The sequence below is a fragment of the Kogia breviceps genome, chromosome 2 (assembly GCF_026419965.1).
Source record: "Kogia breviceps isolate mKogBre1 chromosome 2, mKogBre1 haplotype 1, whole genome shotgun sequence".
In the NCBI taxonomy this organism is placed as follows: domain Eukaryota; kingdom Metazoa; phylum Chordata; class Mammalia; order Artiodactyla; family Physeteridae; genus Kogia; species Kogia breviceps.
Window position 1 is genome coordinate 69,746,587 of NC_081311.1, and position 144,179 is coordinate 69,890,765.

General features: G+C 41.0%; 1 long non-coding RNA gene across 1 annotated transcript; it reads right to left on the bottom strand.

The window, feature by feature from the left end:
* Positions 1-19,326: 19,326 nt before the first annotated feature.
* LOC136793553 (uncharacterized) lies at positions 19,327-88,419 on the bottom strand. Its single transcript, XR_010838960.1, has 3 exons — positions 88,319-88,419; positions 56,766-56,937; positions 19,327-19,399 (listed from the first exon to the last, which is right to left on the bottom strand). It is a non-coding gene; the product is annotated as an uncharacterized lncRNA (long non-coding RNA).
* Positions 88,420-144,179: the final 55,760 nt, after the last annotated feature.

A 144,179-nucleotide genomic window follows, 5' to 3' on the forward strand; every position in this document is an offset into this window, starting at 1 on the left:
ACATATATGCATTAGTATACAATATTTGTTTTTCTCTTTCTGACTTACTTCACGCTGTATGACAGTCTCTAGGTCCATTGACGTCTCCACAGATGATCCAATTTCATTCCTTTTTATGGCTGAGTAATATTCCATTGTATATATGTACTACATCTTTAAACATTGGTCTGTCTGTGGGCCTTTAGGTTGCTTCCATTACCTGGCTATTGTAAATAGAGCTGCAGTGAACATTTTGGTGAATGTGTCTTTTTGATTTATTGTTTTCTCTGGGTATGTGACTAGTAGTGGGATTGCTGGATCATATGGTAATTCTATTTTTAGTTTTTTAAGGAACCTCCATACTGTTCTCCATAGTGACTATCAATTTACATTCCCACCAATAGTGGAAGAGGGTTCCTTTTCTCCACACCCCTCCAGCATTTGTTGTTTGTAGATTTTCTGATGATGCCCATTCTAACAGGTGTGCGGTGATACCTCATTGTAGTTTTGATTTGCATTTCTCTAATAATTAGTGATGTTGAACAGCTTTTCATGTGCTTCTTGGCCATCTCTGTGTCTTCTTGGAAGAAATGTCTATTTAGACCTTCTGCCCATTTTTGTATTGGGTTGTTTGTTTTTTTAATATTGAGCTGCATGAGCTGTTATATATATTGGAGATTAATCCTTTGTCCGTTCATTCATTTGCAAATATTTTATCCCATTCAGAGGGTTGTCTTTTCATCTTGTTTGTAGTTTCCTTTGCTTTGCAAAAGCTTTTACATTTCATTAAGTCCCATTTGTTTATTTTTCTTTTTTATTGCATTACTCTAGGAGGTGGAACAAAAAAGATATTGCTGTGATTTATGTCAGAGTATTCTTCCTATGTTTTCCTCTAAGAGTTTTATACTGTCTGGTCTTACATTAAGGTCTCTAATCCATTTTGAATTTATTTTTGTGTATGGTATTAGGGAGTGTTCTAATTTCATTCTTTTACATGTAGCTGTCCATTTTTCCCAGCACCACTTATTAAAGAGATTGTCTTTTCTCCATTGTATATCCTTGCCTCCTTTGTCATAGACTAGTGGACCATAGCTGTGTAGGTTTATCTCTGGGCTTTCTTTTTCTCGCATTTACATCTTTATTGGAGTATCATTGCTTTACTATTGTGTGTTAGTTTCTGCTGTATAACAAAGTGAATCAGCTATACATATACATATATCACCATATCCCCTCCCTCTTGCATCTCCCTCCCACCCTCTGTATCCCCCCGCTTTAGGTGGTCACAAAGCACCGAGCTGATCTCCCTGTGCTATGTGGCTGCTTCCCAGTAGCTGTCGATGTTACATTTGGTAATGTATATATGTCCATGTCACTCTCTCACTTTGTCCCAGCTTACCCTTCCCCCTGCCCATGTCCTCAGGTCTTTTCTCTACGTCTGTGTCCTTAATCCTGTTCTGCCCATAGGTTCTTCATAAACTTTTTTCTCCTTTAGAGTCCATATATCTGTGTTAGCATATGGTATTTGTTTTCCTCTTTCTGACTTACTTCACTGTGTAGGACAGACTCTAGATCCATCCACCTCACTACAAATAACTCAGTTTCATTTCTTTTTATGGCTGAGTAATATTCCATTGTATATATGTGCCAGATCTTCTTTATCCATTCATCTGTCAGTGGACAAGCTAAGTAGCTTGCTTCCATGTCCTGGCTATTGTAAATAGAGCTGCAATGAACATTGTTGTACATGACTCTTTTTGAATTGTGGTTTTCTCAGGGTAAATGCCCAGTACTTGGATTGCTGGGTCATATGGTACTTCTATTTTTAGTTTTTTAAGGAACCTCCATAGTGTTCTCCATAGTGGCTATAACAATTTACATTCCCACCAACAGTGCAAGAGTGTTCCCCTTTCTCCAATAAATGCCTCTCCAGCGTTTATTGTTTGTAGATTCTTTGATGATTGCCATTCTGACTGCTGTGAGGTTATACCTCACTGTAGTTTTGATTTGCATTTCTCTAATGATTAGTGATGTTCAGCATTCTTTCATGTCTTTGTTGGCAATCTGTATATCTTCTTTGGAGAAATGTCTATTTAGGTCTTCTGCCCATTTTTGGATTGGGTTCTTTGTTTTTGTGATATTGAGCTACATGAGCTGCTTATACATTTTGGAGATTAATCCTTTGTCTTTTGCTTCATTTGAAAATATTTTCTCCCATTCTGAGGGTTGTCTTTTCGTCTCGTTTATGTTTTCCTTTGCTGTGCAAAAGCTTTTAAGTTTCATTAGGTCCCATTTGTTTATTTTTGTTTTTATTTCCATTTCTCTAGGAGGTGGGTCAAAAAGGATCTTGCTGTGATTTATGTCATAGAGTGTTCTGCCTATGTTTTCCTCTAAGAGTTTCATAGTGTCTTGTCTTGCATTTAGGTCTCTAATCCATTTTGAGTTTATTTTTGTGTATTGTGTTAGGGAGTCTTCTAATTTCATTCTTTTACGTGTAGCTGGCCAGTTTTCCCAGTACCACTTACTGAAGAGACTGTCTTTTCTCCATTGTATATCCTTGCCTCCTTTGTCATAGATGAGTTAGCCATAGGTATATAGGTTTATCTCTGGGCTTTCTGTCCTGTTCCATTGATCTATATTTCTGTTTTTGTGCCAGTACCATATAGTCTTGATTACTGTAGCTTTGTAGTAGAGTCTGAAGTCAGGAAGTCTGATTCCTCCAGCTCTTTTAATTTCCCTCAAGACTGCTTTGGGTATTCGGGGTCTTTTGCATCTCCATACAAATTTTAAGATTTTTTTTCTAGTTCTGTAGAAAATGCCACTGGTGATTTGATAGGGATTTCATTGAATCTGTAGATTGCTTTGGGTAGTATAGTCATTTTCACAATATTGATTCTTCTAAACCAAGAACATGGTTTATACCTCCATCTGTTTATATCATCTTTGATTTCTTTCAGCAGTATCTTATAGTTTTCTGAGTACAGGTCTTTTACCTCCATAGGTAAGTTCATTCCTACGTATTTTATTCTTTTTGTTGCAGTGGTGAATGGGATTGTTTCATTAATTTCTCTTTCTGATCTTTCATTGTTAGTGTATAGGAATGCAAGTGATTTCTGTGCATTAATTTTGTATCCTGCAACTTTACCAAATTCATTGATTAGCTCTAGTAGTTTTCTGGTGGCATCTTTAGGAGTCACTATGTATAGTATCGTGTCATTTGCAAGCAGTGACCATTTTACTTCTTCTTTTCCAATTTGTATTCCTTTTATTTCTTTTTCTTCTCTGATTGCTGTGTCTAGGACTTCCAAAACTATGCTGAACAATAGTGGTGAGAGTGGACATCCTTGTCTTGTTCCTGATCTTAGAGGAAATGCTTTTAGTTTTTCACCATTGAGAATGATGTTTGCTGTGAGTTAAAGGTCAAATATGGCCTTTAATATGTTGAGGTAGATTCCCTCTCTGCCCACTTTCTGGAGACTTTTTATCATAAATGGGTGTTGGATTTTGTCAAAAGCTTTTCCTGCATTTATTGAGGTGATCATATTTTTATTATACAATTTGTTAATATGGTGCGTCACATTGATTGATTTGTGTATATTGAAGAATCCTTGCATCCTTGGGGTAAACCCCACCTGAACATGCTGTATGATCCTTTGAATGTGTTGTTCAATTCTGTTTGCTAGTATTTTGTTGAGGATTTTTACATCTATATTCATCAGTGATATTGGCCTATAATTTTCTTTTTTGTAGTATTTTTGTCTGGTTTTGGTATCAGGGTGATGGTGCCCTCATAGAAAGAATTTGGGAGTGTTCCTTCCCCTGCAAGTTTCTGAAGAATTTGAGAAGCTTGGGTGTTAGCTCTTGTCTAAATGTTTGATAGAATTCACCTCTGATGCCATCTGGTTCTGGACTTATGTTTGTTGGAAGATTTTTAATCACAGTTTCAATTTCATTACTTGTGATTGGTCTGTTCATATTTTCTATTTCTTCCCGGTTCAGTCTTGGAAGGTTATACCTTTCTAAGAATTTGTCCATTTCTTCCAGGTTGTCCATTTTATTGGCATAGAGTTGCTTGTAGTAGTCTCTTAGGATGCTTTGTATTTCTGTGGTGTCTGTTGCAACTTCGCCTTTTTCATTTCTAATTTTATTGATTTGAGTCCTCTCCCTCTTTTTCTTGATTCTGGCTAAAGGTTTATCATTTCTGTTTATCTTCTCAAAGCACCAGCTTTTAGTTTTATTGATCTTTGCTATTGTTTTCTTTGTTTCTATTTCATTTATTTCTGCTCTGATCTTTATGATTTCTTTCCTTCTACTAACTTTGGGTTTTGTTCTTCTTTCTCTAGTTCCTTTAGGTGTAAGGTTAGATTGTTTATTTGAGATTTTTCTTGTTTCTTGAGGTAGGTTTGTATTGCTGTAATCTTCCCTCTTAGAACTGCTTTTTCTGCATCCCATAGGTTTTGGATCATCATGTTTTTGTTGTCATTTGTCCCTAGGTAGTTTTTTATTTCCTCTTGTGTTTCTTCAGTGATCTCTTGGTTATATAGTAATGTATTGTTTAGCTTCCATGTGTTTGTGTTTTTTACTTTTTTCCCCTGTAATTAATTTCCAATCTCATAGCCTTGTGGTTGGAACAGATGCTTGATATGATTTCAGTTTTCTTATACTTACTGAGGCTTTATTTTTGATCCAAGATGTGATCTATTCTGGAGAATGTTCTGTGTGCAGTTGAGAAGAACGTATAATCTGCTGTTTTTGGATGGAATGTCCTATAAATATCAATAAAATCTATTTGGTCTATTGTGTCATTTAATGCTTGTGTTTCCTTATTAATTTTCTGTCTGGATGATCTCCATTGGTGTACGTAAATTGTTAAAGTCCCCTGCTATTATTGTGTTACTGTCAATTTCCTCTTTTACAGCTGTTAGCAGTTGCCTTATATATTGAGGTGCTCCTATGGTGGGTACATATATATTTATAATTGTTATATCTTCTTGGATTGATCCTTTGATCATTATGTAATGTCCTTCCTTGTCTCTTGTAACATTCTTTATTTTAAAGTCTATTTTATCTGATATGAGTATTGCTACTCCAGCTTTCTTTTTATTTTCATTTGCATGGAATATCCTTTTCTATCCCCTCACTTTCAGTCTGTATGTTTCCCTAGGTCTGAAATGGGTCTCTTATAGACAGCATATATATGGATCTTGTTTTTGTATACATTCAGCAAGCCTGTGTCTTTTGGTTGGAGCATTTAATCCATTCACATTTAAGGTAAATATTGATAGATATGTTCCTATTACTATTTTCTTAATTGTTATGGGTTTGTTTTTGTAGTTCCTTTTCTTCTCTTGTGTTTCCCACTTAGAGAAGTTCCTTTAGCATTTGTTGTAGAGCTGGTTTGGTGGTGCTGATCTCTCTTAGCTTTTGCTTGTCTGCAAAGCTTTTAATTTCTCCATCGAATCTGAATGAGATCCTTGCTGGTTAGAGTTCTCTTGGTTGTAGGTTCTTCCCTTTCATCACCTTAAATGTATCATGCCACTCCCTTCTGGTTTGTAGATTTTCTGCTGAGAAACCAGCTGTTAACCTTATGGGAGTTCCCTTGTATGTTGTCATTTTTCCCTTGTTGCCTTCAATAATTTTTCTTTGTCTTTAATTTTTGTCAATTTGATTACTATGTGTCTCAGCATTTTTCTCCTTGGTTTTATCCTGCCTGGGACTCTCTGTGCTTCCTGGACTTGGGTGGCTATTTCCTTTCCCATGCTAGGGAAGTTTTCGACTATAATCTCTTCAAATATTTTCTCGGGTTCTTTCTCTCTCTCTTCTCCTTCTGGGACCCCTATAATGCCAATGTTGTTGCATTTAATGTTATCCCAGATGTCTCTTAGGCTGTCTTCATTTCTTTTCATTCTTTTTTCTTTATTCTGTTCCACAGCAGTGAATTCTACCTTTCTGTCTTCCAGGTCCCTTACCTGTTCTTCTGCCTCAGTTATTCTGCTATTGATTCCTTCTAGTGTATTTTTCATTTCAGTTATTGTATTGTTCATGTCTGTTGGTTCTTTAATTCTTCTGTGTCTTTATTAAGCATTTCTTGCATCTTCTCGATCTTTGCCTCCATTCTTTTTCCAGGTCTTGGATCATCTTCACTATCATTATTCTGAATTCTTTTTCTGGAAGGTTGACATTCTCCACCTCATTTAGTTGTTTCTCTGGGGTTTTATCTTGTTCCTTCATCTGGTACAAAGTCCTCTGCCTTTTCATTTTGTCTGTCTTTCTGTGAATGTGGTTTTCCTTCCACAGGCTGCACAATTGTAGTTCTTCTTGCTTCTGCTTTCTGCCCTCTGGTGGATGAGTCTGTCTTCAAGGCTTGTGCAACATTCCTGATGTGAGGGACTGGTGGTGGGTAGAGCTGGGTGTTGCTTTGGTGGGCAGAGCTCAATAAAACTTTAATCCACTTGTCTGCTGATGCATGGGGCTGAGTTCCCTCTCTGTTGGTTGTTTGGCCTGAGGTGACCCAGCACTGGAGCCTACCTTGTTCTTTGGTGGGGTTAATGGTGGACTCTAGAAGGGCTCACGCCAAGGAGGACTTCCCAGAACTTCTGCTCCCTGCTCCCATTGTCCTTGTCCCCATGGTGAGCCAGAGCCACCCCCTGCCTCAGCAGGAGACCCTCTAAAACTAGCAGGTAGGTCTGCTCAGTCTCCTATGGCATCACTGCTCCTTCCCTTGGGTCCTGATGTGCACAGTACTGTTGTGTGCCCTCCAAGAGTGGAGTCTCTGTTGTGACACTACAGCTCTGAGTGCAATTGAGACTCTGAGTGGAGTCTCACAGACTCTGGGTCCTGTGAAGCTTCGATGCTTTGTGGTTATGGAAATCCTATAGGAGACGGTCCACAGCAGGTGAAGCTAATGGTGTCAGTGGAGGTGGTGAAGCCAATGATCTGCAGTGCAGACTAAAGGTGCCGATGTACATACAGGACAAAACCATCTCATGTGAATGTAGTTCAGGCACGTTTAACATAAATACAGCCATTTTAATGCCTAACATCTTCTGTCTTGTGCCTCCCCTCAGGTACCCCCTCCTCAGTTCCTGAGGCTCCTGTAACTCATGTACAGGGGACTGGAGAGAGGGCTCTGTCCAGTCTGAGCCCTGAGTTACCCTGTGTGTATCTTAGGATACTTTGTATTTCTGTGGTGTCTGTTGTAACATCATTGCTTTCATTTCTAATTTATTTGGGCCCTCTCTTTTTTAAAAAAAAATCATACTACTATTGTCTTATATTCTTTACAGAAGCTTAATAAATGTTTGATCTACTACCCTTACTCTATGTATACTTTGCAGTGAGATTTTTTACTTTTGTTTGTTATCTTGTTACTATCAATAATTAGTGAGACTTCTTTTAACCTTAAGTAAATTCCTTCAATATTGTGTATAAGGCTGGTTTATTAGTGATGAACTCTTTTAGATTTGTTAGTCTGGGAAACTTGATCTCTCCTTCAATTCCTTTTTTTTCCATAAGTTTATCCATTTATTTATTTTTGGCTGCATTAGGTGTTCATTGCAGTGCGTGGTCTTTTCTCTAGTTGTGGCAAGTGGAGGCTACTCTTCGTTGTGGTACACAGGCTTCTCATTGCGGTGGCTCTTCTTGTTGTGGAACATGGACTAGGTGCTCAGGCTTCAGTAGTTGTGGCTCGTGGGCTCAGTAGTTGTGGTTCATGGGCTCTAGAGCACAGGCTCAGTAGTTGTGGCTCACAGGCTTAGTTGCTCTGTGGCATGTGAGATCTTCCTGGATCAGGGATTGAACCCATGTCCCTTACATTGGCAGGCAGATTTTCAACCACTGTGCCATCAGGGAAGCCCTCTCCTTCCATTCTGAATCATAATCTTGCTGGTAGAATATTCCTGTTGTAGACTTTTTCTTTTTAGCCCACTGAATATACCCTATCATTCCTTCCTAGTCTGCAAATTCCGCTGAGAAGTCTTCTGACAGTCTTATGGGAATACCTTGAACATAACTAGACCCTTTTATTTCACTGCTTCTGTGATCCCTCTTTAAATTTTAAAATTATTGGCACTTTATAATATGTCTTGATGTGGACCTGTTTGTCTTCATCTTGTTTGGGACTCTGTGCTTCCTGGATCTGGAAGTGTGTTTCCTTCCCCAGGTTAGGAAAGTTATCAGTTAGTATATTGTCTAATAAGTTCTCTGCCTGTTTCTCTCTTCTCCTCGTTCTGGGCCCCCTGCAATGTTCATGTTAATATTCTTGATGTTGTCCCAGAGGTCTCTTTACCTATAGTCTTAGTTGTTTTTTCTTTGTGCTATTCAGTTTGGGTGATTTTCATTACTCTGTTTTCCATTTCACTGACTTATTCTTCTGTATCATATAATATAATGTGGCTTCTCTCGTGTGTGTGTGTGTGTTTGTGTGTTTAATCTCTTTTATTGTATTGTTCACTCTTTGGTTCTTTTTGACATATGACATATTACTCTTTGTTGAAATTCTCACTATGTCCATCTGTTCTTCTCCTGACTTGGTTGAGCATCTTTATAATCATTACTGTGAACACTTTTTTTTATCAGGTAGAATGCTTATCCCTGTTTTATTCAGTTCTTTTTCTGATGTCGTGTCTTGTTATTTCATTTGTAACATATTCCTCTATTTCCTTATGTTTCCTAATTCTCTGTGCATTTCTATTCATTAGGTTCAGGTTGTTACATTCCCCGGTCTCAAAGAAGTGGCCTTATATAGGAGATGACTGATAGGGCCCAGTAGCACATTGTCCTCTGGCCAGCAGAGCCACATGCTCCAGGCATGTCCCCTGTGTGGGCTGCACACACCTTTCTCTTACAGCAGGGCCAACTGCTGTAGACAAGCTGGTAGGCGGTGTTGGACCCTGGCCTAAATGGCTGTGAGCCCGTGTAGTATGTGATTGCTGTGAGTGTGCTGATAGCCAAGGAAGCCCTCCATTATGGGTGGCTGTGTGGTACTGCAGGTGCACAGGTGGACAGAGTAGGCCCCCAGTGTGTCCGTTGTGAGGCCTTCTGGTGCAGGAGTGCTATGGGCATGTTTGGTAAATGGGGCAGGCCCCTGATTCTAATCAGTTCCAGGGAAGACTCTAAAATGTTGCTTGCCAATGTCTCAGTTCCTAGCGGGAGTCCCAGCTGCCTCTTGCCTTTCCAAGAAGCTCTCCAAGATTAGCAAGTGGGTCTGACACAGGTGTCTTTCACACTACTGCCTCTGCACAGGGACTGAGAACATGTGAGATTTGTGTGTGCCCTATGAGAGCAAAGTCTCAGTTTTCTTTAGTCTCCAGCTTTCCTGAAATTAAGCCCTGCAGGTTTTCAAAGCCAGACCTGCTGTGTTCTTTTCTTCCAGTGCAGGAATCCTGGGCTGAGCAGCCTGATGCCAGGCTCAGACCCTTCCCTCCATGTGGAGGACCTATGCAATTGTGATATCTTCCAGCTGTGGGTCACTGTGCTCCACGTGTGGGTTCCAATTAGACTGTGTTTCCAGTCCTCCTACCTGCCTTGTGGTTTCTCCTTCCTTATATCTTTAGTTGTGGAAAATGTTCCCTGCTAGTCTTCAGGGATAATTTCCATGTAAGTTGTTTTAATTTGGGTGTGTCCATGGCAGGAGGGGAGCTCAGTACCTTCCTATTCTATCATTTTGATCCCCTCTCAAGAATTCTTTGAAAATATATGTATTTATTACTGTAAACATAACTCTTTGAATTGCAGTCTTCTTCCTGTATTCCATAAATTTAGGTATTTTGTGTTTCCAATTTTGTTTGCTTTAAGATTTCTTTTAAATTTCCCTTTTGATTTATTCCTGTATGCATTGGCTATTCAGGAGCTTATTTTTTAATATACATTTATTCATTTTATTTATTTATTTTTGGCTGTGCTGGGTGTTCATTTCTGTGCACAGGATTTCTCTAGTTGTGGAGAGTGGGGGCTACTCTTTGTTGCAGGGCACAGGCTTCTCATTGCAGTGGCTTCTCTCATTGTGGAGCATGGGCTATAGGCATGTGGGCTTCCATAGTTGTGGCACATGGGCTCAGTAGTTGTGGCTCATGGGCTCTAGAGCACGAGCTCAGTAGTTGTTGCACACGGGCTTAGTTGCTCCGTGGCATGTGGGATCTTCCCAGACCAGGGCTCGAACCCATGTCCCCTGCATTAGCAGGTGGATTCTCAACCACTGCGCCACCAGGGAAGCCCCCAGAAGCTTATTGTTCAATTTCTAAGAGTTCTTGAATTTTCAATTATTCTTTTTAATATTGAATTTCACTTTCATATCATTGTGTTTGTGAATGATCTTTGATATGATTTCAATATTCTTGGATTTTTGAAGATTTGTTTTCTGGCTTAACATAGGACATACCCTAGGCAATGTTCTATGTGTACTTCAGAAGAATGGAAAGTTTGCTGCTGTTCAGTGGAATATACTGTAGATGTATGTTAGCTTCATTTGATATCAAGTGTGTGTTCAAGTTCAGTGTTTCCTGATCGATATTCTGTCTGGATGATCTATACGGTGTTGAAAGTTGGGTATCGATGTTTCTTACCATTATTTTATTTCTGCACATTTTCCCCTTCACGTGGGTTAATATATTCTTTATATGTTGAGAGGCTCCAAAGCTGGATAAATACATATTTATAATTGTCATGATTTCTTGATGAATTAATCCATTTATCATTATATGATAACCTTCTTTCCTTTGAGAGGTTTGACTTCAAGTCTTTTTTGCCTGATAATAGATGAGTCTGACAAGTATCATTTTCATGGAGTAATTTTTTCCAATCATTCAATTTTATGCTATATATGGATTAGAAGTTAACATGAATGTCTTGTACACAGTATAGTTGAACTTTCTTTAATCCATTCAGCCACCCTGTGGATTATTTAAATTGAAGTATAGTTGATTTACAATACTACATTAGTCTCGGGGGTACAATATATGGATTGACTATTTTTATAGATCATGCTCCACTAAAGTGATTACAAAATAATGACTATATTTCCCTGTGGTGTACTATATATCCTTGTTTGTTTATTTCATCCATAGGGCTATTGGATTTAGAGAAACCAACTACTGTCTTTCCCTCTCCCCTTCACTTGCTCCACCAGTAACCACTAATTTGTTCTCTGTGAGTCTATTTCTGTTTTGTTATATACATTGCTTTCTTGCATTTTTAGATTCTACAGAGAAGTGAGAACATAGAGTATTTGTTTTTCTCTAACTTATTTAAGGAGGTATAAATATTCTAGGCCTATCCATGTTGTTGCAAATGGCAGAATTTGATCCTTTTTAATGGCTGAGTAATAGTCTATTGTGTATACATACCACATCTTCCTTATCCACTTATCTGTTGATGGACATTTAGTTTGCTTCCATATGTTGGCAATTGCAAATAATGCTGCTATGAACATTGGGATGCATGTGTCTTGTCAAATTGGTGTCTTCATTTTCTTTGGACATATACCAAGCAGTGAATTGTTGGCTAATATCATAGTTCTACTTTTAGCTTTTTTCAGGACCTCCATATTCTTTTCATAGTGGGTGTACTAATTTACAATCTCACCAACAGTGTACTAGGAATCCCTTCTCCATGTCATGAACAACATTTCATATTTGTAGACTTTGGAACAATAGCCATGTTGAGAGGTGTGATGTGACGTCTCATTATGGGTTTTCTTGTGGGTCATTCATTCCATTTAATTTACAAAAGAAGATGATAGGCTGGATGTGTTCTCCAGGTTTAGTTTGCTAATGCCTGGTATAGGTTAATTTGGGGGAGAATTAATACCTTTACAATGTTATTTATTGCTTAAATTTTTCAGGTTGACATTTAGTGATTGGTAACAGATTTATAAATTTTTCTGCCTGAATTATATCTGAAATCTATTGGTTTGTTTCTGTTTTATAAATTTGTTCATTTCTATCATTTTTTAAGATTCCACTATAAGTGATATCATATGATATTTGTCTTTTTCTATCTGATTTACTTCACTTAGAATGAAATAATGCCATTTGCAGCAACAGGAATGGACCTAGAGATGACCATGCTTTTTCACTTCTGAGTAATATTTGATTGTGTACATGTACCACTTCTTCATTATCCATTCATCTGTTGATGGACATTTTGGTAGCCTCCATGTCTTGGCTATTGTAAATAGTGCTGCAGTGCATGTTTGGGTTTGGGTGCATTTGTCTTTTTGAATTCTGGCTTTCTGCAGATGTACGCCCAGAAGAAGTAGGACTGCTGGATGATATGGTAAGCTCTATTTTTACTTTTTTTTTTTTTTTTTTTTTTGTGGTACACGGGCCTCTCACCGCTGTGGCCTCTCCCGTTGCGGAGCACAGGCTCAGCGACCATGGCTCACGAACCCAGCCGCTCCGCGGCATGTGGGATCCTCCCGGACCGGGGCACGAACCTGTGTCCCCTGCATCGGCAGGCGGACTCTCAACCACTGCGCCACCAGGGAAGCCCCTATTTTTACTTTTTAAAGGCATCTCCATACTGTGCTTTATAGTGGCTGTTGCTAGCTTACATCTCACCAACAGCATAGGAGGGTTCCCTTTTCTCCATGTCCTCTCCAGCATTTATGGCATGTAAACTTTTTGATGATGGCCATTCTGACTGTGCAAGGTGATACCTTGTTGTAGTTTTGATTTGCCTGTGTCTAATGAATCGAGATGTTAAGCATCTTTGCATGTGTTTTTTTTAAAAAAACACTGTGAGTAAAAGTTACAGTTGACATTGGCTTTTTGAAAGTCTATTTTGAATTTCTGTTTGGTAACTACCACAAGACATTTGTTAAGGGCAGGTGTCATTTACACCCTGGCAATCCTTGTGAATATTAAGTGCCTGTAAACACATGTTTTAAAGTTGCTGTTGTTAGAATGGGCACATGCAGTAATTTCCTTCATGTCCCTCTCTGGTTACCTGGGTAACCAGACCCACTGTGGAAGACGGGCTCCTGGATTGTAAATTAGTGTGGGCTGTGGCAGAACAAACATCCAAAATCTTCTGTTTTGTTACTTCTTGTTTTTGTTTTAATTTAATTCTTCTTTTTTATTGGAGTAAAGCTTGATTTAAAACATTCTGTTTGTGGTAGGTGTACAGAATCTAGTTCAGTTATGTATATCATATGTCTATTCATCTTCAGATTCTTTTCCCATATGGGCTATGAGAGAGTGTTGAGTAGACTTCCCTTTGTCATACAGTAGATCCTTGTTGATCACCTATGTTATATGTATTAGTGTGTAAATATTTTCCCAGCCTCCTGATTTATTCCTTCCACGCACCTTTCTCACTGGGTAACCATAAGTTTGTTTTCTAAGTCTGTGAGTCTGTTTCTCTCTCTCTTATTTTATTTTTTATTTTTTTGGCTGTACTGCGAGGCATGTGTGATATTAGTTCTCCCAACACCAGGGATAGAACCCATGCCCCCTGAATTGGAAGCTCAGATTCTTAACCGTTGGACCACCCGGAACATCCCTGTTTCTCTCTTGTAAATTAGTTCATTGGTATCAATTTTTAAATTTCAGCTATAAGTAGTATCATATGATATTTGACTTTCTCTTTCTGACTTACCTCACTTAGTATGATTATCTCTAATTCTATCCATGATGCTGCAAATGGCATTCCTTCATTCTTTTTCATTTCTGAGTAATATTTCACTGTGAACATGTACCACTTCTTCATCCATCTGCTGATGGATATTTCGGTTGCTTCCATGTCTTAGACATTGTAAATTGTGCTGCGGTACACATATGGGTGCATGTGTGTTTTCCAATTCTGGTTTTCTCCTGTTATATGCCTGGGAGTGGGACTGCTGGATCATATGGTACCTCTAATTTTACCTTGTAAAGGCACCTCCATACTGTTATTTGTAGTGGCTGTTACCACGTTAGATCCCAACATCAGCATAGGAGGGTTCCCTTTTGCTACAACCTCTCAAGCATTTATTGTTTGTAGACTTTTCAATGATGGCTATTCTTACTCATGGGAAGTGATCCTTCATTGTAGTTTTGATTTCCATGACGCTAATAATACAGGAATTAGAGCATCTTTTCAAGTGCTTTTCTTTTAAACAGTGTAAAATTTACCTGTTGAAATAGGATCTGGAAAGTCTGTTCCTTTGGAATTTATTTTGCGTATCTACACCTGGACGTTTCCTGATTGTGGGTGTCATTTACAGCCCAACAGTCCTTGTGAATATTAAGTACCCATAAGCATTGTTTTTAAAGTTGCAGTTGCAGGAAAGGGCAACAAGGCAGCAGAATTTATTTATACTCAACTTGATTGCTAGGGAAAACAGAGGCTTAGTGGAACTCCTCTTCCTAGGTTGTAAATACAGTGTAAATTAGAGTGCCAGGACAAATACCCAAAATCTTGTGTCACATTACTTCTTGTTTAATTTAATTTTTATTTCTTATCAGAGTAAATTTGATTACAATGTTGTGTTTGTTCTAGGTGTACAGAATCTGGTTCATTCATAGGTATACATATATCTAATCAGGTTTAGATTCATTCCCATGTTGGTCATTAGAGAGTTGAGTAGACCTCCCTTGGCATCTAGTAGGTCCTTCTTGATTATATATTTTATATGAATTATTAAATGCATGTTAACCACAACATCCTAATTTTTCCATTTCACCTTTTCAAAGTCTGTATGGGTTTTTTGCAGTGGAAATATGTTCATAGGTATCAATTTTTAGATAACACTAGTAAATGATATCATCGGATATTTGTCTTTTTGTGATTTACTTTACGTAGTACAATTACCCCTAGTTCGTCAGTGGTGCTGCAGAAGGGATTGTTTCATCTTTTCCACGGCTAATATTCAATTGGGTACATGTACCACTTCTTCTTTCTCCATTCATCTGTACATGGACATTTTGCTTGCATCCATGTCTGGCTATTGTAAGTATCGCTGAAGAGTACTTTTGGCTACCTGTGTCTTTCTGAATTGTGGTGTTCTCAGGTTACAGGCCCATTAGTGGTTGGGCAGTTTCACATAGTAGCTCAATTGTTACCTTTTAAAGGCACCTTCATTCTGTTCTGATTAGTAGCTGTTACCAGTTTACATCCCAGCAACAGCATAGGAGGGTATCCATTCTCGGAAACCCATTCAGCATTTATTGTTTGCAGACATTTTTTTCTGATGGCCATTCAGACTATTGTGAGGTGATACCTTTTTGTAGTTTAAATTTGTATGTCCCTAATAATTCTTTTTTCTTTCTTTTTTTTTTTTTTTTTTTGCGGTACGCTGTCTTCTCACTGTTGTGGCCTCTCCCGTTGCGGAGCACAGGCTCCAGACGCGCAGGCTCAGCGGCCATGGCTCATGGGCGTAGCCGCTCCGCGGCATGTGGGATCTTCCTGGACCGGGACATGAACCCGTGTCCCCTGAATCGGCAGGCGGACTCTCAACCACTGTGCCACCAGGGAAGCCCCCTAATAATTCTTGATGTTGAACATTTTTTCATGTCCTGTAAAAAAAAAAACACTGTGAGGAAATTTACCTCTTGAAATTGTCGTCTCCAGATTTTCTACTGTTTTGCATATTAATGTCCATTCCTGATCGCAGGATATATTTTTTGAGGGCAGGTGTCATTTAAAGCCCTGCAGTCCTTGTGAATATTAAGTGACTAATAGCACTGGGATTAAAGCTGCTGTTGCGGGAATTGGCCACAAGGCGGCAGATTTCTACATTCCCAGCTTTGGTTACAAGGGCAGGAGAGCCTTCCTGGAAGTTGTGTTCCTGGGTTGCAAATTGTAGTGGAATGTTCCAGGACAAACTCCCAAAAGCTTATGTCTCCTACTTATGTTTGTTTATTAAATTTATTTTATGTTTTTTATTGGAGTAAATTTTATTAGAGTATTGTGATTCTCTGGGTGTACCGATTCTGATCAATTTTTCATACATATATCTGTTCATCTTTGTATCCTGTTACCATGTAGGTTATTACAGAGTGTTGAGTAGACCTCCCTTGGTACTTGGTAGGTGTTTGGTGATTATATAACTTATATGTATCAGTGATTATATAATTTATATATTTTATATGCTATATGTTTATATACATATAACATGCATTAGTGTATGTAAAAGCCATAATCCTAATTTATCCATCCTCCCACCTTTCATTTTGGTTAGCCATTCGTTTGTTTTATACGTCTCTGAGTGTCTTTTCCATTGGAAATATGTTCCTTGTCGGAAACTTAAGAAAACATCTATAAATTATATCATAGGTTATATATCATAAACTTTTGACTTAATATGATTATTTCTACACTCGCATGTAGTCATGAAAACGGCGTTGTTCATTTTTTTCGAAAGCTAATCTTCCATTAGGTACATGTAACACTTCTTCTTTGTCCATTCATCTGTTGATTGACATTTTGGCTGCTTCCATGTCTTGGCTATTATGAATATTGCTGCAGTACAACTTTGTCAGTCTGTGTCTTCTTGATTTGGCTCTTAGGTGATAGGCCCAGTGGTGGGAGTGCTGGATCGAATGGCATCTCGATTTTTACTTTAAATGCAGCTCCTTTCTGTTCTCATTACTGCCTCTTACCATTTTACATCTCACCAGCAGCTAGAGAGTACACAGTTCTCTAAAACACCTTCAGCATTTATTGTTTGTAGACATTTTGCCGATGGTCATTTGACTGATGTGAGTTGAAACCTTTTCAATGATTAGATTTGCATGAGTCTAATAATTCCTGATGTTGAGCTTTTATCCATTTCCCTGTTTTTAAAAAAAAGAGTGTCTAAAACTTACCTCTTCATACTATCTTTTTGAAAAATTTGCCAGTTGTGAATTTTTTTGGCCATTCCCTAACTCAGGACATTTATTGAGGGCTGGTGTGATTTACAGCCCTGAGTCCTTGCGAATGTTTTTTGTTTTGTTTTTTTGCGATACGCAGGCCTCTCACTGTTGTGGCCTCTCCCGTTGTGGAGCACAGACTCCAGTCGCGCAGGCTCAGTGGCCATGGCTCATGGGTCCAGCCGCTCTGCGGCATGTGGGATCTTCCCGGACCGGGGCACAAACCCTTGTCCCCTGCACCGGCAGGCGGACTCTCAACCATTGTGCCACCAGGGAAGCCCTTTGTGAATGTTAAGTGACCGTTAGCTGTGGGTTTAAAGCTGCTCTTCCAGGAAACGGCAACAAAGCAGCAGCATTTCTCCATTTCCAGCTCTGGGTTTGGGGGCAACAGAGCCTTCCTGGAAATCGTGTTAGTAGGCTGCAAGTTAGAGTGGAATGTGCCAGGGCAAACCCCCAAGAGCTTATATCTCCTTACTTCTTTGTTTTTTAAATTTAATTTTTATTTATTATCAGAGCAAATTTGATAAAAATGTTGTTTGTTTTAGGTAAACAGAATATGATTCATTATATCTATGTATCTAACTATTCATCTTTGGATCCTTTCCCATGTAGGTTATTACAGGGTGTTGAGTAGACCTCTCTTGGTATTGCATAGGTATTTTGTGATATATATTTCATATGTATTAGTACATGTCTGTTAACCTTCATATCCTAATTCATCCATTCCTTACACTTTTCCATTTGGTTGAACATAATTTTGTTTTCTTAATCTATGCGTGTCCTTCTCTTGGAAATAATTTCATGGGTATTAATTTTTAGGTAACACCTATAAGTGATATTATTAGATATCTGTTTTTCGGTTTCCTCCCTACTTCAAATTGGGTGTTTATCTCTAGGTCCTTCTATGGTGGTGCAAACGGCACTGTTTCATTCTTTTCCATGGCTAATATTCCATGTGTATATGGACCACTTCTTCGTTGTGCATTGTTCTGTTGATGGACATTTTGGTTTCTTCCAAGTCTTGGCTATGGTACATGTTGCTGCATTGAAGGATTGCCAGCCTGTGTCTTCTTTTTTCTTGTCTACTCAGGTGATAGGCCCATCAGTGGGCCTACCAGATCACAAGGTAGCTCAATTTTTACCTTTAAACGTATGTCTATTATGTTCTCACTACTGACTGTTATCAGTTTACATCCCTCCAGAGGGTAGAGGGTACACAGTTCACTAAAACCCCTTCAGCATTCATTCTTTGTAGACTTTTTCCTGAAGATCATTCTGATGGCTGTGAGGTGAATGTTTTTGTAGACTGGATTTGCATGGCTATATTAATTCTTGATGTTCAGAATTTTTTCATACCCCCTTTTTTTTAAACAAAAAAGAAGGAAATGACAAATGGTGCGTTAAATATGCCTCTTGAAACTGTGTTCTTCAAATGTGGACGTCTTTTGACTTCTTGGTTGTTTAACAACCCCAGGCTTTTTTTTTTTTTAGAGGGCAGGTGTCATTTACAGGCCTGCAATTAGTGTGAATATTTAGTGACCATTAGCACTGGGTATAAAACTGCTGTTGTGGGAAACGGCCACAAGGTGGCAGCATTGATCCATTCCCAAATCTGGTTACTAGGGCAGCAGAGCTTCAATGGAAGTCCTGTTCCCAGGTTGTAAATTAGAATGGAATGTGCCAGGAGAAACCCCCATAAGTTTATGTCACATTATTTCTTGTTTGTTGCTTTAATTTTTTTAATCGGGGTAATGATTAGAATATTGTTTGTCCTAGGTGTACACAGTCTGGTTCATTTGTATATTATATATATATATATTTATTTATTCATGTACAGATCCTCTTCCCATGTAAATTATTGCAGAGTGTTCCATGGACCTCCCTTGCTATATGGTCGGTCTTTTTGATATATGTATTTAACATGTATTTGTACACAAATGGTAACCCTAATCTTAATTTATCCATTCCCCCAACCTTTCATTTTACATAAGCATAGTTTGTTTTCTAAGTCTGAGAGTGTTTTCTCTGTGGAAGTATGTTCATTTGTGACAGTTGATAGATAACGCCTATAAGTGATGTCATATGATATGTCTTTTGCTTTCTGACTTACCTCATGTTCTGTGATTATCTCTAGGCTCATCTATGGTGCTTCAAAGAGCAGTGTTTCATTGTTTTCCATGGCTAATATTCCCCTGTGTACATGGACCAGTTCTTCTTATCCATCCGTTGATGGACATTTTGGTTCCTTCTGTGTCTTGGATATTGTGAAAATTCCTTCAGTGCAGCTTTTGCAGCCTGTGTCTAGTCGACTCTGGTCTTCTCAGGTGAGAGGCTCAGTGGTGGGCCTGCTGGATAGAATGGTGGCTCAATTTTTACTTTTAAACGCAGCTCCTTTCTGTTCTCAGTATTCGCTGTTACCACTTTACATCTCATGAGCAGCTAGAGGGTACGCAGTTCTCTAAAACACTTTCAGCATTTATTATTTGTAGACTTTTTAGCTGATGATCATTCTGACGGCTGTGAGGTGAACGTTTTTGTAGATTGGATTTGCACGGCTTTATTAATTCCTGATGTTAAGCATTTTTCCATCCCTATTTTACAAAAAAAAAAAGAAAGAGAAGACAAAATGTGCATAAAATATGCCTCTTGAAATTGTCGTTTTGAAATGTGCATGTCTTTTTGAGTCTTTAGCTCGATTTACGACCCAAGGATTTGTTAAGAGGGTAGGTGTCATTTACAGGCCTGCAATTATTTTGAATATCCAGTGACCATTAGCGCTGGGTTTAAAGCTGCTGTTTTGAGAAACGGCCACAAGGCGGCAGCAGTTCTCCTTTACCAAATGTGGTTACTAGGGCAACAGAGCCTCCATGGAAGTCGTGTTCTAGGTTGTAAATTAGAATGGAATGTGCCAGGAAAAAGCCCCTTAAGTTTATGTCTCACTACTTCTTGTTCGTTTTTTAATTTAATTTTTATTTTTTATCACAGCAAGTTTGATTACAATGTTTTGGTTGTTCTAGGTGTGCAAGATGTGGTTCTTTTACATATATACATATATCTATTCTTCTTTGGATCCTTTTCTCATGTAGGTTATGACACAATATTGAGTAGTCTTCTCTTGGTATTCCATAGGTCTTCGGTGATTATACATTTCACCTGTGTTTCTATATCTCTGTTAAACCCAATTTCCTAATGTATACAATCCTCACACCTTTCCATTGGTGAACCATAAGTCTGTCTATTGAATCTGTGATTGCTTTTCTCTGTGGAAATATCTTCAGTGATATCAATTTTTAGGTAACACCTACAAGTGATATCATAGGATATGTGTCTTTCGCTTTCTGGCTTACTACAAGTTGCGTGATTACCTCTAGACTCACCTATGGTGCTGCAAATTGCATTGTTTCATTTTTTCCCTTGGCTAATATTCCATCTGTACATGTTCCAGTTCTTCTTTGTCCACGCATCTGTTGATGGACTTTTTGGTTGCTTCCATGTCTTGGCTGTTGTAATACTGCTGCAGTGCAGATTTGCCTGCCCATGTCTTTCCAATTCTGTCTTCTTAGGTTATAGGCCCAGGAGTGGGCCTGCTGGATCATATCGTAGCTCAGTGTTTACCTTGTAAAGTCACCTCCATTCTGTTCTCATTAGTGGCTCTTGTTAAGTCCCACTTAACGTTGAGGGTATGCACTTCTCCACAACGCCTTCAGCATTCATTGTTTGTAGTTTTTTGCTGATGGTTCTTCTGACTGGTGTGAGCTGATACCTGTTTGTGGTTGGATTGCATGCGTCTCATAATCCCTTGAAATTGAGCTTTCAGGCATGTCGTTGTTTTCTTCAAACTGCATGTACAGCTTAGCTCTTCAAATACTTTTCTGGAAGTATGTGCCACATTTTGAAATATTTTGGCCATTACCTCCCTCAAGACATTTTGAGGGCAGGTTTCATTTACAGCCCTCTAGTACTTGTGCATATGAAGTGACAATTAGCACAGGTTTTCAAGCTGCTGTTGCAGGTAACGGCCAGAGGGTGGCAGCATTTCTGCATCCCCACTCTGGTAACTAGTGAAACAGACCTTCCTGCCAGTGTTGTTCCTCGGTTATAAATTAGAGTGGAATGTGCCCGTATAAACCCCCAAAAGCATATGTCTCCTTACTTATGTTTGTGTTTTAAAGTGAATATATATATATATATTTGTTTTGTTTTGTTTTGTTCTTTGCGGTTCGCGGGCCTCTCACTGTTTTGTCCTCTCCCATCCTGGAGCACAGGCTCCAGATGCGCAGGCTCAGAGGCCATGGATCGCAGGCCTAGTCGCTCTGCGGCATGTGAGATCTTCACCGACCGAGGCATGAACCCATGTCCCCTGCATCGGCAGGTGGACTCTCAACCACTGCACAACCAGGGAAACCATGAATTAATATTTTTTATTGGAGTAATATTCTATTGTGTACATGGACCACTTCTTTAGGCATTCCTCTGTTGATGGACATTTTCGTTGTTTCCAAGTGTTGGCAATAGTAAATATTGCTGGAGTACAGGATTGCCAGCCTGTGTCTTTTTGATTCTCATCCTCTTAGGCGATAGGCCCAGTACAGGGGATGCTTGATGGAATGGTAGCTCAATGTTTACCCTTTCAAGGCAACTCCATTGCGTTTTCATTAGTGGCTCTTACCACATCCCATTCAGAACCGAGAGTACGCATTTCTCCACAAACCCTTCAGCATTTATTGTTTGTAGAATTTTTGCTGATGGCCATTCTGACTGGTGTGAGTGTGGATAGGTTTTTGTAATTTGTTTTTGCATGTCTTTAATAATTCCTAATGTTCAGCATTTTTCCATGCCTTTTTTTATTCTGTTAAAAAACAGAAAAAAACTCTCAGTACAATAAACCTCTTGAAATTTTCCTCTTGGAAGCCTGCCCTCTTTCGATTGTTTTGGTCGATTTTCGACCTCAGGATTTTTTTTTGAGGGCAGGTGTCATTTACACGCCTGCAATGAATGTGAATATTTAGTGACCCTTAGTACTGGGTTTAAAGCTGCTGTTGTGGAAAACGGCCACAAGGCGGCAGCATTTCTCCATTCCCAAATCTGGTTACTAGGGCAGCAGAGTCTTTCTGGAAGTCCTGTTCCCAGGTTGTAAATTAGAATGGAATGTGCCAGGAAAAAACTCCAGAAGTTTATGTCACAGTACTTCTTGTTCGCTGTTTTAATTTTTTTAATCGGGGTAATGATTAGAATATTGTTCGTCCTAGTGGTACACAATCTGGTTCATTTGTACGTTTTATATATATTCTTGTACAGATTGTCTTCCCATGTAAATTATTGCAGGGTGTTCTGGTGACCTCCCTTGTTATATGGTCGGTCTGTTTGATACATGTATTTAATATGTATTTGTACACATGGTAACCCTAATCTTAATTTATCCATTTCCCCCACCTTTCATTTTACATAAGCTTAGTTTGTTTTCTAAGTCTGAGTGTCTTTCTTTGTGGAAATATGTTCATTTGTGTCAGTTGTTAGATAACACCTATAAGTGATGTCATACGATATGTCTTTTGCTTTCCGACTTACCTCATGTTCTGTGATTATCTCTAGGCTCATCTATGGTGCCTCAAAGAGCAGTGTTTCATTGTTTTCCATGGCTAATATTCCACTGTGTACATGGACCAGTTCTTCTTATCCATTCATCTGTTGATGGACATTTTGGTTGCTTCCGTGTCTTGGCTATTGTGAAAATTCGGGCAGTGCAGCTGTTGCAGCCTGTGTCTTCTCGACTCTGCTCTTCTCAGGTGAGAGGCTCAGCAGTGTGCCGGCTGGATGGAATGGTGTCTCAGTTTTCACTTTTAAACGCAGCTCCTTTCAGTTCTCATCTTTGGCTGTTACCACTTTACATCTCACGAGCAGCTAGAGGGTACAGAGTTCTCTAAAACGCCTTCAGCATTTATTGTTTGTAGACTTTTTGCTGATGGTAGTTGACTTGTGTGAGTTGAAACCTTTTTGTAGGTTAGATGAGTCTAAGAATTCCTGATGTTGAGCTTTTATCCATTTTCCTTTTTTTTTGAAAAAGAGTGAGTAAAACTTACCTCTTCATACTCTCTCTCTGACACATATGCCTGCTTTGAATTTTTTTGGCCATTGCCTAGCTCAGGACGTTTTTTGAGGGCAGGTGTCTTTTAGAGCCCTGAGTCCTTGTGAATGTTAAGTGACCCATAGCTATGCGTTTAAAGCCGCTCTTGCGGGAAATGGCCACAAGGCGGCAGCATTTCTCCATTTCCAACTCTGGGTTTTTCTGCAACAGAGCCTTCCTGGAAATTGTGTTAGTAGGCTGCAAATTAGAGTGCAATGTGCCAGGGCAAACCCCCAAGAGCTTATATCTCCTTACTTCTTGTGCGTTTTTTAAAATTTAATTATTTATTATCAGAGCAAATTTGATTAAAATGTGTGTGTTCTAGGTGTACAGAATCTGGTTCATTATATCTATGTATCGGTCTATTCATCTTTGGATCCTTCCCGTGTAGGTTATTACAGAGTGTTGAGTCGACCTCTCTTGGTATTCCTTAGGTATTTTGTGATTACATATTTCATATGTATGAGTACATGTCTGTTAAGCCCCATATCCAAATTCATACATTCCTTACACCTTTCCATTTGGTTAAACATAAGTTGGTTTTCTGAATCTATGCGTGGCCTTCTCTTGGAAATGATTTCATGGGTATCAATTTTTAGGTAACAACTATAAGTAATGTCATAGGATATCTATCTTTCGGTTTCTTTGGTACTTCATTTTGGGTGATTATCTCTAGATCCTTCTATGGTGGTGCCAACAGCAGTATTCCATGCTTTTCCGTGGCTAATATTCCATTGTGTACATGGACCCCTTCTTCTTGGTGCATTGTTCTGTTGATGGACATTTCGGTTTCTTCCAAGTCTTGGCTATGGTACATGTTGCTGCAGTGCAGGATGGCCAGCCTGTGTCTTTTTGATTTTGTGCTACTAAGGTGATAGGCCCATTAATTGGCCTACCCGATCACATGGTAGCTCAATTTGTACCTTTAAACGCACCTCCATTCTGTTCACACTACTGGCTGTTACCAGGTTACATCCCAGTAGCAGCTAGAGGGTACAGAGTTCTCTAAAACCCCTTCAGCATTTACTCTTTGTAGACTTTTTTGCTGATGGTCATTCTGATGACTGTGGGTGAACGTTTTTGTAGACTGGATTTGCATGGCTTTATTAATTCCTGATGTTGAGCATTTTTCCATGCCCTTTTTTTTTAACAAAAAAAGAAAGAGAAGACAAAATGTGCATAAAATATGCCTCTTGAAATTGTCGTTTTGAAATGTGCACGTCTTTTGAGGTTTTTTTCCTCAATTTACGACCCAAGGATTTGTTTTGAGGGCAGGTGTCATTTACAGGCCTACAATTATTTTGAATATCCAGTGACCATTAGCGCTGGGTTTAAAGCTGCTGTTTTGAGAAACAGCGACAAGGCGGCAGCAGTTCTCCTTTACCAAATGTGGTTACTAGGGCAACAGAGCCTCCATGGAAGTCGTGTTCTAGGTTGTAAATTAGAATGGAGTGTGCCAGGAAAAAGCCCCTTAAGTTTGTGTCTCACTACTTCTTGTTCGTTTTTTAATTTAATTTTTATTTTTTATCACAGCAAGTTTGATTACAATGTTTTGCTTGTTGTAGGTGTGAAAGATGTGGCTCTTTTACACAGAAACATATATGTATTCTTCTTGGATCCTTTTCCCATGTAGCTTATGACACAATGTTGAGTACTCTTCTCTTGGTATTCCGTAGGTCTTTGGTGATTATACCTTTCACCTGTGTTTGTATAGCTCTGTTAAACCCGATTTCCTAATGTATACAATCCTCACACCTTTCCATTGGTGAGCCACAAGTCTGTCTATTGAATCTGTGATTGCCTTTCTCTGTGGAAATATCTTCATTGGTATCAATTTTTAGCTAACACCTGAAGTGATATTACAGTATATGTGTCTTTCACTTTCTTAGTACCGTTTGCGTGATTACCTCTAGACTCACCTATGGTGCTGCAAATGGCCTTGTTTCATTTTTTCCCTTGGCTAATATTCCATCTGTACATGTTCCAGTTCTTCTTTGTCCACTCATCTGTTGATGGACTTTTTCGTTGCTTCCATGTCTTGGCTATTGTAATACTGCTGCAGTGCACATTTGCCTGCCTGTGTCTTTCCAATTCTGTCTTCTTAGGTTATAGGCCCAGGAGTGGGCCTGCTGGATCATCTCGTTGCTCAATGTTTACCTTGTAAAGGCACCTCTGTTCTGTTCTCATTATTGGCTCTTACCAGGTTAAGTCCCACTTAAAGTTGAGGTTATGCACTTCTCCACAACCCCTTGAGCATTTATTGTTTGTAGTGTTTTTGCTGATGGTTATTCTGACTGGTGTGAGCTGATACCTGTTTGTGGTTGGACTTGCATGCATCTCATAAACCCCTGAAGTTGAGCTTTCAGGGATGTCCTTTTTTTCTTCAAACTGCGTGTACAGCTTACCTCATCAAATTCTTTTCTGGATGTGTCACATTTTGAAATATTTGGTCCAATACCTCTCTCAAGACATGTTGAGGGCAGGTTTCATTTAGAGCCTTCCAGTACTTGTGCATATGAAGTGACAATTAGCACAGGTTTTCAAGCTGCTGTTGCAGGTAACGACCAGAGGGCGGCAGCATTTCTGCGTCCCCACTCTGGTAACTAGGGAAACAGACCTTCCTGCCGGTGGTCTTCCTCAGTTATAAATTAGAGTGGAATGTTCCCGGATAAACCCTCAAAAGCTTATGTCTCCTTACTTATGTATGTTTTTGAAATTGAATTTATATTTTTTAATGGAGTACTATTCCATTGTGTACACGGACCACTTCTTTCTGCATTCCTCTGTTGATGCACATTTCGTTGCTTCCAAGTGTTGGCTATGGTAAATATTGCTGGAGTACAGGTTTGCCAACCTGTTGTATTTCTGATTCTCATCTCCTCAGGTGATAGGCCCAGCAGTGTGTATGCCTGATTGAATGATACCTCGATGTTTACGTTTTCAAGGCATCTCCACTGTGTTTTCATTAGTGGCTCTTACCATATCCCACTTAGCACCAAGTGTGGGCATTTCTCCACAACTCCTTCAGCATTCATTGTTTGCAGAATTTTTGCCGATGGCCATTCTGAATGGTGTGAGCTGATAGGTTTTTGTAATTTGGATTTGCATGTCTTCAGTAATTCCTAATGTTCAGCATTTTCCCACACCTTTTTCTTTTCTATTAAAAAAAGAAAAAGAAAAAAAGTGTGGGTACATTATACCCCTTGAAGTTTTCTACATGGAAGGTTGCCCCCTTTTGAATTTTTTGGTGGATTTTCGACCCCAGGATTTCTTTTTGAGGGCAGGTGTCATTTACAGGCCTGCCATGATTGTGAATATTTAGTGACCATTAGCACTGGGTTTAAAGCTGCTGTTGTGGGAAACGGCCACAAGGCGGCAGCATTTCTCCATTCCCAAATCTGGTTGCTAGGGCAGCAGAGCCTTTCTGGAAGTCCTGTTCCTAGGTTGTAAATTAGAATGGAATGTGCCAGGAAAAACCCCCATGAGTTTATGTCTTATTACTTCTTGTTCGTTGTTTTAATTTTTTAAATCGGGGTAATGATTAGAATATTGTTTGTCCTAGGTGTACACAGTCTGGTTCATTTGTACATTATATATGTCTATTCATGTACAGATCCTCTTCCCATGTAAATTATTACAGAGTGTTCCATAGACCTCCCTTGCTATATGGTCAGTCTTTTTGTTATATGTCTTTGATAGGTATTTGTATACGTATGGTAACCCTAATCTTAATTTATCCATTTCCCCCACCTTTCCTTTTAGATGAGCATAGTTTGTTTTCTAAGTCTGTGAGTGTCTTTCTCTGTGGCAATATGTTCATCTGTGTCCGTTGTTAGATAACACCTATGAGTGATATCAAAGGGTATATGTCTTCTGCTTTCCGACTTACCTCATGTTCTGTGATTATCTCTAGGCTCATCTATGGTGCCTCAAAGAGCAGTGTTTCATTGTTTTCCATGGCTAGTATTCCACTGTGTACATGGACCACTTCTTCTTTAGCCATTCATCTGTTGATGGACAGTTTGGTTACTTCCATGTCTTGGCTATTGTGAATAAGGCTGCAGTGCAGCTGTTGCAGCCTGTGTCTTCTCGATTCTGGTCTTCTCAGGTGAGAGGCCCAGTGGTGGGCCTGCTGCATTGACTTGTAGCTCAATTTTTACTTTTAAACGCAACTCCTTTCTGTTCTCATTATTGGCTCTTACCACTTTACATCTCACCAGCAGCTAGAAGGGTACACAGTTCTCTAAAACCCCTTCAGCATTTATTCTTTGAAGACTTTTTTGCTGATGATCATTCTGGCGGCTGTGAGGCGAACGTTTTTCTACATTGGATTTGCATGGCTTTATTAATTCCTGATGTTGAGCATTTTTCCATGCCCTTTTTTTTTCCTTAAACAAAAGAAAAAAGAAAAGACAATGTGCGTAAAATATGCCTCTTGAACTTGTCTTCTTGAAACGTTGACACGTTTTGAATTTTTTGGTCGATTTATGACCCCAAGATTTTTTTGCGGGCAGGTGTCATTGAGACGCCTGCCATTATTTTGAATATTAAGTGACCATTAGCGCTGGGTTTCAAGCTGCTGTTGTGTGAAATGGCCACAAGGCAGCAGCAGTTCTCATTTACCAAATCTTGTTACTAGGGCAACAGAGCTTTAATGGCAGTCGTTTTCTGGTTGTAAATTACAATGCAATGTGCCAGCAAAAAGCCCCTTAAGTGTATGTCTCATTACTTCTTGTTTTTTTATTAATATAATTTTTATTTTTTATCAGAGCAAATTTGATTGCAATGTTTTGTTTGTTCTAGGTGTGCAAGATATGGTTCTTTTACACATATATCTATTCTTCTTCGGCTCATTTTCCCATGTAGGTTATGACACAATGTTGAGTACTCTTCTCTTGGTATTCCGTAGGTCTTTGGCGATTATATATTTCACATGTTTTTCTATATCTCTGTTAACCCCAGTATCCTAATGTATCCAATCCTCACACCTTTCCATTTGGTGAACAATAAGTTTGTTTAATGAATCTGTGATTGCCTTTCTCTGGAAATATCTTCATTGATATCAATTTTTAGCTAACACCTATAAGTGATATTATAGGATATGTGTCTTTCGCTTTCTGACTTAGTACCGTTTGCGTGATTACCTCTACACTCATCTACGGTGCTGCAAATGGCCTTGTTTCATTTTTTTCCCTAGCTAATATTTCCATCTGTACATGTACCAGTTCTTCTTTGTCCACTCACCTCTTGATGGATTTTTTCGTTGCTTCCATGTCTTGGCTCTTGTAATACTGCTGCAGTGAACACATTTCCACAGAGAACACTGTAATAATTTACATGGGAATAGGATCTGTGTATGAATATATATATATATATAAAATGTACAAATGAACCAGACTGTGTACACCCAGGACAAACAATATTCATTACCTTGATTAAGAAACTTAAAAACAATGAACAAGAAGTAATGAGACATAAACTTATGGGGGGTTTTCCTGACATATTCCATTCTAATTTACAACCTGGGAACTCAACTTCCAGAAAGGCTCTGCTGCCCTAGTAACCAGATTTGGGAATGGAGAAATGCTGCCGCCTTGTGGCCGTTTCCCACAACAGCAGCTTTAAACCCAGTGTTAATGGTCACTAAATATTCACAATCATGGCAGGCCTGTAAATTACACCTGCCCTCAAAAAAAATCCTGGGGTCGAAAATCCACCAGTAAATTCAAAAGAGGGCAACCTTTAAAGAAGACAGTTTCAAGAGGTATATTTTACTCACCCTTTTTTCTTTAGCACAAAAGAAAAAGGTGTGGAAAAATACTGAACATTACGAATTATTAAAGACATGCAAATCCAAATTACAAAAGCGTATCAGCTCACACCAGTCAGAATGGCCATCAGCAAAAATTCTTCAAACAGTGAATACTGAAGGGGTTGTGGAGAAATGCGTGCCCTCGGTGCTAAGTGGGATGTGGTAAGAGCCACTAATGAAAACACAATGGAGGTGCCTTGAAAAGGTAAACATTGTTGTCACATGAAGCCAACAGAGAGAAGCTGGAATAGGAGACAGTCAATTCCCCAGTTGCAGCCACAGAAGTTTTCAGAGTTGCCTCTCTCTGTAGCTCTTAAGTGAGTGACCCAAGATCCTTCCAATAATTTCTTCCTCCTCCTTTTTTTTTCCCTTAGGCTACTTACACTTGAGTTTCTCACACTAGCAATACAAAGATTACTAATTACTACAGAAATTAGTATTAAATGTAGACTGGGTTTAGTTGATGAGGTAGAGGAAGTCAGAATGACACTACTCCCAGCTGGAAAGATGGCAATTCTTACATGAAAACAAAGTAAATATTAACTATTACCTGCTGTATCTTGGCAGACAGACAATAATATTTTGGTGGTTTGGTAGAAAAATAATAAATAAGACTCAGCCATAAAAAAGACTGAAATCTTGCCATTTGCAAAAACTTGGAGAGACCTGAAGGGTATTATGCTTTAATGAAAGAAGTCAGACAGAGAAAGACAAATACTGTATGATGTCACTTATAGATAGAATCTGAAAAATAAACGAATGAATAGAACAAAACAGAAACAGACTCACAGATACAGAGAACAAACTAGTGGTTACCAGTAAGGAAGGGGGCAAGATAGAGGTAGGGGATTAAGAAGTACAAACTGCTATGTATAAAATAAATAAACAACAAGGATATATGGTACAGCACAGGGAATATAATCAATATTTTATAATAAATTTAAATGGTAAAATATAAAATTTTAAATTATTTTTTAAATCTATAAAAATATTGAGTACTATTGTATACACCTTAAACTAATATGATATTATAAATCAACTAGACTTCAATTTAAAAAACTTTAAAACTAGAATGTATCAATAGAACACTGACAGGAGGTCAAGAGATGCTATGGGGACTTCGTTTATATCCATACCAGAAAAATGACTGATAAAACAATTGCTTTAATAAATGATTAAAATTTGAAAGAAAAAAAAAAGAAACGAGCACACTGGATACTTCTTATGGCCTTAGGCCCCTTGAAAGGAAAATAAGCCTCAATCCAAGCTGGCATTTCTTAAAATGGATAGGAAATAAGAAGATAGATATATAGTGCTGTTAAAACAGAGGCCTTATCTATATGTAGCCACTGATCCAAAGCTGCTAAGGATCAGAAAAGCATGCTGCCTGCAAAACTGTTAGAGATGAATTCTGTGTCCTACAGTGAAGTTATTTCACCATCAAGGAGAGGGGATACCCAGGACTAACCTAGAAATGGGAAAGGCCTGACCACTCAGACTTTTCCAAAACAGCTCCTGCTGTGCACTTGCCCCAAAGAAAAGGCAGTAATTTTTCCCTTCATCAAGTGCAAATAACTAGGAAGCAACGAGGGGCCAGAGGGCAGAAGAGCTCTGTTTTACCAGCTCAGCCTATTGCTTCAGTTGCCCTGAGGCAGGGGCCAAGGGAGCATTTATTAAACAAAGGCCACAGGAGGATCGTCAAAGTCCTATGGGTATGTTTCTAGAAGACATAAATTTCAAAGGCAGAGTCTAGAGCCAAATATTATGAATCAACAAAACTGCTGGTTGGTTATAAGTCAACAGAGACCATTAAAATGAACTCAACATTGACAGTCAACTAGCTCTTGAAAAGATGTGCTTTGCTAAAGAAATTCTTCAATTAGAAGCCTTCAGTTGCTCCATCTCTAAGGCAATTCCTGGGTCTCTGTACAACAATGATAGCAACTGGGCTTCTGGAAGAATACAGCCTTCCATGAGCTGTCCTCTTGTTTACTGTGGCCATGAAGGGAAATGATCAAGGCAAAGCTTCCTGGGGACAGAATGCCAAAGACCTAACAGCAGCCAAGGCAGTGAGTGAAAAATGGATATGCCTTACTAGTCCTATTCAGTGGAGTATGGCATACCCTAGGCAGCAGTGGAATTTTATACATAGAAGAGTGTTTCCACAGGGAAAATTGTAATGTCTAAAGGGATCAATCATGAACCATTCCCAACCATAGATATTGATCCAAGATGGAGCCCAAGCCACATCCACCAAAGTTATTGTCTAGGTTCTTTCTGTTATGGGGAAGGTTTTTCTTTTTCTTGCATGATCTCAGAAAGACAAGGTCCCCACTACCCACTAAGGCACCTTTGTGCAGACAGAGAAATGTACCTCTTCCTCAAATCATTTTACTGACTTTTGTTAGAAAAGAAACTTGAGTGCCATCTGCTGGAAATTTGCCATAATAAATGTACAAATCTTTGATTTCTAAGATATGCTTAGTAACCCTTAGATGGAGCAGAATTGTACACTGCATGCAATACATGGCAGCCCTACTGACAACCATGCCCTCTACTACTTGGGGAAGTTTGACCCAGTGATGTCGGTACCCCAAAAGAAACAGATATGAGACAGACTAAAAAATTCCTGCAGGCTTCAGATCTCTGTTTCTAATTCCGAAAAGTCTCCAGAGTTGACCTGATTCTATAACTCTTTCTTCTAGTCTGTAAACAAGTCCAAACTCCTTGCAGGATATTCCTTTCTATTAAGCCAGTAGCTGGTTCAAATTGGTTTCTTTTGTTCCTTACAACCAGAAGAGTACTAGGTAATATATCCAGTTTCATTCATTATCTAGCCATATGAACTTAGCTAATTCATTTGGCCTCTGTGAGCCCATGATTCCTCAGCTATAAATTGGGTAACAATTGAAAGAGAAGCATATGAGATAAACACATGTGAAAGGGCTTTTAAAGTACAATATGCCAAGATGGCATTGAAAAGAAGGCAATGATGATAATTCAGACAGACCAAAAGAAGATGCAAAATCTATTCCCATTACTAGAATTTCTACTTTCCTGTCTTTCATCACAGCATAGGGGAGAATTTTTTTTAATGGAGAAGGAAAGAAAAAGATGACATAGAGTAGAACTTCACTAATTAAAGTTGGAATCAATAGGCGTAGGAGAAAGATTGATTTGTGACCCTGTGAACCAGAGGCTCAGGATTCTGTCCTGCCTTCTTCCAACAGAAAGAATTGTAGACAGATGATTGTGGAGATAACAAGCATGGTCTGTAGCTATGAAAATTGGTCCCCATCTAAAATCAGTAAATTAAAAGATAAAACCTGAGACATCTTGTTTCCATCATCACAATGAGTTTAATCAGCTACCTATTACAGGTGGTCCTTGGCATCTCAACAAGTTGATGAAAAACAGCAATTACTCTCAGAAACAAGAGTAAATACAAGTAGCAGCTGTTACTAACCCAGGCCAAAGACCTTCACCTATGCTAACCAAAGACTTTTTTTTTTAACATCTTTATTTGAGTATAACTGTTTTACAATAGTGTGTTAGTTTCTCCTTTACAACAAAGTGAATCAGTTATACATATACATATGTTTCCATATCTCTTCCCTCTTGTATCACCCTCCCTCCCATCCTCCCTATCCCACCCCTCTAGGTGGTCACAAAGCACAGAGGTGATCTCCCTGTGCTATGCAGCAGCTTCCCAATAGCTAGCTATTTTACATTTGGTAGTGTGTATATGTCCCTGCCACTCTCTCACTTCGTCACAGCCCACCCTTCCCCCTCACCATATCCTCAAGCCCATGCTCTAGTAGGTCTGTGTTTTATTCCCATCCTACCACTAATCTCTTCATGACATTTTTTTTCTTAGATTCCATATATATGTGTTAACATACAGTATTTGTTTTTCTCCTTCTGACTTACTTCACTCTGTATGACAGACTCCAGGTCTATCCACCTCGTTACAAATAACTCAGTTTCATTTCTTTTTATGGCCGAGTAATATTCCATTGTATATATATGCCACATCTTCTTTATCCATTCATCTGTTGATGGACACTTAGGTTGCTTCCATGTCCTGGCTATCATAAATAGAGCTGCAATAAACATTTTGGTACATGACTCTTTTTGAATTATAGGTTTCTCAGGGTATATGCCTAGTAGTGGGATTGTGGGGTCGTATGGTAGTTCTATTTGTAGTTTTTTAAGGAACCTCCATACTGTTCTCCATAGTGGCTGTGTCATTTTACATTCCCACCAGCAGTGCAAGAGTGTTCCCTTTTCTCCACACCCTCTCCAGCATTTATTGTTTCTAGAGTTTTTGATGATGGCCAATCTGACCGGTGTGAGATGATATCTCATTGTAGTTTTGATTTGCATTTCTCTAATGATTAATGATGTTGAGCATTCTTTCATGTGTTTGTTGGCTATCTGTATATCTTCTTTGGAGAAATGTCTATTTAGTTCTTCTGCCCATTTTTGGATTGGGTTGTTTGTTTTTTTGTTATTGAGCTGCCTGAGTTGCTTATAAATTTTGGATATTAATCCTTTGTCAGTTGCTTCATTTGCAAATATTTTCTCCCATTCTGAGGGTTGTCTTTTGGTCTTGTTTATGGTATCCTTTGCTGTGCAAAAGCTTTTAAGTTTCATTAGGTCCCATTTGTTTATTTTTGTTTTTATTTCCATTTCTCTAGGAGATGGGTCAAAAAGGATCTTGCTGTGATTGATGTCATAGAGTGTTCTGCCTATGTTTTCCACTAAGAGTTTGATAGTGTTTGGCTTTACATTTAGGTCTTTAACCCATTTTGAGTTTATTTTTGTGTGTGGTGTTAGGGAGTGTTCTAATTTCATACTTTTATAGGTAGCTGTCCAGTTTTCCCAGCACCACTTATTGAAGAGGCTGTCTTTTCTCCACTTTATATCCTTCCCTCCTTTATCAAAGATAAGGTGACCATATGTGTGTGGGTTTATCTCTGGGCTTTCTATCCTGTTCCATTGATCTATATTTCTGTTTTTGTGCCAGTACCATACTGTCTTGATTACTGTAGCCTTGTAGTATAGTCTGAAGTCAGGGAGCCTGATTCCTCCAGCTCCATTTTTCATTCTCAAGATTGCTTTGGCTATTTGGGGTCTTTTGTGTTTCCTTACAAATTGTAAAATTTTTTGTTCTAGTTCTGTAAAAAATGCCAGTGGTAATTTGATAGGGATTGCATTGAATCTGTAAATTGCTTTGGGTAGTAGAGTCATTTTCACAATGTTGATTCTTCCAATCCAAGAACATGGTATATTTCTCCACCTATTTGTATCATCTTTAATTTCTTTCATCAGTGTCTTATAGTTTTCTGCATACAAGTCTTTTGTCTCCTTAGGTAGGTTTATTCCTAGATATTTTATTCTTTTTGTTGCAATGCTAAATGGGAGTGTTTTCTTAATTTCCCTCTCAGATTTTTCATCATTAGTGTATAAGAATGCCAGAGATTTCTGTGCATTAATTTTGTATCCTGCTACTTTACCAAATTCCTTGATTAGCTCTAGTAGTTTTCTGGTAGCATCCTTAGTATTCTCTATGTATAGTATCATGTCATCTGCAAACAGTGACAGCTTTACTTCTTCTTTTCCTATTTGGATTCCTTTTATTTCTTTTTTTTCTCTGATTTCTGTGGCTAGAACTTCCAAAACTAGGTTGAAAAAGAGTGGTGAGAGTGGGCAACCTTGTCTTGTTCCTGATCTTAGTGGAAATGGTTTCAGTTTTTCACCATTGAGAACAATGATGGCTGTGGGTTTGTCATATATGGCCTTTATTACGTTGAGGAAAGTTCCCTCTATGCCTACTTTCTGCAGGGTTTTTATCATAAATGGGTGTTGAATTTTGTCAAAAGCTTTCTCTGCATCTATTGAGATGATCATATGGTTTTTCTCCTTCAGTTTGTTGATATGGTGTATCACATTGATTGATTTGCATATATTGAAGAATCCTTGCATTCCTGGAATAAACCCCACTTGATCATGGTGTATGATCCTTTTAATGTGCTGTTGGATTCTGTTTGCTAGTATTTTGTTGAGGATTTTTGCATCTATGTTCATCAGTGATATTGGCCTGTAGTTTTCTTTCTTTGTGACGTCTTTGGTTTTGGTATCAGGGTGATGGTGGCCTCATAGAATGAGTTTGGGAGTGTTCCTCCCTCTGCTATATTTTGGAAGAGTTTGAGAAGGATAGGTGTTAGCTCTTCTCTAAATGTTTGATAGAATTCGCCTGTGAAGCCATCTGGTCCTGGGCTTTTATTTGTTGGAAGATTTTTAATCACAGTTTCAATTTCAGTGCTTGTGATTGGTCTGTTCATATTTTCTATTTCTTCCTGGTTCAGTCTCAGCAGCTTGTGCATTTCTAAGAATTTGTCCATTTCTTCCAGGTTGTCCATTTTATTGGCATAGAGTTGCTTGTAGTAATATCTAATAATCGTTTGTATTTCTGCAGTGTCAGTTGTTACATCTCCTTTTTCATTTCTAATTCTGTTGATTTGAGTCTTCTGCCTTTTTTTCTTGATGAGTCTGGCTAATGGTTTATCAATTTTATTTATCTTCTCAAAGAACCAGCTTTTACTTTTATTGATCTTTGCTATTGTTTCCTTCATTTATTTTTCATTTATTTCTGATCTGATCTTTATGATTTCTTTCCTTCTGCTAAATTTGGAGGTTTTTGTTCTTCCTTCTCTAATTGCTTTAGGTGCAAAGTTAGGTTGTTTATTCGAGATGTTTCCTGTTTCTTAAGGTATGATTGTATTGCTATACACTTCCCTCTTAGAACTGCTTTTGCTGTATCCCATAGGTTTTGGGTCGTCGTGTCTCCATTGTCATTTGTTTCTAAGTATTTTTTGATTTCCTCTTTGATTTCTTCAGTGATCACTTCGTTATCAAGTAGTGTATTTTTTTTAACATCTTTATTTGAGTATCACTGTTTTACAATAGTGTGTTAGTTTCTCTTTTACAACAAAGTGAATCAGTTATACATATACATATGTTCCCATAACTCTTCCTTCTTTTGTCACCCTCCCTCCCACCCTCCCTATCCCACCCCTCTAGGTGGTCACTAAGTACAGAGGTGCACTCCCTGTGCTATGCTATAGCTTCCCACTAGCTATCTAATTTACATTTGGTAGTGTGTATATGTCCCTGCCACTCTCTCACATCGTCACAGCTTACCCTTCCCCCTCCCCATATCCTCAAGTCCATGCTCTAGTAGGTCTGTGTTTTATTCCCATCCTACCACTAATCTCTTCATGACTTTTTTTTTTTTTTTTAGATTCCATATATATGTGTTAGCATACGGTATTTGTTTTTATCCTTCTGACTTACTTCACTCTGTATGACAGATTCCAGGTCTATCCACCTCATTACAAATAACTCAGTTTCATTTCTTTTTATGGCTGAGTAATATTCCATTGTATATATGTGCCACATCTTCCTTATCCATTCATCTGTTGATGGACACTTAGGTTGCTTCCATGTCCTGGCTATCGTAAATCGAGCTGCAATAAACATTTTGGTACATGACTCTTTTTGAATTATGGTTTTCTCAGGGTATATTACCAGTAGTGGGATTGCTGGGTCATATGGTAGTTCTATTTGTAGTTTTTTAAGGAACCTCCATACCGTTCTCCATAGTAGCTGTGTCATTTTACATTCCCACCAGCAGTGCAAGAGTGTTCCCTTTTCTCCACACCCTCTCCAGCATTTATTGTTTCTAGAGTTTTTGATGATGGCCAATCTGACCAGTGTGAGATGATATCTCATTGTAGTTTTGATTTGCATTTCTCTAATGATTAATGATGTTGAGCATTCTTTCATGTGTTTGTTGGCTATCTGTATATCTTCTTTGGAGAAATGTCTATTTAGTTCTTCTGCCCATTTTTGGATTGGGTTGTTTGTTTTTTTGTTATTGAGCTGCCTGAGTTGCTTATAAATTTTGGAGATTAATCCTTTGTCAGTTGCTTCATTTGAAAATATTTTCTCCCATTCTGAGGGTTGTCTTTTGGTCTTGTTTATGGTATCCTTTGCTGTGCAAAAGCTTTTAAGTTTCATTAGGTCCCATTTGTTTATTTTTGTTTTTATTTCCATTTCTCTAGGAGATGGGTCAAAAAGGATCTTGCTGTAATTGATGTCATAGAGTGTTCTGCCTATGTTTTCCTCTAAGAGTTTGATAGTGTCTGGCCTTACATTTAGGTCTTTAACCCATTTTGAGTTTATTTTTGTGTATGGTGTTAGGGAGTGTTCTAATTTCATACTTCTACAGGTAGCTCTCCAGTTTTCCCAGCACCACTTATTGAAGAGGCTGTCTTTTCTCCACTGTGTTTCCTTCCCTCCTTTATCAAAGATAAGGTGACCATATGTGTGTGGGTTTATCTCTGGGCTTTCTATCCTGTTCCATTGATCTATATTTCTGTTTTTGTGCCAGTACCATACTGTCTTGATTACTATGGCCTTGTAGTATAGTCTGAAGTCAGGGAGCCTGATTCCTCCAGCTCCATTTTTCGTTCTCAAGATTGCTTTGGCTATTCGGGGTCTTTTGTGTTTCCATACAAATTGTGAAATTCTTTGTTCTAGTTCTGTAAAAAATGCCAGTGGTAATTTGATAGGGATTGCATTGAATCTGTAAATTGCTTTGGGTAATAGAGTCATTTTCACTATGTTGATTTTTCCAATCCAAGAACATGGTATATTTCTCCACCTATTTGTATCATCTTTAATTTCTTTCATCAGTGTCTTATAGTTTTCTGCATACAAGTCTTTTGTCTCCTTAGGTAGGTTTATTCCTAGATATTTTATTCTTTTTGTTGCAATGCTAAATGGGAGTGTTTTCTTAATTTCCCTCTCAGATTTTTCATCATTAGTGTATAAGAATGCCAGAGATTTCTGTGCATTAACTTTGTATCCTGCTACTTTACCAAATTCCTTGATTAGTTCTAGTAGTTTTCTGGTAGCATCCTTAGGATTCTCTATGTATAGTATCATGTCATCTGCAAACAGTGACAGCTTTACTTCTTCTTTTCCTATTTGGATTCCTTTTATTTCTTTATTTTCTCTAATTGCTGTGGCTAGAACTTCCAAAACTAGGTTGAAAAAGAGTGGTGAGAGTGGGCAACCTTGTCTTGTTCCTGATCTTAGTGGAAATGGTTTCAGTTTTTCACCATTGAGAACAATGCTGGCTGTGGGTTTGTCATATATTGCCTTTATTATATTGAGGAAAGTTCCCACTATGCCTACTTTCTGCAGGGTTTTTATCATAAATGGGTGTTAAATTTTGTCAAAAGCTTTCTCTGCATCTATTGAGATGATCATATGGTTTTTCTCCTTCAGTTTGTTGATATGGTGTATCACGTTGATTGATTTGCGTATATTGAAGAATCCTTGCATTCCTGGAATAAACCCCACTTGATCATGGTGTATGATCCTTTTAATGTGCTGTTGGATTCTGTTTGCTAGTATTTTGTTGAGGATTTTTGCATCTATGTTCATCAGTGATATTGGCCTATAGTTTTCTTTCTTTGTGACGTCTTTGTCTGGTTTTGGTATCAGGGTGATGGTGGCCTCGTAGAATGAGTTTGGGAGTGTTCCTCCCTCTGCTATCTGTTGGAAGAGTTTGAGAAGGATAGGTGTTAGCTCTTCTCTAAATGTTTGATAGAATTCGCCTGTGAAGCCATCTGGTCCTGGGCTTTTGTTTGTTGGAAGATTTTTAATCACAGTTTCAATTTCAGTGCTTGTGATTGGTTTGTTCATGTTTTCTATTTCTTCCTGGTTCAGTCTTGGCAGGTTGTGCATTTCTAAGAATTTGTCCATTTCTTCCACGTTGTCCATTTTATTGCCATAGAGTTGCTTGTAGTAATCTCTAATAATCTTTTGTATTTCTGCAGAGTCAGTTGTTACATCTCCTTTTTCATTTCTAATTCTATTGATTTGAGTCTTCTCCCTTTTTTTCTTGATGAGTCTGGCTAATGGTTTATCAATTTTATTTATCTTCTCAAAGAACCAGCTTTTACTTTTATTGATCTTTGCTATTGTTTCCTTCATTTCTTTTTCATTAATTTCTGGTCTGATCTTTATGATTTCTTTCCTTCTGCTAAATTTGGGGTTTTTTTGTTCTTCCTTCTCTAATTGCTTTAGGTGCAAAGTTAATTGTTTATTCGAGATGCTTCCTGTTTCTTAAGGTATGATTGTATTGCTATACACTTCCCTCTTAGAACTGCTTTTGCTGTATCCCATAGGTTTTGGGTCGTCGTGTCTCCATTGTCATTTGTTTCTAAGTACTTTTTGATTTCCTCTTTGATTTCTTCAGTGATCACTTCGTTATTAAGTAGTGTATTGTTTAGCCTCCATGTGTTTGTATTTTTTACAGATCTTTTCCTGTAATTGATATCTAGTCTCATAGCGTTGTGGTCAGAAAAGATACTTGATACGATTTCAATTTTTTTAAATTTGCCAAGGCTAGATTTGTGACCCAAGATATGATCTATCCTGGAGAATGTTCCATGGGCACTTGAGAAAAATGTGTATTCTGTTGTTTTTGGATGGAATGTCCTATAAATATCAAGTAAATCCATCTTGTATAATGTTTCATTTAAAGCTTGTGTTTCCTTATTTATTTTCATTTTGGATGATCTGTCCATTGGTGACGGGGGTGTTAAAGTCCCCTACTATGATTGTGTTACTGTCGATTTCCCCTTTTATGGCTGTTAGTATTTGCCTTATGTATTGAGGTGCGCCTATGTTGGGTGCATAAATATTTACAATTGTTATATCTTCTTCATGGATCGATCCCTTGATCATTATATAGTGTCCTTCTTTGTCTCTTGTAATAGTTTTTATTTTAAAGTCTATTTTGTCTGATATGAGAATTGCTACTCCAGCTTTCTTCTGATTTCCATTTGCATGAAATATCTTTTTCCATCCCCTCACTTTCAGCCTGTAAGTGTCCCTAGGTCTGAAGTGGGTCTCTTGTAGACAGCATATATATGGGTCCTGTTTTTGTATCCATTCAGCCAGTCTGTGTCTTTTGGTGGGAGCATTTAATCCATTTACATTTAAGGTAATTATTGGTATGTGCGTTCCTATTACCATTTACTTAATTGTTTCAGGTTGTTCTTGTAGGTCTTTTCCTTCTCTTATGTTTCTTGCTTAAAGAAGTTCCTTTAGCATTTGTTGTAAAGCTGGTTTGGTGGTGCTGTACTCTCTCAGCTTTTGCTTGTGTGTAAAGGTTTTAATTTCTCCATCAAATCTGAATGAGATCCTTGCTGGGTAGAGTAGTCTTGGTTGTAGGTTTTTTTCTTCATCACTTTAAATATGTCCTGCCACTCCCTTCTGGCTTGTAGAGTTTCTGCTGAAAGATCAGCTGTTAACCTTATGGGGATTCCCTTGTGTGTTATTTGTTGTTTTTCCCTTGCTGCTTTTAATATGTTTTCTTTGTATTTAATTTTTGACAGTTTGATTATTATGTGTCTTGGCATGTTTATCCTTGGGTTTATCCTGTATGGGACTCTCTGTGCTTCCTGGAACTTGATTGACTATTTCCTTTCCTATATTAGGGAAGTTTTCAACTATAATCTCTTCAAATATTTTCTCAGTCCCTTTCTTTTTCTCTTCTTCTGGGACCCCTATAATTCGAATGTTGGTGCGTTTAATGTTGTCCCAGAGGTCTCTGAGACTGTCCTCAGTTCTTTTCATTCTTTTTTCTTTCTTCTGCTCTGCAGTAGTTATTTCCACTATTTTATCTTCCAGGTCACTTATCCGTCCTTCTGCCTCAGTTATTCTGCTATTGATCCCACCTAGAGTATTTTTCATTTCATTTATTGTGTTGCTCATCGTTGCTTGCTTCCTCTTTATTTCTTCTAGGTCCTTGTTAGCTGTTTCTTGCAATTTGTTTATTCTATTTCCAAGATTTTGAATCATCTTTACTATCATTATTCTGAATTCTTTTTCAGGTAGACTGGCTATTACCTCTTCATTTGTTAGGTCTGGTGTGTTTTTATCTTGCTCTTCATCTGCTGGGTTTTTCTCTCTTCTCATTTTGCTTATCTTACTGTGTTTGGGGTCTCCTTTTTGCAGGCTGCAGGTTCGTAGTTCCCGCTGTTTTTGGTGGCTGTCCCCAGTGGCTGAGGTTGGTTCAGTGGGTTGAGTAGGTTTCCTGGTTGAGGGGACTAGTGCCTGTGTTCTGGTGGATGAGGCTGGATCTTGTCTTTCTGGTGGGCAGGTCCACGTTTGGTGGTGTGTTTGGGGATGTTGGTAGCCTTATTATGATTTTAGGCAGCCTCTCTGCTAATGGATGGGGCCGTAGACCTGTCTTGCTCTTTGTTGGGCATAGGGTGTCCAGCACTGTTCGTTACTGGTCCTTGAGTGAAGCTGGGTCTTGGTGTTGAGATGGAGATCTCTGGGAGATTTTCGCCGTTTGATATTGCATGTAGCTGGGAGGTCTCTTGTGGACCAGTGTCCTGAGGTTGGTTCTCCCACCTCAGAGACACAGCCCTGACACGTGGCTGGAGCACCAAGAGCCTTTAATCCACACGGCTCAGAATAAAAGGGAGAAAAAATAGGAAAGAAAGGAAGGAAGGAAGGAGGGAGGGAGGGAGGGAAGGAAGGAACGAAGAAAGGAAGGGAGAGAGGAAAGAATGGAGGAAGGAAGGGAGGGAGGAGGGAAGGAAGAGAGGAAGGAAGGGAGGAAGGAAGGGAGGAAAGAATGGAGGAAGGAAGGGAGGAAGGAAGGAAGGAGGGAAGTAGGAAAGAAAGGGAGAAGACAAAATAAAGTAGGATAAAATATAGTTATTAAAATAAAAAATAATTATTAAGAAGAAAAATTTCTATTAAAAGAAAACAAAAAAAAAAGGGTCGGTCTAACCCTAGGACAAATGATGAAAACAAAGCTATACAGACAAAATCTCACACAGCAGCACACACATACACACTCACAAAAAGAAAAAAGGGGAAAATAATAGTATATCTTGCTCCCAAAGTCCACCTCCTCAACTTGGGATATTCAGGTTTTCCACAGATGCAGGGCACTTCAAGTTGACTGTGGAGCTTTAATCCGCTGCTTTTGAGGCTGCTGGGAGAGACCTCCCCCTCTCCTCTGTTCGCACAGCTCCTGGGGTTCAGGTTTGGACTTGGCCCCGCCTCTGCGTGTAGGTCGTCCGAGGGCATCTGCCTTCGCTCAGACAGGACGGGGTTAAAGGAGCAGCTGATTCGGGGGCTCTGGCACAGGCCAGGGGGAGGGAGGGGCACGGATGCGGGGCGAGCCTGCGGTGGCAGAGGCCGGCGTGACGCTGCACCGGCCCGAGGTGCGCCGCACGTTTTCCCGGGGAAGCTGTCCCTGGATCCTGGGACCCCGGCAGGGGCGGGCTGCACAGGCTCCCGGGAGGGGCGGTGTGGAGAGTGTCCTGTGCTCGCACACAGGCCTCTTGGTGGCGGCAGCAGCGACTTTAAGTGGCGCACTTAAACCCCTCTCCTTGTGCACCAGGAAGCAAAGAGGGAAGAAAAGGTCTCTGGCCTCTTCGACAGCTCCAGACTTCTCCCGGATTCCCTCCCAGCTAGTCTAGCCGTGGTGCACTAACCCCTTCAGGCTGTTTTCACTCTGCCAACACCAGACCTTTCCCTGGGATCTGACTGAAGCCTGAGGCTCAGCTCCCAGCCCCACCCGCCCCAGTGGGTGAGCAGACAAGCCTCTCGGGCTGGTGAGTGCTGGTCGACACCGATCCTCTGCGAAATCTCTCAGCTTTGCCCTCCGCACCCCTGTTGCTGCGCTCTCCTCCGCGGCTCCGAAGCTACCCCCTCCGCCACCCGCAGTCTCCGCCCGCGAAGGGGCTTCTAGTGTGTGGAAACCTTTCCTCCTTCACGGCTCCCTCCCACTGGTGCAGGTCCCGTCCCTATTCTTTGTCTCTGTTTTTTCTTTTTTCTTTTGCCCTACCCAGGTACGTGGGGAGTTTCTTGCCTTTGGGGAGGTCTGAGGTCTTCCACCAGCGTTCGGTGGGTGTTCTATAGAAGTTCCACGTGTAGATGTATTTCTGATGTATCTCTGAGGAGGAAGGTGATCCCTGCGTCTTACTCTTCTGCCATCTTCTCGCCTCCCCCAAAGACTTTTAATGGAGACAAAAATCGTCAGCTCAACAAACAATCAGGGTGAAAATAGAGGGCTCGATATAGGGCATTATCTACTAATTTGTTGACCACTGGAAATAAGCAGGGACCCGTATATCACTGTACTTTGAAACACCAGACCATACTCTTTCATTAGAATGACCCCATATTTTTCATCCTCACCTTTTCCTTATTTTTCCATACCTTACCTAATTCATCTGAGCTTGGAAGGTCAATTAATTAACCAGGAATTCTTCATTGAGGCTCACTATTTGCAAAGCACTGCACTAGACAATTTAGGCGCTATGAAAATGAGAAAAGATATGGCCCCTGCCTTCAGAAAATTTGAAGCCTAAGTTGGGGGGGAAAAAAAACAGGCATATATGCAAGCCAAATCTGGTTAATTCACTCATTGATTCACTCACTCATTTAATCATTCAGCAGATATTTATTCAAACTTATTAGGTGCAGAAGAAAAAGTAAGACAATCATGGCCCCTACCTAGTGGAGGTTACAGTCTATGCAGGAAGAGAGACATTAAATACATTTAACAGTAACCTGTAATAAGTGCTCTAAAGGAAAACCACATGTTGCCTTGAGTACAAAAGCATTTTTTCCTGAGAAAGTCACGTTCAAGTAAAAGATCTGAAGGACGAGTGCCAGTTGGCCAGGCGAGGAGAAGGAAGGAGAATATTTCAGTTAAATGGAAAAGCAATTATGAAGAAACTATAGTGGAAGAGAGCTTAGAACACTAGAACTAACAAAAAGGAGACCAATATGGCTAAAGCAAAGTGACAGAGAGAACAGATCAACATGCAGCTGAAGAGGTGGACAACGGCCAGGTCATTCCATAAGCCGTGTTAAGGATCTTATCCTAGTAGCAATTACAAGCCATTCCAGGATTCTAAGAAGAGAAGTGTCATAATCACACTTGCATTTCTAAAGATCAGTCTGGCTGTCTATGTCAAGAATGAATTAGAGGATGGCACAAGTGGCTTTGGGAAACCAGCTGGGAGAGGTGTACCAAGCTATGAATACCCAGCTGTAGTCGGCCAAGTCACATAAACAGCCACCACCTCACTGTCAGCACCGATCACTCTACATTCTCAACCCCTTAGGTTAAAGGGAAAAACTCTCTAGGCAACCTCAAATGAAACTCAGAACATACTTTCCCAGGAAACAATGCCGTGAAAGGCCTTGGGTTCGTTCCATAGTTTAATGAACACTTTAACTTTTATGATGACTTTGCTTTTCATTCTTGAGCAGCTTTATAATTAAGAAGGACCCAGAGGACTTCAAAAGATTCCTGGAAAAAGCCTATGAAGATAGTGAAAGGGTTTGGACATTAGTTCTGTGGTATAGACAAGAGAAGCTAAAACTACCTTCAGAAAATAGATATTAGGAAGTATAGCTTCGTGTCATAAATGTCAAATTCTTGCCTATGCTTGGGAAATCACTGAAATACAAGGTGCTGGAAGAGACAGGAAGGGGTGAGATCCAGTGGTCGGATGGAGGAGTGAGCCTTAGAGTAAGCTGCTGCTACCCCATAGAGCACCTTAGTCCAAATCAGACTCTGGGTGGGTGTAGCACACCAGAACACACAGTTTGGTGAATAAAGGACAGGCTAGACTTCGTTCACCAAGCCCCCTGGACTGGGCCCTCTTAGGGAGTGAACAATCTGTACAAAATGCAGCATTCCTGGCCTTGGAAAGAAGGCAAAATGGTACATTCTCTGAGATGAAGAAAGATGAGCAGTCTACAGCACAGTGGCTCAGAGCAGGGGCTGTGGAGTCACTACATGGTTTTGAATCCTGGTTTACTAGCTGTGCAATTAGGGCTAAGTTCCTGATCTCTCTGTTCCTTGGTTTTTCCATCTATAAAATGGGAAAAATGATAGTACCTACCTCCAAAGTTTGCTCTAAGAATTGAGTTAATATTTGGTGCTCAGTAATAACCATTTGCATGAGGGTTAATTCAATGAAATAAATAAAAGCATAAAGAGTGGAAATGTTTTCTGTATGTGAGGCAAGGCCATTTTCTATAAAGCAACCAAGCATTTAAGACGACTTCTACAGAAAACTAAACATGTTTACAGGGCCATCTTGGAAAGGATGATGCCTTTAGTACAAAAATTGACACCACCTCTAACTACTTGTCTGAAAGACCTCAGAGGTATGCCTCACTTTCCATGATGTTTTGCCCTTAAGCTACTGTTTGCTCAGGAGGATCTTCAGTTACAAGGAAAGCTGAATTCAGTAGGTAGCCAAAATTTAGTGCAACATCACTGCTCCCCCTCTCCTGAACTCACCTGAATTCATGCTGAACATGGAAGAATAATTCTTGCCTCCCCAGATGGTGAACAGATTCATGCTTTTTTTTTTTTTTTTTTTTTCGGCGGTACGCGGGCCTCTCACTATTGTGGTCTCTCCCCTTGTGGAGCACAGGCTCCGGACGTGCAGGCTCAGTGGCCATGGCTCATGGGTCCAGCCACTCCACGGCACGTGGGATCTTCCCGAACTGGGGCACGAACCCGTGTCCCTTGCATCGGCAGGCGGACTCTCAACCACTGTGCCACCAGGGAAGCCCCATGCTCTTTTTAAAATGCTCATCTTTCTCAAGTATCTTTCTCAGCAGGAAGTGTCTAACCCTCTGAGTGTTCTAGCAGCAGGTAAAGAAGACTATATGCATACACTAATGGCTACATTTACTCAACTGTTATAGGATAAATGAATATTTCAACACAAGACTACACTTCCACCTTCCCATTACCAATTCAATTATTTCCACACCAAACTACATTCCCCACTAGGAAATATGACTACATTACCCTCACTGATCTATCTCAACAATTAAGAAAGGGCTAAGCGGGGACTTTCCTGGTGGTCCAGTGATAAAGAATCGGGCTTACAAGGCAGGGGATGCAGGTTCGATCCCTGATCAGGGAACTAACATCCCACATGCTGCAAGGCAACCAAGCCTGCGCACCACAACTACTGAGCTCGCACGCCTCAACTAGAGAGCCTGCGTGCTGCAAATGACAGAGCCCGTGTGCCCTGGGGCCTGCGCACCACAACTAGAGAGAGAAAACCTGCACGCCACAACTAGAGAGAAGCTCTCACACTACAACGAAAGATCCCGCATGCCTCAAGGAAGATCCGGCGTGCCGCAACTAAGACCCAACGCAGCCAAAAATAAATTAAATTAATAGATAAATCTTAAAAAGGGGCAGGGGGCCTAAGCAACAGGCAAACACACATACCCATCACCTATATAGGCAACCCTCATCTGCATTTTAGCCCCAAAAGAGCTAAAAAATAAAAGCCATGGCTGCCAATACAATCTGCAATGACCTAAACCCTCTACAAGACATTGGTGACATTCACAGCAGACAACACCTGGTCTAGTAAAACCTAATTACTGAGCCAGACTCAAGTCAATGCCACAGTCTGTGGCACTTAGTTCCCACACTTGCATTGTCTTCTCTCTGAATGGGGCCCTTATTTCTCATCTCCACTTTCATGTCAAACTTAGGACTCAGATTCTAGGAGTAGGAATAGGTTAGGAGTAAGTTTAATAGAAACCACTTAAAGGATATAACAGTCAAGTTTCAACACAGAAAGTATAAAGCACTGTAGGGATTTTGAGCAGGCAGGGATTTAATGCAGGGAATTCAAAGTTTACACATTGCTATAAGGGCTAAGGGAGCAGGTTCCAAGATGGGCCTCCAGGAATTACTCCCAGAAAAATATAAAACTGATCCACGTCTGATGCTGCCACTGGAGATATAAATACAAAGTCATGTCTATGTGCCTGGAGCCCTAGAATCAAGGAGCTGAATCAAGAACACATTGATGCTATCACTGCCTCTTGATACTCAAAAAGCTGTAGATTAGGGCTTCCCTGGTGGCGCAGTGGTTGAGAGTCCGCCTGCTGATGCAGGGGATGCGGGTTCGTGCCCCGGTCTGGGAAGATCCCACGTGCCACGGAGCAGCTGGGCCCGTGAGCCATGGCCCCTGAGCCTGCGCGTCCGGATCCTGTGCTCCGCAACGGGAGAGGCCACAACAGTGAGAGGCCCGCGTACCGAAAAAAAAAAAAAAAAAAAAAAGCTGGAGATTAGACACTGAAATACTGATGCAGAAACAACTTGTGTTTCCCCTTCCTTGCTTACCAGCAGAAACAGACAAAAGAGGCAGGAGAATAGCCTCCACCATCCTGCCACCTTCTATATCTTTTGCATCCAACTGGAAGAATCTATTTCACACCCAGAGCCATCGATGGTAAGAGCTATTGGAAATGTAGTTTTTAGCTTTCTAATCTCTCCAAAAAAGGAGGGTTAAGAAAAAATGGAGGTTGAATAATGTAATCAACAGAATCTACCACACGACTGCTACAAACTTCCAAAAATATATTCACTACTCTAGGGCTAAAATACATGGAAATCTATGATTAGAAAGTGTTCTTTTATCACTAATGAACATAGATGCAAAAATCCTCAACAAAATACTAGCAAACAGAATCCAACAGCACATTAAAAGGATCATACACCATGATCAAGTGGGGTTTATTCCAGGAATGCAAGGATTCTTCAATATACACAAATCAATGTGATACACCATATTAACAAACCGAAGGATTAAAAACCATATGATCATCTCAATAGATGCAGAAAAAGCTTTCCACAAAATTCAATACCCATTTATGATAAAAACTCTCCAGAGTGTAAGCATAGAGGGAACTTACCTCAACATAATAAAGGCCATATATGACAAACCCACAGCCAACATCATCCTCAATGGTAAAAAACTGAAACTATTTCCACTAAGATCAGGAACAAGACAAGCTTGCCCACTCTCACCACTATTATTCAACATAGTTTTGGAGGTTTTAGCCACAGCAATCAGAGAGGAAAAAGAAATAAAAGGAATCCAAATCGGTAAAGAAGAAGTAAAACTGTCACTATTTGCAGATGACATGATACTGTACATAGAGAATCCTAAAGATGCTACCAGAAGACTGCTAGAGCTAATCAATGAATTTGGTAAAGTAGCAGGATACAAAATTAATGCACAGAAATCTCTTGCATTCCTATATACTAATGATGAAAAATCTGAAAGAGAAATTAAGGCAACACTCCCATTTACCACTGCCACAAAAAGAATCAAATACCTAGGAATAAACCTACCTAAGGAGACAAAAGACCTGTATGCAGAAAACTATAAGACACTGATGAAATAAATTAAAGATGATACCAACAGAGGGAGAGAGATACCATCGTTCTTGGATTGGAAGAATCAACATTGTGAAAATGACCATACCACCCAAAGCAATGTACAGATTCAATGCAATCCCTATCAAACGACCAATGGCATTTTTCACCAAACTAGAAAAAAAATTTCACAATTTGTATGGAAACACAAAAGACCCCGAATAGCCAAAGCAATCTTGAGGAAGAAAAATGGAGCTGGAGAAATCAGGCTCCTAGACATCAGACTATACTGCAAAGCTACAGTAATCAAGACAGTATGGTATGGGCACAAAAACAGAAATATAGATCAATGGAACCAGATAGAAAGCCCAGAGATAAACGAACGCACCTATGGTCACCTTATTTTTGATAAAGAAGGCAAGAATATACAGTGGAGAAAAGGCAGCCTCTTCAATAAGTGGTGCTGAGAAAACTGGACAGCTACATGTAAAAGAATGAAATTGGAACACTTCCTAACACCATACACAAAAAATAAACTCAAAATGCATTAAAGACCTAAATGTAAGGCCAGACACTATCAAACTCTTAGATGAAAACATAGAACACTCTATGACATAAATCACAGCAAGATCCTTTTTGACCCACCTCCTACAGAAATGGAAATAAAAATAAACAAATGGGACCTAATGAAACCTCAAAGCTTTTGCACAGCAAAGGAAACCATAAACAAGACAAAAAGACCACCCTCAGAGTGGGAGAAAATATTTGCAAATGAAGCAACTGACAAAGGATTAATCTTCAAAATATACAAGCAGCTCATGTAGCTCAATATCAAAAAAACAATCAACCCAATCCAAAAATGGGCAGAAGACCTAAATAGACACTTCTTCAAAGAAGACATACAGATTGTCAACAAACACATGAAAGGGTGCTCAACATCACTAATCATTAGAGAAATGCAAATCAAATCCACAATGAGGTTATCACTTCACACCGGTCAGAACGGCCATCATCAAAAAATCTACAAACAATAAATGCTGGAGAGGGTGTGGAGAAAAGGGAACCCTCTTGCATTGTTGGTGGGAATGTAAATTGATACAGCCACTATGGAGAACAGTATGGAGGTTCCTTAAAAAGCTAAAAATAGAACTACCATATGACCCAGCAATCCCACTACTGGGCATATACCCCAAGAAAACCATAATTCAAAGAGTCATGTACCACATGTTCATTGCAGCTCTATTTACAATAGCCAGGGTGTGGAAGCAACCTAAGTGTCCATCGACAGATGAAGGGATAAAGAAGATGTGGCACACATATACAATGGAATATTACTCAGCCATAAAAAGAAATGAAATTGAGTTATTTGTACTGAGGTGGATGGACCTAGAGTCTGTCCTACAGAGTGAAGTAAGTCAGAAAGAGAAAAATACTGCGTGCCAACACATATATATGGAATCTAAAAAAAAAATGGTTAAGAACCTAAGGGCAGGACAGGAATGAAGAAGCAGATGTAGAGAATGGACTTGAGGACACAGGGAGGGGGAAGGGTAAGCTGGGATGAAGTGAAAGAGTGGCATGGACATATACACACTACCAAACGTAAAATAGATAGCTAGTGGGAAGCAGCTGCATAGCACAGGGAGATCAGCTCTGTGCTTTGTGACCACCTGGAGGGGTGGGATAGGGAGGGTGGGAGGGAGACGGAAAAGGGAGGGCATATGGGGATATATGTATATGTATAGCTGATTCACTTCGTTATACAGCAGCAACTAACACAACAGTGTAAAGCAATTATACTCCAATAAAGATGTTAAAAAAAAAAGTGTTCCTTTGAATTAAGCCTTAACCTTTCCATAAGCCAAAGGAACAACTCCTGAAGCAAGTACTGCTTTAGCCTTTAGCACTTAAATGTCAATTAGTGTATTAATTACTTACCAGAGTGTAGAAGTACCAAGCCAGAAGTTTTTACCAGGGGAGAATAAATGTAGGTATAGGGAGGGAGCAGTGGTTGGGCACGAAATATGTGGTTGATCTTCTTTGCAATTGAGCATTAGGCCAGTGTGGCAAGAAAAGTCCTCTCTCAAGTAGGCACTAGGGATTTATGAGGATCAGGAATAAGAGAAGAAAATCTGTGCATCGTCATCATGGGATGCTCCCTACCCAGATCTGAACCACAGATACCCAATCCACACCCTCACCCTAGGGCTGGATAGGCCCAGGTGACATTCCCACAAAAACATGGGTTGGGTCCCAAAGTGGCAATCAATGTCAGCAGTTCCAAATTTTAGATCTGCAGGATAGACCCACCCTCTGGTATGTTTTATTTATCCAAACCAGGACTTGTTCAGAAAATGTGATTTGACTGTCTTTAGATAGGACATGCAATTCTCCACTTCAAATCATGTCTTCACTTTTTTCTATCCTTTTTTATCCAGCAACTTCCCACATTGGTATTACCTTCCTAGCCACCCCTAACCTGTTCTTTTTCATCCTTAGGGGACAATTGAAGAGTTAAGATTTAATGAAAATAAATAAAACTCATCAATCCCAGTTGGTTTTGGATCATAAATGAGAGACCAAGAGAGAGAAACAAAAAGGGATGGATCAGAGCAGGAGGCTGCATTCCGATTGCCACAAACACCATACACTCTTTGCCACCTGGACCAGAGGGGCGTGGTGCCTGGGGGCATCACTGTGGTTTAGGGACACAGAGTCCATAAGGGTACCTAGGATCTAGGAGAGCACATTCCATACATCAGGAGAAGGTCTCAGAGGTCCTGGGCCATTGCCGAGTAAGACCACTCAGCTTGTCTCTCACTTTCAATAAAGGAAGGGAGAAGCCCACTGTGGTAACTGCTCAGGAGCCTGGGAATTTGTCCTGCCTCATGGTAGAGCGGCCCAGGCCTGAAAACCTCACTGCCAGATATTAAGTTGTCCAGGAGGCTGGGGCAAACCCCAAGGCAAGCCACAGTAATTATCCAGACTGGCTGTTCTCTGCCTAGGCTCCTCTTAGAGGCTCATTGTAGTCCCAGGGAACTATAAACCAGTTAACAACTCAACTCTAATTAATAAGCTCCTTAATGAAGATACAAATGTCCACATTTTTATCCTTTATGAGGTACTTTGGGCTCTTTTCCCCTTAAATAGCTGAACGGATGTCTCTGCTTCCTGCTTTTTCAATTCCTGCTTTCACATTGGTTTCTGGTCTCTAAATAACAATCACTGTCTGTCTTTGCGCTTTAAATCCATCTCATCCAATGCCCCCTGCTCTCTGTTCCTTGTCTGTCAGGATATTTTGTGTGTTCCTTAGAAGCTCCATTGCCAAACTGTGAGGAACAGGGAAACCTGCTGAAGTTTTCAGAGAGAAGGGGCAGAGGCTGTGTGGCTATCTACATGTACGAAGACCAAAAGAAATGCCATGATATTTGAAAAAGGCCAATATAGTCATCATCATCAAGAGAAAATACAAGAAAGGTGACTGGCAACCACTGCTGCACCTCACTGTTTTCCACTGAGAGCAAAAGTCTAGCTGGATCAGTTAGACTAAAGGCACAGGGTGTCAGAAAGGTCAGACATGAACATCTGGAATTCCTCTTTGTCAAACCTCAAAAGCTTATTTTAACCTAAAACACAACTGTATATCCATTCACCAATCTTTCTTACATTATGTAAGCGTGTGGTCTCTGCTGTTACACACACCAGGGTCTGCATAGCAACTACACCATTTAGTAGCTATGTGACTCTGGAGAGTTCCTTAACTTCCCTAAGTCTTGGCTCTTCATCTGTAAAGTAAGGCTAATAGCGCCTACCTCTTTGTAAAGGAAAATAAGACAATGCACGGGTACTGCCTGGCCCAGAGTAAGTGCTCATAAAGGTTCACTTTTGTGATTTTTACTGTTACATTGGAATTTCAACAGAAAGAACTATATTTCATCTTGTAGGAAGGTCCCAATTCCTAATAGATGACTCTTTTAACAAGGTCATAGGTCACCCTGTTCTTTAATGTTCCTATGCCAACTGGACCAAGTAGAGTATCCCCCCTTTCTTTAGAACTCTGGGTGACTGATCTCTGGACACTTTCATCTCTGCCTCTGGGTGCGGCTGAAACTCACACTATTGATTTCTCATTGTACTGAATATCAACCAAAGGCAGAAGTCAGATTTGACTGAGATCTGTGTTTAATTTGTTTCATTTTCTCCCACTGAGAAATGGGAGTAACTACAGTTCCAGGTCACAGTTTATTTCCTGTAGCTAAAGCTCCTTGGTCTTTTACTAATTATTTTTGTGACATCTGTTTGGATTTTGTGTTATCAGACATTTGGAAGGTTTATTTCAGCTATTCGAGGGTTGATTCCATAGTGCTTTCCAAACTGTGACACAGACATCTAGATGATCACCAAGCTTGGTTTTTCTTTCTGGTAGACTGATGCGTGGACTGTATTTCTCTGCCTCCCTTCCATTTAACTGGAGCCATGTGACAAGTTCTCAACAATAGTATGTTTAAGGACAACGGGCTTTGCAAAGCAGGCAGAATGCTAAGATGTTGTAACAGGTCTGCTGGAGTATATGTCCTATAACCAGCTCTGTCCTCAGATATTCTGCAACTGTTGTGGGCTACATCCCTGATAATGTTCTCAGATCTGGAAAATGAGCACCCACTGATACCAGCAGTTTATAGATTTCTGGGGAGGCCATGGTGAGGTCCAGGAGTTTTTATAAACTTAAGACAGAAAAGGCCAACATGAAAAGTCCCACTATTAGAGGATTTGCATTATTTTGAAAGCAGAATTTTGCTTCTAAAAAGATACTTCTAGTCTGATGACAGAGTCATCACTGTCTCTGGGTAAAGCTAGATTCCGTGGGCTTAGCATAAAGAGAGACTTGCAAGCATCAAGAGAGACTGAGCAGCTTCTACCATGGTGCCCTGTTGGGCAGGATACTCAGTGTTATCAGACATTTAGAAGGTTTATTTCACGGGCCTCCCTCGTGGTGCAGTGGTTAAGAATCCGCCTGCCAATTCAGGGGACACAGGTTTGAGCCCTGGTCCAGGAAGATCCCACATGCCGTGGAGCAACTAAGCCCGTGCGCCACAACTACTGAGCCTGTGCTCTAGAGCCCACGAGACACAACTACTGAAGCCCGTGCGCCTAGAGCCCGTGCTCTGCAACAAGAGAAGCCACCGCGATGAGAAACCCGCACACCTCAGCAAAGAGTAGCCCCCGCTCGCTGCAACTAGAGGAAGCCCATGTGCAGCAACGAAGACCCAACACAGCCAAAAATAAATAAATAAAATAAATTATTTTTTTAAAAAGAAGGTTTATTTCAGCTGGTGGGGGGTGGATACTCATACTCTCTAAAGGCAGTCACTGGAAGCAAAACAAGTCCTGCTCCTAGAGAGCATCTAGCCACTCTTAGAAAGGATACTTGGTGAAGCAGATTCTGTAGTTGGAAACCCACATGGAGATCTTTGAAGGTCACAGGGAAGGCCCTAAAAAAGTTTTAACCATCTTGCCTATCATATCAGTCTACATCATAACATTACCTTTCCGAATACGAATTTTTTTCAGTCTCCACAAAGATGCACTACTAAAATGCATCCACTGCCTTTATTTTTTTTTGGCCACACCCCCCAACTTTCAGGATCTTAGTTCCCCAACCAGGGATCGAACCCTGGCCCCCCGCAGTGAAAGCGAGGAGTCCTAACCACTGGACCCCCAGGGAAGTCCCCATCTATTGCCTTTACACTAGAGAAGGAGCAGTGGGAGAAAGTGGGCGGTGAGCTGGGATAGGACAGCAGGTGGAGGTGGCATCAGTTGTGATGGGGATCACGTAGGCGTTCAAAATCAGTAGAGGCTATGCGGAATTATAGAGAGTTATTCCAACTCTGCATCGATTGTCTTAAGGTTGAAGCCAGAGTTAGGAAGGGCATGGCATTTCGAGTCTCAGAATTGGTGAGTAGAGACCTTGATGTCCTTCTCACTCATGGTGGTGTCCTGGGATCATAGTATGGAACTGGTGGTCAAAAAAAGAGCCAGAGGCATACAGGAAGTTCATACTTCTGACTGAGGCAAAATCTGCTGTTAAATTACATTAACTATCTGTAGTAGACAGAATGTATAATCTCCTCCCCTTGATTGTAGACACAAAAATAGTGGGAGTTTACACCCATTATGAGGTTACATTATATGGCAAATGTTTCCCACTCTAATGTAAATGTTACGAGATTTTCTGTTTTACTTTAATTCCTACAACTTCCAACCTCAAATCACACGCCACTTTGGGGATTTCATGATTGTAAGAGCTGATGTATGTTTATTTTCTCAGCACCTTCCTCCAGGAAGCTTTCTCTCTTTTTCCCTGAGGTTAGGTCAAGCACTCAACCATACAAAACACACAGCATGTATTCATTTATTTACCTTGACCTCACCCTATTCTAAAAGGGCATGACATATCTTTTAAAAGCATAACAAGATTTTTTAAGAGGAAAAGGCACAGCACCAGGAAACAGAACATAGAACCATACAGAAATGTTCTCACTAGAGAGGCCTTAGGTATGTCAAATTCCCTACGACCCCAGCCTCCCTTTAAAGATAATGGAACTGAGGTCCAGAAAGCACAAGCTTCTGGCCCTGAAGCCACACAGCTGATGCAGAGCTGACATCCTGTGACTCTGTTTAACACTTTTGGTAATGGGGAATGAACAGACGGAAAGGCCTTCCTGAAACTACTTAATGGCTGACTTGAGTCTAAAGCCAGAAATACAGGTAGAGGAGAAAGAAAACAGTCACTTGGATAGAGTAACGCTACTTCCCCATTTATTCAGACCCCAACTAGTGCTGTGACATATATGACATATAATATATATAGGAGAGTTACTGGAATTACTGGACTGCTTAGTACCTACCAGGCAGTCCACTAAACATTCTCCTTGCAGGATCCCATTGAATCCCTGCAAAAATCCTAGGGGGTACAATCCACTGTTATTTACATTTGTTTCAGTCAAGAAAACAGGCTCAGCAAGGTGAAATGATTTCCCCACTATCACACAGGTAGTGAGTGGGTGGTGGACACAAGACTTGAATACAGGTCTGTTTGACTCCAAAATGTGCACTTGTTCTCCAACCTAGAAAAGTATTTCACCTTCCATCGAGCAAGAACAAAGGAGGTGCACGTATTCCCAGGACCAGAATTCAGTCATTCAGCTCACTACCTCCCACATGGAATGGAAAAGGCTGAACCAGCCTGTGTGAGACAATGGACCCAGTAGCAAATACACTCAGGTCATGCCTATAATTCAAGTTCATGGTATCACTCTATAATAGAGGGATATATCCATCCATGTATGTATAATAAAATAAAGACAGCACACTCATGGAATCCAATCCCTTCCTGGTCAGTCCACAGCAGGAGCTGCCCAGAGCTCTGATCCAGGGCTCTGTGTCCTGAGCAAAATCTGCCCGAGTGGTAAACTCCCTTCCCTTGGGCCAGTGTCTCACTGTAGTTTTTCTGCTGGATGCTTTGGCTCTGCTCTGAGGGCGGCTTTTACTGGACCCTGATGCAGTTCCTATTTCACAAATCAGAGTTTAAATCTTCACAAGAGAGTATCGATTTGTGCTATCAAACAGCGAGATTCCAGAGCTGGGGGGGAGAGGGAGTCTGGCCCCTTTAATCAATATTTTCTTACCCATTAAAGCAGCTGTCTGATTCAAATTTTGATTTTAAGCCAGACTCAGAGACTGAGAATCAGTATTCTGATGGTTCAGTCTTTACTGGGCAACAAAAATCTGCCCATTGTTTCAACATCCCTGTCTCTCTCTCCTTCTCCCTCTCTTTCTTCTTCTGTCTTTCCCAGCCTTGATGTTTAACTTCAAGCCCAGATGACACCTACTTTCTACCACTGTTCCCACAGAGAGACCCAAAGGGCAACCTCCAGCCCAGGGCGAAAGCTAGCCAACTGCCAGGGTTCTATTTCTCCCTGGATGAATGCAACATCCCAGCAGATAATTTCTGTCTTAATAGGCTGCTCTAGTCATCCTATTCCAACTGGAGCCTCTTAAGATTTAAAGATTTGAGCAGGTAAAGAACAACAAAGAGGATCAACAAACTTGTGAAAGGATAATTCATAAGGGTCACAGCCCAAGTGCTCTCCTGGGAGTGATCTTAATCTAACACTCCTCTCAAACCTCCTGCAGCGCTGCCCTGTGCAAAGGGCACAGGATTTATAGCTTCTCAGACCTCGTTTGCACCTCCAGCTCAGCCACTCACTACAAGGGTTACTTTGGGTGAATAATTGAACTCTGGGCTCATTTTCCTCATTTGTAAAATACTGAACATAACCACTGTCTCATAAATCGGTATGGAAGTTAAATTAGATAGCATTAATAAATAAAGTGCTTTTCAGAATCACATAATCTCATAATCACTCACAATCTCATCATCATTGGCACATAGTAGGTTCTCAATAAATGTTAATTTTTCTATCTTTCTCAAATCCACTTCTCTCTCCCAGCAACCCCACTCATTCTTTTTCTTCCTGTTTCTCCATTTTCTGCCTTCTTTCCATTGATCTACCTTATGCTCGCCTCCTTCTCACCATCTCCTTTAACTGGGCTTAAAACTATAAACTGTCAGCACCCAAAGGATCTAAAGGAGTGTCCTCACTTCCAGATGAATCACCAGCTACTCACCGGCAGGGCCACAGGCAGCACTCAGCACTCCAGTCTCCCAGAGTCACCATCCTAGTCTTTCTCTCTCTTTCAGAGTTGAAATTTTTGAAAGGAGCAGCTTCCTGGCAGTTTCAGAAAATTCTCCAGAGAACAACTCCAAAGAGCCACAAAAAAAGGAATTACCAGGATATCTCTGAAAAAAATTGTTTCACAGATATTAGAAGAAAAATAATTCATATGCTTCTCATTTGCAGCTCAGATAAAATGGTAAATTCACGTCAGTTAAGCTGCTTCAAATTTGATGCATATGTTTTATAAATCTGAGCGATGGGCTATCTTCTTTCTCCCATCTGATGTCGCTGGTGTGCTAAAGCCAGCCCATACTGCTCCGAGAGCCATTCTTAGCCACTCTTTCTGACTCTGCCTTCAGTGATACCAAAAGGTAACTTGATATTGAAATGGTGGGAGTATTTATACCACAGAAACTGGCAACCACTGCAAACAGATTTTCTTTTCAGAAAACCAACTGTTAACTATTTACCAGCACATGACTAGATAAGTTCTCATGAGTTTAGCACTGATTCCTAGACAGCCCCCTTTTGCTTGAAAGATCTTTTAAGTTTATTTTTGCAACAATGATTTCCTACAGGAATTCTACAAGCTTCACCCTGTGAGTACATCGTAATGAGTTTAGGTCTATAGAAACCTGTGTTTCTTTAAAACACAGATACTTCTTCAGTTTTTCTGCTGGTCATGACAGAGGCTCTATTAACACTCAGTCATGTAAATTTGCTCTGTCTTAGCTCCGTAAAGATGAAGGGGCCTGCTGGGCCATTGGTACATCTGCCTTCATTCTCTCCTATTGATTTAAATACAGAATGTAAGGTTATGAGGATTTTAGTCCCTAAGAATCTCTGTGAGCTGTTATTGGCAACATTGAGCATTTCATTGTTCATACCCACATTCAAATGGAGCTCATTTTCTCAAATATTACACTGTGCTAGTAACTAAGAGGCCATACAATGGGCCCTGAGGCCAGACAGCCTGGGGTTGAATCCCAGCTCCCCTACTTTCCAGCAAGTTCCTTAACCTCTCTGTTCCTCGGTTGTAGATTGAGGGTAATAACAAAACCCACCTCCCTGAGTTGTTACGAGGATTAAGTGAGTAATACATATCAAATGCTTAGAACAGTGAGTGGCACACAGTAAGTGCTAAATAAATGTTAACAATTAGGAGAGAGTAGAAATAGAACGTTTATTGCAAGGTAAGATACTCGAGCACCAGGTTTTAGTTGGGGGGGGATGAGACTGGGAAAACCCTTTAGAAGAAAGGTTTAGAATATTGCTGCTAGAAGCCTACATCAGTTATGGAGGGGATCTCAGAAACTCTGTGTCTGGAGGTCCCCCTGTCCTCACTGAAAAAGTCATATCTTCTAACTGCAGCAGCTGGAGAGAACAACTGAATCTCTCCTCCTTATTTGAGGTAAGAGTTCACAGCCTCAGTCCCCAGGACGACACAAAGGGTGATGTTCACACACAGACACCACAGTGGGCTGTACCTACACCACAGGCTGTGTAGATGGTCTGTGGGTTAGGGACAATTCCTACCTGTGAGCCTGACTTCCCCACTCTCATGACCCTTACAGAATGCAAGGGAGGGAAACTCATGGTAGTAAAGGCATCCATCTCTTTGGTAATGATAGGGCTATTCCCCAATATTCTAATTATTCTCCTTCTAAGCACATGATAGGCTCACACTTCCCCTCTTTCTTCTAGTTAGGCAAGTCTAAATGTCTTTTGGGGGGCAATAAAATGTGAACAGAAATAATATGTGTCTCCTCCAAACTTCAAGGGACAATGAGTGATTTGCCTACTTCTTTCTGCCTGCCGTAGTGACTAGAAACGTACCATATGATAAGGTTTCATCAATTTTCATCCCTGAATGTGAATAATCTGGAGCAAAGTCCCCAGATTACCTACAATAGACATACAACAAGAACAAGATGAAACTTCGTTGTTTTCAGCAACTGAGACTTTGGGGTTGTTTATTACTGCACAAAGCCTATCCTATCCTGACTAATACAACATTAATTCCACTCTAATTTATACTTTAAAAAATGAATAAGGTCTTTGCAAATTCCTTTCCTTTATTACTGGTAGCAAATTACTTGTGATAGCAGATCTCAAAAACGAGCCAATACAATTTAAAATCATAGATTTACAGAAATATAATTTATTATACACAAGAGTCATGTTAAAGTTTTTCTATAAATTCCACTTATTTAGCAAGTTCAGTTATCTTTGTTGTCTTTGCCCTTTATTGGACAAGGTGATCCATTTAACCTTAAAATTTCTGTATTTTGATTCCATTAAAGATTCATGCCTGAAAGAAATCAAACAAAAATCCTACAAAGGCTGAACAAAGCAGACTTCTACAGAGGAAATTCAATGGCAGAAAAAGAGAAGCTATATTCGCAACTGCTGCCCCCTTCTGCCTAAATTTCTCCTTCCCCTTGCATTCCCTTATTTTTACGATACTGCCACTCCACTCCCCATGGGTTCACTCTCCCCCAGGCTGGGTTCTTCTTTGGCCCAAACTTTCTTTCTCACTGGAACTAATACAAATTGGTATTTTCAAAAATAATTTTTCTTGAAGGAAGATAGAAAAAGTAAGTGAAAATAAACAGTATACATAATACAAAAAGAATATAATTAATGTAGGTTTTAAAAAAACTGCTCAGAGGGGCACCATCATGAACAATTAGCCTTGTCTCTAATTTGGCTGGGAGTGTTCACAGGCACTTTGCCTGCACTTCTGGCCTTATAGTTTCTGCCTGCACACAGTGAGACCATCTTGTCTCTTACTACATTACCACAGTCTAACTAAACATCTTGCTACAATCAAGGACAAATATCAGACCACTTTCCTTGAATCTAATGTCTTCAGCCCTCTAACATTCTCCCCTTCAGACTTGATTTTTCTGATTCAGAGACATCACGTCTACAGTCCATTCACAGGATAGTGGGGAGAGGCATCCTTAATCTCCACTGATGGATCTTGCCTTTCCAAGCTCAGGTCAGTAGCTTTGCCCATTTCTATAACTGACTTTGTCATCAGCACACTGTGGCAAAAACACACATACACATGCACACCACACACACACACATAATACTAAGGAAAATGACCTAGTCTAATCAATATAATTTTACAGTACTGAATGAACGTCCATATTTACAGTGACTATGTTCATATATAGTATATTAGTTAAGAATATGAGCTTTGAGCTCATACGTGGGTTTAAGTCTCAGCTCCAGCACTTCATGGCTAGAGATCCTAAGGCAAATTATTTAATCTCTCTAAGCATCTGCTCCCTCGAGTGTAGACTAAGAATAATGGTGGTATCTACTTCATACAATTGATGTAAGCTAATTAACTTAAAGCGAGAGAATGCATATAAAGCCGTTAGTTAGTGCAGCACCTGGAACACAGGAAGTACCAGTAAGTTTGAGCAGGTAGTGGTAGTGGTGGTAATAGTAACAATATCACCATCTTAAATAAAACGAGAATCATTGTCTCACATTCCATTATCCCCACATTTCTATGGTAACTTCCACAAATTTTCAGCTTTTTTCTAATGAATGCCCGAGAGTGATCTTTAAGTTCTTTAGAAATTCAAAGCTCTTTATTAATTATCACTGATTCTGCAATATTACCCACATCATAGGCAAGACATTACCCATGCCCCAGTGCTCTGGAATTATTCAAGTTTGCTGATCTGACGGTGATGCTACCCTGGCACCTTCAAAGAGTAAAAAGGCTTTCCGTATTTCCTGCCAAGCCACATCATCCACTTGCTTGAAACTCATCCAGATTCGGTCCTGCATTAGGAAACACGTAAGTGCCCCCAAGAGAATTCAAACACTTAGCAAAGCACTGAGCAATTAAACTGTGGTGAACTACTTTAGAAACCAGAAAACGGAAGGGAGAGGAGTCATAGAGAGGGAAAGAGAGAAAAGGAAGGCAAATTTAAGTGGCTCAGCTGAGCTTGGGGGAGAGAGCAATGTGTCTACTCAGTATGTGCTTCCATTTGGAAGGAAGTCAAATATTTTCATTGAAAAGCAAGCAAAAAGCTTTCATTATTTAGTACACAGGCAAACTCATAAATTAAGGCAAAGTAGTCCCCAATGTAAACAGGTGCAATCACTCCTTACATATCCTAGCTGTCAAAAACATAGTCTGGTCTGATGCAAGAGGCAGGCAGGGTGACAACTTTTGGGTCTTTCTGGACTAAAAGTACTTATTAGAAGATCATGTCTCTTATTTGGCCCTCTTTTACTATTCTTACCTAATATGGAAGCCTTTGAACAGGGGTTTAGATCGAGCTTCCTCTTTGATGACTGGCTCATCCCTCAAAGATTCCTACCTCTGGCTCAGAAGCAGCGGTCCTGAGAAATAGCCCCTGGTCTTCTCTGATGCACCTGGCAGCAGGTCATAATCCAGACCAAACACAGTTTTTTGAGGCAATACATACCTTCTGAGCATTTGCCAGATGCAAGCAGCCATACCAGGCACTGAGGGAAATACATGGCCTGTAAATTACAGCTTCTGCCTTCCAGAGGCTCACAGTCTAGCCACTCAAGAGAAGGAAATTCTCTACCTCACCTCCCAGGGTTGTCCCAGGACGTTACTCCAAATCCAGTCTGTTCTAGCCTGCATTGAGATTTGCATCTCCTTCTTGGGAACCAGAAAAGAACCTTCTAATTTCATTAGACACTAGGGTGAAAGAGAACAAATCTAGTCATATCCTGGAGATAAGCCAACCAATCAAATCAAAGCTTTCAAAGGAGGTAATCCAGTACCAAGGCATAGAACCCCAAGTTCAACAGGTCAAAACAGCAAAAACTATTTGCTGAGAAGAAGTGAGTACCGATGATGGTGGCCCCTTCTCTCATCAAAGCACCATGTGCTTAGCAGAATAAAGAGCTTCCCTAAAGCCCAGCTGGAAACTGGTGGGGTACACATAAGATAGGTGTGCTGCTAAGCTATGGGACCCCCATTGCTAACCTCTGAAAGATCCTTGTATGCCCCTGTGGGCTAAGCAAGAGAAGAATGGCCAATGGAATTCAACCTCTTTAACTCAGATTACAAGACATCAAAGAGTCACTTTTTTTTTGAAAATTTTTGGCCAAGATCAATTTCCATACTAATTCTATTGTTTTAATTGAAGTATAGTTGTTTTCAAAGAGTATTTTTGAAAATCTGCCCAGCAATTCACCCTGAGAGTCATCTATAACTCTCTAAGAAATGTTTATATCTTACAGATCTGAGATGTCGGAACCACTTGAAGATGGCTTTTATTATAGTACAGAACATTTTTCCTTTTGTGCGTTGGCCTCCTTCTGATGTACTGAGATGATCTCCAAAGTTCTGATGAAAACGGAGACCTCCAGGAAAATCTACAGACAAGATTTGGATCTATCTTATGAATCAGTTGGATCTTTGCTGCTCACCCATCATCTATCATGAGCCTAACTAACGAGAAAGCTAATCAGAAGTGACCCAAAGAAGCATATCTAAAACAGCATCTTAATATTTGGGTTCGTGCCGAAGTTCTTCAGGATCACTAACAATAAGAACTAACATTAACTGAATATTTACCATGTGCCAGGAATATAATGAGGCAAAGTGAGATTAAGCAATTTATAATCAGAAACACAGCTAGTAAGTTTGAACAAGGGTTTAACCTGGCTGGGAAAGGGACCAAGCCGAAAGATCCGGCTGCCAAGCTTTCACACTTAACCACATGCTCCAGTCTACACCCTCGTGAACTGAATGACCAGCACCAAATGCCATCTTATGCTTCTATCAACCATTTTCTTCAATTCTGAGAGGATCCACTTACAGTCTAGTTAAGGATTAAATCTTACTTGTCAAGACTGCAGTGATGATATTTTTCCCTTTTAAATGTTTAAGAAGAGATGGCAATAAAACATGAGAACTTGGCTCACTTTTTCCATTTCCATAGAGCATTGGAACCCTTCCTACATATCAGATCACTTAGAGGTGTTTAAAATAAAAGACTGATGTCCAGAAAGTGAGCTCAGAGATTCTGATTGAGTCTGGGGTGGGTCCTAAGAAACAGTAAATTTTTAAGCATTTTCCAGGGGAGTGTAAGGTGCAACCAGGATTGAGGACTGCTTCACATTGTAGGATGGGAAGCCCATGTTGCTCTGAAGAGAGAGGGGATTGTCAACTCCTTTCCTTCTGATATAACCTCTTGTACCTCTTCCCTCTCCAGTCAATTCAACAGCCTGCCGCCCAAGGGATCTGCTCAGATTATATCAAACCTCTACTCTAAAATCATCTATAATCATATACTACTATATGCAGTAGCATAAAGAATTACATTGCAAATCCTCAGCCAGGTAAAAGACTCTCTACAGTGTGGCCCAAGCCAACCATTCAGCCTCATATCTGTCTCCCCTTGGGGATCCTGCCACTCCAGCTAAGTTGATCTGCACCCCCTCAAAAAAAAAAAACAAACCTCCTGTTTCTTCTTATTCTCTGATGCAGAGCAATTCTGCTTTTACTAGCCCTACCCCTCAAGTCACTATCAGGTCCACCTTTGTACATCAAGGGGCTTTGACTATTCATTCCTCCTTTCTTTCCTTTACCAGGACCCTCTCCTCCTCTAGGGTCCTTGACTTGCCCAAAATCCTACCGTAATCACAGAAACTACAGTAGGCTCAGAAAATCCTCCGGATCTTGCCTTCCTTAGGTACCCCTGGACCCCTCACTCATTGTCTCTCGTTTGTCCTGAATTTTCACCGCAGCATTCTCTTCTACTTCAGTGCCTATTTGAATTCAGAGGACAGACCTCGGACTGCTCACTGCAGTTTTCAGGCATTCTTCCTGGGCTCCAGGCACAGCCATCTTGGGCAAGAGAGGCTATAACCCTGCTCGTCACCCATCAGGAATGGCTCCGTGTGGGCAGTGGTCTTTGTCCATTGTGTTTACTTAGGAGTCCCAAGAGCCTAAAACAGTGCCTAGTACACAGTAGGCACACAGTAAATACTTGTTGAATGAATGAATGAGTAAATCAATGGGCACATCCATCATCACCTAACCTGATGATGATGAATCATTTCTACTTTGTAAAGCAAATCTACTTGTGTTGGGGAGGAAGATCCCTTTTTCCCACTTAAAAACTATCTATCATGTGATGGATTATTTAACACAGTCATAATAACCAGAACCCTGATTAATACTATACAGCATTTGTATTACCCTTTGTACCTTTCAATACATTGTCCCATTTATTATCTCAGTCTATCCAGGTAATAATCTCATTTCTCTACTACAGATGAGAAATGAGGCAGAAAGGTAACAGGACTTGATCAGTCACAAAGCTAGCTGAAAGCAGAGTCAGGATTGAAATCTGGGCCCGGTCTGCTCATCCCAAGCTCTCCCCATGCTGCTGCTACAGGAGTGCTGGTGCCACACGGCATCAAATACCATAGCACACACATCGCCATTAACCTCCTCACAAGCCCGCTGTATTAGTCGGGTTCTCCCAGCAGGATATATAGAGATAAAGGGGAAGAGATTTATTATTGTGAGTGGTTGGCTCATGTAACTGTGGAGGCTGAGAAGTCCCATGATCTGCCTTTTGCAAGCCAGAGGCCCAGGAAAGCAAGTGGTGTAGTTCCATTCCAAATTTAAGAACCACGAGAGCTAAGAGTCTAAGTCCCAGTTCAAGTCTGAAGGCCTCAGAACCAGGAGAGCCGATATTGAGAGCAGGTGATGGATGTCCCAGCTCAAGCAGAGAAAACGAATTCCCCTTCTCTCTGCCTTTTTGTTCTATCTAGGCCCTCAGTGGATTGGATGACGCCCACCCACATTGGTGAGGACATATTTTCTATTCAGTCAACCAATTGAAATACTAATCTCACCCTCACTGACGCACCCAGAAATAATGTTTTACCAGCTATCTGGGCATCCCTGTGACCCAGTCAAGTTTAGGCATAAAATTAACCATCACACCTGCCTATTGTGTCAGAAGGGACTGTGCGAGATTTGATGTTTCATTCACAGAACAAATATGAAAATTTAGGTAACAGGTGCTTTGCCTCTCTACATTTGGGGTGGTCACAAACAAATTCCTATTAAATCAGGATAAAGGAGGAAAGCTATTATTTAAAATCACACTGGCCTTTAAGGACAGGGTATCCTGGTAAAAAAAAAAAAAAAGAAAGCAAGAAAAAGAAAGGAGGGTTGAGTAGTCAAAGCCATTTCATGTACAAAGATGGATCCCATGGCGAGTTGAGAAGGGCTAGGGAGAGCTGGATTGTTAAACTGCTTTGCCAGGAATCTGAAAGCAGCTTAGCTGAGTAGTTCTGGCTCGAGGAGTTTCACAAGATTGTGGTCAAACTGTCAGAGGGGGTTCAGTCATCTCTAGGCCCAACTGGAGCTGAAGAATCCACTTCCAAGCTCACTCTCAGAGTTTTGCCAGGCCTCAGTTCATCATTGGCTATTGACCTGAGGCCTTCGTTCCCCAGCCACATAGCCCTACTCGCAGCCCTGTTCACAACATGGCAACCAACTTCCCCCACAACCCAGAGATCTGAGCGAGAAGGGGAGGGGGCAGGGACTAGGGCAGGAGAGGAGGCTAGGTGAGGACTGAAGGAAGTACTCACAGATCTCCCCCAGTTTGGGCCCTGAAAGAGAGTGCCTCAGACAGAAGCTGTAGTGTTTTTTTAATCACCTCTTTTTGAAAAGGGTATATGTCTTAGTCTGCTTGGCCACCATCACAGAATGCTGTCACTTCTGCCATATGTTATTGTCCACACAGACCTGGTACATTGGGTGAGGGGACTACACAGGGTGTGAATTCCAGGAGGCAGGGGTCTCTGGGGCCATCTTGGAGGTTGGCTACCAAAGAAGTTATTCAGTCTTTAGACTATGATTATGCAGGTTCTCATGGAGATCCTGTTCATTTCCAAAATCCCATCTACAATACATCAGACAGGTGTGGGTTACCAGGAACACAGGTAAGTGGACGCTATCTTTACAACAGCCTTATTTACTTAGTGAAATCCTCTTAACAAATGTCTGTGAGGCAGACACCTCCTTACTTAACAGATGTATTGATATATTAAGGAATTATATTAAGAAGATATATTAAATTATATTAAGGAGTTACATCAAGGAGTAACGGGCTTTGAAGTCAACATCTGCATTTGAGTCCTGGTTCTGCTAATTCCTAGCTGTGCTATCTTGAGCAAGTTACTTCTCCTCTCTAAGCTTTGCTTTTCACATCTAGAAAAAATACTACCTCTTTAAGGTACCGTGAGAATCGCTCGCCTGACAGAATTCATTCATCCTTTGTTAAGCATTTCCAAGTACACAGTTTGTCATCGGTGCTGAATTAAATGCTTATCGAACCTATATCTAATTTAATCTAATTGTCAATGGTCTTCCTTAAATCTGACGGGATATGAAGAATAATAACAGAAATGCACACTTTATACAATGTTTTTTTTATTCTATCACCTCCTTTTAGTGAAATCACTTAATTGTCCTAGGAGTCAGTTTTCTCATCTATAAACTAAATAATTAACTATATTTATTAAATAATTAAATTAAATTAAATAGTATATTATTAACTATAATTTAAATAATTAAGTGAAGTTAAAATGTAGCTCATTGAGGAAAAAGCTAGGCGAGTATAGAAGAAGAGGGAATTTTAAAATGATAAATATTGCTAGATATTTTTTGTTCTGTTGCCTCTCCTCTTTTGTTTCATAAAGTTGTGATACTAGGATTGGTTTCATTTACCACCCAAGGTGGTTAATGAGCATGAACGTTTAAGGAGCAAATACTCTCCTACCTCTGCCAGAATAGGGGATATGGTGACAGGAAAATAATAACCAAATAACCGCTTTTTGACTTATGAAGAAAGACTTTTCAATGTTGTTCTCTGCCCACCAAAAACCAAAGGAACTTATAAGACTCCTTCAACATCTGCCTGGTAGTCCTGCAGCTATAGCTAAACTATACCATCGAGAAACTCTTTGCAGGCACACACTTCCAAGCCCACCTCTTCCAGCTGCGGCATCTCCATGCTGGATTCTTGCAGTGGAAGGGATCCCGTAGGAAAAAATGTCTAGCGGAAGAGAAACACAGGGGATGGAGACGCTGTATTTTAACTTCTAATGTAGGGCAATCAAAGGCTGAATAAGCCATTATTGCCTACAGTTAGAATATGAACTCTGATACAAAGAAGAAACCAATTCAGTATGCCCAATGTGGACCAACAGGTGACAGGAACTGACACAGAATGCTCAGGATAATAGGTGACTTACGGGTTGGGGCTGGCATGTGGGAAAAAAGGAAAAGCATGAAAAAAGAGGCTGGTAACGTGGCAGAACACCCAGGACTGAGGATAAAGGCAACCAGTGAGAAATTCCCAGCCCAAAGAATGTTCGAGGGATATTAAAAAATCAGTGATGTTAACATTCAATTTTAAGTTGTTCTGTAGTCTTCCCGGGGCAGTGTTTCTTTTCCATTATCCCCAGACCCTCAAAAAAAAAAAAAAAAAAAGTCTACAATTTACAATGCAAACAGCACTGTGTTGATTTTGCTTTCAGAAATTACAAAGAGGGGTGGGGAGTAGTGTCCAGCCTGGAGAAAAGCAGAGAGGGCAGTGACTGAAGGATTGAGGCATATTGATTAGAGCAGGTGACCACAGAGTAGCAGGTCACATAGGGAACTGGCTCGGGAGATACAAGCTCTGCCTCAGGAATCCTCAGAGGAATCAAGGAGAGTACTGGCAGACCCCCGCAGTACTTGGGATGAGGCGTATCTAAGTCACTTAAACCACTGTATCACGAGAAGGAGTGTTCCCATAAGGCCAGACAATTCCTGAACACTTGGTTTAGATACACGTATGTATACATATAAATATATGCATGTGTGTATAATACATACAAATACAGTATATTTGTATATGCTTGAGGTAACTTCTGATAACTGCATGTAGCACATGATACAATGTATATAAAATGCTTAGCACAGTGCCTGGCACACAGTGTTCATCAATAAGTATTACTTAAGCAGGAAGATGAAAAAAGGTATCTTAATAACTGGTCCTAGAATTACTTTCACGGGCAGGAAGAGCTTTTGTTCAGAACAAGGCATTGAGGTGAAAGATGAAACCAGAGGGTATGGGCTATGGTTCTAGATGGGGTAGATTTCCTCCCAGGGCATTTGCCAACATCTAGAGACATTTTAGGGGGAGGGAGTGGTGGACAGTGTTATTGGCATCTAGTGAGTAGAGGTCAGGGATACCACTGAACATCCTACAATGCACAGAACAACCCCTGTAACTGTAGCCCCTCCTTATCCACAGTTTTACTTTTCACATTTCAATTACCTGCAGTCAACTGTGGTTCAGAAATATTAAATAGAAAACTCCAGAAATAAATAATTCATAAGTTTTTAATTTCTCACTGTTCCTTCTGAGTAGCGCGATGAAATCTCGAGTCATCCTTCTCTGTTCTGCCTCAGACATGAATCATCCCTTTGTCCAACACATCTTGGCCATTATTCACTTAGTAGCCCTCTAGGTTTTCAGATCCACTGTCTCCATATTGCAGAGCTTGTGTTTAAGTAACCCTCACGTTACACAATGATGGCCCCAAAGCACAAGAGTAGTAAATGGTGGCAATTTGGATATGCCAAAGAGAAGCCGTAAAGTGCTTCTTTTAAGAGAAAAGGTGAAAGTTCTCTACTTAATAAGGAAAGGAAAAAAATTATATGCAGAGATTGCTACGATCTACAGTAAGAACAAATCTTCTATCCATGAAATTGTGAAGAGAAAAGAAATTCTTCCTAGCTTTGCTATAGCACCTCAAACTAGAAAAGTTACAGCCACAGTGTATGGTAAGTGTTTAGTTAAGATGGAAAATGCATTAATTTTGTACAATAAGATATTATAAAAGAGAGAGGGAAATATCATAATCACATAACTTTTATCATAGTATATTTTATAATTGTTCTACTTCATTATGTTCTTGCTGTTAATCTCTTACCGTCCTAACTTATAAATTAAACTTTATCACAGGAGGTATATATAGGAAAAAACATATGTATAGGGTTCAGTATTATCCATGGTTTCAGGCATCCACTGGGGTCTTGGAACATATTCCCCGAGGATAAGGGGGGAGTTCTATATCCAGCCCCAAATGCCAATACCACTGAGATAAGCCAAGGAGACAAAGAAACAAGTGCGACCAATAAGCTGTTCTGCATTAGAAGTAAACAAGAACTAGTAAAAAGAGAAGAAAAAAAAGGTGGGCACGCAAGATAGAAGAGAAGGATGGCTGAATAACATGCCAAAGATGCTAGAGGACTAAATGCCTTTTAAGAACTGAATGTCTAATTCACAGTTTGACGTTGTTTTCATTGTTGTCAACCAAACCCTCTTCTCATCTCCCCAAATTTTCAGTAAAGTCCACCACATGCAAAGACCTTAGATGAGTGAATTGTATAGGTGATGTATGTGTGTGTGTGTGTGTGTGTGTGTGTGTAAGGTAAGGAAATCATCTGAATGCCACATCAAGGTCAGATGAAAAAGACTAGCATCAGACCCAAAGAAGAGAATAGGAGTTCTGCGGGGATAGAAAGCCAGAACCAAAGGTGCCTGTGATGAAAAAAGAAACTAGGAATTGGAAAAAGGATAGATAGTTTTGAACCAAACTTCATCTGACCTTAAGGGATAAGAATTTCTTAGCTCCCATATGGATTACAGCTTATTTTTTAAAAATATCAGTTTGCTCCATAAAGTCATTCTCAACAAACTCTTTTAGCTTTTGTATAAAGTTCCAATCTGAAAGGACCCCTCAGTGTATTTTTTTAACATCTTTATTGGAGCATAATTGCTTTACAATGGTGTGTTAGTTTCTGCTTTATAACAAAGTGAATCAGCTATATGCATACATATAACCCCATATCCCCTCCCTCTTGCATCTCCCTCCCACCCTCCCTATCCCACCCCTCTAGGTGGTCACAAAGCACCGAGCTGATCTCCTTGTGCTATGCGGCTGCTTCCCGCTAGCTATCTGTTTTACATTTGGTAGTATAAGTATACTTATAGTACAGTATAAGTATAGGGTAAGTCCATGCCACTCTCTCACTTCGTCCCAGCTTACCCTTCCCCCTCCCCGTGTCCTCAAGTCCATTCTCTACATCTGCATCTTTATTCTTGTTCTGCCCCTAGGTCCTTCAGAACCTTTTTTTTTTTTTAAAGATTCCATATATGTGTTAGTTTACGGTATTTGTTTTTACCTTTCTGACTTACTTCACTCTGTATGACAGACTCTAGGTCCATCCACCTCACTACAAATAACTCAATTTCATTTCTTTTTATGGCTGAGTAATATTCCACTGTATATATGTGTCACATCTTCTTTATCCATTCATCTGTCGATGGACACTTAGGTTGCTCCCACGTCCTGGCTATCGTAAATAGCGCTGCAATGAACATTGGGGTGCATGTGTCTTTTTGAATTATGGTTTTCTCAGGGTATAGGCCCAGTAGTGGGATTGCTGGGTTCTATGGTAGTTCTATTTTTAGTTTTTTAAGGAACCTCCATACTGTTCTCCATAGTGGCTGTATCAATTTACATTCCCACCAACAGTGCAAGAGGGTTCCCTTTTCTCCACACCCTCTCCAGCATTTATTGTTTGTAGATTTTTTAAAAATAAATTTACTTATTTTATTTATTTATTTTTGGCTGTGTTGGGTCTTCGTTGCTGCGCGTGGGCTTTCTCTAATTGCAGCGAGCGGGGTCTACTCTTCCTTGCGGTGCACGGGCTTCTCATCGCGGTGGCTTCTCTTGTTGCAGAGCATAGGCTCTAGGTGCGCGGGCTTCAGTAGTTGTAGCACAGGGGCTCAGTAGTTGTGGCTTGCGGACCTTAGAGCACAGGCTCAGTAGTTGTGGCGCACAGGCTTCGTTGCACCGCGGCATGTGGGATCTTCCTGGACCGGGGGTCGAACCCATGTTCCCTGCATTGGCAGGTGGATTCTTAACCACTGTGCCACCAAGGAAACCCCTGTTTATAGATTTTTTGATGATGGCCATTCTGATTGGTGTGAGGTGATACATCATTGTAGTTTTGATTGGCATTTCTCTAACGAGTAGTGATGTTGAGCATTCTTTCATGTATTTGTTGGCAATCTGTATGTCTTCTTTGGAGAAATGTCTATTTAGTGGATTACCCCTCGTGTATTTTTAAAGAGAGGTACTGGACCTGAGAGATCCCAGCTTGCACAAAGAGCCCAGAGGATGACCAAGTAAGCAGCACCCCTTTCAAAATGGAGCCTGAACCCACTTTAAGCACCTTTCAGGGAATGTCACATTATAGAACCATCTCATACAACGAAAATACATGAAGCACACTTTGAAAGGGTAACAGCATTGTAGAAATGAGGAGTTCTTACTAACAGGCAAGGAGATGAAGCAACATTTCCTTTGGCACAGTGCCATAAATTCAAATATGGTCTATGGGAGAAACAGGTGATAAGCACTACTGTACATTAAAATAACCAAAAAAAGTGAAGTAGAAGAACTTTAAAAGCTGCATTGGAGGAGTTCCCTGGTGGTCCAGTGGTTGGGACTCAGCCCCTCAGCACTTCCACTGCAGGGGGCACAGGTTCAATCCCTTGTAGGGGAACTAGGATTCCAAAAGCTGTGCAGCCAAAAAAAAAAGTTGCATTGGACAGTTATAGAACCTCTCCTAGGCAAACCCTAACTTATGAGGAACAAGAAGGCTTGGGGCGAAAGATCAGTTGGCTAACAACTAGGAGAGCACAATAAAACCTTAAAATGCTGTGCCCCGAGAGTTGTGACCAATGTATAATGGAATTTAGCAATAAGAAATAAAGAAAACAATAAGAGGTTTCCATTTCTGTGGTATGAAATTCCTGACAGCTCATCTAACCTCTCAGTGTCCTGATCTCTGAAGTCACTTCATGAAACAGCAGTTGTCCAAGACCAGAAACACTCTGTAATCATAGTTTCCCTGTGAACCATGAGTCAAAAGAAAGAGATCCAGAGCTGCCCTGGTGGCACAGTGGTTGAGAATCCGCCTGCCGATGCAGGGGACGCGGGTTCGTGCCCCGGTCCAGGAGGATCCCACGTGCCGCCGAGCGGCTGGGCCCGTGAGCCATGGCTGCTGAGCCTGTGTGTACGGAGCCTGTGCTCCGCAACGGGAGAGGCCATGACAGTGAGAGGCCCATGTACCGCAAAAAAAAAAAAAAAAAAAAAAAAAGAGATCCAGCCAGCCACCCAGCCGCTCTTCCAAAGAAGTTGTTTTAAAAACATAGTGAAAGCTAATTCTTCTTCCACAGGAGCTATGCCCATTATCTGGACAGGATCACAAACCATATTCTGCTTTTTGAGTGAACTGAGCTCTAATCAACAGAGAAGCCTCATTTGAGCTCCTGACAGTTTAATTTAGCTTAACAATTACATCTGCAATTTGATCATACTACCTCTCCATCTTGATGGCCAATAAAACTGAGGCTTCGCCTGAGACATGATTAAGGGAAAAAAGAATTTAAATTCTTTGAATCAACCCAACTGTGACTTCAACATTTATATCAGTTATCTATCCCAATCTTTATAATTCCTCTTTGTTGTGACAGGCTGACTGCCTGTTGATTATTATTGACAATACACAGAGAAAGCAGCTGGGTTCTCTCTGAACTTATCCACAGGGCAGTGGAGAGAGGGTCTCCAAAGTGTTCCTGTTCTGTCAGGCCACCATAGCAATTCAGACAGCTCAGGACAGCCACCAGCGGCAGCTTCCAGATTCCATTTCTGTAAGGACTTGATGGACCCCACGTCTTAGGAATAAATGATTAGGTAATTGGAAAGAGTCACAGGAGCCATCAAGAAAAAGAACCAACAAAACAGAGATTTCCCTGGAGCACTGTTTGGGTGCTGTATTTATTCTCTATTCCTTGCTGTAACAAATTACCACAAATTTAGTGTCTGAAAAAAACACCCACTTATTAATTCATAGAAATCCAAGCACAGGGTGGCTCAGCTGATTCTCTGCTTTCACAATATCAAAATACAGGTGTCTACAGGGCTGTGTTCCTTCTTGAGGCCCTAGGGATGAATCCACTTTCAAGCTCATTCAGATTGTTGGTTGAATTCAGTTCCTTGCAGTTGTAGGACTGTCGTCTCTGTTTCCTCGCTGGTTATCGGCTGGGGCTCATTCTCAGGTTCTAAAGGGTGCCCACATTCCTTGACTCATGGCCCCTTACCTCCCTACTCAAAGCCAGCAACAATGGATCAAGTCCTGCTCACATTTAGAATCTCTCTGGTGTCCCCACCTGCCTCATCTCAGCAGCCACCTTCATCTTCTGCCACATTTTTCTGACTCTAGCAGATAAACTTCTCTAGTTTTAAGAGCTCATTTGATTGGATTGGGCTCACCTAGATAAACCAAGATAATTTCCCTATCATAATCTTAATTACATCTGCAAAATCCCTTCACAGCAGTATCTAGGTTAGTATTTGAATAACCAGGGACAGGAATCTGGGGGGATGTGTTCAGAATTCTGCCTACAGCAGGTGCCCAACATCACAAACTTTGCTTGAGCCTCCTTCCTTCCTCAGGCCAGAGAAGGGCTTCCTTTTGGTAAGAATCTCTTTTCTTTTCTTTTCTTTTTTTTTTTTTTTGGCCATGGGATCTTAGTTACCCAACCAGGGATCTAACCTGTGCCCCTTGCAGTAGAAGCACAGAGTCTTGACCACTGGACTGCCAGGGAAGTCCCAAGAATCTCTTATTTTAGAGTTAAGCACTCGCACAATAAAAACTCATTTATAAAGTCCAAAACTGGGCCAGGCTCACACTACATAAATCACACTACTGTAAGAGTTCTGTCATTGATCAATCACGTGGAAAACAGACCCATTGTTCCCTTTGCCACCTCACATTTTCTCTCTCACCATCACATCTCTTACTCTTCTTAGCAAATACTGATTTGTCAACTAGGTAAATCTCCCTGAATTCTTGCCCCAAAGACAGACTATAAAGTTGCTATTGCAGGAGCACCATTTTCCAGCACACATATATTGAACACCTATGAATAAATATAAAATAAATATACAACATAAATATGAAATGAATGCACTTGTCTTTAGGTTACTGTCTCAGCTCTAAATTTCTCTACATTCTGCCTTTTGACTGCGAGGCTGGGACTGGTTCCATGTAAGGTTTTGCTCACACAGTTCCTATAGGGAGCCTGATGGATGAGAAGAGAGGAGCGTCTGCTCTTCCCAGAACTGTCACCCCATCAGTGACCCTTTCCCCACTTCCCCCAGCACAGTAGTTAGTACCATCCTCCACCTACTTCTGGTACTTCCAGAACAGACTCATCATGCTCCCTCAGAGGTGCTAGGGCCCCTCCTCAGAAGTCTGAGTCCCAGCTCGCTGAGCCCCTAAGGTAACAGCATCAGCAGAACAGAATGCCTTCCTCAGACACCTGGGCCCCAGTACTTGGGGGCTCCCCCTCCATGCTTCTAGGTTCTAGCAACTCCAACATCTTTCCTTTGTTACCACATACATGGTAGCTGCCTCCTTCAGTTATCAACACTGGATTACCTAAGTGTTCTCTGCTTACTATGTCAGCCCACCAACATCTGTGTGCCCAACACCCTGTATTAAACTCCCTCTGTTGAAATACCTAGTATGGTTTCTGTTCCCTGACTAGATCTTGACTGATACAGCCTAAGTTAGACATATAGGAATCAGATGAATAAGAATGGGACCTAAAACTATAGGATATTCAAATACAGAAGGGCCTTGGAGATCACCTAGTTCAACTCTAACATATTATCAGTGGGGAAACTGAAATGTAAGAGAGGCTGACTCACTCAAGGTCACAGCTGATAGTGCCTGGCCCAGCACTAGAATCTGAGCTTCTTGACTGCCAGTCCAGCACTTTTTCTGATACATCTATTGTACAAAGTGCCACATGCTTGCTCCTGAATTCAGAGGCAACAAAAGATGATATTCTGAACAAATTCTCAGTTTCATGCCATTGATTTGTTCTGTCCAACACGTCTTTCTTATCAAGCTATTTATCTGTCTTCAAAGAAAGAATGCTTAGGTAATAAGAAACGCAAAGTGCTATCCTTTGTCATCCTTACTGGAGGATTCAAGAGAACTAGCCAAATAAAGCAAAAGTTGGCAAAGGGAGAATCTATTAGTTCTAGGAGCCTGTCCTTGAGAAGATGAATCTATCTAGCATTTACTCCTAATACCTTTTATCCTCCATTGGTAAAGTAATCTAGCCCTGAGAATGGAGAGGGAGAGAAACAGAGATCATGAGAGAAAGCAGAAAGATACATTCTCCCTGTCATTTCAGAATATATCATTTGCCTTGAGTCACTTTATTCATTCATCTACTATGTGTTTAACACCATACTAGGTACTGCGGCAAATTCTAAAGATACAGAAGATGCTTTACACTCAATAACTCAACTTATCTGTAGACTGAAAAAAAATGCACAACCTAAAAGCTAAGAATTATGTTTTATTTGGCAGACAAAACTGAGGACTTAAGCCCTGGACACAGCACCTCAGATAACTCTGAAGAAACAAGGGGGAGAGCCAGGATATATAGGAGTTTTTGCAACAAAGACCAGGTGGTCAGAACATCAAAAGATTACAGTTTATTAAAGAAAGCAGGATATCTCAAGTTATGGAATTTAGCACGTTACTATGTAACAGAAGATGCAAGAGTCTGGGCTCTTTGAATCACTCCTTTGACATGCACCTCAGCTATCCAGGGCCAGTATCCTGTGCCTTCTCATCCTGAGTTTCCTCAAGGTGCAGCACAGGGGGTGGCTGCAGCAGTTGACTGCTAGATGGCGGGCATCCTGAGTTCTCTCAGGGCTCACCACTGCAGAGGCTGTAATGTTGATGGCTTGATGGCTGCAATGTCCTTTGTTTACTGATAAGGCAGGCCATATTTTTCATTCACAATCTATTTGTAGAGACATTATTATATATAAATATAATCAGAAATACTAAAAGATGGCATGTAAGCACATTAGGAAATTGGGTGGCACCAACACAAGTACTTTAGAGGAGCAAGAAGGGAAAGAGCAAAGTGCACCGAGTGGAGCTTGAGCTCAGAGTGAAGGAGGTCTCGAATGTGCCTGGGTTAAAAGCCTCCTGAACCAGGAGAGCAAAAGTCCGAAGAAGCCCTTGGGAGACGAGAAGAGGAAGATGAGTCTATAAAGAAGAACTCGGTCTTCCGAATGAAAAATCGATCTTTGATACACAAATCAACAGAGGGAATGTTATAGGGAGTGCTGTCATGAAAGCAGTTTTAGGAAGTGTAACCTTTCATTGGGTACTAATTTCTTGGCACTGCCATAAATTTGGTGGCAGTGAACAACAGAAATGCATTCTCTCACGGTGTGCAGACCAGAAGTCCTAAATCAAGGTGTCAGCAGGGCCACACTTCCTCGGAAGGCTCTAGGGGAGAATCTTTCCTTGCTTCATCTAGCTTCTGGAGGCTCCAGGCTTTCCTTCGTTTAAGGCTGAATAACTCCAATCTCTGCCTCCATCTTCACATGGCTTTCCGCTCTGTATGTCTAACCTCCTGCTTTTCTCTTATAAGGACACCTGACATTAGATTTTGGACCCAACAAGATTGTCCAAGATGACCTCATCTCAAGAACCTTAACTTAATTACATATGCAAAACATGTTTTTCCAAAGAAGGTCACATTCACAAGTTGGTGGTGGGGGGATAGGACACGGACATATCTTTTGGAGACCACTATTCAATCTACTACAACTAGTATTACCTGAAGATTTTGGACACATTTTCACTTCCCCAGGCCAGAATTAAACAGGAGAAAAACAAACATCCATGGATGCTTTCCCACTCTCCTCCACTGTTAGAGAAAATTCTCCCCCTGTAACAAGTATATGACAGTAGCTAACATTTATTGCCTTTTTTCCATGTGTAGGGCACACTGTAAGCATTTTGATATATTCTATGTGAGGATTAAATTAAATCTTCATAAAAACCCCATGAGGTGGGCACCATCTTATCCTCATTTTACAGATGAGGAAATAAGGAGAAAAATGCTAAGAAAATTTGCCCCACGTCCCAGAGCTGAGAGGCAAACTGAACCAGAATTTGAACCCAGTCAGCCTAAACTTTTTCTTGACAGATTTATTGAAATATAATTCATCTAACACACAACTCACCCATCTAAAATATAGAAGCCTATGCTTTTAGTATATTCAGAGTCATGCAACCATCACCACAATCAATTTTAGGATGTTTTCATCACTCCAACAAGAAACTTCACATGCCATTAGCTGTCACCTCCCAATCCCCCCACCCTCCAGCCCCAGGCAACCATTAATCTACTTTCTGTCTCGATAGATTTACCTATTCTGGACATTTCTTTTACATAAATAGAATCATACCCTGTGGTCTTTTGTGACTGGCTTCTTTCACTTAACCCAATGTTTTCTAGGTTTATCCATGTTGTAGCATGTATCAGTACTTCACTCCTTTTCATAGCCCAATAATATTCCATTGTATCAGTATTTCACATTTTATATACCTATTCATCAGCTGATGGACATTTGGGTTATGTTCACTTTTTGCCTGCCTGCACTTTTAGCTTCCATGCTATAACTACTTCTGTAATCATAAATAATTCTTTCCCCAGAAGGACCCATCATCATGAACCAAGAAGATAAAACTACTCCAAAGAGAAATCTTCTGGAAGATAGTCTCTCAGAGATTTTTATCTATTAGAATAAATGAAAATTAGTAGTGAAGGATAATTGTCTTGTCTTGTAACCCTTCTTCAATATGTTTCCACAATCTCATCTGTACTAACTTGTACTCACCTGTACTAACTCATCCTTGCACTCAGCTGTAGCCATGAGTGCTACAAACATTTATTAAATCCTAACTGTGCTTTAGGAAGGATGAGACACAGAGACCCTAACTGACTTCCTCAAGTGCCTCAGATCATCAGGAGCAGAGCTGGCCAAGGAATTCTCATCCTGTGACCACTGCCTCTTTCCTTTGCACCATGGGGTATCCATTACCTGCCTGATTCCTCAGTCCTGCAACCTTCATATATACAAGGGAATGCTTGAATTGGCTCACTTCTTTAAACTTTTCAGTACAGACAATATTAACATACATAAGAGTAGAGAGATGTAATGAGCCCACAATTCCTTTCTCTCCACTTCAAGGCAGTCATCAACTCATGAGGGATCTTGTTTCATTCAAATCCCTCCCACTTCTCCAGCGGTGTGGTGGTGGATGTATAACAATCATCTCTCCCCTCATTTGTAGTGTTTGGGGATTTTTCTGGCTGATTTCAATTCACCAGCCTAATGGTACTGAACGTGGGTGGGGAAGAGATGTTCAGGAGCACAAGGTGATATAGTATTCCATACAGATACAAGAAATGCGATAATTTCAAGAGCATAGCTAATAGTAACTGTAATAAAATATAACTAGGAAGTGGTAAGTTTTGAGGACTCACTAGCTCTATAACAATATATTTTATTTCATTGTAGGTTTATAGAATTCAATTTTTAATAACGGCTGTTAACCAACTAGCTCACAAAATTCCTAAAAATTTAACAGCCAGCTCTTGCCGATGAGCTAGATCTAGCCCACCACTGCACTCTTCCCTTCCCAGATTACTTTTTTGTTTGACCCGGCCGTGCATCATGTGGAATCTTAGTTCCCCAACCAGGGATCGAACCCACGTCCCCTGCAATGGAAGCGTGGAGTCTTAACCACTGGACCACAAGGGAAGCCCCAGATTTTTTTTTTTTAATCCCATACATTATATCATCTTATCCATAAATTTTTCAACATGCATCTCTAAAAGATTAAAACTCTTAAAAAGGGCTTCCCTGGTGGCGCAGTGGTTGAGAATCTGCCTGCTAATGCAGGGGACACGGGTTCGAGCCCCGGTCTGGGAGAATCCCACATGCCGCAGAGCAACTAAGCCGGTGAGCCACAATTACTGAGCCTGCGCGTCTGGAGCCTGTGCTCCGCAACAAGAGAGGCCGCGATAGTGAGAGGCCCGCGCACCGCGATGAAGAGTGGCCACCGCTCGCCGCAACTAGAGAAAGCCCTCGCACAGAAACAAAGACCCAACACAGCCATAAATAAATAAATAAGCCAAAAAACTCTTTAAAAAACAGAACCACAATATTATCACACATAGCAATTTTAATAATTCCTTAATAGTCCCTAGGAATTCTTATATTTAATTGATTGATATGGCTCAGAAGATTCGTCTATAATTTTCCTCTCTCTCTCTCTCCCCCTCCCCCCACCTCCATGCAACTTATTTGATTATTTGTTGAAGAACTGGAAGAGTGGGTTGCCCTTTCAGTTTCCTTCACTGGAAAAAGATCTCACCTGGTAAGAGCACAGGACATCTATAAAGTACAAAACATCTGCTCTGCGAACTCTTTTCCTATGGGTCCTTTTGGCTTAGCTCCTCGGAATGGGCTTCTACTGTCTGTGACCGATAAAGTCCTGGCCATTAAAATCCTAGTCCTATAATAACAAGATGGGGAGTTTTTTCAATACTGAAATAAAATGAAAACGAAAAACATGTGTTTGGATGGTTAAAATAAAGATAGCAGCATTCCAGTCCCCACCACCTGATGGGGAATACTACCCACCACTACCAATGCCACCACTACCAAGCCCCTGTCGCCCTTGTCACCTTCCAAGAACAGGCAGCAGAAGCAGGGTTGTGAAGCAAAAGAGGGGGCTGACTAGTTTGAGGAAGAGTTGGCAGGTGATGACAGAAAGCTCAGTCTCTGAGATCTCGTTAGAAAACATCTACCTTGAAACCTCAGCTTTCTCCTTTCCCAAGGAGTTCTGTGTGGGCTGCTGGGGTTTTAGCTCCAGTTGTCACTGCAAATGCTGCTTGGCAGGAGCAAGAAGCCCAGGAAGCCCTGATGTGTTTCTGAAGATCTTCAAAAATGAACCAGCTCCTCTGCATTTTTCTTCCTTTTTTTCTTCCCAAATATAGTGCCAGGAATGAAAATCTTGCTCAACCTATTTCCCAGACTTGACAGTTACGACAGTTTTATTGCAGTGGCTTATTAAAGCGTAGCCATGGATTTACATAACTAAACCCAGGTCTGCTTTTCTCTCCCCTGCATCTACAGCTGTCACTCACTGCAGTGTGGCAAGGTAATTCCACCTCTCTGTGTAAGTGAGAACCTGGAGGCTCGGGTGGCATCATCCCCTGGTACCAATGAATATCCTCTAATGGAAACAGGCGATGAGTTTCAATGATGAGTGGAGATAAATGGCTTCCCACCTTTCCACAGGAAGCCATTGGCCTTTTTCATTGCATCCTAGAGCTGGAAGGGACCTTGAAAATCCTCTGATATAGGGGTGACAAACTGGCACCTTGGGTCCTGTTTGGCCCACATACTTTTAAATTTGATCCTTGTAATTCATTTGTTTGCTTTTAATTTGAATTAGTTATCAACATTTAAAATTGGGATATCCACATAAAAAGCCACATTGGGGGCTTTTCTTAAAAAAAAAAAAAAATCACAAGCATTGGCCACTTTGGGTCTCTATCTCCCGCCTGCCAATCATCTGCTAGAGGTGATTAGCAGCTGCTCCCTTCAGGTGGAACGTAGATCTGCGGATACTCACAATCCTCCCCACTTTCCCTTCTCCCCTCAGCCTCCTGCACACATGCAAGTGACCTTCTCAGACCCTGCAAAAATTTTAGTTTGTAACACCCTTCACATTACAGGTGAAAGAGAGAAATTCCATGGAAGTTAATAGTCAGTTAATCACCGATCTCAGGTTTCCTAATGCCATAGCGGTATGAAAAGCAATTTCTTTGCTGGAGGTGGCCAAAGACCTGAATTCTTTTTTCTTTTTAATTTATTTTATTGAAGTATAGTTGATTTACAGTGTTGTGTTAATATCTGCTGTACAGCAAAGTGATTCAGTTATACATAATACATTCTTTTTCATATTCTACTCCATAATGGTTTATCATAGGATATTGAATACAGTTCCCTGTGCTATATAGTAGGACCTTGTTGTTTATCTACACACATAATAGATATGTATTATGTTCTACATATAATAGTTTGTATCTGCCCATCCCAAACTTCCACTCCAGCCTTCCCCCACCCGCCTTCCCCCTTGGCAACCACAAGTCTGTTCTCTGATTTGAGCACCATCACTTACTAGCAGCAGCAGAAGACTGAACCTCTAAAGCACATGTTTCCTCATCTGTAAAATGGGGCTTATTGTAGCATGCTGTCCACTTCACAAGGTTTATGAGGATTAATGTGTTTATGAAAGGGCTGAGACAGGTAAAAAACCCTATACAATCTTTTTTTTTTTTTTTTTTTTTTTTTTTTGCGGTACGCGGGCCTCTCACCACTGTTGCCTCTCTCGTTGCGAAGCACAGGCTCCGGACGCGCAGGCTCAGCGGCCATGGCTCACGGGCCCAGACGCTCCGCGGCATGTGGGATCTTCCCGGATGGGGACACGAACCCGCGTCCCCTGCATCGGCAGGCGGACTCCCAACCATTGTGCCACCAGGGAAGCCCCCTATACAATCTTATGCTTATTAATATTATTATTGATATTTTCATGATAACATTTTCGTTTGAAATTTTAAGCTCACTAATTACTTCATTACCCCAAAATACTAAGTGCACCCGTCAATTCATCTCAGTGAGTATTTAATGACCCTCTACCATGGAGATGTTCCATGTGATGCAAAGCAACATACATGGGGAGATGAGATGATAAGAACACAATACAAATGTAAGTGTTAAATGAAACACATGGTATATAGTACATAGTACAAATAATGACCTATATGTAGCTTAAATAACATAAGATGGCTCCCACAATTATATTACCACTTTCAAAATGCTGCACTATCCTCTTAGAAGCCTGAGATAAGAATCTTTGCATTCTCTGCACTAGCATCTAGCAGCAGCTTCATAAGCAATATCAAGTATTATATACCCAGAATGTACCAAGCACGGACCAAAGCTTTCTACATGAATTATACCATTTAATCTCTCAACAACCCCATTGGGTAGGAACTTTCTATTCATGCTTTTCCAGATGAGGAACTGAGACACACAGAGGTCAGGTGACTTGCCCAAGGTCACACAGCAAGTAAGCAACAAAGCAGGCAATCCTACTCAAGCGCCCATACTCTTCACGCTCCAGTGTAATGCCTCCCTCACTCCTTGCTCTGAACCAAGCTCATGCTACAATGTCCTTCAATTCTGCACATATACTCCCACCCCGACCCCAACTCCATGTCTCTTAAGCTCATTTCGTTTATATTTTTGACCACACCAGCCCTTTCATTCCCTCTACCAGCTTCTGCCTTTCCATCTCCTGTCAAAGTCAAGCAAGCCCAGTCAGGAATATTTTCCCTCCTGCCTGGACCAAATTGTTATCATTATGAAGATGATTGTTGACTCATTGATATCATCACAATAATGCTTATTAAACTCATATTACTGCTGAAAAGCAGTGTGACTTGATCTTCAGTGAGTCGCTAAGTGCCACCAACACTCATCAAAGGAATGGTAAATTAATGGTTATGATTATCAGATTCTTTTTCATGACCTCCTTGTTATCAGCAAGTATGCTGAGTAGTTATAGGACCTTAATAGTCCCTTTGCTGGCAAGCCACCACCAGCCTCCTGGAGAGTCCAAAATGTACTATGTATATGAATGTGTATATGCGAGTGGGTTTACATTCATACATATAATTATTTAAATTCTGCCTTGTTTCTGATTATGGTTACATAAATTACAACAAGATGCCATAAAATAAAAGCAGGTAAAAAAAATAAAGAAAGAAAAACAGAGGATCATAAAGTGGGACCAGGAATAAAGCTTAAAATGCATAGCACTTATGCTCACGATGGCCACAGATTTGACTCTGAAACCTTCGAGGGCCCAAAGTGAAAAGAAAATCTTGATCATTTGCTTTTTCACAGGGTCGCTATGAAAAACCAGTGATTGCTATAGGAATTATAATTAATATTAACAAGACCACAAGAGAATTTTACCTGGGGAATCCTCAAAAAAAGAGACATTATAGAATGTAAATAAGCAATGATGTCAACAATATCCTTACAACACTCATAAGAATAAGTTTCATCTATTTTCACCTACCTTCTTTGTAATTGATAGTAACATAGCCAAGCACAACTCAGAAAAGGTAATTCTTGGAGGCAGGGTAGGCAGGGAGGTAAGGTGCACAAAAGACCAAATTTATATTAATATATGTAAATACATCATCTATATAGTGTGTGTGTTCATGTTATTTTTAAAATTTCTTACCAAAATACACTGATCAAAAGTATATTCAATATCTGCAAATGTAATGAAAATCCTAGTCAGCAACCAAGATTCCTACAACTAGTAAATATATCATAACTGACTAAAAGTCTGTTTCCTGGCTCTGCCTCTCTTAAAATTATGGTTAATGTAAAATCATTACTAGTAATAACCTAAAATCATTATTAATTCCACTGTGTATGCACTGACTCTTATTTCCGGGGAGCTCACAGTTTTCACTATGAATAGATACTTGGGATTAAAGGCCTGGGCTTTGGGGCCCAGCAGCTTGGGTTTGAATCTTTACTACCTTTATGACTTTGAGCGAGATGTTTAACCTTTTTATCGCCTTCTTTTCTTCATCTGTAAAATGGAGGCTCCTAATCACCCCCTACTTCGTAGGGTTGTTGTCAATATTAAATGTTAATACCTGTGAGGACCATAGAACACAGTATGGGCACACAGTTTTGGGCACACAGTAAGCACTGAATGTTAGTTGCTGTTGGGACTTCCCTGGTGGCGCACTGGTTAAGAATCCACCTGCCAATGCAGGGGACACGGGTTCGATCCCACAGCCGGCAGAGCAACTAAGCCCGTGCGCCACAACTACTGAGCCTGCGCTCTAGAGCCCGCGGTCCACAACTGCTGAGCCCTTGTGCCACACTTACTGAAGCCCACGCACCTAGAGCCTGTGCTCCACAAGGAGAAGCACCCCCACTGCAATGAAGAGTAGCAAGAGAAAGCCCACGTGCAGCAACAAAGACCCAACACAGCCAAAAATAGATAAATAAATTTATTTTTTTAAGTTAGTTGTTGTTGCTGCTATTATTATTATTCCATGAAACTGTGTCTTAGATGATTTTCCTGTATCTTCTTCTCACTAAACAATAGCCGTGAATTAGGAAGACCATGGGGGCTTCCACCTACATAGCACCTGAGAATATAATCACTAACCTCTGCTTATTCACGGTTTGTCTCCCCGTTAGACTGCAAGTCCTATAGCGTCATAGATACCACCTCGTTTTATATTTGCTGAGAAAACAGAATCTCAACACAGTTTAGTAATGTCTCCAAGGTTAAACAGCTAGTGAGTGGCAGAGTAAGTTGAGAAGTGAGGTCGTTTGACTTCTAGTCTAGTCCTTCTGCCATTAGAGCCTCTTGTCTTCCCACCAAACGCACTCTTCGACTCTCCTAATTATTCCGCTGTGCAGTCATGACCCTCAAACACTCCTCTCCTGCCTGCACCCTTGTCCAATGCCTCCCAGCCAACTTCCTACGTAACATCATCACCAGGTCATCCCACAGGCATTTCAAATTTTACTTGCCCTAATGGAACTCACTGTCCTCTTGTCTAATATGGGAACTCCTGCCTTTTCTAGCTCCACTGGTGATGTCACCATCCACACAATAACCCTAGCAAATAACTCACATTTATCCCTACCTAATCCCTCTCCCTCCCTTACCCTACACATTCAGGTCCTGCTGGTGTTACTTACAAATTAGTTTACAAATTTGTTCTTTCCTAATAATTCCTAAAGGACTAATTTGGTTTAAACTTCTCTCTAGCCTTTTGACTTGTCTTCCTTAAGAAACCATAAGCTCTTAAAGAAAGCAGAAGAAAAGCAGCATTTATTGAGCCCCTACTGCCTGCCCAGACACTCTGCTAGGAGCTTGCATAGTTTGTGATCACAATAACTCATATGACATCATAATTTTACAGATGAGGAAGCTGAAGCCCACTTGACCTGTTTATAAATGCTTGGGTAATGTTTAAGAACCAAAGAAAGGACTATTGCAACAAGCTAAAGCTACTGACATTGGAGACTATTACAACCCTAAGCTCAAGGAAAAGTGGAGGGAGGAGTCACCAGTAAGTGCCCAGTCGTATGGAAAAGATCTTCCGACAGGAGCTATGGCCTTCAGGAGAAGCATGCCTCCAACCACAGCAAACTGGCAAGGAGAGAAGCAGGAGAATAAATATCATGACTCCCTCTCCTCCTGTCCTCTGATTTCCTGCGCATACCTCCCATGGGCCAAATCCATCTGGAATCTGAATGGCAAGGGAGCTCACAGGCAAAAGCCATGAGTCAGCCTCTCCAGGCACAAAACAAGGCGACAAAGAGAGAAGAGTGGAGCTAGAGAGGCAAACAGCAGAAATCCAGCAGAGCATACAGCCAGTAAATGATGGAGCCAGGATTTGAACCAAGTCTAGGTGACTCCACATGCCTGCCCACAACTTCATGAATTAATAATATAGTGATGTTTCTAAAAGAAGAGAATAATTCTTTGTACCCAGAGCAATATCTTTCACATAAGGAGCATCCTGTAACTATTTACTGAACTAGAAAGAATCTAATTTCATAGTCCGAGTCACCAGGGCTTCCCCTTGGAAGCTTTGTGAACTGAGTTTTCCCTCACCACCCTTTTTTAAATCACTCTACCTTAGACCAAGTCCGACTTTTACAATAAAGGACTAGGTGGTAAATATTTTCAGCACTGAGAGCCATGTAGTCTCGGTCACTGCTACTCAACTCTGCCATTACAGAGCAAAAGCAGCTATTGACAATGCTTACACAAATGGGCGTGGCTGTGTGCCAATAAGACTTAATTATGGGCCCTGAATTTTTAATTTCATATTATTTTCATGCATCATGTAACATCATTATTCTTTAGATTTTTTTCAACCATCTAGAACTTTTAAAAAGCATTCTTAACTCTCAGGTCATACAAAAACAGGCAGGGGGCTGGATTTGACCCACGGCTCCTAATTTTCTGGTCCCTGCCTTAGATAATTCCTCTGGAGCTCTGGACATCCTCTAAGTATGTCATCATATATATCAGGCCCTTCCTTACTCCTTTCCTGTTCGAAAACTTAGCTGATCTGTCCTTCATCTCCTTAGAGTCTTGCCAGGTGACCGGTCCTCATTTGAAGAACTAATGTGGATTGAGGGCTCATTTTGTGATTATGAAATATTCTCAACTCAGCAAGAATCCTTATGGTAGCTACAATTTATTGAGCTCCTAAAATCAGCCAGTTACTGTACTAAGCACTTTACATGTACTATCTCATTTAAACCTCACAACAACTCAAATCAAAATCCGAACAGAAGTAGCACATATGACTGCAGTAAGCCAGGGCTAATAGTGGGGATAATGCCCTCTCTGAAAGGACCTTCAATGTCTAAAACCAAAAAAGGCACTGATGTTAATGCAGACGTATATGACTGATGACTTGAGACAGTCTCACTGTGGTCACTCAGTTGTGAAATAAAGGCATTTCTGTCTAAGAAAGAAGGTATCCTTTTCCCCCAGGGCAGATGAACTGTCAAATGCCTTTATCAATAAAGGGAAATAGCAGTGGAGCTTAGGGTCTTAAAAGTCTCATTCATGAAGCGCCAGATAAAAGATATCTGCAAGCCTTGTCCTGCCTACTCTCCCAGAAAGCACAGGTACCCCCCAACACACTTTTTTTTAAATTGGAGTAGAGTTGATTTACAATGTTGTGTTAGTTTCAGGTGTACAGCAAAGTGAATCAGTTATACATATACATATATCCACACTTTTTTTAGATTCTTTCCCCATACAGGCCACTACAGAGTACTGAGTAGAGTTCCCTGTGCTATACAGTAGGTTCTCTTTAGTTATCTATTTTATACACAGTACTGTATACATAGGTCAATCTCAATCCCCCACTTTTAAAAAGTTCCCTTTATACCACTTGGTTTTTTACAAGACACCTACGTCAGTATCTGTTTTTACTAACCAAAAGAAAGCCAGATGATTTTAACTTTAATCATGTAAAAACGTGAAAGCAAATACAGTGTTCACTGTTTGTTTTGCAAACAAAGCAGTGCGCCCAACAGCGAGAGTGGTACCACTGAGCTCCTTCCCTGGGAACTCCACTCAGCATCTCAGCGTCAAGCCACCATAGCTTTGAACTGTGTCTGTGAGCATCTGTGCTTTATCCGTGCATCCGTTAGCAAGCTGTGCCCTAAGGTCACTGCTTCTTCACATTACGCCATTTCTGATTCTGAAAGCTTTCGTATGAATGCTCTACTTTCGGAGAGTGGAGGAAATCTATATTAACTCTAGAAGGACAAGATGATAGAGTGAAAAGAACCTAGACTCTGATAGCCCTACAATCTTGGCTAAGGATATATCCTCTGGGTGATCTTGGATAAATTAGCCTTGGACCTCAGTTTACTTATAATACCTACCTTACAAAATAATGGTGAAGTTTAAATGAGATTGTGCATGAAAATGTTAGCAAAATGCCTAACTTAAGAGTACCCAATAAGGTTATTTTAGGTTCTCAGTACATGGTAGATAGAAACGGTTTTTCTTCGTCTAAGCCCAGGGACTGCTGAGCCAAGCTTTTTCTTCAAAAGCTCAGAGAAAGGACCCTGGGCACTCCCTGCAGGGCTTATCCTGTGAATCTAATCAGGCCCAGGACTGCCCAATGTCCAGTGAGAGCTGAGGGTAAAATTATGAGGGAGGTGGTAAGATGTGTGAAAGTGAGTCTTGAATGTACTTGCACTGTCCTGTTTGGAATTTATTCAGGGTATTAAACTTTGAAAAGGCTTTGCACCCTGGATTTGCATCTCAGAAATTATAAAAAGTTTTATTTTGAAGTTGACAAACCTCCCTCGTCCAACCCAGGATCAACGACCTAGAAATCAGGGGCCTATACCCAAGAATCTATTGTTCTTGGCTTCCCGAGAGACGTCAGACTTGAGGGGACTTTATTTCTTGACTGTCCAATCCTGTTAGTGGTGTCAGCCTGCTCCACCTCACACCCCATCACCTACCTGTTTCCTACATTTACTACATAATAATCATTACAGGGACTTCCCTTGGTGACGCAGTGGAAAATACTCCGTGCTCCCAATCCAGGGGGCCCAGGTTCGATTCCTGGGTCAGGGAACTCGGTCCCACATGCATGCCACCACTAAGAGTTCACAGGCCACAACTAAGGAGCCCACATGCTGCAACTCAGGAGCCCGCCTGCTGCAACTAAGGAGCCCACCTGCCACAACTAAGGAGCCCACGTGCTGCAACTAAGACCCGGTGCAACCAAAATAAATACTTTTTAAATGAATAAATAATCATTACAAACATACCTTCACTGCCCGTTTTAAGCTACTTAAGAGCAGGGAGGACCACAGCTTGTCCTTCTATGACATCACACACCATGACGCAGTAAATAGAAGGCCGTGAATGCCCAGCTAAAGAGTGTGAATATTATCCTAGAAAGAAGAGAAAAGCCATGGACAGTTTTGTAGTAGAAAGTAATAGCGTGACAGAAGCAGTAAATTTTAGGAAATTTTCTCTGGCAGCACATACTTGAAACATTGGAAAGAGGGAAAATAAAAGAAAAAAGAAATTGAAACTTAGAAGACCAGTTAAGAGGTAATTATAATTAATCAGGCCTGGGAAAGAAAGGGTCCAAACTACAGTTATGGCAACAGACAGAAAGAGGAAAGGATATTCCTAAAACACATTCTGAAGACAGTGAACACCAGTGTTCTTTGGGATACGAACCACGGCTGAGTCATCTTTGTGACCACATATCCCCAGGGATGATATGCATCAGCATCCACCAGTGCAGCTGTATCAGCTATTAGTACACTGAAACACTTTTATACTTATGAGTAAAAAGTAGTCCCTTACTTGAAACCACCACCCATTCATCCCCATATGCCTACCCCACATCCCAGCCCCGCCCCCTGGAATTTTCCAAAACTACACCCCTCCCCAATTAGCAACCAAATAGTTTATGCCTGACACAGGATAAGGCTTTGAGAACCTTGTTCCTATGTCAAAGCTGACATTATTTCTGATTGGTCAGTCCTCTTGTCAATTGTTACATATATGTAATATCATGCCTTCATATGCACAGTCAGCCTCTGGTACACAGTAAGTGAGGAAGGAAAGAAGAGAGAGGGGAGGAAGGAGAGAAGAAAAGAAGAAAGAAACTGGTTGGATATGGGAAGAAGCAAAGGGGTTTTATACAACTGTAGTCATACAGACTGATGTGGCTGTACAATTATAGTTTTCTTTCAGGAAAAAAGAGAAACAGAAGGAAGAGTTCATTTGGGAGCAAGATGACTATGTTCTCTCAAAAATAAACTGCATTTGAACAAAAGCTCAGCTGAGAGAAATAACATTTATAAAAGATTGGTTGAAAGCTGTTCAGTCTATTCATTCCACTCTTTGAAAATCTACCCCTTGGAGAGTCCAGGACAGCAGAGAGCTGTGAATTTCATGAACAGCCTTTAAGAAACTCCTTTAGACTCTTAGGGGCCAGTGGTTGTACTCCTCCTGAGAAGCTGGCTTGCTTTTATCATACCGACAATGAACTGTGTAACCAGCAGGGTTTCCTACTTAGTCTTATAAAACCAAATCTGTGGTCTAAAAATAGCACGTGTGCCTCAAGGGGGCTCCACTTTATGGCCCTATCCTTGTTTTTTTTATTTTGTCCTACCTTTCTCTAATCTGTTTTCCTGCCATATGACATCCACGTAAGCAGATTTAAATCCTTTTTAGAACAAAGAGGGGACTAAGGTAACTCATACTGAGCTTGAAACTGAAGGTGGAATATTCCAGTGGAAATACCCAATTGATATAAATGTTTAAAATCAGCTGTTCTTTGGGTTCCAGTCCATGAGAGGCACTGTGAGAGTTGTACAGACATAGAAGACATGACTTCATGAGGCTTACAGTCTTTGGGAGCAGAAAGATAGGCAAACAACAGAAGAGATGCACAACTCCTCCTCGACTGGATTTGATTAATTGCAGGCTGAATGGCATCAGGAGTGATTACTTAAAGGAGAGGAGAAAATCCACATTAGTCATTCCTAGTGTTCCATGCATTTAAAATGCCCCTTAGTGCTGCTATGGAATGGAAGGATGGGCCTTCTGAGCCTTGGAATTCAATGGCATTCAGTATGTTAGCACTCTGTGGTGGGACTCTCTCAAAACCTGCAGATGAACATCACCCTTATTTACTTGGGGTTTTTGTTTTGCTTTATACAGATGCCTCACTGATTTGATTACCTGGCTATTCATTCTCAAATGGCATACAGTAGAATGAGAAGGCAAAGGAAATCCAAAGAGTGAGCCCAAAGAAAAGACAAGAATGGATTTACTTCCAGAATATACCAACTATTTGAAGCAGTCACGTGTCATCAACACAAATTATCAGCAAGGTGATTAGAGATGCATGATATGGTGAAAAAAGATAAAGAAAACCTATATTTGTCTCTAAATAGCTATCACCTCTCTAGTCCTCATTGCTTTATTTGTGAAAAGGAAAAGAAAAACCTTGCCACATACTCACTGAAGTTAGATCTAATGAGTATCTTCCAGGTAGGCAGCGTCATGTCAGCAGGCAGGATTATGGAAGGATAAGACATGGTTTCAGCCCCATGGGGCTGTGTGTGTCCCATGAAAGAATTCTTTAAAAGCACTGGGAAAAAGTACCAAATGCAACACATGTCCAAAGATCTACTATTCGGACGGAAACAAACAGGTTCTTTAAGGTGCCTTCAACAAGTTGAGGCAATTTCAGATCAGGAGAGGAAAATAATTTTGAAACCCATGACTTTCTTAAAAGTTCAGAGCTAGAAATCTTCTTAGAAGCCCTATGCAAATGTCTAGCTCCCCAAGAATAGATGGAGAGATACCATCCAACTAAAAGACCATTTAGCTCACCAGAACAAGTTTGAATTCCAGGATTGCCCCTCTCTAAGCAAAAATGTGCCAAGGTCTCCAGTCTCATTCTACACTCATACATATTTTGCTTCCACACCCAGAGAGCCCTTCCCACTTGTACCTATGTCCTCAGCAAGCCCTAAAGGGATGCCAGGAAGCAGCCCAGTCGAAAACAGTCACCTACAGAGTGTCCAGCCCTGTGCTTGGCACTGTGAACACAGAGCTGAAACAAACTCTTGATGGTCCAGGACCATGGACACCACTGAGGCCACAGCCAGCAAACAAGCAGACTCAAAACAGGTGGTAGGCACTCTGAGAGGGTATGTAAAGGTGACAACTAGTGTCCTAACGAGACATTTATATATCCTCCATTTCTTGGGGCAAAACACAGAGTCATCCTTAACTCATTTCATTCATAACCTGCATCCAATCCATGATTAAAATCTGCCACCTCTGCCTTCAAAATAGCCCCAAAATCCAACCATTTCTCACGACCTCCACTGAGACGACCCTAGTCCAAGCCACCATCATCTCTCCCCAAATTACCACAAAATTACAAACTGGTCACCCTCACTCTACCCTTGCCCCCTCAGAGCTTTTTATACACAGCAGCCAAAAGAGCCTTTCAAATGAAAGTCTGATCATGTCGCTCCTCTACTCCAAACCCTCCAGGTTCTCCCATCATTGTAGGGACTCTGGAGCACTGAGGGGGACAGTGATGTGACAGTGGGGAGCAGCAGCCTTGGCCATGACAGTCCAGAAGCCAACCTGTCAGAGAATTCAGTTCTGTCGTTGTGACCTTTGTCACTTGATCATGAGGGACCGCACCATCTTCAAAACCCACATTGAAAAGGCCATATATGACAAACTCACAGCCAACATCATCCTCAATCATGAAAAACTGAAACCATTTCCACTAAGATCAGGAACAAGACAAGGTTGCCCACTCACCACCATTATTCAACATAGTTTTGGGAGTTTTCGCCAGAAGAATCAGAGAGGAAAAAGAAATAAAAGGAGGGCTTCCCTGGTGGCGCAGTGGTTGAGAATCCGCCTGCCGATGCAGGGGACACGGGTTCGTGCCCCGGTCCGGGAAGATCCCACATGCCGCGGAGCGGCTGAGCCCGTGAGCCATGGCCGCTGAGCCTGTGTGTCCGGAGCCTGCGCTCCGCAACGGGAGAGGCCACAGCAGTGAGAGGCCCACGTACCGCATAAAAAAAAAGAAATAAAAGGAATCCAAATCAGAAAAGAAGAACTAAAGCTGTCACTGTTTGCAGATGACATGATACTATACATTCAGAATCCTAAATATGCTACCAGAAAACTACTAGAGCTAATCAATGAATCTGGTAAAATAGCAGGATGTAAAATTAATGCACAGTAATCTCTTGCATTCCTATACACTAATGATGAAAAATCTGAAAGTGAAATTAAGAAAACACTCCCATTTACCACTGCAACAGAAAGAATAAAATACCTAAGAATAAACCTACCTAAGGAGACAAAAGACCTGTATGCAGAAAATTATAAGACACTGATGAAAGAAATTAAAGATGATACAAATAGATGGATATACCATGTTCTTCGATTGGAAGAATCAACAGTGTGAAAATGACTGTACTACCCAAAACAATCTGAAGATTCAATGCAATCCCTATCAAACTAGCACTGGTATTTTTCACAGAACTAGAACAAAAAATTTCACAATTTGTATGGAAACACAAAAGACCCCGAATAGCCAAAGCAATCTTGAGAACGAAAAATGGAGCTGGAGGAATCAGGCTCCCTGACTTCAGACTATACTACAAAGCTACAGTAATCAAGACAGTATGGTACGGGCACAAAAACAGAAATATAGATCAATGGAACAGGATAGAAAGCCCAGAGATAAACCCACGCACATATGGTCACATTATCTTTGATAAAGGAAGCAAGAATATACAATGGAGAAAAGGCAGCCTCTTCAATAAGTGGTGCTGGGAAAACTGGACAGCTCCATGTAAAAGAATGAAATTAGAACACTCCCTAATACCACACACAAAAATAAGGTCAAAATGGATTAAAGATCTAAATTTAAAGCCAGTAACTATCTAACTCTTAGAGGAAAACATAGGCAGAACACTCTATGACATAAATCACAGCAAGATCCTTTTTGACCCATCTCCTAGAGAAATGGAATTAAAAACAAAAATAAACAAATGGGACCTAATGAAACTTAAAAGCTTTTGCACAGCAAAGGATACCATAAACAAGATGAAAAGACAACCCTCAGAATGGGAGAAAATATTTGCAAATGAAGCAAGTGACAAAGGATTAATATCCAAAATTTACAAGCAGCTCATGTAGCTCAATATCAAAAAAAACAACCCAGTCTGAAAATGAGCAGAAGACCTAAATAGACATTTCTCCAAAGAAGATATACAGATTGCTAACAAACACATGAAAGAATGCTCAACATCATTAATCATTAGAGAAATGCAAATCAAAACTACAATGAGATATCATCTCACACCGGTCAGGATGGCCATCATCAAAAACTCTAGAAACAATAAATGCTGGAGAGGGTGTGGAGAAAAGGGAACCCTCTTGAACTGTTGGTGGGAATGTAAATTGATACAGCCACTATGGAGAACAGTATGGAGGTTCCCTAAAAAACTACCATATGACCCAGCAATCCCACTACTGGGAATATACCCTGAAAAAACCAAAATTTAAAAAGAGTCACATACCACAATGTTCATTGCAGCTCTATTTACAACAGCCAGGACATGGAAGCAACCTAAGTGTCCATCGACAGATAAATGGATAAAGAAGATGTGGCACATATATACAATGGAATATTACTCAGCCATAAAAAGAAATGAAACTGAGTTATCTGTAATGAGGTGGATAGACCTGGAGTCTGTCCTACAGAGTGAAGTAAGTCAGAAGGAGAAAAAACAAATACCGTATGCTAACACATATATATGGAATCTAAGGAAAAAAAATGTCATGAAGAGATTAATGATAGGACGGGAATAAAGACGCAGACTTACTAGAGAATGGACTTCAGGATATGGGGAGGGGGAATGGTAAGCTGTGAGAAAGTGAGAGAGTGGCATGGACATATATACACTACCAAACGTAAAATAGATAGCTAGTGGGAAGCAGCTGCATAGCACAGGGAGATGAGCTCTGTGCTTTGTGACCACCTAGAGGGGTGGGATAGGGAGGGTGGGAGGGAGGGAGATGCAAGTGGGAAGAGGTATGGGGATATATGTATATGTATAACTGATTCACTTTGTTATAGAGCAGAAACTAACACACCATTGTAAAGCAATTATACTCCAATAAAGATGTTAAAAAAAGAAAGCCACATTGAGCACACAGAGCCCTGAGGTCCTAAAGGGAGAGCTGATCATTTCCTATAAAAAAATATAAAAGATGGCAGCTCCAGCTGAGCAGATGGTCAACTGTGTCACTGACAGCAAAATTGTCCTCGGCAAGGTCCAAGAAGCCTCCCCTTTGACTGCAGCCCACACTGTATGATGGTTATTATTCACCTACCGCAATGCGTCAATGAATCAACATCGCCATTAGATACTCCCCCTGCCTTCAGAGCTCAGAAAGAAAAAATAAAAGGAGAGACACAAAAAGATAGTTTATCATTATAAAAATAAGAAAAAAAAATCTGATTTTCCAAATCCTCTTGGTGCCTCCCTCTGATTCACCAGGACAGAGAGATTCAAGCCACCTTTGGCCAGAAAGAACCTGTGGAGACTAGAGAAAAAGATGTGGAATTTTAGGTCAAATTGAAACTCTTAAATTCCTTTTAAGAGTCCAATATAAAAACTCATTGTTTTTAAAGGCCATACCTGGAAATCCAGCAGTTAGTTAAGAAGTAGAACTAGTTGTAAACTTAATATTACTAGGCGCTGGGGATAGAAAGATGAATAAGACACGGCCCTTGCTTTCACAGAGAGGACAGGTGAGATAATAAGAAAATCATCACACTAGAGTATGACAAGTACTACAAGTACTAATAATGGAAAAACATACAAGACGCTATGAGAACAGAGAGAGTAATTAACTGGGGCAGAGATAAAAGACAAAGAGGGAAGCAGGCAAATCACAGCAGACGTCTAGAGCAGTTGTCTTTTTGAGTTGATAAACTAATTAGTGCTGCTACAGTGCAAATGGCCTATACGTGAATGCTTACGGCAGTATTACTCTTACCCCCAAAACTGGAAACAACCCAACGTCCATCAACTGATGAATGGATAAATAAAATGTGATACGTCCATACAATGGAATATTATTCAGCCATAAAAAGAATGAAGTGCTGATACATGCTATGGCAGGAATGAACCTTGAAAATGTTATACTAAAGAAACGAAGCCAGAAACAAAATACTACATATTGCATGACACCATTTATATGAAATCTTCCAAACGGGCAAATCTACAGAGAATGCAGATTAATGGTTGCCTAGGGCTAAAGTTTTGGGGCAAAGGAGCATGTTTTGGTTTGGGGTTTTTTTTTTGAGAGTAATGAAAATGCTCTAAAATCAGTTGTGCTGGTGGATGCACAACTCTGTGAATATATTAAAAACCACTGAATTGTACCCTTTAAGAGGGTGAATTATAATGTATGTAAATTACATTTCAATAAAAAAATTTTAAGTGCAAATGGCCTTTTATGCCTGACTCATGAGATGTTGTACGCCCTAGCACAGGGACTTTCAAAGCCTCGCCTCAAAGGCCTCAGAAGTGTGGGCACTTTCAATGAGCAGGAGGGGCAAAGGAGACATGAGGTCGCCAGGGCCTCCTGCTCTGCCCATGCCAGGAGTCTGCCGGCGCAGCCCTGGGCCTGACCGCACTGCCTTTCTCCTCACAGCTCCCTTCTGTTCCTATGACAGTTTGTATTAGCATTATTTTGAGGCCCTCAGAGACATCCCTCTGTGAGAAGGGCATTAGTCATGTGGAACAGCAGGCTGGAAATATGAAAATGCTCATTACTGCATGGAAAAATGACCTCAGACGAATTCTTAACTGAACGTTTGATTCAATACGAGTCTGATATAATCTCTCTTCTTTTTGACAATGATTCCAACATGCTGCCATCTGCAGAATACCTTTTCTCTCTAAAAACAAGTTCTTGCCTGGATAATATAGCCAATGAAAACCCAGGAGAGCCATATGTCACAATAAATGCATACTGCATTCCACGCTCTCTCCCCACTATTATTTTTCATGCCAGTCACTAGCTGTGAGTGTTTGTTGCTGCAGATGATTTCCTCTGAAGATATGCTGGATTCAAATTCAATGAGAAAGGGAGTGACCACCTAGAGGGGTGGGATAGGGAGGGTGGGAGGGAGGGTGACACAAGAGGGAAGAGTTATGGGAACATATGTATATGTATAACTGATTCACTTTGTTGTAAAGGAGAAACTAACACACTATTGTAAAAGAGTTATACTCAAATAAAGATGTTAAATTAAAAAAAAAAAAATGAGAAAGGGAAAGGAAAAACACAGCAAACAGCTAGATTCCAAACGTGGCCCAGGACATCTTTAACCATGGTTCCCCTCTCCTGCTACTTGAAAGGAACGGGCTAAAACTGCAGAAGCCTGGACAATTCTGTGGGCTAAGCAGGGCCCCCAGGAGTCAAAGCGTTAGACTGAATCCTCCACGTTCATACAATAGACACTCCAGTTAATTTTCTTATCTAACCCACACTCTTTCCCAGAATATCTTTCCTGCAGTCTTTCTTAAGCAGACAGGGACCCACGTGAGGCCACCTTTTAACATGCCTGATTGGAACAGAGGAAATGCCTGCACGGATGAAATTTTTTCTCCTGATAATGTAAAACTGGGACAAAGAGACGATGTATAGTGAGTTGACTTTGGATGTGTGAGTTTAAAGGCCACATTCGGTAGCAGGGAGGGGGAAGAGCTGGGCCAATCATTTCCTAACTTGTCCAAGAAGCAGCAAAGAAACCCATCTGCAGGGAAGAGAAGAAAGCCAAGAGAAGAAAGAGGCTGAGAAAACAAAGAAGCAGTGATCTCCCTAACTCTGGCTTTCTCAGCACTATTGACTTTGGGGCCAGATAATTCTTTGTTGTGGGGGGGAAATGTCCTATGCATTGTAGGAGGTTTAGCAGCAACCCTGGCTTCCGCCTACTAGATTTCTGTAACACATACTCCTCACCCCAGCTGTCACAAAACTATGTCCTTACCTGCCAAATGTCCTGTGGGGAGTAAAATTGCCTGCGTTGAGAACTAGTGCCCTAACTAGACAGGCATTGATTTACACTTCAACCACCACCAATCTGGGCAAAATGCAGAGTCGGGCTTCACGCCTTTCTTTCATAGCTTGCGTCCAATCCATGATTCAAATCTGCCACCTCTGCCTTCAAAATATCCCCAGAATCCAACCATTTCTCATGACCTCCACTGCAACAACTCTAGTCCAAACCACTAACATCTCTACCTGAATTACCCCAGAAGTCTCCTAACTAGTCACCCTCACTCCACCCTTGCCCCCTTCAGAGCTTCTTCTATGCAGCAGCCAAAGACAGCCTTTTAAACGGAAGTCTGAAATGAACTTATTTACATAACAGAGGCAGAGTGACAGATATAGAAAACAAACTTATGGTTACCAGAGGTTAAGGGTGGGAGGGATAAGTTGGGAGACTGGGACTGATATATACACACTACTATATACTTATAAAATAGATAACTAATAAGGACCTACTGTATAGCACAGGGAACTCTACTCAACACTCATAATGGCCTCTATGGGGAAAGAATCTAAAAAGAGTGGATATGTGTATATGTATAACTGATTCACCTTGCTATGCACCAGAAACTAACACAACATTGTAAATCAACTCCAATAAAAATTTTTAAATGAATAAACAAATAAATAAAATTTTGCTCATGTCACTCTTCCACTCCAAACCCTCCAAGGTCTCCCGTCATGGTAAGGATCAGTCAGAGCCTTTCCAGTGGCCTACAGGACCCTTCACGATCTTTCCCCCAGTTCTCCCCGTGACTTCGGCTCTTACTGTCATCCCCGACTCTTCCTCTCCAGTCTCATGAACCTCCTTGTTGTTCCTCAAGCACAGTCCTGCCTCCAGCCTTTTGCACTTGCTGTTCCCTCTGTCAGGAATGCCCTTCCCCCAGATATGTGCCTGGCTCGCTCCCTCGTGTCGTTCAGATCTCTGCTCAAATGTCACCGTATCAGAAAGTCTTTCTGTGATTGCCCTAGTTAAACAGGCAATCCATTCTCTATCTCCCTTAGCTTACTTTACCCTTGGGCTTTCAAGGTTTTTTAGGTTAAAATGAAATCTTGCCAGTAACCCCTAATATATCTTCTGACTTTCAAAGAAATACCTTTGGAACCCAGACAGAAATGAAAATTTAAGGAAACGGAAAACTAGGGCTATATACCAACCTGTTACCAGAAACTGGAAATTTTTCCCACTAATAACAAAGACAATAAAACTAGATACTCCTGTATCTCCCAGAAACATAGTCTGAACAGTTGAAAATAAGTAAATGGTCTTACCATCTTTCCCCACATTCTGCTCCCTGATTTAACCAAGAATTTATTGTGTAAATATCAAACATTAAAAACTGTCCAGGGACTTCCCTGGTGGTCCAGTGGTTAAGAATCTGCCTTCCAATGCAGGAGAGGGGTTCAATCCCTGGTCAGGGAACTAAGATCCCACATGCCACAGGGCAGCTAAGCCCACATGCCACAACTACAGAGCCCACACACTCTGGAGCCCACACGCCACACCTAGAGAGAAGCCCACGTGCCACAACTAGAGAGAAGCCGCAACTAAGACCTGACGCAGCCAAAAAAACAAATAAATTAATTAAATAAATAAATATTTTTAAAAAACTATCCAAAATGCCTTAGAATTATGAAGATATCTAAGACTTTATTAATAGTCACCATAGCAGTAACTACAATGGCACTTTGCAGTTGAATGCTTTCACTTCTGAAGCACATTCTCACATGGGACCTCACATTACCCTCTCGATTACACCAAGACAGGAAGAGGAAGATTTGCTTCCCCATTTGATAGCTTTTAAAAAGCCTATTAGGGGCTTCCCTGGTGGCGCAGTGGCTGAGAGTCCCCCTGCCAATGCAGGGGACATGGGTTCGTGCCCCGATCCGGAAGATCCCACATGCTGTGAAGCTGCTGGGCCCGTGAGCCATGGCCGCTGAGCCTGCGCGTCCGGAGCCTGTGCTCCGCAACGGGAGCAGCCACAACAGTGAGAGGCCCACATACCGAAAAAAAATAAAAAAATAAAAAAATAAAAAGCCTATTAGGCAGGGACTCAGACAAAAACAGATTTCCTCAAGATATTCAACTTGAAAAGACCTTCCTAAAGGGATTATTTACTGAGGTACACAAAGATCAGGGAAACCCCAAGGGTGGATGAAGTACCCAGCAACTACCAAAAGGGGGAGCCGTTACCACCTCTAGGCTGGAAGGTGCAAAGGGCACTCTGTGAGAGCCCCAGGTGTGCGGATGTGGCTGCTCAGGGGAGATGCAGTCAAGGAGAATGGAAGCCACCCCCACAGCCATGGCAACCAACCAGGAAGGGAAGGGAACCCAGCAGGAAGTCAGCTGGCAAGGAAACCCCAGTGATGTGGTCTACCGAAGTCAGCCTCCTAAGGCACAGAGCAGGGCGGAAAATGGATCTGCAAGAGCAAAAGGCCAGTAAAGAAAAGCTGCAGACTTACCTAAGCTTGTATAGTTAGCCAGCCTCACCCTATCGCCAAGGAAGGATCCCAAATACACATCCCTAGCAAAGGAGTGAGCAGTTCTGGAGGACTTAGCACCATCAGAGGTAGGGTGGTAAACTCTAGCCATTGAGGTACGACTAGACTATGGTCCTGTTTGATTATGTGCCCACATAGAGCAAAAGCTGTGAATTTACGATTGAAATGATCTTCCTAGCCAAACTCAAAAATTTGAAAACTGCTAGGCCAGTCAGGAAAGATTCAGGTCTAAGAAGAGTTGATTGATACCTTTTCTCAGGACACCAGTACCAATCCAGGTTGTAGCGTAGCCCTGACAGTTGGGGTTTTTTGCTCTTGTTTTTTCTTTTTCTTTTTTGAATGCAAGTGCCTGACAAGCTTAGATTGCCAAGGCATCCATTTCAAAGAGGCATCCGTTTCAAAGATGGCTATCTCAACTAAACACTTTGCCAGACACAGGACTAAAGAGCCAGGCCCAGCTCCCTGCATGGAAGCTCTTTTGTTTTAGAGATCTTGTCTGATTTTAATAACTGACCATTTGGACTACTTGGTTATTTTTTCTCTTCCTGTACTTTAAATTCCTGCTCTTATGTTTTAAATTCACCAATAAAGAGTTAGCCCTCAAAACCCCACCCTTGACCCCAATAAAAACAGAACCCCAGGCCCATTGTCTCTTTCTCTGTCTTTCTCTCTGTCCCTCTCTCTCTCTTTATACCATGACCTCACAGCGTGGCCCCAGGTGAGTTATGTAATTTCCAGGTCTTCTAAGTGATAAACCTTAATTTTTTCTAAGTTCCCTTATTAAGAAAGGCATCTTGCAATCATAATAAGAACCGCAAAGCCCAGTCCAACCACATCACTGATTACTGACAGGCGGAGACTAGCATAAAACAATCGGTGTAGTTGGCAGGATTGCATGACTGCCCTTGCCATTAAGTGAAGGGCATTGCTCTACCTGAAACTTGCGTACTAACGAGCTAACTCAGTTACCAACACCACCTGCCTGGTGAGGGGGTGTTGGACTGTTATATGCTTTCTCAGATTGGCTCTGTTCTGTGTTGCCTGTGATATCCAACCCAAAATGTCACAGCTGCTATAATAATCCAATGATGTCCCCAGAGCAGTGTGATCAACACCATATGATCTAATGAGATGATAAGACCACTAAGTACAAAGACCTTAATTGACTATTTATGTGCATAAGAGTCCTCCATGTCTCAAGGCGAAAGAGAGCTAAGGAGGGTGAACTGGATCCCAAGGCTATTGTTACCACCCAAGGAGAGGCTCTGGGCTAAAAGGAAAACATCCCAGTAGGTGAAGGGGACAGGAGACCTCCTCCTGCAATCACGGAGTCAGTGGGTCATGCACAGACTACGTGTCCTAACCCAGAACAGTGAAATAGCCTTGCAACCAGAAACCAATGGCACCAGCAGAGGGAAAATTTAACAGAGGTCTACAGCCTCTGTGTCACCACTTCACTCACTACTGTTGCTCTTTATCTGACCCGATGGGACATGATGGGTCTAATCCTGGCATTATGTTATTCAAAAAAAAAAAATGAATGGGTAAACATAAGTGTCTTGGACAGGTAGTGTCAGCACTTCCTAAAGAACTCTGAGGAGGTACCCAGCTCCTTGATAAAGGCAAAAACCCCAAGGACACTTCCTGGGTGTTATTCAATGCCATGTATACCAAGATTCTAAGACTCTGATATTATGCTCCAGAGGCCAAGGGGCTTTTCCCAAAGACCCTGTGCATATTTGATAATGGAAGCAGACCCCAATGCCAGAGAGATCTCCTGGGACACCCTGGAAAGGGAAGTTGCCACCTATGAAGGGGGCTCACAGTGACAGCATCCAAAATGATGTCAACACATAAGATTAAGGTACGGGGGCTGGGGGTACAGGGAAACAAGTAGAAACTGAGATAAGAAAACTATACATAAACTGAATTCAAACATTTTTTAAAGATTTTATGGAGGAAGGAGGGAGGGGAGAGAGGGGAACTAACTAACTGGCTACCGCAGGTTTCTTATTTGTTTGTTTGTAATATTCTCTGAATTGTCACTCATGGCTGCCAAAATGCATCAACTGACTGGTATCTCTAAAGACTTGAAAATCCATAAAGATTCATTCAGGCTATATGCTTGTTTCCTCCGAGATACCACAGATCCTGAGCCCCCTCAGTTTTCCCCTGAATGAGGCAACGCTAAGAAACATACTTCATGAGGTATTCCTGCCGTCAAGCGAAAAGCTGACAGGGTTTTAAAGGCCTCTGGGAGGAGGAAGAAGGAAATGCGACAGCAAAGCCTTCTAGAGCCACCGACATTTGTACCACGGCCCTCCTTCTCCTCATTTGGATATTTATTGCCTGGCACCATGCCCATCCTTCTGCCATAGTGTTCACTGCTAAGGCTCACAATGAAAGGAAAACGTTAAGATAAAGCTCATCTCCTGCTGAGCAAAACTGGATTTATCACTACCATGACCACAGTGACCCAAATGACCCCCCCCCTTCATTTCCAGCCCTGAAGAGGCCCCATTGGACCCTGAGCCCAGAAAATTATTCTTCACATGGTGCTCTCCCTACTTACAGGGTGATGCTACTACATTTTAATTGGGACTGCCAAAACCATCCAAAAAGTACAGAGACTCCTGAGAAAACTTACATTTTCTTTCTCTGCCACATAAAACTGTAAATCTTACCATGTCTTTGAAATGTAAACACCCCAGGAGGTAACTGAAACTCGCTTGAGACTAAAGGGAAAAAAAAAAGTGCAAAGAGTCCTTTTTAAATGCAAACTGCTGAAAGGACTCTCTTGGCCCAAACTCTAAACAACAGCCTCCTTAAGACTGCTTGTCAAGAACAAATACAAATCTTAAGTCTTCCTCATAAACAGTAAAAACTTTAGCCATCTAGTCAGGAAAACTTAACTCATTGCAACAGTTATTTATAAACTAGTGAATTTTATATTGTAATAACTGATTCAAAACTAAAATTTTTAACAATATATAAAGGAAAAAATCTCACTGGTAAATAAATAATAAAAGCAGTGGATCAATCACTTAAAAGCTAGTATGAAGATTAGACAACAAAAGTCATAAAATCGGGCTTCCCTGGTGGCACAGTGGTTGAGAGTCCGCCTGCTGATGTAGGGGACACGGGTTCGTGCCCCGGCCCGGGAAGATCCCACATGCCGCGGAGGGGCTGGGCCCATGAGCCATGGCCGCTGAGCCTGCGTGTCTGGAGCCTGTGCTCCTCAATGGGAGAGGCCACAACAGTGAGAGGCATGTGTACTGGAAAAAAAAAAAAAAAAGTTATAAAATCAATTATAACTACAATAAAGAGTTAAAAGATACACAGAGGTGTAAAATATGACAACATAAAACATAGGGGAAGGAGTAAAAAATGTAGAGATTTTAGAATGTGTTTGAATTAAATGACTATCAGTTTAAAATAAATAGAGATATATACAGGTTAATATATATGAACCTCATGGTAACCAAAAACCAAAAACCTACAATAGATACACAAAAAACAAAGAGAAAGGAACTCTTTAGTGTTTCATAACACTAAAGAAAATCATCAAACTACAAGGAAAGAGACTAAACGAAGAAGAAAAGACCAGAGAAGACCTACAAAACAACCAGAAAACAAGAAACAAAATGGCAATAAATACATACCTATCAATAATCATTTTAAATATACATGGACTAAATGTTCCAAATAAAAGACACAGATTGGCTGAAAGGATTTTTTAAAAAGATTGATCCATGCTGTGCAAAAGCTTTTAAGTTTCATTAGGTCCCATTTGTTTATTTTTGTTTTTATTTCCATTTCTCTAGGGGGTGGGTCAAAAAGGATCTTGCTGTGATTTATGTCATAGAGTGTTCTGCCTGTTTTCCTCTAAGAGTTTGATAGTTACTGGCCTTACGTTTAGATCTTTAATCCATTTTGACCTTATTTTTGTGTATGGTATTAGGGAGTGTTCCAATCTCATACTTTTACATGTACCTGTCCAGTTTACCCAGCACCACTTATTGAAGAGGCTGTCTCTTCTCCACTGTATATTCTTGCCTCCTTTATCAAAGATAAGGTGACCATATGTGTGTGGGTTTATCTCTGGGCTTTCTATCCTGTTCCATTGATCAACATTTCTATTTTTGTGCCCATACCATACTCTCTTGATTACTATAGCTTTGTGGTATAGTCTGAAGTCAGGGAGCCTGATTCCTCCAGCTCCATTTTTCATTCTCAAGATTGCTTTGGCTATTCGGGGTCTTTTGTGTTTCCATACAAATTGTGAAATTTTTTGTTCTAGTTCAAGACCAAAAGACAACCCTCAGAATGGGAGAAAATATTTGCAAATGAAGCAACTGACAAAGGATTAATTTCCAAAATGTATAAGCAGCTCATGCAGCTCAATAACAAAAAAACAAACAACCCAATCCAAAAATGGGCAGAAGACCTAAATAGACATTTCTCCAAAGAAGACATACAGATTGCCAACAAACACATGAAAGAATGCTCAACATCATTAATCATTAGAGAAATGCAAATCAAAACTACAATGAGGTATCACCTCACACTGGTCAGAGTGGTCATCATCAAAAAAGCTAGAAACAATAAATGCTGGAGAGGGTGTGGAGAAAAGGGAACACTCTTGCACTGCTGGTGGGAATGTAAATTGATACCGCCACTATGGAGAACAGTATGGAGGTTCCTTAAAAAACTACAAATAGAATTACCATACGACCCAGCAATCCCATTACTGGGCATATACCCTGAGAAAACCATAATTCAAAAAGAGTCATGTACCAAAATGTTCATTGCAGCTCTGTTTACAATAGCCAAGAGATGGAAGCAACCTAAGTGTCTATCATCGGATGAATGGATAAAGAAGATGTGGTACATATATACAATGGACTATTACTCAGCCATAAAAAGAAACAAAATTGAGTTATTTGTAGTGAGGTGGATGGACTTAGAGTCTGTCATACAGAGTGAAGTAAGTCAGAAAGAGAAAAACAAATACTGTATGCTAACATATATATATATATGGAATCTAAGGGGAAAAAAAAGGTCATGAAGAACCTAGGGGTAAGACAGGAATAAAGACACAGACCTACTAGAGAATGAACTTGAGGATATGGGGAGGGGGAAGGGTAAGCTGTGAGAAAGTGAGAGAGTGGCATGGACATATATACATTACCAAAAATAAAATAGATAGCCAGTGGGAAGCAGCTGCATAGCACCAGGAGATCAGCTAGGTGGTTTGTGACCACCTAGAGGGGTGGGATAGGGAGGGTGGGAGGGAGGGAGACGCAAGAGGGAAGAGATATGGGAACATATGTATAACTGATTCACTTTGTTATAGAGCAGAAACTAACACACCATTGTAAAGCAATTATACTCCAATAAAGATGTTAAAAAAAAAAAAAAAAAGACTGATCTATATGCTGCCTACAATAGACTCTCTTCAGAGTAAAAGACATACAGAGACTGAAAGAGAGACAATGGAACAAGATATTCCAAGCAAATGGAAATGAAAAGGAAGCTGTAGTCATATCAGACAAAAGAGATTTTAAAACAAAATCTTTAACAAAAGACAAAGAAGAGCATTAAAAATGATAAAGGGATATATCCAAAAAGAGGATGTAACATTTGTAAACCCATAAGCACCTAGCACAGGAGCACCTAAACACATAAGCAAATATTAATAGACATAAAGGGAGAAACTGACAGCAATACAATAATAGTAGGAGACGTTAACACCCCAACCTACATCAATGGACTGGTCATCAGACAGATAATCAATAAAGAAGCAGTGGCCGTAAATGAAAAGAGAGAAAGAATGAAAAAGAGGAAATCTTGTGTGGTCAACTTTGCTAAAAATTGAATTGTTATTATAAGAGTGTTTTTAATTGAGCTTTAATACCAATAGTCTACTTATGTAAAACTAAAAATTTTCCTCATCCGCTAAAGGGACAAAGTGTAATTGGATTACTGGTCTGCTCTTGATAAATGATTATGAAAAGTTTTATCCCCCTTTCTTTCTCTTGGGTAAACTATTTGGAAAGCAAAGATTTTTGCGCCTGACAAAAATAACTTACTGTGCTTTGTGTTATCTTTATCATCAGGTCTTTATTTACTTAAGTAAGCCTAGCCTTCTCAATATTAAGAACTAAGGTTTGCCCAGAACTATGTGACTTTCTGTAGTTGCCTTTAAAATCTTTGTCATTATTGTTAAATGGATAACTAAATATTGTTTCAGAGTGACCTATGATCCTATTTGACCAGGTATTTTAAAACCTCTTTGAGTTTTGTTTTTTTTTTTTTTTTTTTTTTTTTTTTTTGCGGTACGCGGGCCTCTCACTGTTGTGGCCTCTCCCGTTGCGGAGCAAAGGCTCCGGACGCGCAGGCTCAGGGGTCATGGCTCACGGGCCCAGCCGCTCCGCAGCATGTGGGATCTTCCCGGACCAGGGCACGAACGTGTCCCCTGCCTCGGCAGGCGGACTCTCAACCACTGTGCCACCAGGGAAGCCCCCTCTTTGATATTTTTGACAAACTTCCCAATATCAAAATTAAATAAAGTCTTTTTTTTAACCTCAAACTAACTTTGAAATTTTCCAGGAGGCCCCTGGAACACTTCAAACGATTTATTCTCTCTCCTTATAAAAAAGGGAGACATCATACTAATTAGGCTTATTTGATATGCTAAATCACATGGGAAGCACTGTCAAATAAGAAGTAATACAAAGCCTTCTTAATGTTGTGTTTTATAGGTATATGTTATAAATGTTTCAGAAATTATGTGAAATTCCTGGAAATCAGTATGTCCTGGTATAATGTTATCAGTCATAATTCCAGTTATTATCTTAAAATGTCATCAAAATAACCAAATTTCCTTGTCAATTCCAGTATAATTAATCAGATGTCTAACAATAGTCACTTTTAAGTCTTTTTGTCATTTACAGACAGTTGTGCTTTTACAAAAGTGTTCCTGCAAAAATGCTTCACCTTAAAGAAGATTCTCAGCAAAGACTCAGCAAAGACTCTAGGATACAGGTTTCTGATGACTTTAAGATTATAAACCTGAAAGGGGTAAAAATTTCCAAAACTAACAGGGGAAAAAGCTAGATTCAAGCAGAACAAGTATTAATTACATGGGACTGAAGGAACTGAAGAGGACGACTGTGATTTTCTATGACTCTTTATTGCTGATTCTTTAATCTTTCATTTTCCAGATTATAAGGAAACTTTCTTCTTAAGCCATGATTTAAGAAACTTTCTTCCTAAACTATGACTTAGAGCAACTTGGTAAATTATGCCTTTGTAAGCAGAATTGAACCATTTATCTTTTTCTCCCTACCTAATCCCTCTAGAATTCAAAAACTCTTAGTGAGTACTCTTATTTTCATGGCCATATACTTACGTGCCTAAGTTCAATAAGAATCTGTTTTCCTTGTAACAAGACACAACTGAAAACATTGGTTGTATTGCCAAGGTTTTGCTTGAAATGTCGTATTTGAGAAGAGACATACATAGACTCACATATGACCAGACTGCTTTAAGGAACTAAGACTGACTTTATGGAGCCAATAAAGTCTCTTGGAAAAAAAGCCTGGCACCTTGATTACAGGGCTCCCAGCAGCCTTACCAGGCGAAGAAGGAAGGTTACTTCCTGGCATGTGCAGGAATCTCAGGACATTTAGCAAACCTTGAGAAGGAATTCACCTAAATCTATAGGTATTGCAGGCGAGTCTAATGACACATAGTTGGCTTGGCTTGGTTTCCTGACTTCGAGAGGCATTTAAAAGTTCAATCTGAGACTCCTTATGAAAAGTTCCAGAAAAGCCAATTTAAAAGAGCCTGTATGGTCAATCACTATTCTTGCTGCACTCATGTAAATAACCAGGCCAAGTTTAATGAGATAAGACTTACTTTACGAACAAACTAGTATCATTTTTTATTCTCTCTGACAGAGATTAGGGTGATTGTAGAGAGAAATTTTTCATTTCATTAGAAACCATAATATACCTTGTGCATATCAAATTCCAGTGCTGTTAATTTTCTCTGAGTTTCTAACAGCAAACCAGACCATCCTCCTGAATTATTCTATTTTCCTCCAATATTTGACTTCAAGTCTCCAAACTAACATTTCTAATTTTTCTCCCAACCTTCTGACTTGGAATCATTGAGAACTAAAATAGCCCTTTTACTGAAGCCATGCAAGCTAAAAGTTGGAAACCTGATATAAACTAAAGAGAAATCAGTATAACAGCACATGTATGGACAATCTTTGTGCCTATTGCTGTGTGGGCCACTCAGAAAGATCACCAGAGACATTCAAACTACAAACCAGGAAAATCTATCAAACTGTCACTGCCTGACCTTACTTCATCTGAAAATGCTTCAAGCCAGACATCTAAAAATCTTCTCAACTGGCCGCCTTCAGAACTCAGAAACTGGGATTATGGTCTGCTCCAATCATTAACCACTGTTTTTCCTTTGTTTCCGTAGAAACACCTCTTATTAAATACTGTCATACTTACACCACATAGGCCTAACTTTGGGAGCCCACCTGCATCACTGCCTCCTGAAATGAAACACAACCTTTAACTAAACTGACCTATTCTCGGGACTAAGAAACTGTTTCAATGAGATATGAAGCAATCCACCAACACAGGACAGGTTCAAACCTACTTAAAATAGTTGACACAAGATGTTAAAATATTCCACAATGTTACCCTAACAGATTCCTAGGTACCCTGACTTCATTGACTTAAGTTTCATGGCTGGACACTTTCAAGTTTGGGACAATGGCTACAGACGGAATTTCAAACTATTGTCTGTATAATTATTATAGAATTTGCTACTATACTCCTACTTAGATGTGTACTCTCAGGGTTACAACATGCCCTCTCCCTGACTTAGCATATCAGCTACCCAGGCATTTACCTCCTCATCATTGACTCTGATGCCTCAGCACCACAGGGTAGACTCTAGTGTAAGTCCTGACAGTTGAATTTTCTTTCTTTCTGTAATTTAAGCGCCTGACAAGTTTTGATGGCCAAGGCGCCCATTTCAAAGATGGCTACCTCAAATAAACGCACTGCCAGCCACAGGACTAGATAAAGAGCCAGGCTGCCCCCCTGCACTGAAGTTTCTTAGAGATCTTGGCTGATTTCAATAACGGACCATTTGGACAACTTGGCTTTTTTTTCTCTTCCCATAAATTCCCGCTTCTTATATTTTAAATTCACAAATAAAGAGTGAGCCTGAGAAACCCTAGGTCCCCACCCTTAATGCCAATAAAATCAGAACCCAGGCCGGTGCACTCTCTCTCTCTGCCCATGACCTCACTGTGTGGCCCCAGGTGCGCTGTGTCATTTCTAGGTCTTGTAAGTAATAAACCTTTATTTTTTTCAAAGCTCCCGGATGGTTATTGCTAAAGGGCATCTTGCAATCATAATAAGAACCACAAGCACTGATCCAAACACAACACTGGTTAGTGATAGGCTGAGACCAGCATAGAACAAGGCTCATACTTAAAAGGATTCTTATGTCTACGAAGTTTGCCTTCACATTGGAAATCTAGAAAAACAACAACCAAGGTGTGATGATCTCCCATTTCCGAACTCTCACCCTTAATGCCAAATAAAACACTTCTTTTTGCAAGATAGAGATCCCAGCTAGTCATGCTGTGTTTTGCTCTGATTAACCTTTGAAATAAGCATTTTTTCTTTTTTTGGGGGTTGGTTGTTGGAAGCCAAGCCCTTCCTTAAAGGTCAGTGAGCATCAAACCTAATCTGACTTCTAATTACTTTTGTTAACATTTCAGAATGAATAAATGCCAGTGTAATTAACCACCTAGCATATTATCTGCTCACTCCCTTTACTAATAGGGCAGATAGCCAGCAAAGCAGCTCTCCAGGCTCCTCTAACACTTGTATTTGAGATGTGGGAATTATTTAATGGGATTCTATTTAAATTAGAGTTTCCCAAGCTTGATTGTCTACCCACTACCAGGCATAAGAATTACCTGAGTGGGGTGGGATAGGGAGGGTGGGAGGGAGGGTGACGCAAGAGGGAAGAGATATGGAAACATATGTATATGTATAACTGATTCACTTTGTTGTAAAGGAGAAACTAACACACTATTGTAAAACAGTTATACTCAAATAAAGATCTTAAAAAAAAAAAAAAGAATTACCTGAGCATCATAATTAAAATACAGATTCTGAAACCCTGGTCCTAGCAGTCTAATTTCTTTTTCTGGTGCAAAGCCTAGAATCTGCATTGTTTTCTTTTTTTTTTTTTTTAACTTTTCCAAGTAATTCTGATGTAAAACCCAGTTAGGAAACCACTGATTTTGATCATTTTCCCCTTGGCGAGTTCATCACAGTCAGCCATCTCTCCTCTCCGAGTCCCTGATACCCCTTACTGGCAGGCTTTTTTGCAACATTTCTTCCCGCATCAAACTGATGCATATCGTCATCCCTCAGTATACACAGGGACTGGTTCCAAGACCCCCCCTCCCCCGATACTAAATTCACAGATGCTTAAGTCCCTTATACAAAATGGCATATTATTTGCATACAACCTACACACATCCTCTCATATACTTTAAATCATCTCTAGATTACTTATAATATCTAATACAATGTAAATGCTATGTAAATAGTTGCCAACGCATGGCAAATTCAAGTTTTGCTTTTTGGAACTTTCTGGACTTTTTTTTTTTTGGTTTTTTTTTTTGCGGTAAGCGGGCCTTTCACTGCTGTGGCCTCTCCCGTTGCGGAGCACAGGCTCTGGACGTGCAGGCCCAGCGGCCAAGGCTCACGGGCCCAGCCGCTCTGCGGCACGTGGGATCCTCCCGGACCGGGGCACGAACCCACGTCCCCTGCATCAGCAGGCGGGTTCTCAACCACTGCGCCACCAGAGAAGCCCTGGAATTTTTTTCCCCCAAAGATTTTCAATCTGGAATGGGTCAGGTATGAAGATATAGAAACCAGGGATATGGACAGAGGGCTAGATGATTTTTTTTTAAGTCCCTTCCAGCTTTGACTTCCTCAAAGTTTAGGATTCACTGACAGAAACAGCAGTGTGAAAATTCAAGCACTGAGTAAATTTGTCCTCAGCCTGGTTGGCGGTCCCATCTAGCTGTGTCGATGCTCTTCCATGTTCCAGGGGTGAACAGTCACCAGGCCAGCACCTCCACTCCTGTGACTGAAGGCTTCTTTAGACCTGGGGCCAATGTGGAAGGCTGGAGGGAGAAGCTGAAGCAAGGACCTAGGGCTGCTTCCAGTACCCACACTAGGGGCTAAGGACGACGTGGCAGGCCAAGCAGCTTAAAGACGCCACACTACCTCTCTGGGAGTAAGCAAGTAGGTGCAAAGAGAGAAGGGCGCCCACAACGAGGTGGCTCTGCCTCTGATGTTTCTCAGGTTGTTTCCAAAGCCCGGGCCAGTCCTCAAAGTCCTGCTCTGATGCCCCTTTCTCTCCTCCTTCCTTAGGCTTCCAACTCCTAACTCCCTTCACTTGCTACAGTTTCCCGCTCGAAGCAATAGCATCCCCCAGGAGGCATTTAGAAATGGGGAGGGAGGGGCAGGCATTTTTGGTTGTTGCAGCAGAAGCCCACTCGAGCATGGGTGGAGGAAGGGGGAGGGAGTAGAAATAACAAAAATCACACAGTGGGCAAGACAGTTCTGCGGGACAAAAAACCGTCCCACCCCAAATGCCATTAGCACATACACTGTGAAATGAGAATCACTTACAGTCTGAACCACACAATTTGGCCCTTAATTATGGCTCTTTGTCAGGAGACTTTATTGCAGCATTCTTCAGGTAGGAAAAGCCTGGAAAAAACCTAAAAGACCATTGATAAGGGGCCATTAAATAAAATGTGGTACATTCATACCAAGGAATTCCGTTAGAGAGAATGAGGGAGATCAATATGTACTGATACAGCACAGTATCTGAGATCTAGTATGAATTTTAAAAAGCAAAGTGCAGAACAGCATTATAGTAGGTCTCACTTGTTATTTTGATAAAAGAGAAGGTGCTATACGTACCTATATGTTTGCACATAGAAAGAAAATCGAAAATACAAAAAAACTATCGGAGGGAAAGAGAACAGAGTAAGAAAGGCAGGAGTGCAAGGGGGACTGACTTTTTAACCATACATCCTTTAGCACTTTTAAATTTTCACTGTGTGACTATGTTATTTTTCTCAATGAATACCATCTAGTTTGGTACCATTATGTACATACGTCTGCTTTGCCCTCTGCGACTACGTGTTAAATTCCTTAAAGACAGAGGGACTTTCCTGATAGTCCAGTGGTTAAGATTCCACGTTTCCAGTGGAATGGGGAAATAAGATCCTACATGCCCTGCGTTGTGGCAAAAAGAAGAAAAAGAGTAAAAAATAAATAAATAAATTCCTTAAACACAGAGATATTCCCCAGAGCACCTAGCACAGAGCAGATGCTCAATATATTCCTCTTGGTTTATAGACTAATGGGTTTCTGAAAGAACTCAAGGAAGGAAATAATTCCTTTGAAAACAAAAATAGCTGCCCAGACAGAACCCACTGGGAGCCTTTTCCAACCTGGGCTTTCACGCCTGACCTTGGTGCAAATGGCTTTCAAAGATGGCGGATAGAGTAAGGCTGGGGGTTTTACCACGATGGGTCACCTCTTCCACACAAGCTACTCCACAACTTAGAAAGTCAAAGTCTCTGGATTGACAACTGAAATGACCCACCTATGCTGTGCCAAGCAAGATGCTGAGCATTTGAGTACATTAACTCATTTGCCTCTTAACAATCCCACAAGACTAATGCTCTCACCCTTGATCTTAGCTCAGGAAACTGAGACACAAGAGTTGTGACTTGCCCAAGACCACACAGAATTTGAAATTAGGTCTTGTAATGTTCAGTGCTCTCCTACATGAAGCTGTCAAATAGAAACAATCTGACCTTTCTTGAGAATGACAGGCTGGCAGAGTTACAAGGAGCTGGGTCAGGACCTCCACTTACAAGCTCAGGGCCTGGAGCAAAATAGGTGGTCCCTCTGGCCTCATTTCCTTACCTGCAGAGAAAAAAGATAATGTTTACCTGGAAAGATGACTGGGGACAGAATGAAATGACAAACTATATATAAGGCATAAAGGTTGGCGTCAGACTCATAGTAGCTCAAGAAATGTTATTTTCTTTTATCTCTTCTTCCTTCCATGCTACTAGAATTGCCCTTCCAAAATCTAATTTAATAGAATGATATGCTCTATTCTAATGTATTTATTTTGAAAGTTTCCAATACTATTTCTTGCACTGCAAAATTCAAGATATCAGTGGAACCTCTCCATTCTTTAAAAGGTTATTACAATTCAAACAGGTTCTGGTCAGCTCTCATAAGGATTTTGACAGGGACATTCATTTATTACAGTGGTTGGCCTAATAAGACATGTCTGACTTGCTCCCTCCAGGGTGGAGAGTAAACAGACAACTGCTTTTGATCATGATATTGATAGTGATGACAATTGTAGTGTAACAAAAGTTTCTTCCTAAACCTTAATCATTTGAATTTGTCTAAGTGGGAAGTACAATTTTGGCATGAAAATGTTCGTGTTATTACCCATGTCATTACCTCTGTTTACTAAGTTTAAATGAACAGAATGTTTCTAGTTGTACTAAAGCTCCAGACATTACTAGAACAAATGCTTGTCTCTTTTTATCATATTTGCAATGATGAATTTAATCACAAAATCCTAAAATGGGAAAGATTCCAGTAAGGCCATGTTGTTCAGCCATTCTTTTGCCTTCAAGCAAAACTAAACAGAAATTGCCTCAGCCCCACAGATTTGTAAAAAAACAACAACAAAATTGAGTACTTTGCCCATAGCAGGTCCTTCAGAAGTAGAAAAATCAAAATCTACTCCCTCAATCATCCAGTCCAGAAGCTCTCAATTCGGGCTTCACAAATACCCAGGACCATGTCCCACCTCACAGATACCCTGATTTAATTGGTTGCACGTAAGACCCTCCCTGAGAATCTGTATATTTTTAGCCTCTTCAAGTGATTGTAAAAGGCAGCCAGAGTTGAGAACCACTGATCTATCCCTAATTTTTTTTTTTTTTTTTTTTTTGTGGTACGCGGGCCTCTCACTGTTGTGGCCTCTCCCGTTGCGGAGCACAGGCTCCGGACGCGCAGGCTCAGCGGCCATGGCTCACGGGCCCAGCCGCTCCGTGGCATGTGGGATCCTCCCGGACCGGGGCACGAACCCGTGTTCCCTGCATTGGCAGGCGGACTCTCAACCACTGCGCCACCAGGGAAGCCCTATCCCTAATATTTTTAATATCTTTATTGAGATATAATCCACACACCATAATAGAATTCACCCATTTAAAGTGTACGCTTTGGGCTTCCCTGGTGGCTCAGTGGCTGACATGGGTTCGATCCCTGCTCCAGAAGGATCCCACATGCTGCGGAGCTGCCAAGCCCGTGCACCACAACTACTGAGCCTGCGCTCTAGAGCCCTCAAGCCACAACTACTGAGCTCGCATGCCACAACTACTGAAGCCTGCACTCCTGGAGCCTGTGCTCCGCAACAAGAGAAGCCACCACAATGAGAAGCCCGTGAACCGCAACAAAGAGCAGCCCCTGCTCGCCGCAACTAGAGAAAGCCTGTGTACAGGAACGCAGACCCAACACAGCCAAAAATAAAAACAAATAAATTAATTTTAAAAATAAAGTGGACGCTTCAATGGTTTTTAGTATGTTCATAGAGTTGTAAAACCATCAACACAATGTAATTGTAAAAGATGCTCACCACCCCCAAGAGACCCCACATCCAGCAGCAATCATTCCCCTCCCCCACACCCAGCCACAGGCAGCCATTCCCCTACTTTATGTCTCTATGCATTTGACTATCCTGGGTACCTCATATAAGTGGAATCATACAGTATTTGTCCTTTTGTGTCTGGCTTCTCCCACTTAGCATAATGTTTTCAAGCTTCATTCATGTTATAGCATGTGTCAGTACTTCATTCCTTTTTATGCCAGAATAATATCCCATTTTATGGCTACACCAGATTTGGTTTATCCATTCATTAGTTGATGGCCATTTGGATTATTTCTACTTCTTAGCTATTATGAGTATCCCTAATAGTTAAAAGCACTTATAAAAGACCTGCTTTTAAAGTAATATAAAGCATGTATGCAACAGTTTGAAAGCATTTCTTGGGAAAAGGACACCAACCAAGCCTTCTCATCTGAGGTTTCCTTTAACCACACCACTCTTCTATGGCGGAGAGCAGCACCAAACACTTGTTGGACTTGCTGGAACTTAAATTTCTAATTATTTTGCTCAGCCTTACTTTCCTGACACATATCAATGATCCAAACACGTTCCCTTTTTAAACCGGGGTATGGCTTCAACTAGTCAGCTGATCATTTATTCTGACTCCGAGAAGAATTTCTCCATTCAACAGCCTAGCACACAGCATCTTCACAGTTTTAGGACTTCCAAGTCGTTCACTTCAGCAGCGGTACCACCACCTCCAACGACTCTCCCATCGCCTCGTGAATTCAGATCCACGTGGTCTCCCCCAGCAAACTGCACACGAAGACTCCTCCATAAAAATGAAAGGAACTATCACACTTGAGGGCTTAGTTTCAAGCCCTGTGCTCAGCACTTTACATAGATTTTACTCACTGTAATACTCAGGACCCCCTGGTAAAATAGGCATTATTTTCCCTGCTTTACAGATGAGAAAACTGAAATTCAGAGAGCTTAAGCAATGTATCCAAGCACACACAGTAGGTAAGTGACAGACACAAGATTTCCACCCAAATCAGTCTCTACCTTTTTATGATACTTCCTCGTCTGTTTATATAATCATGGAATTAATAAATAATTTGCCACAGTTGTGCTAGGAGCTACACTAGGTCTGTAGAAAAAAAGAATTGGGCAAAACAAGACCACCCCTGCCTTCATAGGATTTACAATCTAGCAGAGGATAGAGATGCTAAATACATAATCACACAGTTATATAATGACACACTGTGAAAAGTACCAGGAAAGACGGTGGCGCTGCGAGGAGAGGGAGACTGTCAGGGGAATAACCTCCCTGATGAAGTAACAGTTGAATTCTGGGGAAAGCTTTGTCCTCCACGACAGAATTCTGGAGCAGCGGGGCAGGAGCTTTCTCTGAGGAAGGGTCTCACCTGGCTGAGGCATGCCTCAGCAAGAATGCTGGGCAGGTGGGCACCCACTTCACCACCCTGCCTTCTCTGCCCCTCGGTTGTCCCTACTTGCCTGCCTACGGAGTGTCTCCTGCTTTTGTCCTTATTTCACTTCATGCCACGTGCTTGACTGTTTCTTCAGCTCACTAGAGCAAGTCGGGACCATCTCCTCAAGATCCACCTCGGCAGAAAACATTCCTGCTGAAACCAACGCCCATTCCGAAGGGAGAATGTGGCCCAAACGATTAAGTAACATGCTACACTCTATTCGGTAGGTTTGGCCCCAAAAGACTTAGAGAATATTATTTCCGGCGGGGTGGGGCAATGTGAAAAACAAGCCTGCTATTAGGCAGACACCGAACTACTGCAATATTAGAGCGGCTCTGAATTGAAGATGAAGAACTGGGTGGCTTCCACTCAACGAGCCTTGGTTTTGCTGCCACCTGCAGGTCTGTTGCAAGAGGTGCACTGCGACTCACTTAAGCCTCATTACAGATCCCGAGGCAAGAGGGAAGTATGGTGAGAGCAAGTTTCAACTCACACAAGTACCTATAAATAGGATAGTGTCAGTCCGGGGCTGAGCTGACTGTTCCCTCTGGGCGGTGACTGAGCAGCTGGAACTTGGGTCTGCTTCTTCTGAGAAGCCAGATTCCCTGTTTTAGAAATAGGGAAGATGCACTGACTGAATGACCAAAGAGAACTTCTGGAGTCGGTGTTTTGAATCATCTTGGAGACCTATTGCCCTCTTCTGAATTGAACACATCCACCCTACCCTGGGGTCAAATCCACACCTACCTTGACCTGACCTTGGCTCTCTAACCCATCCCCAGCACTCAATTCCAACCTCACTTTGAACTGTACACCTGCCACACCCACTTCTCTCTTGCCCTCCAGCCTGTGCACAGGATGTTCCCAAGGCCTGAAATGACTTACAATACCTGCCCATCCTCTTCTCCTGACTCACTCTTAGCTGATACGGATTTCAGCTTAAAGGTTATATGCTCTGGAAAGCCTCCAACCCTTACTTCCCATTCTATGTAACAGAATAAAACTCAGAAATAGAACCATATTAACATGGCCAGTTAATTTTTAACAAAAAGGCAAAGGCAATTTAATGAAGAGAGGATAGTCTTTTCAGCAAATGGTGCTGAAACAACTGGACATCCATATGGCCAAGAAAAAAAAAAGAGCTTCAATCCATACCTTGAACTATAGACAAAAATTACTCAAAATGGATAATAGACCTAAATATAAAACCTAAAACTATAAAACTTATAGAAGAGAATATAGGGAAAAAAATCTTTATGATCTTAAGTTAGACAAAGAGTTCTTAGATATGACAATTAATAAAAGAAAAGTGCAATCAATAAAAGAAAAAATGATAAATTGGAGTTTATCAAAATTTTAAATATTTACTCTGAGAAAGAAAAGATAAGCCATAGACTGGGAGAAAATAACTGTGAATTATGACAGAGAAATGGTATGCAGAATATGTAAAGAACCGTCAAAATTCAACAGCAAACAAGGAACCCCATTTTTTAAATGGACAAGATTTCAACAGACATCTCACCAAGTAGATACACAGATGGCAAATAAGCCGATGAAAAGATGTTCATATAATTAGTCATTAGGGAAAAATGCAAATTAAAACCACAATGTGATACCACTACACAACTACTAGAACAGCTCGATTTTTTTTTAAAAAGCCAACAATGCCACGTGCTGACAAGGATGCAGAGCAACTGGAACTCTCACACATTGCTGGTAGGAATGCGAACTGGTACAGTCATAAAACTTTTATCTTAGGTTTATTTTATCTTCAGTTTCTTACAAAGCTAAATATATACTTACCATACAACACAGCAATCCTACTTTTCACTAATTAGCCAAATGAAAACCTACCTTCACACAAAAAACAATATCCAAATGTTTACAGCAGCTTTATGCGTAACAGCCAAAAATAGAATGTCCCTCAACATGGGAGTGGATAAACAAACTGTGTTAAACCGGTTCACTGGAATACTACTCAGCAGTAAAAGGGAACAAACAATCAATACATGAAACAAACATGGATGAATCTCAAATGCATTATGCTGAGTGAAAGAAGCCAGGTTGAAAAGGCTACATTCTGTATGATTTCCACTCTGGAAAAGGCAACTATAGGATCAGAGAACACTTCAGTGGTTTCCAGGGGCTGGGGATGAGATGGAGCTTGACTGCTGTCCCCAGCCCCTGGAAACCACTGATCTGTTGAGGGAGTCATGGTGGTTACATGACTCTACGAATTTTCTAAAACTCATTAAACGGTATGCCAAAAGGAATGGATTTTATTGTATGTGAATTTAAAAATAAATTTTAAAGTAGAAAAAAAATCAATTACACTCAAGGCAGCAGCCACTGGCACATGGCGCCTTAGCAGGATTTGCAAAAAGCCATCCCCTGTGGTTGCAAAACTCCCTGTTTTATTCACATTTCCAGGTACCCCTTGAGGAGAGAGTAGAGGCTGAATTTTAGCCCCACTCACCTCCATTTTCTCCCCAAAGTTCGCAAAGTGCACAAACTGCTCAGCCTTTCCCAGTCACCTAGGCTTGGATTATAATCGGCTATTTAATTATCTGGTTCCCCCTCTACTGTGAGTTTCTCACAGAGCTTTTCTAATCCACCATTTCTTAGCCCCGGCGAGCTGCTCAAAAGCTGACACAACAAATATTTGTTGAATAGATAAATTCCCCCCCTCCTAGTACCCATCTCTGAACAGCTCTTTCCTTCCTGTGAAGTTCTAAAGGAATGACCTGTTCCTCTTATTTGTCACAGCTAACAACAGAAACAATGACTACTGACATAGCAATGGACAGGCAGGTTTCTTCCCACCTAGACTGTAAGCTCTTTTATGGAGGAAAAATATACACAAACCTGTATCTCCCACAGAGCCTTCAGTAGTACCATACACATAAAAAGAGGTTAATAAATTCGATTCAAAGAAACACATTTTTTTCTTTAAAAATATATGGAGAGGAAAAATCAGGCTATGATGCAGATAAAAGCGTTAAGATTTAAAAAAACATTTAGACAATCAACTCATTTTTATGACTGACAAGGTTTTACTTTTCTTTCTTTGCTAACGTGGGTATTCGTTTTTAGTAAAGAATACAAAGAATTTTTAAAAAAGAATACAAAGAATTAATGTTAAGTACAAAAATGCAGTGCAGATAAAAGTGGATGTTCAAAATGTTTTCTTCTATATTTCCATAAATAAGTCTTCTGTATTTCTATATATTCTTATCTCTCTAGAGAAAAACATGGACTTTGAAAGGAGGCTGTTGTGTGGAGGTACAGCTCAGCTTCCAATGTGTTCCTAAGGCTATTCATCTCATAAATGGGGATAAACTATAACACCAAGCTTCTATCTTTTAGTAGAAGAAGCATTGCAGGATCCTCAGGGAAAAGGGCAAAGGGCTATTGACAGAATTTTTAGGATGGATGTTGATAATACATGTCGAGCACTCTGAGCATTCGAGAGGGGGTGAGGCAAGTGTGGCTGCGGTGTCAGTCACGCCATCGGTCACCAGGATTGAGCTATCCCATCCACTACAACCCCACGCTGCAATCAAGGTACCACAGGCTTGAAAGTTGCTATTAAGTACATTCAACTGAATAAGGTGCCAATCGAGTTAACAACAGCCACGTGGCCAAGCAACGGACTAGAAGCAGGTGGCTGACCTCGCGATTTCATTCGAGAAGGGCAGGGCCTACCTCCCACACAAATCTCTCTTCCACAGTCACAGTCAGTGCGCAGAAATGCCGTCATTCCTTTAGGCCTGGCACTTTTAAGGTTTTCAAAAGCTCCCTTTACGTTTCACTTACTTCCTTGCAGCTTGAATCTTGTCTGCTCTGGAGAGACACAGAGGAGCCTGTGACCTCGGAGTTCCAGCTAAGACCACGCACCCATCCCCACGTCTCTGCTTCTACCTCCAGGTGCCGCCATTCTGATGCTCAACGCTCTGGTGGTCCCACCTAATGAACTAAGGGCGAGTCTGCCTAAGAGAGTGGTTAAGAGTAACGCCCCGGGGGACTTCCCTGGTGGTGCAGTGGTTGAGAGTCCGCCTGCCGATGCGGGGGACGCGGGTTCGTGCCCCGGTCCAGGAAGATCCCACGTGCCGCAGAGTGGCTGAGCCCGTGAGCCATGGCCGCTGGGCCTGCGCGTCCAGAGCCTGTGCTCCGCAACGGGAGAGGCCACAACAGTGAGAGGCCCGCGTACCGAAAAAAAAAAAAAAAAAAGAGCAACTCCCCGAATGAAAGAATACAGACCAGGCCCCTGCCACTTATTTTCTGTGTGACCCATGGGGAAGTTACTTAACCTCTCTGAGTCTCTTTTTTTTTTCTGCCCCTGCCCACCACTGCCTGCCTGATTCTCAGTTTCTTCATCTGCAGAAGAGAAATAATACTTATCTCACAATGTTGTGTGAGAACCACAAGAGATAGTGCACATAAATGGCTCACTACACAGACAAACACATAGTAAGCACATAACAAATAAATGACAATGTTTCAACATTCTTAATCATTCTAAAGGCAAACTGGGGAAAGGACAGAGAACATGGCCTCAATTCTGCTATCTGTGTTCTCTAAAGGAAAACCTGAGCATTCACCCTGGTGACTCCCCTGTAAGAAGTTCACAGTAGAGACATCTGCACCAAGCCTGACCTCAAGCTCTCCTGGTTCATGTGTCACTTATGACCTTTCTCTGACACTCACCTGGAAACCAAAGCTGTCCCCACCCAAAGACACAACAGGCCAGCGACTGCCAATTCCATTTCCAGAGCAGATCTGTATGTGCTTACTGCTTTGAAGAGGCCACCAGGTTGATTGCTTTCCAAGGAAGTCACTGACTATCAAACGAAAAAGTCTGAATGCATTTGGTGGTATCATACACCCACCGTTAAACCCAGTCCCAAGTCACAGGTGGAGCTGGCCCCTAGCAGCAGTGGGAAGGAGAGTCCTCTTGTCCTAGGCTCCCGCACACACCTGGACTCCCTTCAGAACTCTCTGACCCTCTCCAGGGTGCCCTCATGCTCCCTTCAGACAGCCTGAGCCCCGTATCCTGAGCAACGCTCCCCAGAGACACTGATCCCTGACCTATCTTAGGGCTCCTTTCCCGGAGGTTTGAGGGTGCTTTTAGACATTGTCCTTGAGGCAATATACTAATTAAGAATTTAAGCTCTGCACCTCATTGCAGGACTATTTTCAATAGCCAGGATATGGAAGCAACCTAAATGTCTACTGACAGATGAATGGATAAAGAAGGTGTGGGACATATATACAGTGGAATATTACTCAGCCATAAAAAAGTGTGAAATAATGCCATTTGCAGCAACATGGATGGACCTAGAGATTGTCATACTGAGTGAAGTGAGTCAGACAGAGAAAGACAAATATCATGATATCACTTATATGTGGAATCTTAAAAAATGGCACAAATGAACTTATTTTACCAAACAGAAATAGAGTCACAAATGTAGAAAACAAACTTATGGTTACCCAGGTGGAAAGATGGGGAGGGATAAATTGGGAGACTGGGATTGACATATACACACTGCTATATATAAAATAGGTAACTAATAAGGACCTACTGTATAGCACAAGGAACTCTACTCAATACTCTGTAATGGCCTATAAGGCCTAAAAAAGAGTAGATATATGTATATGTATAACTGAATCACTTCACTGTACAGCAGAAACTAGGGCAACATCATAAATCAACTATACTCCAATAAAAATTAATTTAAAAATAAAAAGAATTCAAGCTCTGGAATCAAGTCCCAGCCATAACACTAATCTCTGACAGACTCTGGCCAAGTAGTTCACCTATTTAAATAACAGAATAATAGAACCTACCTGGGGGGATTGAATGAGATTTTTTTTTTTGGTGGTACGCAGGCCTCTCACTGCCACGGCCCCTCCCGCCGCGGAGCACAGGCTCCAGACGCGCAGGCTCAGTGGCCATGGCTCACGGGCCCAGCCACTCCGCGGCACGTGGGATCCTCCCGGACAGGGGCACGAACCCGTGCCCCCCGCATCGGCAGGCGGACCCCCAACCACTGTGCCACCAGGGAAGCCCTGAATGAGATTTTTAAAACACTTGGCCATTGGTGGCATATGGCAGATAAGTGCAGAAACCAAAAACAGAAAGGTTGGCTCATCTTAGTGGCGGCTACCTTGTGGTGGAATGAATGCCATGATCCTGTTAAGAAGGGTAAGAACTCTTAGACGCTGGGCACAAGGGGAGAGACAGTTCCCAAGGAGCAAGGAAGATGCTCTGGGAGCTCTTTATAGCCCACTCTCCCTACCAGCAAATCCTGGGGCCAAGCTATTCATAGATGCAGCAGCTCCTTCCTCGCTTAGATTTCAATATTCCAAATACTGGACTCTTGCCAGTGTTGCAAAGCCCGTTTAAGAAAGGGACAAGGAAGAGCTTTCTCAGCAGCTTCCAGTTAATTCTGAAGAAATGTCTCTCATTTTTCATCACCAGAAATCAATTTCCTAGGGACCTAAAGCCAGGAGGGGGAGGTTGCAGAGATGGAGATTTATCGCCATCTAGAGGACACAGTGCCACAGTGCAATACCAGTGCGACCCAGGAGATGTTCTGAAAGTTTTTCCCTCCAGGACATCACAGCCTCCCATGGGGCATGATGCCAGGGATTGACAGCCTGTGAGCCATCCAAGAGCCATCCACTGTTTTGAAATGCTTGATTTTTTTCAAGTTTTTTTCCTCTTAGTTTCTTGGAGATTTTTCTCTATTCGAGATTCTCACAGATCCTTTTCTAGGGATGGTACAACCACAGACTCCCAGGTGCTGAAAGACAGTACTAGCCGCCAGGGCTATACACGCACCCTCACAGATGCTATACTATGGGGTGGCTATGATGTGGTGGGCGGCAGGGTTTGACTGGTGAGCCATTTGAAAGTGATAAAAGTACACTCTGTACTTCTTCCCCTTCGATCCACGCCTTCATCCACTGTGATCTGACATCCACCCCCGTTGCTTCCCTGAAACGGATCCTACCAATGTTACCATCCCTTTGTCCTTTTCAACTGTCCCTTAATGGACCTATCCACCTGCTTGAGTCTTTCTCTCCTACCTTTCTGACTGCTCCCTCTTTACCTTCATTCGCAGGCTCATCTTTCTCTGTCTACATCTTAAGCATTAAAGCCTCCTCCAACTTCTGTCCTTGGTCTTTTTTTGTCCCACTTTTGAACAGAGGTCCTCCAACTTTATTGGGCATAGTATTAGCAGGGGAATTTTCAAAATACACACAGCCAGACCCCTAGGGATTCTCCTTTGGGGACATCTGTGTTTTTTTAAGTTGCTCATGTGACTCTGATGTGCACCAAAAGTTAAGAACCACTGCATTATTCCCAGGAAATTTTACTCATTGTCATTGGTCACTGACCCTACAACCACACACATTCTGACGCCACATCTTCCCATAACCAGTGTCCCACTGGTTCTTACCCATTCCTGAGAATGCATATTTGCAGCCTCCAGCAACGGTGTTACCAAGTACTTTTGTAGTTCCCCAGGGATGACTCACATGTGCTCACAGACACATCCAGCCCACAGTCCTGTAGGTGTCAACCTCAATTTCCACCTTCACCTTCACCACCTGATACCCCCTTTGGTTGGGTGTTGCTACATCCACTGGGCACCACAGTCTCTTCCTTCAGTCAAGGCTGGTGGGAGGCAGCAAAGCTGACAATGTTCTATTTTTTTGTTTTGTTTTTTGCAGTACGCGGGCCTCTCACTGCTGTGGCCTCTCCCGTTGTGGAGCACAGGCTCCGGACGCACAGGCTCAGCGGCCATGGCTCACGGGCCCAGCCACTCCACGGCACGTGGGATCTTCCCAGACCGGGGCACGAACCCGTGTCCCCTGCATCGGCAGGCGGACTCTCAACCACTGCGCCACCAGGGAAGCCCCTGACAATGTTCTATTGAACAGTGGGCATAGCAGGCAATCTTAGGGGAGGTTCCCCCAGAAGCAGAGCCTGAGGCAAGGATTTGGGTGCAGGTGATTTATTTGGGAGGTGCTCTAGGAATATAGAGTGAAAGAATGAGAGGGTGAGACAGAAGAGGAAGAAAAGAAAGTTCAAGGACGAGCTATTCAGGTCACCAACATGAGCAGCAGGGACTGGTTCAACCAGGGCCCCTGAGAAGCACAGAGGATGCCTCCAATGTCATCCACTTGAAAGACAGATGGCTGCTCCCAAGGTCCACTGATTGAGGGGACCATTGACTATCCTGCATTTCTAGGCTGCAAGTGCATGCAGGCCAAGAGGGCTTCTACAGAATCAGAGAAGGCCCCAAGGCAGACATCAGAAAAATGACAAAGTGAGTCTGGGTTCCCCAGAAGGGTCCACCACAGCTACAACTGAAACCAGGGGTAGGCAGGAGGGAGATGACATGGGCACCAAAGGCCTCCACCACACTCTCCTGCTCCCTTTTTACATTACACTCTGTAGGAAGAGCCCCGAAGCAGTGACACTTACGCCCCAGTGTGGTTTTCAGAGAATCAGTCCTTTCCATTTTTCTTTATAGCCTCCAATACACACCAACCGCTAGTTAGAGGCTGAATTCAGACATGGATCCATGAAAAGGGCATCACCCCACTCCCTCCTTGTGAGCCAAAGCCATGTGCAACTGAGCCACAGGGCCTTGTGGACACATCTGCTGCATTGGAGAGTCTAGAGAAGATTCCTGAAGGCAAGATCAGAGGCAAAGCCTTACTCTCCTCTACAGAGATCCTTCATCTCCAACAATTTTCCGCATGTGTCCATTTATGTCTGAGCACCTGTGCACTAATGGCTTTGTATGTATTTCCAAGCCAGATCTGCCCTGAGCACCATAAATCTAACTGCCGACCAGATACCTCTCCCAAGCAACTCAAACTCAACACAAATAAACCTCAACTCATCATCTGCCTTCCATCCCCACCACAAATTCTCCTTCCATTCCTGGATTTCCATCTCCATGAATGACACCTCTACCGCCTGGTAGCCAACAAGAGAAATCTGAGAATCAGTCCAGATTTAACCTCTACTTTTGCCATCTATGTCCAATTAATAACAAATCCTTTCCATTAACAGTGAAATTTTCCTGAAGAGAATTTGACTAAAACATGTTAACTTGAAACCTATTTGCCTAATGACCAACTTCCTAATGATATGTTTTTGCCTAAAATTCTGAATTAGAGATTATAAATTACGATTTTTATAACCAATTTGTCCAAAGATACTTTGAACCTAATTTTCTATTTTACACTAATTATACCTTAGTTTTGCAGCATAGCTTTTTACCAGTATGATTATTTCGGACATTTCTGAATGCCCTTTTTCTATTTTACATACTTTTCTATATTTCAAATATTTTTTGAAACATGCTATTTCTAGCAATAAATACTTGTAAAGTCTGCAGCATTTCAAAAAGAATTTATCAAATTCATCCATTTGTACTTTTTTCTTGCCTCTTTCTATCTTGTTTTTCATGATGTAGTTTATGTATTAACCAAGTAGCATATCTGATATCCAATGGCATCTGGATTTTGCTAATGGCAGCAAAAGTCAAGAACTATGAAAAGATGTTTGGAAAGATATGTCCACACGAAGACTTATACACAAAGCTTCACTGCAGCATTATTCATAATGCTCTCTGGCCCCAAAGTGGAAATAACCCAAATGCCCATCAATTAATAAGTGGAGAGGCTTCCCTGGTAGTGCAGTGGTTAAGAATCCACGTGCCAGTGCAGGGGACACGGGTTCGAGCCCTGGTCCAGGAAGATCCCACATGCCGCGGAGCAGCTAAGCCCATGCGCCACAACTACTGAGCCTGCGCTCCAGAGCCTGCGCACCACAACTACTGAAGCACATGCACCTAGACCCATGCTCCACAACAACAGAAGCCACCGCAATAAGAAGCCCGCGCACCGCAATGAAGAGTGTCCCCCTCTCGCTGTAACTAAAGAAATCCCGCACGCAGCAATGAAGACCCAACGCAGCCAAACATAAACAAGTAAAATAAATAAAATTTTTCTAAAGTTAATAAGTGGAATATAACTTACCAATAAAAGGGAATGAAATACAGGCAACAAAATAGATGAATTTCAAAAACATGATGATCAAAAGACGTCAGAACAAAAGACTATGTACTATATGATTCTATATATATGAAATTCTAGGAAACCGTCACGACAGAAAGCAGACCGACGGTTGTCTGGGGCCAGGGGTTGAAGGAGGAATTGACTGCAAAAGGTCACTACTGAGAAACTGAGATGCCGAGGGGATAAGTTACTTGTCCATTTCCACCAGAAAGTAAGCTGGATTCCAACTCAGGTTCTGTTTTCACAAGTCTTGCTGCATCTCTGATCACAAGTTTCATAACATCTGTTTCATTCTGGTTCATATCTTCCTAAGATCAACTTTCTTGCAACTAGAACAGTGCCTCTCAACCTTTGTTTTACTACTATTGTTCCCAAAAGGAGACTTTTAATATTTTTTTTTCCTAATGGCCTCCCCCATGATATTATGTACCTGTTTATATACTGTAGCCCTTTGGAAGGCCACAGAACACCATAATAGGTAAATTTTTTGCCCCCCCAAACCAATCTTCACCCCCTTGGAGGCAACAGCACCTTTATTGAGAAGGTATAGTCTAGAAGATAATCCTTTGATGCAGAATTATCAAACATCCTGGTCTCATCATTTGCATATTTACAAATGATCCATGTTTACATGATAGCATCATGTGGTCAAATGCACCTATTTGGTGTTGATTTCTTTGGTCTAAATCAAAAAGGCAGAGTTTCAGGGCTTCCCTGGTGGCGCAGTGGTTGAGAATCCGCCTGCCGATGCAGGAGACACGGGTTCGTGCCCTGGTCCGGGAAGATCCCACATGCCGCGGAGCAACTAAGCCCGTGAGCCATGGCCGCTGGGCCTGCGCGTCCGGAGCCTGTGCTCCGCAACGGGAGAGGCCACAACAGTGAGAGGCCCGCATACCGCAAAAAAAAAAAAAAAAAAAAAAAGGCAGAGTTTCAGAACCATCCTCTCCCCATGGGTGCACATGTAACCGCCACACACTATGACCTTCAGATTAGAATGAATTATTTTATACCATAAAACTCTCTAAGTGGAGATGCTTTTGATTTAGAAAAGTCCAGTGGTTGTGTCATTTGTTTCCTCCCAGGATTTACCATCCTCCCTTTTCCAGCAAATATAGCAACCCTACCGGCCTTTGGGGAACTCTCTCCTCTCACTCCATGTGGCTCAGGTGAGGCTGCCAATCATGGTGCAACACCTACTCCTGCTTTCCGGGTGTCTGAGGCATGTGGCCTAAACTGACCAATCACAAGTCTTTAAATTATGGTCACGGTGATTGGCCCCAGAGGTGGGCACATGACAACAGCTAGGCCAATCAAAATAAATGTGATCACTGTGAGAAAGAAATTCTCTATTTTATACGAATTCTAAGGCTGTTCCCCTCAAAGAGTCTTAGCTAAAATAAGGCCCTGTGCAAAATTTTGAAGTATGTCTCACAGATGATTTCTACCTAGCCCACCTCCAGCCTTCTCTCTAGTTATACACACAGTGATCTACAGCTGTAAGCCTGTGACTACCACAGACAGACAGACAGACACATAAACATACACACACCTCATTATAAAGGGGGTAGAAATACCAAATAAAAGAATTTACACCAAAGTATAAGTGACATGCTGAATTATCTACTTCCAAAAAAGAGAACCAGTTAAGGAGGTAATACTTAACCTAAAAGAACGAATCTTTCTTTCTTTCTTTTTTTTTTTTGTGGTATGCATCCCTCTCACTGTTGTGGCCTCTCCCATTGCAGAGCACAGGCGCTGGACGCACAGGCTCAGCGGCCATGGCTCACGGGCCCAGCTGCGGCATGTGGGATCTTCCTGGACCGGGGCACGAATCCATGTCCCCTGCATCTGCAGGCGGACTCTCAACCACTGCGCCACCAGGGAAGCTCCAAGAACGAATCTTTCTAATGGTGGAATTTCAGAACCTCTATCATTTAGGTAAAGAAACTATATGGAGGCAGAGAATCCTCAGTGCCTCCTAAATCACACCACATAAATAAATAATTATTTATTAAGTTTATAAAGTCAGCACTGCGTTAAGCTCCTGGAAGACACACACTGCCTAAATATAAAACCAATCATTAATCTGAATTTCAAGGGAGGATTTCTCATTCCAAATTCTTTATATAGTTTACTCCCTTCCATCATGTACACATCAAGAGCCACAGCTAATCATTTTACATGTTCTATTTAGAGAAACTTTACTAACTCTTTTCATTCTTTTTAGATCAGGAATTGCTGGGGAAGAACAGAGTATGTTCGAGGAGACTTTAGATGTTCTCTCTAAACTGATGTTCAAAATCATTTATTCCACCAAAGAAGACATACAGATTGCCAATGAACACATGAAAGGATGCTCAACATCACTAATCATTAGAGAAATGCAAATCAAAACTACAATGAGGTATCACCTCACACCAGTCAGAATGGCCACCATCAAAAAATCTAGAAACAATAAATGCTGGAGAGGGTGTGGAGAAAAGGGAACCCTCTTGCACTGTTAGTGGGAATGTAAATTGATACAGCCACTATGGAGAACAGTATGGAGGTTCCTTACAAAGCTAAAAATAGAACTGCCTTATGACCCAGCAACCCCACTACTGAGCATATACCCTGAGAAAACCATAATTCAAAGAGTCATGTACCACATGTTCATTGCAACTCTATTTACAATAGCCAGGATGTGGAAGCAGCCTAAGTGTCCATCAACAGATGAATGGATAAAGAAGATGTGGAACACATATACAATGGAATATTACTCAGCCATAAAAAGAAATGAAACTGAGTTATTTGTAGTGAGGTGGATGGACTTAGAGTCTGTCATACAGAGTGAAGTAAGTCAGAAAGAGAAAAACAAATAGCGTATGCTAACACATATATATGGAATCTAAAAAAAAAAAATGGTCATGAAGAACCTAGGGGCAAGACAGGAATAAAGATGCAGACCTACTAGAGAATGGACTTGAGGACAAGGGGAGGGGGAAGGGTAAGCTGGGATGAAGTGAGAGAGTGGCATGGACTTATATACACTACCAAATGTAAAATAGCTAGTGGGAAGCAGCCACATCTCACAGGGAGATCAGCTTGGTGCTTTGTGACTACCTAGAGGGGTGGGATATGGAGGGCTGGAGGGAGGCACAAGAGGGAAGAGATTTGGGGATATATGTATACTTATAGTTGATTCACTTTGTTATAAAGCAGAAACCAACACATCATTGTAAAGCAATTATACTCCAATAAAGATGTTTAGGGCTTCCCTGGTGGCGCAGTGGTTGAGAGTCCGCCTGCCTATGCAGGGGATACAGGTTCATGCCCTGGTCCGGGAAGATCCCACGTGCCGCCGAGCGGCTGGGCCCGTGAGCCATGGCCACTGAGCCTGCGCATCCGGAGCCTGTGCTCCGCAATGGGAGAGGCCACAACAGTGAGAGGCCCGCGTAACGAAAAAAATAAAAATTCTCTAGAAGGACTCAATAGAATAACTGAGGCAGAAGAACGGATAAGTGAGCTGGAAGATAGAATTGTGGAAATAACTGCTGTAGAGCAGAATAAAGAAAAAAGAATGAAAAGAATGGAGGACAGCATCAGAGACCTCTGGGACAACATTAAGCACACCAACATTCAATTTATAGGTGTCTCAGAAGAAGAAGAAACAAAGAAATGGTCTGAAAAAATATTTGAAGAGATTATAGTTGACAACTTCCCCAACATGGGAAAGGAAATACTCAATCAAGTCCAGGAAGCGCAGAGAGTCCCATACAGGATAAATCCAAGGGGAAACATGCCAAGGCAAATATTAATCAAACTAACAAAAATTAAACGCAAAGCAAAAATATCAAAAGCAGCAAGGGAAAAGTAACAAATAACATACAAGGGAATCCCCATAATGTTCACAGCTGATCTTTCAGCAGAAATCTACAGGCCAAAAGGGATTGGCAAGATATATTTAAAGTGATGAAAGGGAAACACCTACAACCAAGATTACTCTACCCAGCAAGGATCTCATTCAGATTCAACAGAGAATTCAAATGTTTCACAGACAAGCAAAAGTTAAGAGAATTCAGCACCACCAAACCAGCTCTACAACAAATGCTAAAGGAACTTCTCTAGGCAGGAAACACAAGAGCAGGAAAAGACTTACAAAAACAAACCCAAGGGGGCTTCCCTGGTGGCACAGTCGTTAAGAATCCACCTGCCAAGGCAGGGGACAGAGGTTCCAGCCCTGGTCTGGGAAGATCCCACATGCCGCGGAGCAACTAAAGCCGTGATCCAGAACTACTGAGCCCGCACTCTAGAGCCCATGTGCCACAACTACTGAAGCCTGCTTGCCTAGAGCCTGTGCTCCACAACAAGAGAAGCCACCACAATGAGAAGCTTGCACACTGCAATGAAGAGTAGTCCCCCACTCACCACAACTAGAGAAAGCCCACGTGCAGCAATGAAGACCCAAAGCAGCTAAAAATAAAATAAATAAATTTTTTTTAAAAAAAACAAACAATTAAGAAAACAGTAATAGGAACATACATATCAATAATTGCCTTAAGTGTAAAGGGATTAAATGCCCCAACCAAAAGACATAGACTGGCTGAATGGATACAAAACCAAGACCTGTATATATGCTGTCTACAAAAGACTGACTTCAGACCTAGGGATACATATAGAATGAAAGTGAGGGCATGGAAAAAGATATTCCATGTAAATGGAAATCAAAAGAAAGCTGGAGTAGCAATACTCATTTCAAACCAAATATACTTTAAAATAAAGACTTACAAGAGACAAGGAAGGACACTACATAATGATCAAGGCATCAATCCAAGAAGAAAATATAACAGTTGTAAATATCTATGCACCCAACATAGGAGCACCTCAATACATAAGGCAAATGCTAACAGCCATAAAAGGGGAAATCAACAGTAACACAATAATAGTAGGTGACTTTAACCCCCACTTACACCAATGGACAGATCATCCAAACAGAAAATAAATAAGGAAACACAAGCTTAAAATGACACATCAGACCAGAGGGACTTAATTGATATTTATAGGACATTCCATCTAAAAACAACAAAATACACTTTTTTCTCAACTGGACACAGAACATTCTCCAGGATAGATCACATCTTGAGTCACATATCAAGCCTCAGTAAATTTAAGAAAACTGAAATCATATCAAGCACCTTCTCTAACCACAACTCTATGAGACTAGATATCAATTACAGGAAAAAAAATCTTTAAAAAATACAAACACATGGAGGCTAAACAATACACTACTAAACAACCAAGAAGTCACTGAATAAATCAAAGAGGAAATAAAAAAATACCTAGAAACAAATGACAATGAAAATACGATGACCCAAAACCTATGGGATGCAGCAAAGGCAGTTCTAAGAGGGAAGTTTGCAGCAATACAATTCTACCTCAAGAAACAAGAAACATCTCAAATAAACAATTTAACCTTACACCTCTAAAGCAATTAGAGAAAGAAGAACAAAGAAAAACCCCAAAGTTAGCAGAAGGAAAGAAATCATAAAGATCAGATCAGAAATAAATGAAAAAGAAATGAAGGAAACAATAGCAAAGATCAATAAAACTAAAATCTGGTTCTTTAAGAAGATAAACAAAATTGATAAACCATTAGCTAGCTCCATTTGGAAAAAAAAGGAGAAGACTCAAATCAACAGAATTAGAAATGAAAAAGGAGAAGTAACAACTGACGCATCAGGAATACAAAGGTTCATGAAAGATTACTACAGGCAACCATATGCCAATAAAATGGACAACATGGAAGAAATGGACAAAATCGTAGAAAAGTACAACCTTCCAAGACTGAACCAGGAAGAAATAGACAACATGAACAGGCCAATCACAAGCACTGAATTTGATACTATGATTTAAAATCTTCAAAAAACCAAAAGCCCAAGAGCAGGTGGCTTCACAGGCAAATTCTATCAAACATTTAGAGAAGAGCTAACACCTATCCTTCTCAAACTCTTCCAAAATATAGCAGAGGGAGAAATATTCCCAAACTCATTCTATGAGGCCACCATCACCCTGATACCAAAACCAGACAAAGATGTCACAAAAAAAGAAAACTACAGGCCAATATCACTGATGAACATAGATGAAAAAATCCTCAACAAAATACTAGCAAACAGAATCCAACAGCACATTAAAAGGATCATACACCATGGTCAGGTGGGGTTTATCCCAGGAATGCAAGGATTCTTCAATATATGCAAATCAAACAATGTGATACACCATATTAACAAACTGAAGGATAAAAACCATATGATAATCTCAGTAGATGCAGAGAAAGCTTCTGACAAACTTCAACACCCATTTATGATAAAAACTCTCTAGAAAGTTAGCATAGAGGGAACCTACCTCAACATAATAAAAGCCATATATGACAAACCCACAGCCAACATCATTCTTAATGGTGAAAAACTGAAAGCATTTCCTCTAAGATCAGGAGCAAGACAAGGGTGCCCACTCTCACCACTATTATTCAACATAGTTTTGGAAGTTTTAGTCACAGCAACAAGAGAAGTAAAAGAAAGAAAAGGAATCGAAATTGTTAAAGAAGAAGTAAAAATGTCACTGTTTGCACATAACATGATAATATACATAGAAGATCCTAAAGATGCCACCAGAAAACTACTAGAGCTAATCAATGAATTTGGTAAAGTGGCAGGATACAAAATTAATGCACAGAAATCTCTTGCATTCCTATACAGTAACAATGAAAAATTAGAAGGAGAAATCAAGGAGACACTCCCATTTACCACTGCAACAAAAAGAATAAAATATCTAGGAACAGACCTACCTAAGGAGGCAAAAGACCTGTATGCAGAGAACTATCAGACACTGATGAAAGAAATCAAAGACAATACAAAACAAATGGAAAGGTATACCATGTTCTTGGATTGGAAGAATCAACACTGTGAAAATGACTATACTACCCAAAGCAATCTACAGATTCAATGCAATCCTTATCAAATGACCAATGGCATTTTTCACAGAACTAGAACAAAAAATTTTACAATTTGTATGGAAACACAAAGACCCCGAATAGCCAAAGCAATCTTGAGCATGAAAAATGGAGCTGGTGGAATCAGGCTCCCTGACTCCAGACTATACTACAAAGCTACAGTAATCAAGACAGTATGGTCTTGATTACTGCACAAAAACAAAAATATAGATCAGTGGAACAGGATAGAAAGCCCAGAGATAAACCCACGCACATACTGTCACCTTATCTTTGATAAAGGAGGCAAGAATATACAATGCTGGAGAAAAGACAGCCTCTACAATAAGTGGAGCTGGGAAAACTGGACAAATACATGTAAAAGAATGAAATTAGAACACTTCCCAACACCATACACAAAAATAAACTCAAAATGGAGTAAAGAGCTAAATGTAAGGCCAGACACTATCAAACTCTTAGAGGAAAACAGAGGCAGAACACTCTTTGACATAAATCACAGCAAGATCCTTTTTGACCCACCTCCTAGAGTAATGGAAGTAAAATAAAAAATAAACAAATGGGACCTAATGAAACCTCAAAGCTTTTGCACAGTAAAGGAAACCATAAACAAGACAAAAAGACAACCCTCAGAATGGGAGAAAATATTTGCAAATGAAGCCACTGACAAAGGATTAATCTCCAAAATACAGAAGCGGTTCATGCAGCTCAATATCAAAAAAACAAACAACCCAATCCAAAAATGGGCAGAAGACTCAAATAGACATTTCTCCAAAAAAGATATACAGGTTGCCAACAAACACATGAAAGGATGCTCAACATCACTAATCACTAAAGAAATGCAAATCAAATCCACAATGAGGTATCACCTCAGACCAGTCAGAACGGCCATCATCAAAAAATCTACAAACAATAAATGCTGGAGAGGGTGTGGAGAAAAGGGAACCCTCTTGCACTGTTGGTGGGAATGTAAATTGATACAGTCACTATGGAGAACAGTATGGAAGTTTCTTAAAAATTAAAAATAGAACTACTATACTACCCAGCAATCCAACTACTGGGCATAAACCCTGAGAAAACCATAATTCAAAAAGAGTCATGTACTACAATGTTCATTGCAGCACTATTTACAATTGCCAGGACATGGAAACAACCTACATGTCCATCGAGAGATGAAGAGATAAAGAAGATGGGGCACATATATACAATGGAATATTACTCAGCCATAAAAAGGAACAAAATTGAGATATTTGTAGTGAAGTGGATGGACCTAGAGTCTGTCCTACAGAGTGAAGTAAGTCAGAAAGAGAAAAACAAATACCGGATGCTAATGCACATATATGGAATCTAAAAAAACAGTACTGATAAACCTAGTGGCAGGGCAGGCATAAAGACACAGATGTAGAGAATGGACTTGAGGACACAGTGGGAAACGGGAAGCTGGGACGAAGTGAGAGAGAAGCACTGACATATAACCACTACCAAATGTATAATAGATAGCTAGTGGGAAGCAGCCGCATAGCACAGGGAGATGAGCTCAATGCTTTGTGACCACCTAGAGGGGTGGGAAAGAGAGGGTGAGAGGGAGACAGAAGAGGGAGGGGATACAGGGATATAAGTATACTTATAGCTGATTCACTTTGTTGTACAACAGAAACTAACACAACATTGTAAAGCAATTATACTCCAATAAAGATATATTTTAAAAATGAGGGTAACAATAATGGCTGCTACTTACTGAGTATATTTATGCTAAAAAGAGCACTAATTATTTCCAATACATTATTCCACTTAATCTGCATCACACCACTAACAGGTTGGTACTACTATCTCCTGCTTATACAATAAATGAGGAACTCATCTCCGTTCCCCAAAAACAGTTTTTTCCTTGGAATTCTGGGAATCCTCTGAAGGCATCTCGTGTGCTCTCTTAACTAGTCCTATTAACTATTCCATAGGCTTTTACATTTTCCTCCTTTTCTATTCCAGCTCTAGGGCACTATCTCTTGCACTGCAAATAGGCATTGTGTGATCATCTATTGCTGTACAACAAACCACCACAAATTTTCATAGCTTAAAACATCAAGAATATATGACTTCCATCGAATCCATGAGTTGACCAAGTGGGTTTTTGTTTGTTTGTTTGTTTTGCTTCATTGGTGTCATCTGGGATGTTGGGAAATCCTGGTCCAAAATGACTTCACTCATGGCTGAGAAGTGGTGCTAGTTGTCAGCCGGGAGCCTCAGCCCTCCTTCTCATGTGGCTCCTTGGGCTTTCTCACAGCATGGGGACTGAATTCTCAGAAGGAGTGTTCCAAGCAGCAAAATTAGATGTTGCAGATCTCCTAAAGTCCAGCCTCTGAAGTTACAAAGAATCATTACTGTCATGTTACATTGGTCAAGGCAAGTCATAAGACCAATGCAGACCAAAGTAGATTCAAGGGAAAAGGAAATAAATTTCACCCTTAATGGGATTGGTGGCAGAAAGTTTGAGGTTATCTTTAATGCCCTGCAGCCACCAAAACCACCACTACCAAAGCTTGCAAAAGGCACCACTACTGCTGCAGAGACCCAATATCATTTGGTCCAAAGCACACAACGCCTTATGTTGACAGTGCTAATGTCTGCACTGAAACTGCTGCTGATACCATTACTGGAAAATTACTATAAAGTTACAGGCACCATTCTTCATTACTGTCAATATTACCAAAATTAGCAGTGCCCAACATCTTGTTTCCTCATTATCCAAACAAGATTGTAATGAAACTGCTCTGGGAATTTTATACATAGCCCCCAACGATAGCCACCTCAGGCCTCAGGTTTGTCCAAGGGCCGTGGACCAGAATCAGGGGTGCTGAGGAGCACAGCATCAGGCTTAAGGGACTAACATAGTACTATATTCAGAATCAGCTCTCTCCTCTGCTTCTGGGTACTGCCCTTGAACAAATCTGGCCACCTCATTTCTAAGTGCTTTTGGGATGAGTTCTAACACAGACTCTCCCCACCTTATTTTCTAGGAATGACTGAGGTGTAACATGTGCCATATATGTGTGTGTGTGTGTGTGTGTGTGTGTGTGTGTGTGTGTATACACACACCCAAGTTCGGACTCCTGCTTCACACAGAGGTAGAGGGAGGTTAGTGACTTGAAATTATACTAAAGTGTAAATGACAATTCAAAATCCTTCCCTAGAGCAATGAGCACCAGGGATTTCTCATTGTCATTCACAAATGGGACCAGAAAGGAAAGACCAGTAGGAGGGCTGCCTGAGAAGGGTGAGCTCATGCTACACACCAGGAGTTGATGTTGCCAAATATTTGGAAAACTTTACCTAATGTGATCCTCCCAACAAATCTACAAGGTAGGTGATAATGTTCCCATTTTACAGTTGAGCTCATCTAGACTTAAGAAGTTACATCAGCTCCTGAAGTTGTGCGTGTATTGGGTGCTGAGCCAGGATTCCCTCCAGGCCTACCTTACTCCCAAGCATAGCCCCTTTCCTGCGGTGCTATACTGTCTCCCTGGGATGCCTTAAACATTTGCATCCCTGTCACCTGGCTCCACGACCTTCACCTCGTCCTTGCTGGCTCAATGTTTGCAACGATAGAAGAAGAATTTCCCCATTACGTTAAAGCAGCCTTGATGACAGTTTAACACGGGCTCGTCCTCCACAGGCACAGTCAGGGCCGGCAGGAACCGCTCTAGCTTTTAAAAGCCGTTCTTCATTGAGAGAAATTGAATTTTGCAGTTGGAAACCTTAGGAAAGCTAAAAAGACATCGTGCTAACTGACAACATTCCAGCTCCCTGCGGTGATAAACATGCACAGTATTGTTAGCTGGGAAGTCACTGTCAATTTACCTCTCCATTTGTCAGCCAAAATAATGAACCCACAGCACAAAACGGCTTTCTCAAAAAGTCAGACTTCCCACTTGCTCACAGAAATGATCAAACCGAGTGAAGAACAGCGCTGATGTCTGACTCCTGTAGTAGAACTTGGTTCACGGCTTACCCTGAACTCATGCTTCACATTGTCCCCAGTAGCTAACTGGTCTAAGACTCCCTCACCTTTCTAACAGGCACAGAGAGTAAAGTATTTTCTGGGGAAACATTACGTGCCCTCTCAAGACTATAATTTGGCACCAAAAATATTTTTATTCATTTCCTAGTCTTTGAAATGGAAGTATTTCAGTGAGAACTACGAGGCATATGGACAGAAACAGTGAATCATATTTTACAGGCAGTCAACAAGATCGAGAGAGAAACTGAGTGACTTACATAATATCACAGAGAGTCTGAAATTTAAACTCAGAGGTGTCAATATCCAGCTTTGTGATTACTTCCTTGAAAATTATGCTTCTCACAAACCAGCATCCTACCAAGATCCTAAAGTCAATCTTGCCAGGATGTCTGAATAGACTGAACCATTCATATCCATTCAGAAGTTTAAATGCAAGTGTTTTGCTGTCAGAATATTAACGCTAATATGATTCACCTACTCTCTATCAAATGTAGTACCAATTTCTGTCTTGTTTCCAGTTTTAATCCACCACAACTGTCACCTAAAGCATTTTTTTAAAGCACAGTTACTTCAAATACAAGTTGAAGAGTTTCACTAACAAATATAAGCCTTTATCTAATATTTTAGCTAAGCTTGCAGACATACACCAGAAAAACCATTTAATTCTAAGTAAAGATAGAATCTAATTTTAATTTCATTAAGATAAGGACAAATGAGTTGGCTATTTTGCCCTGTCAATGAGCTATTTTGCTTGAAAATTCTACAGGAGTAAGCTGTCCGACTAGAAGGCCACAGTAGATGGATGAACGTCCTGAGCATTTTTCTAGGTGATCCAGACTCTACTACAATTTCACCGTACCAGAAAACTGCATGGAAAAGAAACCACGTGACATATAATTTTTTTCTCTTTCCCAGCAGCACACCAAATACAGAGAGACAAGTGTCTCTACATTTTTTCAGGCACTACAGAGGTGTCACTCACAATGACCAGGCCTCCCTCCTGTCCAGCTGCCAATAAGGCACTGTGTGGTTGGTCTCCAAGCAGCTATCATGGTGAAAGATCTCACTCCCTTGTTTCCATTTGACATACTAGATCAATGTCCTGCCCAAATTCAGTGCTTGAAACAGCTCTAATAGGGAGCAATAGGAATGTAGCCAATGAAAGAAAAGAATGATATAAACAATCCCAAATGGTGAGTTAGTTACAAATCCAAATCTCCAATTTTCAGTGTAGGAGGAAGATAAGAAAGAGAGAAAAAAAATAACCTGAAAATGTAGAAAGATGTGATGAATACTCTCCTGACTTCTGATTTAGCAACTCTATTTTCTCTCTAGAGTTCTCCCAACAGAGCAATCAAAATGTGATAAAAATTTTATTTTTTATGCATGAGCACTCACTGTGTGCCAGCTGTTATACAAACATTTTATAAACACAATTTCTTGTAATCTTCACAGCTCAGTAAAGTAGATTCTAGGATTATGCCTGGTTTTACTGATGAGAAAAACAGAAGTTCAGGGAAGTTAACTGACTTATCCAAAGTCACACAGGTAGTAAGCTGCATGCTACACTACACAACAAAAGAAATATAGATATATACACACACACACACATATATATTATCATTCAGGATAATAGTTCCTGACCCTGGCCACACTTAGAATAACTGTGTAGCCTTTAGCCTAAAATACCATTGCCTGGGTCCCCCTTCTACAAATTCTGACTTAATTGATCAGGGTGGGGTCCAAGAAATATTTTATTTTGTTTTAGGTTTCTTTGGGTGATTCTAACATGCAGCCAGGGTTAACAACAACTGAACTCTGTCTAATAGAATATGTTAGTGGTTCTCAAACTGTAGCATGCATAAATCACAAGAACCACCCAGAGTTTCTGATTCTGTAGGTATGGGGGGACCTGAGAATTTGCACTTCTAACAAGTCTTCGGGTGATGGCGGTGCCTGCTGGGCTGGCACTTTGAAAATCGCTGCTTATGGACAGACTAAATACGACTGAGACTGGCTAGATGTTCACCAAACCTGTCTTCTCTTCCTGGATACATAGCTAAGCTACACTTCCCAGCCTACTTTGCATCTAGATGGGGCCACATGGCTAATTCTCACCAATAGCATGTGCGTGGAGGTGATTGCTCACTTCGGGTCTGAGGCACTTGAGAGCAAGTGAGCCTTTTCCATGCTGTCTCTCTCCTTCCTTACCTACTAGCTAGATGCAAAGGATCCAGTTTCTGAGACCCTAGAAGATAGTAGAAATGCTGAGTCTCTAAATGACTGCGTGGAACACGTGAACCCCATTCCCAAGGAGCCACGTAGACTATCATGTGAGTAACCAATAAACCTTTACTGTCTCTTATAAGCCATTGAGGATTACAAGAGTGGTTTTTTCAGCAGTTATCCCTGTCCAGATGAAAACACTGCACTAATACAACCATGACCTTGTAGGCAAGCCATGAGACCTCTCTGAGCCTCAGTTTCATCATCTATAAACGGGAAATGGACTAAAAGGAGCTCAAAGATCTCGTTCATCTCTAATATTTTATGAGTTTATGAAAACAGTAATAATTCCAAAGTTAAGTGGAAACAATACTAAGTACAAAGAGAAATAAGAATCTCTGTTTCATTCAGCATTGTCTAGGGTACTGCTGGGATACAGAAGAGCACAGGTGTGTTCCCTACACACCTAAAGGTCAAGCTAGAGAAACAAAATTAAAGCACATGATGCCACAGTAAGCAAAACAAGACAATAATAAGCCTACCTTCTGCCTGAAGTCAAAATATGATAAAAAGCAGAGATTCTAATAAATTCTAGATGTGCCCAATGACAACTCAAGCCCTCTGGAGATAGAATAAGCGATGAAAACAAGCTACTGGACTTCAATCTGACCAACAAATATAGACTAGACAATGAGAGCTATTCCAGACTTACTTCTGAACAGCAAGAAGTGTTCATGGTATAGAGGGGGGTGTAATTTTGAGAGAAAGTAATCAAGATCAAAATAAAGGAGGAAAATGGTAAGTAGTACATGTATCCTTAATCACTGGGAAAAGTTTCCATTAGCTACCCACAATAAGATTTTCCAGACTTTTAAATGAATGTAAATGTTAATCACAGCTTCCAATGCAAACCAAAAAACTACAACAGATACACACACAAAAAAGCAACCCAAACACGACACTAAATATGGTCATCAAACCATAAGAGAAGGGAACAAAAGAGGAAAGAAAGAAAAAAGACCTACAAAAACAAACCCAAAACAATTAAGAAAATGGTAATAGGAACATACATATCGATAATCACATTAATCACAGCTTCCTTCATATCTAGACGGCTCCTACATATTTTTAAGGGATAGGTACATAGACAGATAGAATATGGTAAGTGACATGATATGATATACAAAAAAAAAAAACCTGTCACTGTGCTCGTGTAAGTATTCAAAGGTATCTATTACTAGAATAAATGCCATTTTAACAAATTTTCTTACCAAATCCTTCTCCTTACCATTTTAGCATCTAATTGTCATTAAAACCAAAATGAATGGTTGAATATACAAATAAACTGCCTACGGAAATACCTGACAGAGCAAAACTGAAATTGACTTTTCAGATGGAAAATTATAGCTAACATTTTTTTCTCTCAGAGCTGGTACCAAAACAGTGTAGATCCTATGACAGAGTTAATCAGAATTGCAAAGAACAGCGATCACAGATAATTTACTAAAATGCCTCACAGCTTAGGCTGACAGCTCAGTGTAAGAAAAGCAATTGATTTTAGGCTAACATACATGCATAAACAGATAAAAAATGTTAAAATATATTTGTACAGAGAGAAAAACAATTAGATATTCTTGGCAAACAGGTGTTGACCAGCTACCACTGTGCCAGGGAAGCAAGGCCAGTAAGACTGAGTCCGGGCCATCAGGTTGTTCAGACTCTCCCAGGACAGACAGAGTTCATATAATGAACTACCATCTAGGCCATCATCACTGCTTGTCTGGGTGACTACAGTCTGCACATGCCTCCCATCCTGCACCCTTCCAGTTCATTCTCACACTGCAACAAGAATAATTTTTCTAGGGACATCCGCTCCTCCTCGGTGGGGAGACTGCTTAGTCCCAGGCCTTGCAGATTTGCTTTTCTCTGTCTGGACTCAAGGCCTCTGTGGCAACCATACTCCACCAGATCATCGGTCAGGCCAAGAAGCATCCTAGCTTGATCCCCCTCTTCGTATTTAGTGGAACAGGAGCTACTGGAGCAGCACTGTATGTCTCGCGCCTGGCATTGTTCAATCCAGAGGTCAGTTGGGACAGAAAGAATAACCCAGAACTCTGGAACAAACTAGGTCCCAGTGATTGATGCAAGTGAATGTAGATGACAGCAAACTGAAGAAGAGGGCCCAGACTTCTAAATGAAATGTTTCACTATAAAGCTGCTTAGAATGAAGGTCTTTCAGAAGCCATCAGCACAATTTTCCATGTAACCAGGAAATACTTCCTCTCCAAAGTCACGAAATCATGTTGGTGTATTGTGTTGGGGATTACACTGATTAATAATCTGAAACTTGAAAAAACAAAAAAAGAAGAATTTTTCTTTCTTCCGCTGTGCCACACGGCACGTGGGATCTTAGTTCCCTAACCAGGGATCAAAACCACATCCCCGGAAGTGGAAGCATGGAGTCTTAACCACTGGACCCCCAGGGAAGTCCCACGAATAATTGTTCTAAAACTTGTCACTCAATCTGTTTAAAATCTGTCCATAGGTCTCCACTGACCTGAGAGCAACATCCAAAGGCTTTACCTAGCAGATAAATCCCTTCACCCTCTTCTTCTGGCCCTCTTAACCCTCTCCACCTTCATTTCCACTCTTCAGCATAAAATCTGTTGATCTCAGGGAAGCAGACCTGAGATGGGAGTAGACGTACAAGAGACTTATTGGGGAAAATGCCTGTGAAGGACAAAGGTGGGGAAGCAGGAGTAGGCAAGGAGAGACTTCAGACCTCGATGCAGGTCTGGCACCTATGAAAGGATACGAAAGAGGGTGAGTTGGGAAGAGTTTCAGATTGCAGACAAATCTAAAAGTTTGAACCATGCTGATGGGGAGTCCTCAAGGCAGAGTTGGCCAGTAGAGGAGTCCCACGTCACACAGGGATGAGCCTGCACCAGCAGTCTCACTGGGCTCTGTGATTGGAAGGAAGGGAAGCAAGGAAAGAGGAGAAGGAAGGAGAGGGAGAGAGACTGTGTTTTGTTCACCATGGTATACCAAATGACTATCACATTAGTGGCATATAGCTAAATCTTAGTAAATGTTTACTGAATGAATGATGGACTAAGTTTGATGGGGGCACAGAGGAAGGAACCGTTAATCATGTCTGGGAGGGAAATGGAAGTAAGTATTTACCAACATGCTTAAAATATTAAGACTGAGTCGTGACTGGTGGAAGGCTCTAACTCACAGAGTGTAACTTCCAATCTGGTCTTCTCTGACTTCTCTCAACAAGGGCAGATACCAAGCTAGAATGAATATAGAAGGGGGACAGGTCTACTTGCTTCTCAGAAGAAGTGGACATGTTTAAAGCTTTAAATTCTGGGAAGCAAATCACAATTTTAGAGGTGATGTATTTGAATCTCCAAGAACTCAGAGAAGATAAGGGGAAGAAGCAACAGGGAAAACTGCCAAAGAGAATGTGAGGTGTATCCAGGAAATCTTTTCATAAGCATTCAGTAAATGAATGATTCTGGCCAGGGGAGTTATTATTGCTTCCCACTCCCCCTACTGAGAGCTCCTTCTTGATCACAATAACGATCAGCAATGAAATTATAATAGCCAGTATCTAATCCTTTCAAAGTTAGATTTATGGATTGTATAATGATCATTAGGGATATTATTTATCTGAGCAAAACAGAAAACAAATACACTTCCCAGGGACCTGTAACTCCAATAAGGTACCATCTGTAGTTATTATAGTTAAGAAGTCATTACAAACACCAAGGTGCTTCCTGATTCACCAATGTATACATCACAGCAGGAATTCCCTCTGATTCCAGCCAGGCATATGCACTATGAGGAACCCAGAGTAGAGCCTCCAGCCTCCGAAAATTCTCTCTCACTGACATTTGTACTAAGGCTGAAATTTCTATACTCAAATTTTTTTTCTAAAGGAAGAAGGCATTATCAGAAACCAAGATCTTGCATAGCAACAGAACTCATCTGTATCCACTTTCCCTTACCTCCAAACAAACTTCCCTAACAGTATATATACTCCCCTCCTGAAATACGATGGTCGGTCACTTGCCTTCAGATAAGAAACAGAGTTCACCTGGATCATGAAGTTGGGGGAAGGTGGTCAATTCTAGATCAATCTCACTTGGACAGCAGAACTTCCTGCCTAGGAGGTAGGTGTTATTATCTCTTTTACACAGATGAAAAACCAGTGTAGAAATGCCCCCAATTGTTAAATACCTCACTCAAACACACCTCTGAGGGGCTGCATATCATAGCCAGCTAGTAGATGAAGGTACTCTACCTGTGAAGCTCACACTTCCTCTTCTCATGCTTTCAGCTCCTTCCCATCCTTCAGAACCCAGCTTAACTGCTACCGTCTCCGAGCAGCCTTCCCTGGACACTCAGTCTAAAGTTGATCATCTCTATTTTCTCTCACAGTACCCTATTATTTTCCTTCATCACACTTATTATAGTTTGTAAGTATACACTTACTCCTCTGTTTGCTTATATTCAGTCTGGTTTTCGCAGTAGACTGTAAACTCCACAAGTGCAGAGATCAACCCTCTCCTCAGCAGAACAGCCTTGTACATAATTGATGCTCAGTAAACACTGCCTAAATGAATAATGGGTAGACTTGCATTTCTAATCCAAATTGCCTAATTATTACCACTATGCGTGCTGCCTCCCCGTAAATGTGAGAATAAACTCCATTGGAAGTCTGAAGCCTCTCCTTCAGTAAGACTTCGTCCATCGGAGCTGAGATGATTGCACAAAATTCTCTCGCAACCCTCAAGGAGAGGCTGCTCAAACCCATCATGCTCCACCATCCCTGGGGTCAGCCTGGGCAATCTCCCTGGGGACTTTCTCCAAGTTGT